Below are 144,179 nucleotides of genomic sequence, written 5' to 3'. Positions count from 1 at the left end.
ACTTGTATAATCCTCGTCGTGATTATTTAAATATGTTCAATCCTTTATGACACGCTACTCTCCGTAGCGCGAGGACAGTCACTGCCGGGCCAGGTTTCTCACTTGCTCCACATCGCAGTGTGAATGCAACGCACAGGCTCAGTGTTACAGGCGCTGGCTCCGCCTCCACGAATGAGGGGCTGGAGTGCTCCGGCGCTTTATCTCCCTCTCTCTGAGGGCTCGAATGGCTTCTGCGGGCGCCTGGCAAAACCTGAAGTGCCGGTCATGTGGCACAGGGCGGGTGCGCTGCGGAAGCTCGTATCCTTTGATTACCATACGGTCATTGATTGAATCAAATTAAACTCGAGCACGGCGGCGCTAAGATCTGCGCGCAATCCGAACAAACAACACTGTGGTAACATTTAAAACTTGATATATGCATTACATATGCTTCATCTATGCTGCAATATGCTACTTCTGTATGTTCTTATCCTATATCTCACTAGAATCTGTATATCAAACCTAAATATGGCATATAATATGGGGAGATGAGAGAAAATGTACTTATCTGCTTGAAAAGCAGTAAAAGAAAAGGAGGAGCTCAGGGACAGGAAGTGGTCATAGCTGAGCATGGATGGAGATGGTCTACAGAGACTATGGGGATTGTAGTTTTAAGAAAAAAAGACACTTTGGACATTTTTTCAGTGTTTTGTTATTGGTTTGTTGAAACTGCTGAGGAGTAGTAATAAAAGAGGTTGAAGCATAATGCTCACCTCCAGTCTTGTCATAGAATATGTGCCTCTCCTGCACTAGCCCCATTGTTTTTTTAACTGCTTCACTCTCCATTTTCTCACCTTCACCCCCCCCACCTCTCGCTCTCACCTTTTTTCAGTTGCAAAACCACTCCAGCATTCCACCACCATGGAAATGACAGAAGGGCTCTGCCTCCCATTTGCATGGTGGCCCCCTTGGGTCAGCATTTGAGTGAATCAGCACGCTGTGCGGAGCGAGCAATTGATTAAACCAAATATGTTGCTACTATCACCCTGGGACGTTAACTCGGGGTGCTAGCAGCAATAATAACCGGGTCTCTAGGCTCTAATGGGGTTTTTATTGCTAAATGAATGTCTGTCCCGTTGACATGGTTCGGGAACGCAACATTGGGCCTCATTGCGAGTCCGGCAGTAACTGAGGCGGTAAAACCGCCTGGTTACCGCCGGACTTGTATTACCATTCCGCCTCTGTGACTCCCGGAAATACCAGGGCATTACGACCCTGGCGTCCCGGGAATTCCAGAGGCGGAATTCGGTAAATCCCCATTCCCATTGAGTCCATTAGGACTCACTGGGAATGGGGAAGTGGAAACACTGGCACCATCTCGTGATGGTGCTGGTGTTTCAACGTCCGCCTGCAGGCGGGCGGTGTTAAACCCGCCAGGTCAGACCTGGCGGGAACAGCACCTCCCGCCTGCAGGAGTTAGGTTCGGGCAGTCTGGAATTAACAGTGGCGGTGGGTTTACCGCCACTGTTATTTCCGGACCGCCTGACCTGTAGTGAGGCCCATTAGCTTTTTTTGTTTGCTTTTAGGCTTTTTTTTTTTAAGAACCCCCCTTAATATGAAGTTGCAGGTATACAAACCATCTCATTTTAGTAGCGATTACTATACGCAAGTTGGTATTCTTCGAAAGTAGGCGATATATAAATCCTAGAGAAAACATAATATCCTATTTCAGTTCTTTTTTGAGAACCAGGCTTTGGAACTTCGCACGTTGTCCGTTGTCTTCACTGGTGACCACGTATTCCCAAAAGTGACGCACTGGCCATGAGCGGGGCCGCGCCGCGGTCCTCCTGCCCGGATGCTCTTCAGTGACAGTGACCACGACCTTTAAACGACGGTGCCTGAGCTTATTACTGCTGAAATAAACGCGGTGCTTTATCAGCATATCCTCAGCCGGCGCATGGAAGCAAGGTCGCTGAAGTACAAGTGGGTCACAGTAAGTAAGATTAGAGGTGGCCTGTCTGTCAGCCCAACGCCCTCTATACATCCCGAGAACAACAAGGTGAATAAAACGCTAACCAAACACAGACCTGTTCCGAAGGAATGACAAATGTGATACTAGGCGTCTGTGAAAAATGTCTGCCACCGTAGCGATAATTGCCTGTGGAAAAACGGAGGCAGAGCCACCCTGGACACACTCAAAGCAGAAATGTTTGCTTCGAACTACTCGGCTTACATTTCGTTTCACACTTTGTTAGCGCCGGTAGTATTTTATTGTTTTTGGTGCTCTGCCAGGGCTTTGTGTCAATCGCATACAAAAGGCGGAAGTTAGACGCCTTTTCAACCGTCTTTGTGCTTTCTCATTTCTCACAGTTGATGTTAGAGGTTGCGGAAACCGCGGGATGAAAGGGTGTGCACGTAGTCCTCGAGTGATTTAGGACGCGCGCACGTTCTCATCCACATCCGCGCACATTAGACAGCGACTTTGTCAAACATTGGTCCTGTTTCTCCACATGCAAACATCACGAGTGACCCAGCATTGTCACAGAGGAAAGGCATCTTGAGGCAGGGCTTAGGGACAGGGCACAAGCAGGGATGGACTCGGGCCAAAAAGCTACATTATAAATGTTTTTCAAAGTGGTGTGCAAGCTACAATAGCGAAGAAGCCCAACCCTTCGAGGGAAGGTTCGGGAAGCCACGCTAATGTACAGAATCGATTTGTTGGGAGAAAGGAAAAACATACAGAAAAATACATACGCATGTCGTTGCTCCAAAGAGCTGTGAGGGATGAGGAAGGGGGCCGGGTGACTGGAAGAGAGGGTAATAGGAGCATCAAAGCAGGCGGCATCAACCTTAACTGGCTGATGTAACACCAAAGACCCCCCATTCCCCCCAGAGTCTGCTCCAAACTGTTAAAATGGCTGAGAGAGCAGAGGGAAGTTGGAGTGGGTGCCTAAGTACATTTATGATGATTAGGAAAAAGATGCTCGTTTACAGGTGTTGCTTGTTAATGGAGGTTGAAGGCAGATTCTAATTGTTTCCTACCCCTGTCCCACCTTCAAAGTGACCTCAGAGAGACTCTTAAACCTTAGGCAAAGATGCAATAACTGACAACAGATATGAAGTTTGAGTAAGCATCACATCATGTCTTTCTTTCTTAGCTTTATTCGGCAGTAGTACCATCAAAGCAGAGAAGTATCAACATTTCAAAATACAAATATAAAATAGTATTGCGTACATCATTTTAAAAGGCTTTAAAAAGATTTCTTCAGGCTCAACCTCAGTAGCCAAGCCCTGTGCAAATATTTGGCCACAAAAGACACCAGATTGAGGTCGTCACGTGCCCTGCATAAATCCATGCCTTCCACTGTGCCTCGAATGCCCTTTCTCTTAAAAATTGGCATTAAGTGTTTAGCTCTAAGGGTTTTGTATTTGGGGCAGAGTAGCAGGAAGTGGAGTGCAGACACATAGAGTTTGTCCTTTCCATTGTCGTGTAAAAGATGGCAGGTGCTGTGTTCCTGCTCTGAAATCATAATAAAATGAGCGAGCAAAGGCTGGCTGGATACCATCCAGGTATTGCTCGTACCCAAAGGTCACCTTGGCATGGATATATTGTTGTCCGCAGGAGAGCCTGCAGTCTTTTCTGCATGCCAATTTTGCGACAATCTTAGACTTGACCTGCATACAGGTTGGGCTGTCCTAGGGCGATCCAACACCCAATCTCATGCACCAGAATTTAATATGCTTTAACCACGACGTTGAACGGCTGCAATCCAACGCCAAATAATTGGTCAGCAGCTCTCTAGACAGCTGTAATCCAGGTGCTGTGCATACTCAGACCCAGAAAGGAAATGGTTTAGTGGAGATAAGATGTTCAATCGGTCTTAAGTCACACTATATATGCAATATTTCATGGGGGGCGCTTCTAGGTTGCGATAGAAGAGATTTTGGGAAGGCATTTTCAGCCACACTAATTGAACCAATTTCAGTGTCGCCATAGATTTCCGCGCCATATGTTGAGGCTCGTATAGCTTGTATTTTATACATCTCTAATGCTGGAGTCAAGGCACCCCTCCCATGTGAGTGAAATAATTTCCTAATGCCCCCACTGTACTTCCTCAAGGTCAGCCCAGCTTTTGTTGCCTGCTCGCCCCAGGTTCCATTCTCAGTGACGTATAAGCCCAGGTAGTTGTAGGTATTGACCCACTCCAGCTTCAGTCCTTCGATTTCTATACTGACCTTAACATGCTTAGCCGTCTTGTGTCTAAAAACCTACCTTTTGGTTTTAGATTTATTTATTTCTGGGCACAGTTTGCTGCATTTCTTCACAAAGGCAGCCATGATGTTCTTGATGCCCACAGGAGTAGTTTACAGCAATACTGCATCGTCTGTGAAGGATAAGGCAGGAAAGCGCAAATTAACCTTCTTCGGGGGGTCCATGCATTGATCATCAATTCCTCTATTGGCCTGTTGATGTAAATACAGAAGAGGAGCGGGGCCAATCCACAACCCTGTCTTACTCCACGCTGCACCTTAAAGCTCTCTGTGTTTTCTCCACTTAGTCCCCATCTCACCACAGCCCTATTGTTATGATATATGCCTGGATTAACAGGAGCAGTCCAGCCGGGATGTTATATCCTTTTAACATTTCTCAAAGCTGAGATCTTGGGACCGAATTAAAGGCCGTTTTAAGGTCAGGAAATACAGCATATAGCTTGTTGTTCAGAACAGTGTATTTGCTGACAGTAAGATTTAGCCTACGGCATTGCTTAAGGGTCCCCATTCCTTGTTTAAAGCCTACCTGTAGCGGGCTGATGATACCTTTACTCTCCACCCATTCTTGCAGGTGGCCTAGAATTGCCTTGGCATACAGTTTTCCAGCCCCATTCAATAGAGAAATGGGGCGCTAATTCTCTGGGGAATCCCTATTTTAACGAATCACAAAACAATGAATGCATTTTTAACTAACCAAAACATCTTTAAAAAAAGACCACCTTTTATTTCTTTGTTTTTGGGTGGGTTCCCCCCAAACCTCTTTTTTTATTCATACTTTCCCCCACCCCAAAACTACTAGTCACATTCCCAACTAAATATATGTAGTTTTAACAAATTTGTTATTTTTTTTTTAGATGTTTTGGGTTTGGTAAAAATTCCATTACTTGTTTTGAATTCGTTAAAATCACTTACAACTAGGGCTTCTTATTATGGCTATCGGGTCCACAGCCAGAGATTTGATAATGAAGGCCAAGCCTTGGTTTTTACCAGCGCATATCCAGACCGGGGTACTCTACTGACCATTCCTCTCAGGCCATGAACTTTCCCATCCCACCTGCTGCAGGACTATACCACCATGCAGTAACATACAGATGTCACTTCTGCATATGTACGCTCATGCACGCATTCTCAGTAGCAAATGTGCTGGCCAAGAGGTACCTTATTGTCCCAATTCTTAAAAAAGGAAGCAGAGATTTGCCAAGCAATTATCATTCAATTTCCCTATTGGATACTGCAGGCAAACTTTTTGCTAAAGTTATCCTTAACCATCCCCAATCATGATTTGATTCTATCGAGTTAATTAGTCATCTTCAATCGAGGTTTCGGTCCGGATTGAATACTATTGACCAGCGCTTCCGCCTCTTTCTGAGTCTTTAATGCTACACTGCCCTTAAAAAAAGTAAATCTATATGTGATCTTTGTAGATCTGAAGACCGCATTTGATAGTGTCCCTCGCAATCTATTGTGGCAGGGACTTTGAAAGAAGGGCATTCCGGCTCCACTCTTGTCTGTCATTTCCAAGTTGTACACTGATAATAAGGCAGGAGTGCGTTGGGGATTAGGGGGTTAGCTGACTAATGAGTTTGAGGTTGCAAGAGGAGTGTGACAGGGATGTGTCATGGCCCCACTCCTCTTCAATATCTACATCAATGAAGTTATCGAGGAGATTGCATCGCATTGCCTCGATCCCCCCAGGTTGCGTATAGAGATATATCCAGGGCTATTTATTGCAGATGATGGGTTTGAGGCACACCTTGGGCTGCTTCATCGCCAAATGTAAACAGCTGGTGCTGGAGTTTAATAGAGGCAAAGCAAATGTAGTGGTTTTCAGGCTGAAGCTCTTGCGATCTCGAAAATGGGTTGTAGCTATAGAGTACCAAAGATTGGAGCAGATCAGTCAATATGATTATCTGGGGACTAGATTCCAAGAGGATGGTCGATGGCAGGCAGAGTTAACAAAAACATGTGTTTCCCTGGAGAAAAACAGTAGGGGAGTAAGGAAGTTTGCTGCTAGACATGGTAGAGGATCTGTAACACCGGCCCTTGAAATCTACAATATGCTGGCTATATCATTTGCCATTTATGGGGCTGATATTTGCGGTTACTCGGACTGCCAAACTCTGGTGGTAATTGAGAATAAGCTTAAAGCAATTAGTGAGGTTACCCAATAGTTTTCCAAATGGCCCCCTCCAATTCGCCTGATATCACATTTAGTTTCCCTTAGACCAGTTTTGCTTTGGGTGAGAACTTCGGCAACCCCCGAATTGGGCAAGTTCAGGGAGGCTCTTTCATATGTTTTGGCTGTTGAAGGGGGATAATCCCTGCCATGGTACGACATGTTAGGGGGTGTCTGCAGGCCCTTGAACCTGGATGACCTATGGAATAATCTGTCTACTATAGGTTTTTGAAGTAAGCTTGAAGTGTGCAAAGCTGCAAAATCCTTATCATGGCAAAGACTGGAGGACGGTTGCCTTCGACTGAATCCAGGCTGTGTATATCTGATGTGCAAGCACATGTGGAGATTCCAACCTTGCCTTGATTTGATTACTCCCCCTTGGCTTGTTCTCTTTTCTTCCAATTTAGGACGAATACACTTGGTGTGGCAAAATTCACAAGAAACTGGTCTGCCTGCAATTCTACTGTCTGCCCGGTAAGTGGCCTAGACGACGAGATGATTCAACATGTTTTACTATTCTTTGGAGGTCATAGAGCTATGAGGGCTAAATATTTAATTCCATTGTTTAACATATTTAATATCCAGTCTGTAACTCAGGCTCTGACTTTTTGTAGATCGACGGTGGTCCTGAACTCTGTATATTTGATAAGCATCGGGCATGGCGGACCCGCAAGCAATCAATGTCATCTTGAATGTTAATGTTGATTTTAAATCTGCTTTGCTTTTTAGCAATTGAGTGTTTTATGTATTTATTTGTTCTAATTCTGAATTTAGCTTTGCTGAGTTTTATGCACTTTTGTACAGCAGTGTTAATGGTTTTGTATTGTACATTTTATTGAGCTAAAGACTTAAGTTGAATAAAGCTGGATTGAACTGAACTGAGATACCATATTGATCTTTAGTATCATTGTATATTTATTTGCTTTTATGTGCATTTGACTCTGCTACTGCCACACAAAGCCTCTTTAAAATAGGAACTCAGCACTGCCAGCAACTGCCAGACGGTCCCCCAAGCCAGGAATCCATCATTAGCAGTCTAAGATACTTTGTCCAGATGAGCATAGACTGAGCTTATGCTTTACTGCACATTTCCAGCAAGCCGGAAGCAAGCGTATCCCTCATCCAACGAATCAGCACTGTCGGCTTGTTGCACATTCGTTTGTAATGGACTTGTGTTCAGGTAACCAAAAGTTGGACGAGGGGGTTTCAGATGTTAACTTGTGTTTGACTCAATAAACACTCTAGATCCATGTTTCCTTTCTTGTGGACAGCTTTTATTGTGCCAAGAGGTTACCTTATACTCATGTTAGATAGCGTCAAGTGGCAAGGATGAGCTATCCAAGCCATGCACTCATGCATTGCTTAGGAGACGTGTCTTGCATGTGTACATGCACAAAAGAAACCCAAATCCTCGAATACTAGTACCTGCTTTAGGCCATACAATTATGTGTCATGCTGGCCCTGAAATTCCCATTTCCTCCGAAAGATCCTGCATAGTATAACTCATGAATTCCTGCTCTCCTGTCTCGCGCATACGTCCACCTGGGCACTCAATAGATTGCCTCATCATTTATGTAGTAATGTAACTTTTTTGAGAATGCGCAAATTTCACCCACAGCGAATATCGGAGCACCATACCACATATAAAATAAAAATACATTAAATTGAAAATCACAGTTACAAAAATCCCAATACACAATAACAACACAGAACATCAAGGAATGAAAGAAAAGAGTATAGACATCATAAATAATATAGCAGAAGTGCAGCCCCAATTTCTGCAGGGCGCAGTGAAAGTCAGGAGCCGGGTAAATTCTAACTCAAATGATGCCAAAATATTGAAGTCTTTAGTTCTTTCGCAAAGGTGAATAGCGTGGGCTTCAACACAAATGCATATGGGAGGAATTTCACAGCACTGGGGACAGGTACTCTGTTTACACGGTTTCTTTTCTTTGCTCATGGAATTTCCAATCTGTGCTACGTCAGGTCGTCCTCCGAGACCACCCTACATGTTTTACTTTTGAGCCGGATAGGTAGCTTTTCCCAGCCTAATGACCTCATATGTAAAATGCACCCTGCTCTTAAACAATACTTCATGCTAATAGGGGCCACAGGATCAAATGTCATTTTTCCAAGTATTAATTTTGTCTCTGCTTGAAAAACGACCTTTCTGGGAATAAGGCAGTTTCTGGAACACACAACAGTAGCGCATTCCCCGATTAATATCTGCAAGAACTGCACCCTGAACTACTGTCCTGAAAAAGTCTGCCGGAAGAAAAGGATGTATCCTTTTTGTCAAGTGTAATTGGAAGAAATCAGTCTGTGCGTTCTTCACAAAATAAATCGTGGAATTGAGGGATTGGTCTAAACACAATTCTGAATCATTTCTTAATTCCTTCTGGAAAAACATTACACTCCTCAACCCAATCTGTTTTTATAAAAACGGATTCAAACAAATAGAAAGGAACCCATGACCATTTGGTAATACCTACAAAGTACACAGAGCCACTGGTAGGAAACCGAATTAAAATAACACATATGTCAGGTCAAAGACCAACAAGGTGGACAGGAATTGCATGCCAAAGGAGAAGCAGGCACCTGAGTAACACATTAACCCATTTCAACAAAAATTGAGTCCATGGTGAATTGCACCCCTGAAGCAAATCACAACACATCACACATGGAAGGATGCTGCCAGCCCAATGCCTTCTCTTCAGCTGGATCCTGACTGTGCAATGACACAGTCTGTCTCACGCCAAGAAATTTGGATATTCAGCAAGGTACAAATGCTGTGTGTTATTTGGTATATACTATTGTGGGCCAGAGGATCATTGCTGGTGCTTACATTTTTACGTTTTACATTATGCGTGCAGGACTACAAATCTAAAAATAGGGGGAATGGTTTTGGCTTGCCTAAAAGTCAGGCATGCCTGACCATTTCACACCGTACCTGGAAGAACTTGAGAGATCTACATGGACCTTTGGAGACCAGAACAAGAAAAGTGAAAAGTGTAACAGTGCAAACAAACAAATGCAAAATGGAATAACAAAACATTGGAAATGTGTTTCCTTGTATTTTATCAAGTCTAGAAGGAGAAGAGAGTGCAGCCTGTAAAGTGTATTCATTGGGATCAATAAATTAACCGTGGCGAACATTAATAGAATTCCGAACAAACAATGGTGTTGAAGTGCATGACAATGCAAGCCTAAAATACCAGGAACACGTGCAATGTGATATACAGTTACTGTATGTAAACTGTAGCAACTTCTAAAATGAGCCACCCATTTATATCTTAAGACAAATATATATCTCAATAAAGCACTGATGGGTAAAGCAATCGAGGTTGGCAGCAACTAGTCACAAAACAATATTCAGAGGCGGGGCTCAAGAAGTTTCTGATTGGCCTAAGAATCACAAGTAGCCGAGGAAACATTGCAAGAGGTGTGGCCTTTAACTAAAGGAGTGGCCTAAAGGACACCATTTTCACCAAACGTTTACCAAAATAAAATGATTCAACAATAAAATTGGGTGGGAAGATAGCTCAGGGGCAACGCAGAGCAACAGGGGTTCGAATCTCCGGTATTAATCGTACAATAAAAGATTAATTAGTAAAAGTAAATCAAATCAAAGTAGGTCAGTGCAGGTTAATCCCCCTTCCCCTTGAAGGAAATCCATGAATATTACGCGTTAACTGAATGCGGCAATTGTAACGGCCAGACTTCAGTCTAATGATATGTGGAAAAATCAATGTATTTTTGCTGTTGAATTTAACAAATAATGTAACTCCAAACATAAGAAAGTGATAATGTGAATCGAATCATGGATTGATACTGACATCTACTGGTCAAGAGCAGTATTGGCACTCGTCCGCTTTCCTTTAACTTTTAAGCAGGACAATCAGGCCGGGAAATCAGATCTGTGGCTAGTACTGAATGCATTTGAAAACATCACTCATCATCATCACTCATCAAGCAGTGTACCTTCTTAGTACACTATCATTCATCCTACTTACCATCCTTCCTCGTCCTCTCCACTCAGCCATTGTCATTTTCATTAATGAACACTTGCTGAAAGAACACATGCTCACAAAGAAAAAAAAGCCCAACAGAGAATGTGTGCAGGTCCAAAGTGGGGGAGATGGTACAGGACAGAAGATGGCAATAATGGCACCTGTGGACCCATGACACACAGGAGAGACGATGTGTCTGGAGAGGTGGAGATGGACAAAGACAGGGTCCTCGGAATACATCCAGTACTGGCCAAAGACAGATGCGGAGAGTCACAGGGCCATGAACACACGATGGTTAAAAAGGGTACGCAAAGAGGCAGGGACTTCATTTCAGCAAAATGCTAGGGTTAGTGGAAGTGACATCACCTGGCCCTTGATCTCTGACGATATCACAGTAAGTGATATCATTTGACCCCACCCGCGGGGTGACATCACGGGAAGCGACGCAACACGACCGTTCACCCCTTGACAAAAAAGGAAGTGGCATCACATAGCATTGTTTCTAAGTACACTACAAATAATATAGTTGCGATATCACTATAATGTGATATACATTTCATACAAGAATGGATCACCATATGTATTGTTAATATCAGTGTGTACAGACAGTCCCATATTACCAAATTACAGTAAATGCAAGCAGACGTCCAAATGATAATGATGTGTTATTATCTAGCACTTACGCTTAAGCGCTTTATATAGAAAAAATATACACCAATATCACCCAACCAGTGTTGGTACTCATTTATCGACCTCAGAAGGATAAAAGGCTGAGTTGAGGTGTTTAAGAACAGACTAAATCAGTGACTCACCCCCTGAAGTGTGCCTGAAATAAACCTTGAATGAGTCTAGCAAGTATTGTATAGAATTCCATAAAGACAAATTATTTGTTATTCCTATTCTTTCTTATTTAGGGTAATTGCTCAAAGTGTTACACTTGTGGAACCACCTGTTTTTTTTTAAAAGGCCTGAACAAGAAAGCCAGCCACTAGAGAAACAAAGAGCCACATGGAACGGGCCACAGCCCAGGAGCGTATGTCTAAAAAGCTGCGACCCCTGGTAACCCCCAAATGACGTCCCTGAAAAGAGGGCCCCACAGGACACGATCACCAATCCACCAGGAAGAGGGGGAGACTGTGAGCGAGTCCAAGATTTATAAAAGAGATAATGAAGATGACAAATGCTAGGGGTGGATTGTGGATGGAGGACACCCATCAGCGCGTAATACCTGGAGGCTTCTAAGTGCGGACACAGGGATGTTGCTCCGTGTCTCCTTGCTTCCAAGGCGAGCGCCTTGCCGCTGAGCTATCCTCCCGAGACAAGGTGCTTCCCACCACAATGCCCAGATACTGGCAAAAGATAGGGGAGAGCAGGCTGTGGCAGAATGAGAGAGAGATGATGGAGTTGGCAGCCAGGGGGATCAGGTCAATAGAGCAGCATACCAGTGGTCGAAGTGAGCGGGAGCGGTTGGGAGCGGTGCTCCTATACTTTTTAAAATTACCTTGTACAGCTCCTATACTTTTATTTTAAAAAGAAACCGTTACGGAATGGGTTTGTTTTAAAATAAAAGTGTAGGAAGAAGTTGAAACCTTCACTTCTAGTGCACTGCACTGAACGTTCCCTTAAACAGCAAGTGCAAGTGTTTGGGGGGTGTATTGTGTGTGGGAGGGGTTGTGGCAATGAGGTTTGTGGGGAGCAGGGGCAGGCCAGCAGGGAACATAGTTCCACTACTTCTTTTCGTACACTTCGACCACTGCAGCATACTGGAAAAGAAAGGCACTGTCCTTCCTGAGTGGTTTGAGAGGTCTGAGAGTCAGCTCCCTGAGGCGCAATTGCCTGTGGTGGGGACCGGGTCTGCAGGACGTTCCCACTGTTGGAGAAGTGGAGACTGGCTTTCCAGGTTGATGGTAACAGAGGCAGAGAAGGTCAAGGGTGGAGGAAGGTGAGCACCGCCAGCTTCGTAGAACTCAAGCAAAGGTCTTAGAAAAGAAGGGGGAGTGGGAGGAGGGTCGATGGGAAAAGTCAGATTCAGTGTTTGGTGGGAAGTCCTAGTAAGAAGCACCAAGGCCCTGTGAGAGTTTGTGCAAGACCTGGCACCTGGTGAGACAGTGTTACTGGGTGCCCTCAGACTATTTCCCTTATCTCTTATGCAAACCAGAATGGTGGTGACAGCACTGAGAGAAAGTGGGTTGTGGGTGGGGCACCTCAGGGTTCCAGTGCAAATGCAGTGTGGCTGCTGCGCACCCAGCACCATTGCCTAGTAACACGTCAGGCAGGCTCAAAGACATTTGGGCAACTGCAGAAACCTTCCCGGGACAGCACCCCGACACATGTACAAGCTACTACGATTTACTCTGAGCTGATGGGCAGCACATATCCAGTTTTAATAATATTTAAAATGCAAGACAGCACAGGCAACTTCCACGACTAGATTAGACTTCTCAATGAATGACATTGCTTTCGGCTTTGGGTCCAGGTTCCTTTTATGGGGCACTTGCAGTGATGACATACAAAGAGGCCATTACAAACTTCGTCCTCAAACCCATATAATGACAATGCATATTATATAATGCAGCCAGGAGTAAAATAGTACCCGTGCAACGCAAGAAGTCTGGCCATAATCCCAGGGATCTAATTAGCTTATTGGCAGGCCAATAAAACCCCTGAGCTGTTGAAGGCACTCTCGAAATATTTCTAACTAAGGTCCCGTGTCCCTTCAGAACCTTAGACTTTCCTCATTCTTCCTGGCAACAAAGAGGAGCCACATCATTAAAATCAGTCCAGTTATTTTGATTCACATTTATGGCACATTCTATTTTTTTTTTAATTGTTTGATTGATTTTAACCAAACATAAAAACAAACTTGGCACAATGCATCATATGCAAATGAGTATGCAACACAATCTAGATGTCCTACCCTCTACCCCAACTTCCCACCCCTTTGACCCTAACCCACCCCATTACCACCCCCACCCCTCTGCCTGCATCACACATCACATGGTAACACACTCCATTCCAAACCGTTAGGGGTCCTTTGCCCGCTTGTCCAGATGAACCCACCCCTCCCTCTTCCGTGACTGCCTCAGTGAAAAGGGACCTCAGCAACACTTCCCATTCCGTAAGCCCCGATTTCGTTCCATCGCTCCCCTCCATGCTGCAGCTTCTGCCTCGCCCCATCTATAAAGGTCTCTGCACCAATCCTCTATCCCAGGGCCTCGAGCCGATTTCCATGCCATGGCAATTCTGCGTGTGGCTAGAATACACGCAAGAGCCTATGATTCTGTCCTTTTGGGCGGGAAAAGCAACCCCGAAATAATGCTCCTGGGGAAAGCATGTCCAATGCGCCCCCCCCTTTACATAATCTATCCACCACCTCCCGCCAAAACAGCGCCACCACTGGACATGCCCAGAACATATGTATCATCCCTGCATCTGTCTCAGTCCACCCCGGGCATCCCTCCGATGCCGCCCCTGGGAACCTGAAGGTCCGTTGAGGCGTCATGTATGCGCTGTGTGTTACTAATAGCTGTATGAGCTTTAAGCGAGCATTACGTGACACCTTCTTGTGATAACTCAGTATCCTCCCCCATTGTGCTTCTGTAAAGACCACCCTCAGGTCTCCTTCCCATTTGACCCTTGTCATTGGAGGGGGGTCAGGCCCATTGGACAGTAGATCATATATCCGTGATATGGCATGCCCACCCTCCGTTATGTCATATAGTACATCTACTATCGAGTGCTTCTCCAGCAATTGCCCGTATGTGGGCCACATACGCATAATCTCTTCCTTGACGGTGCCATGTAGTGTGCAGGCCTGTTCGCCTTGTCAGTTCTAAGAAAGGTATAAATACAGTATCTTGTTACAAGCCCCCTAACGTCACCACTCTGCAGGTTTCCCAATATGATTGTATACTCCTTGAGTCGAAGAGGCCATTATCGAGACCAGTGGTATCTGTACCGAGACTGGTTCTTTCAGCCCCATCACCGCCAAATCCCTGTCCCATACTTTCAATCCAAGGGTCACCAGGAACGACCCCTGGCTGCCGCAAGGGCTTCCCAAATCACAGTAACTCTTTTAGATAATAACGCAGCCCCATGGCTTGCAGCATCCGTGTGTCCAGAGTAGGGTCTTCAGCAAGCAAGTCTGCTACAAATGGCATCTGCCCTGCTATATAATATAGCTCAAAAAGCGGAATACCCCCTTCAGCATATGGCCTGTACAGCGATGACAGCGCTATTCTATTCTGCCCATTCTGCAATGGGAAGCTTTTACAAATACCCTCCAAGGCTCTGAAAAGGGTCCGGATATATAAAACGGGGCATTCACCAAGTAGCGCAGCAGTCTAGGCAACACCACCATCTTTAACAAGGCTGCCCTCCCCATCATAAAGAGGGGTAATTTAGCCCAGAACTTCATGGAGCCCCTAATGCCCTCTAGGGCATGTAGCGTATTGTGTCTATGTTCATCCGCTGGGTCATGGTACACGTTAATTCCCAAATATCTAAACGTACACACCTTCCATTGCAAGGCAAGGACCGGCAGCCCCCTTTGCTCTATCCTGCTCAAACCTGCTATCGGGAATAATGCTGATTTATCTAAACTAATGGTGATCCCTGACAGCTTTGCAAATAGTGCCAAAGCCTCCGATAGCAACTCCAAATTATCCTCCGAGTTCTGGATGTATAATAGTTTATCATCTGCATATAGGGATAGCAGGTGTCTGACCCCATCTATTTCGACACCAGCGTCCCTATATTCAGTCCTGAGGCACTGGGCAATCGGTTCCATGACTAGGACATACAGCAACGGTGACAAAAGGGCAGCCTTGCCCCATACCTTTTTCCAGTTCCCACGCTCCCGATATGCATCTGCCTGTTTTAACCAGTGCCATCGGTTTGGGGTACACCAGCTGCACCCATTTGATGTATATCTGCCTGAAACCAAATCTGCACAGAGTGGCATACAGCCAGTCCCACCTCACTGAATCAAATGCTTTCACCGCATCCAGCGTAGCTATGGCACACAGTGTATCCCATAATGCTGTTCTGTCCATCACGTGGTGCAATCTCCTTACGTTCCAGGCCATACTTCGGCCCGGAACATAGCCCGTCTGGTGCGACTGCACTAGTCTATATATCCCCCTTTTCATTCTAGATGCTAATATGGACGTCAATATCTTATTATCCTGGTTAAGCAGTGATAGGGGTTTATAGGAGCTACATTCCGCCGGCACTTTATGGGGCTTGAGGAGAGGTATAATTATGGACTCCTTCAGGCTAAGTGGAAAAACCCCCACTTCATAAGAATAATTGAAGGTACTCAGCAGATGGAGGGCCAGTTTCTGTGCATATTCTTTATAAAATTTGCTAGGTAGCGCGTCCAAGCCTGGCGTCTTCTTTGTTGGTAATCCCGCAATTATATTGTGTATGCCTTCCACTGTGAGGGGCACTTCTAGACTATCCCTTTCCTCCTGGGACAATCCCGGGAGCTCAATCTCACTTAACACCTCCACTAAATGGGTGCTCGATGCAGAGGGTCCCTCCCTATACAGCCGTTGGTAGAAGTCGTGGAATGCCTCATTAACCCCGATTTGGGTATGACATAATTCTCCTTGCCCAGTGTCTATCGAGTGTATGGGGCATTGCTGCCCCTCATTTTTGTACAGTCATGCTAATAGGCGGATGGGCTTGTCCCCTTCTGTGTGCTGCCTCTTTGTGTATTTAGCAAAACTATGTTTTCCCAGTCTCTCCCAACATTCCATGCATTTTAGCTTTAGTATCCCCGCCCACTCATTTTTATTTGGTTCTTGTCCTTGGGATGGCTCTAAGGCCCTCAGTTGCTCTTCGGCAGAGTCCAAATCTCTGTTGACGTTTGCTTGGACACTTCTGAACCCTGCCATAGCCACCCCTCTGATCACCACCTTCAATGCCTCCCAAAAGGTGCCCGCGCTGGTACACTGCCCAAATTGTGCAAAACACACTCAGTGATGCAATGTTTAATACAGTCATGAAACGGGGGATCTCTAAGCGATTCACTCCTAAGCCTCCAGTTAGGTATCAGAGCCCTGCTAGGTATGCATTGCCATTGCATTGCTAAGCGGGGCATGATCTGGCAAGATCCTACCGCTATACTGGGCATGTGTAATCTGATGCATCAATTTCTTCCCCACAAAAAGGTCATCGATCCTAGTATGTACTGTGTGAAGTGCCTAAAGGTGCGAGTGGTTTCTAATATCTGGGTGGAGGGCTCTCCAGGCATCTTCCAGAGCAAAGGAGTCCAGGAGTGTTCGTAGTGTCCTGGCGGGCGGGACCGGTTTAGTATATTTGGCTCCTGACCTGTTTAGGATTGGGTTCAATGAACAATTAAAGTCTCCCCCATGCCATATGCCTAGCCCTGTAGGGGCCTAGCCCCGGGTATAGAGTCTGGAAAAACCTAGCGCTGCTGTGATTGGGGGCATATGTGTTTACTAGACACATATCTACTTGCTTAAGGAGGCCCTGAACAAGCACCATCCTGCCATCATTACCCGTCTTTACATGGGTAGCCTTATAGGGTACCGAGGGCGCAATCCATTTCAATACCCCACGAGCATAGACAGAATATGGGGAACCAAACAGCTGCCGTCTCCATTTACCCACTAACAATGCCTGCAATGCCTGCTTCTCAGCCGTGAGATGTGTTTCTTGCAACATGGCCACATCCACCTTATACCTCTTAAGATATTATATTTTTTGGAAGAAACTACCAAAGTTGCCCAAAAGTGTTTCTATCTGCACTGTGAGATTCGAACTGGGATTAATAGCACTGTATGCCGTGTATATGTGGAAAATGTGCAATCTGTACAGGAAATGTATCATGAGTTCCAAATGTAACTCCTTATTGGCTATCCTGTCTAAATATAAACAATAGACACATCCCCAAAACATGAGCATATGGTGGTCCAAGGTTCGGGAGTTCTTGGTGACGGCGGATGCGTCTGATGATGTACTTAAGCATAATCCAAATAAAGCAAAGAAAACATGTGGGAACGGGATTGGATAAATACTCGAGCTGAATGCCTGGAGCGAAAAAACACCTAGAAGTATACACTTTTAAAATAAAAAAACGCAAGTGCCGGAATCATGTGTAATCCACTTTCCGGCAGCTAAGAACCAAGACCTCTTCATTAGATTCAGACTAAATATTTGGCATACAAAAGAGGTTCTGGCTAAATGGCAGTTAATTCCTGCAAGTGCTAATATTTGTCGACATCTGCGCTGAGTCAGAAACTATTGTACACCTGATGATGAGTTGCCCCAGTCTATTGGAATGTAAGATCAAATATTTCAAGCATTTCTTTGAAGGTTATAGAATTGTGACACCAGAAATGTTATGGAATACCTTGTATAATGCTGAAAGAACTTCAGTGAGACGTGCAACAGTGAATTATCTACTGGCATTAAACCTTGAAAAGTCTTAATTTTTAAGGGCTATAAAGTTAGCATCTGAAATCTGATTTATTCGAATCTATTAATTGTATCCTGAATAACTTTTTGATAATTGGATATGTTTTGCTGCTAAATGTGGAAAATTGATTTTAATAATTGTATCATGAAGAATTTTAAATGATTGCTCATGTGATTAATTAATTGTATTATGAAGGATTCTTTTTTTCTTTTAATGATGCATATATATATATGGTTTTGTCTAATTTAAAATACATTATTTTCTAATTTTGTAATGAGAAATATGTTGAAATGTTGCTTTATTCAACTAGATCAATAAAAAAAAGATATGAGAACACCCTATTTCTCTTTACAAAAGCATTCAGCCCCCTTACATTCCAAGTGAGTACGTTCAAAGTTCGTGCCATTTGCTACTTTCTCCTTCTAGTTTACCTACTGTCTGTAACATCACTGCAGGCTTCCCCAACCCTTCTCAACATTCTATAGTGTGGAATACTGTGCTACGTATCTCGTTCAGCATACATGCAGATAACACCCCGTCCCATAAACCTCCCAAACTTCCCCAACTAAAAACCACTACCCAGTATTTCTACCCTTGCTCAGGCACTTCTGCTTCCCGCATTTGCCCCATGCAGTCCTGCCTGGGGCTGATGCACAGTGGATGGACATAAAAACAAGGGCCCTCAAAAAAAGGAAAAGCAGGAGGGGTGTGGCGTACGCAGCAATGGGCACAGCCCCCTCCACCTTGGTGTGAAACATTAACCAAAAATGGCTCATGCTGCCTCCCACCATTTAAAAAAGTAATACAATTCCCAACTTCCGGGGCCTATTGCACAGGGGGACTGGCCTCTTATCATAAGCCCACTAGTTCCAGGATGGGTATGTATATGCTGTTCCATCCATGCTCTCTGTTGTAGAGTGCAAGCAGTCCAAAGTGCCTGAGTTACTCTTGGCCTCGGGTTGGGTAGGGCTTCCTTTGCGTCTTCCTCGGTTGCTCTCTCCTTCCTGTTCACTGGGACCTATCTTCAATCTGTCCATCCATGCCTGCGCTTCTTCTGGGAGTTCAAAGAACCAGGTTTTGTTTGTGTCTATAACCTTCAGCCATGCTGCATAAATCAGCATGTATTTCAATCCAGCCGCACGTAACCTACCCTTAGCAGCTGCAAACTGCACTCTGCTCTTCTGCACTTGGAACGTGTAATTCGGGTAAACCGCTAGGTCCACAGAAGCTCTCTTCGGTTCTCCCCCTTGACTTGAATAGGCCGAAATCGTCTCCCTGTCCTTACAATTCAGGACTTTGGCGATAATTGGTCTCGGGGGTGCCCCTGGCGGGGGCAGCTTGTATAGTGCCCGATGTGCCCTCTCGATTTTTGAGCCCTGTGTGAGGTTCCTGGGCCCAATTTCCTGGAGCAGCATATTCTCAATGTATGTATTCAGGTCGGCCCCCTCCTCCCCTTCTGGCAGACCTACAACGCATATGTTATTTCTCAGGGCCCGTCCCTCTGCCTCCTCTACTCTGTGCTCCTGGAGGCCAACCATCTGCTGCAGGACATGGACATCCACTTGCATGTCCCAGAGCGCACTCACATTTTCTTTTACTTGCGTCTCTAGCTTGTTAGTACGTTCCGCCAAGCTCCGCACATCTTGTCACAGCAACCCCACGTCGATTTTCACTGCATCAATTTGTGTCCCTAGTGAGGCCTTCAGGTCCGCTATGGCCAGCATCACTTGGTTATGTAACTCCATGGCACCACCTCTTTTCTCCTGCTCTGGTTCTATGTTTCTCTCAGGTATTTGCTGCTTGGCTCTGGCGAAGATGTCTAAGGTTGGCTGGTTTTCTTTGCTTTTGGCCGACTTGGGAGGCATCCAGCCAGCCTTCCTTCTCTCGAGTGGTCCACAATCTCATGGCAGCTTGGCTCACTCTGCTATAAGTATTTTGGTTGAAGCTGGTTTCTAGCACTGTTCTCGTAATGTTTCGCGGGGCCCGGTCACACTTACCCCATTGGGCAGGCCTCTCCTGTGTAGTACTCTTAAAGGGAAGGCACTTCCCGGCCTATGGGCCTCTATAGTGTCTAAGCCGCCAGCAGTTGTGGCCCTTAGGCTAGTATCCCCACTCCTGTCATCGTAGCCCAACACACAGTTTAGTTCCCAGTGCCCAACTGGTATTGGTAAAGATGATAGAAATATTCTTCATGACATCTGCAACCTGCTGGCAATACACAGCATTAGTCCTGGCCACTTCGAGTCAAGTGCGGAAGGAGTCACGCTTCTAGGATCACCCTACAACCCTGGCTTCCTCACATGCTTCTCTGGTACTGCCCTCCCAAGCCGTCTAGGTTCTTTGTTCTGGCTCCTTTTGGGCAGTGTAGCGGGGGCTGCGCTCCTCTGTTCGCCGCTCAGCCCGTGTCGTTTGTTCCCCTACTTGCTGCCCCCCTGCCAGCCAGCTTGCGCTTACCTCCCTCCAGGTGCAGACACAGTGTCATGCAGGCTACTTTGCAATATCACGGCATGGCCCAGGTTCACATATTCGCCACTCTCATGGCCTCCATCTCCAGCAAGGCATTGGTCCTTCCCCAGACTGCCACTGACCCTCTGTTCCAGACAGATACCACAGGAGTTGACATATTCTTACAACCACTGCTTAAAACTACTGGGACATTAGGTCAAGAGTCTTCTGCTAGCTTGACCTGCAATCAAAGGGTCATGTTAGGAGATCCATTTGCATGTCTCCCTTTCCCATATTTACAGGCCGATTCATGGAATTAATGTGCGTTGAAATTTTCGGCGAAAGCGTGCGAATCGCTGCGCAAGTGCGAAAATCGCAGCGAAACCCGCGCGCAGCGATTCACGGAAGTCCGTGCGCGTGTAAATCCCAGGATGTGTGCCAAAATTCTGCGTGGCGCACGCTGGCGCACATGTCTCCAAACAGTGTGCGCTACGCCCACAGCAAAATCGCACATAGCGCAGCGCACACAACAAAAGTAGGCGGAACAGGGGGGCATGACACGCGGAATGGGGAACAACGCATGAAAATTTGGGCGTCACGGGGGAAGTACAGGAGGCAAATGCGCAGAACGCCCACACGCCCATTCAAAACACGTATTCATGGAATCGAACGGGGCCAACGCGTGCGCCAAAAAATACGCGCTAATCCGGAAACACGTACGCCAGCAGGAAGCAGGCGTATGTGGACCCGCGCAGCATAAAAGTGCGCGCAAACAACAAACAAGCTCAGACGCCAGGATGAATATACCGTTCCTAGCAGCAGTGGTCGTGGGATACTGCAGGAGGAGGAGGAGGAGGAGGATAGTCAGGCCCAGAATTTTTACACCCAGAACCAGCCTTTTTGGGATGCCTGATGACCAGGTGTATTGGGAGGTACAGGTTTCCACCTCACATAATACTCAACCTGGTCAGTGAGTGTGAGGATGACCTCACATCACCAACCCTGTGCTCCCAACCACTCAGCCCCCTGGAGAAGGTCCTCAATGTACTGCACTTCTTGGCCACTGGATCATTTCAGCGGACAACTGCTATAGTGGGGGGGGGGTGTTACAGGCCACGCAGTCACCCTGCCTACACCAGGTGTTGGCCATTGAGACTGCACGCCCATCAGTCCGCAGGCACATATACCTGCCCAGAACACCTGCAGAAAGGCAGGCTGCCATCCAGGATTTTTACGGGGTGGCACAATTCCCCAAAGTGCTAGGTGCCATTGATTGCACCCATGTGGCTCTACGTCCCCCCAGGGCATCAGAGCACATCTACAGAAACCGCAAGCACTGGCATTCCATCAACGTCCAGGTAGTATGTGATGCCAAGGGAATCATCACCTCAGTATATGCCAACTATCCAGGGTCCACCCACGACAGTTTCATTTACAGAATGTCAACCCTAAACCGGGACCTAGAAGCTGGGCGGCATGGCGATACATGGCTGTTCGGTGAGTATAAATGCCTCTGCACATGCATGCATGTCAGATACTGAGTAATGTCACAAACCCACTAATGATAACCATCATCACCTCCCCAGGGGACAGTGTCTACCCTCTGAGCACCCACATGATGACGCCAATTCGGAACCCCACCACGCCACCCGAGGTAAGATACAACACAGCCCATATTGCAACACGGGGCATAGTGGAGCGCACATTCGGAGTGCTCAAGTCATGCTTTCGCTCCCTTGACCATTCTGGTGGGCAGCTACTATACGCTCCCCCAGTAGTGTGCAGGATCATAGTGGCAGCATGTGTCCTGCACAACGTTGCAACATTCCGGGGCCTGCCGGTGGACATGGTGGTGCCCCCACATCCCCAACCACATGCACGCCTGCTGCGCACTGGAGGGGAAAGGGCACCTGGTGAGGCAGTCCGTACGCAGCTGGTGGCCAATTACTTCATCTAAAATCACACCCTTGCGGAGTGCACACAGCCCTGGCACATACCAGCTGACAATCAATGATGATGACATAAGGGACAGTCAACTGTCACTACCATACCAGCCTGTGCTTGGTCACCTGGAAGTGCTACATTGTGTGCATCCCTACCTACTTAAACACAACCAATGATGTGTGATAGAAAGACACACATTCATACTGCATGAATGACTACCCCCTTGCAAAATACAACATGAAAATAGTGCCATGTCACCCAACCCCTCCCCTTCTCAGCTACCCAATACACCATGGCATGTCATGTAATGTGAAAGCAACCAAATGAATGCACGGCACATGACACAAGTGTCACAAAGTGCACTGTCCGAAATGGAAACAGGCCACAAACAATATGCTCCCAGTAATCAATAAGAAACAGCACACATGAACAAATACTTACCAGCAACACAATACAGAAACACAGGATGAAACAGTGGCAAAATATAGTAGTGCAAGTCTTACAACCTGAATACGCCAGCACATCGACCCCTTCCATCTGTACAGTGTTACTGCCACGCAAATGTCTCAGTGTACTGCATACAACATGAACTCCATCTGCAAAGTAGACGGCCTTGTGAAGACATAAGGAAGGAACCTGCAAATTAGGAGGAAGACAAGGATGCACAAGCACATATCAATACCCCATGCAGTGTAGAAAACAACAACAATATCCACTAGGAATGTCTACACAGTATTGACTACAGACTGCCCACACAGCTTATGGGAGCCCAACGTCACTGTGTAATTCACTGTCACTTGGTCACACCCTTTGCAAGCCCATGGAAACGGGAAGCAGGAGGGGTGTGTCTCACAAACCCAAGCATCTAACCACAAGCCTGCATGTGCCCAGCCGGAATACAGTGGATGACCACGGGAGCCACACAAGGCAACAAACTGTAAAAAATAATTTTAAAAAATGCCCATGTGGGGGTGGGGGGGGGGGTGGGGGAGGCCACCCAGGAGGTTCGAGGACAGGGTGCACACCAACACCCACCTGCGTGGATGTTGCGAAAAAAAAATACCTCCTTGGGCTCATGGCCTGCACGGCTATGCCATTGTGGGAGAACTGCTGTCGCTCTCCTCACCCTCTGCATCAGGAGGTGGTGGCACTATGGGAGGCAGCCCATGCAAAACCCGGTTATGGTCCTCCATGGCAGCAAGCATGCGGGTCTGGAAGGTCTGATTCTGGAGGATTAATGTGTGGAGATCCCCATGCAGTACCTCACGGGTTGCCTGCATTTCTGCACGCATGGCCTCGCGTGATGCCCGGATCTCCTCACGTGTTGCCTGCATCTCAGCTGAGAGCGAACGTGTGAACTGCTCCAGCTGCTTTTCTGCCCTAAAATTAGTGGAAGCCTCAAGGTCAACCAGAGTCTGCCTGAGGGTATGTAGTTCTTCCCTCAGGGCTTCCCTGTGGGCCTGGGACTCTATTGATATCGATTGGCTCAGAGTCTCCAGTGCCGCCCGTCGGTCCCTGTTGGACCACCCTCTCCATTGCCTGAGCCATCATTTCTACTGATGCTGCCTGTTGGGTTGCAATACCGTACAAGGAGTTTTCCCATACAGTATTGCCTGGTGGCGCACGGCCACCGCGTCGACGGGCACCACACCTGTTTGGGGCAAGGCGATCTGCACCTTGTTGTGCTGGCACTGCCTGAGGCAGTAGGACTGCATTCCCCCTCTGATCTGCTGGCCCAGGAACAGGATCAGATGCTGTGGAGTGTGACCCTGCATCCGTAACCGCCAAAGGCAGACCTACCAACACTGACATCCCCATAGAGGGTTCTCCCCCTGGTGCAGGTGGGCTGGACAGAACAGAATCCCTACCAGAAACACTTACCTGCGACGGCACTTAAGTCTCATCATCCGATTCAGCACCCGAATAGAGGTCTGGGGAGGTGCACCCAGAGGCACCCCTGGAGAGTATGGCCTGCAGTAACATTGGGTTCTCACCCACCACCACACCATATCCCCCACTGGTGCCCGGTCGTGCCAGAGATTTCTCCTGGGTCTGCACCATCTCCTCAACCTCAACAGCATCAAGTGCGTCATCACCTGCAAAAACATGAAAGACAACAAATGGAAACAGGCATGAGCACCATAGCACACACATAGGCCGTGACAAGCCAGAGATCCAGTACATGATCAACACATGTCCCACATGACTATAACCCTGCCATGCATGCACTGTCAAAGAGTTGGAAGTGGAGTCAAAAAGGCAGACACTGGGGAGAGCAAGATGGTAAAGCAACACATTTGTAGCATGTTGGGTAGCACTGGCATCACACATCAGGCTGTGAGTGGCATGTCCAATACACATACACATACATGACACATGCCACCACACAGATGTCATGTAGCATAGCCACAGTAAAGTACAAAACTACAGCAATATGTCAGTGATTGAGTACTGTCACACATCCATGTGACATCGACATGATGAGAAGATCAATGCAGAATAGTGTTTCCAAATATGCGTGTGCCACACACTGAAACACATCCACTGTCCAAAAATACTGTCATTGTGGGCTGATCAATGGTTGGTCACTTTGACATCACAGGAAACATCTGTCATGTTCCACATGCAAACAGCCCCTTATAATAATTTTTATGCAGGCCAATACTCCATCAGCCTGAATGGTGTAATCATAAACACAACCAGGTAATAATAGTGCCCCAGTGTGGCCTGTAAACAATGACCGAAGCATATCACATATGTCGCAATAGAGCATAAAATTGTCTAGCAAAAAGGGGAGTGTGCAAACAATCAGCATGAATGAAGACTTACTAAATCAGACCAATATAGTTGCAAGACAACAGTTCAAGGTAAAGTGCACAAATGTGGCCTTAATAGGCAACTGTGGCCAGAAGGGATACAGTCATAACCAAATCCAAGGCACGTGAATGTAAGGGAGGAAGCACATGGGTGACCCATACCACTAAGGTGCACACACCCTCACCTGGCACTCAATCTGAACCCGTCACCCAAACAACATTCACATGGATTACACACACATGCATGGGCACTCAACGGACAATGCATCGTAATCAGGTAGTTCTCCCACGCCTTGGATCTGTTCCTCTGTGACGAAGGCCCCAGCAACAGACTCATGTTCAGTGAGTTTGTTGTCCTCTGGTGGAGACCCACCACCAGTCACCAGAGTAGCGGCATGATTTGAGGCCAGCTTGTTCTTTGCTCTGCGTTTCAGGTCATTCCACCGCTTGTAGCAATCATCAACTGTGCGCCTCACAAATCCAAGGGCACTTATGCGGTTGGCGATGATCTGCCAGTGTGCCTTACGTTGACCAGTTGTGGTCTTGGACCCTGCAATCACCAGCATTTCGTGGCTATGTGCCGACACATAGGACACAAGTGCATAAAGTTCCGCGTCATTAAAGCAAGGCTTCCTTGACGTGCCGGAGTGTGTAGCCGTGTCTAGGGTCTCAGCCTGTCGTGCCAGAGCACCCTTCTTCCTCTTCTTTAAAGGTGGAGCGGAGCCAGAGTGGCTTACGCCGCTCTGGTCAGTAGGGGCAGAAGCACCAGTGGACTGGGTAGAAGGAGTGTGGGAATGCACAATGATCATAGGTCTTGGTGCAGGCATTGGTTGCAGGGTAATGTTGGCAGGGGGAACGTCAGTTTGATGGACCTGGGCCGACACTGTCCTGGCTGGGAGAGTCAGAGCTGGGGCGGATGGAGCTGCAGCTGCCCTTGCAGCCTCCCCACCCTGCCTACTCGGGGCAGCAGATGACATAGCTGCCCCAGATCCACGTGGCTTGGTGACAACAACTTGCACCGCCACACGTGGCCTAGACTTGCTGATCTGGAAGTCATCCTGGGAGTCATCCTGTGCCAGGTCAGGTGCCACAATGGGCTGGTGGAACAAGGGCTGAGCTGGGATGGTGTCAGACACGTTTCCCTCAACCATGGGGGGCACGGGTGTCCCTGATTAGTCCTCCACACATGGGGGTGTAGGGGCACCCTGCAAATCCCGGCCACGTCCCCTACCGCACCCACCACGGCCACCTTTTGAAGGTCGGCCACCTTTGCCTCCCTTACCGCTTGGTCGCATCCCAACCATGGCACTGATGTTGTTGTGCGTATGGGAGTTGCAGTAAACAATTGTCCTGGGTAATTAGGGGTCAAAGGGGTAGGGGAATTTGTACCCTAGTGCTCTAACAAGGCTGTCTGTGACCCCTGGGGGAAGATGACAGGTCATGCAATGCACAGGCAGCCCAAAATCAAAAAATAACGTGCACGCAACCCCTCGTAGACCACGTGCGTGAAAAAATCTACCCGCACTACGCTGTGGCACCCAGAAACACAAAAATAAGCGTACGCGTAATACACACAGCCTACAATGACCTCTGAAGGGGTACGCAACACACGGGGCAAGCACAGTTGTTAAATACGTGTGCGACTCACCGTCTGCCTGGAAAAAGAATGTGAGAAATACGTGTGTGTGCGTGTTGGCAACACCCCCGCCAAAAGAAGAATTGTACGCTGTCTGAGGAGACAGGACAAAAGAAGAAGTGAACGATGTTTGAGGAAACAGGCCCAACAAAAAATCAGAAAAAAGCTGTCAGAGGTAACAGGGAGTACGAACTTGAAACGTTGTGAAGTAATCGCGTGTGAACCGACAAGAAGTACAGAATTCACCCACTCGCTCTCCACGAAAAGCACGTACAAGGAAATGGCGTCCTACATGTAGCTTTTAAACCGGCCCACACGTACACGTCACATACGCGTGTACGCGCTAAGGCCCTTTCCTCCAATTACAGGAGCTGACACTCGGACGTGCATTTTTTGGATGTGTACGATGAACATGCACCCGTGTTGATGGAAACGCCCGCGCGAGTCACGTCACTTACGCGCGTAGGCCCTTTCCTCGGAATACACGCATCCACACGTGGACGTGCAGTTTTTCCACGCGCAATGCCACGTCACGAGGGAAACGCCAGTGCGGGTCACATCACAGAAGCGCTTACGCGCTAAGGGCCTTTGGTCCAATGAAACCGCGTATGTGTGCTGACGCGCTAACGCGCAAAGGGCCTTTCCTCGAATTACACACTGACGTGCAAGATTTTCACGTGCCAAATCACTCCGTATCAAGCTGGCCATGCAACAACACAGGGAAGACCAGGCTCCTGCCCAGAAGGCCGAATTACTGCCCCCCAGAGCCCCGAGCACGCTCCCACCTGCCATCTGCTGCTGCCTGCTGCCCACGTGCCCTGCTAGTTGCTGCCTGCATGTCAGCCAGGGGTGCAGTTGCTGTGACCACCCCTGCTGGAATCGAAGACTCCCGACTGGGATACCATTCCTCCACAGCCCAGCCCCAGGACCCAGTTGCCCACCCACTCCTGCCTCTGAGGTTGCCATGTCGGGGACAACACCATCTGGCACCACTGTCAACCCCCAGCCAGAGAGGCAGAGGGCCACCAGCTTCAGTGCCAGGGAAGTTGGTGTCCTGGAGGAGCAAGTCCTGGGGCAGTATGATGCCCTCTTTGGAAGTTTGCGCGCCAACAAAGAAGGACGGACAAGGATCTGGATGGACATCGTGACTGCCATCAACGCGGAGGGGGTGGCAGTCCACGACTTACATCATGTCAAGAAGCGCTGGGAGGACTTCAGGTCCAGGACCCTCAACAAGGCCCGGCGCCTCGCTAAGGCAGCGGATGCCAAGGGGCGCCGGGTCCAGCTGTCGGACCACCAAATCAGGGTCCTGAACGCATATGCCCAGCACTCTACCTCAAGATCCTTGAGAGGCAGACCCGTCTGGAGTCGAGCGGTAAGTCTACATGCATGGTGATTGGACGATGTGCGTGTCATGGTATGCCTGTAGTGTGCAGGTTGCACATGTGTTTTTGTAGGTCCATGTAGGGATGTGTATGAACATGGGCGTGAGGCTGCCACATGTGAGTCCTCTCAGGTGTGAGACACATCAATGGTGTATGTGTTGGTAAGCATGCTGGGCAAATGCTGGTGTGGGAGCACACATGTTTGAATTTCTGTGTATGTACATTGGCATGGTTGTGGCATGGATGTTGGTTCATTATGCATGTATCTGCACTGTGTACATGTGCATGTATGTGTATTTGACAAGTGTGCAACTGTAATGCAACATGGATGCACGTGACACAGATATGTAGAAGGCTGAATGTCAGATGTGACATGTATGGCGATCTCATCACTGCGACAGTTGGATATGTAGACATGCATGTAAGTGTGGTGGTGTGTGTGCATGTCTAGTGTACTCCCATTGTTTCATGTGATGCCCGGCTCACCTTTGGCTGTACATGCTGTCGAATGTGTATGGATGCTGCTGCAATATTGCTGTGGAAATGCTCATGTGTGTGAGTTAAAATGACATGTGTGTCGTGGAGTGTGATGCCGTGTCTGAATTTTGACTATGCCACTCATGTACAACTGTCATGTGTTATCAGTCCAATGTACTGTGCCCTGATGCCTGTGTTTTATCTCTCCCTGTCTGCAGCGTCGACTGATGAAGAGAGCGGAGAGGGTGCTGTGGAGCACAACGGCAGGGATCGCACCACCAGCCGGAGACGCAAGGCCCGGATCCCCTCCCAGGTTGTCATCTCGTCGGGGAGTGAGGAGTCTGGTGCCGTGTCCCAGGCCGCAGCTGCCGAGGGTAGGTCCAAGAGGTGGAGTTTGGAGGTGGACTCCTCGGCAGCAGAAGGGGCAGCTGAGACCCCACAGGGTCCGACGGAGGAAGATGGCATGGAGTCATCCAGGTTGGTGGGGGGTTTGGTGGACGAGGAGGCCGTGGAAGGGACACACACGGGGTCTGGAGGTGGGGATTCCACTCGTGCTAGTGGTGCAGTGCCAGACCAGGGACAGGAGGCTGCACAGGCCGCCGCAGAGGTGCCTCTGTGCAATCCTGTCCCTGATCCTATCACTGCAACATCTGGCACCAGCAGGGATGCCTACGTCCAGACCCGTTTTCAGGGAGGGGATGAGCGCACAACAACTGGCCTTCCTCTCCCTGCGGACGTGGCTATCCGGGACTGGGTTGAGCCTGTCCTGGGTGGGGTGGCGTTGCGTCAACGGGCCATGCGAGGTGACCTGCAGTCTTTTCATGAGGAGACTGCACGTCATCTCGAATGGCTCGTTGACCGCGTTGACCTACTGGGACAGGTCACCAGGGCCGGATTCTTCCGTTTGCTGGACCTTGTTCCGACCTCCTCCTCACCTGAACCCCCTATGCACCAGTCGTCCTCCATGCCATCTTCCCACCCATGTATCACCTGGGTACCCTGTGGAGCTGCTTCTGACCCTGCGGCCAGGCTGGTGGAGGACACATCCCTGCCACAGTCGGGAGTCGGACGTCCAGCAGGGGTGGCCACCTCAACAACTGCACCCCAGCCGGAGGAGGATGTGCAGGCAGCAAGAGCCAGGGCACAGGCAGAGGCACAGCAGCAGGTGGGAGCCATGATGGCTCGGGGCCTTCAACATCGGAGGGGCAGGCATCGGCCATAGGGCAGGAAGACCCTGGATTTCAAGTGTCTTCCGTGTGGCAGCGGTTGGGCCACGCCATAGATCTGGAGCGGCAGCGGGCGGAAGAGGCACGGCTCACAATGGTCAGGGCGGAAATCTCCATGCGGAGGGCCCTGAGGCGGGCCGAGTGCCTTGAGGCAATTTGCAGGGAGTTGGAGGAGAACATGTCGTCGTCCCTGCGAACCCTCGGGGCCATGGAAGAGGACCGCCTCCAGGACATTGAGCGGGAGTTCGATGATGCCCTGGCCCGGGACATCCAAAAGTGAGCCGTCGGACTTGCCCACTGCCATTGTAAATAGTTTTTAGAGTTAGGTTTCCTTTTCCTTTTATTTGTGGTCAACGGACAAAGCCACACAATTTCTATATAGTTTTATTTTTAGGTAGTTTGTTAGGTAGGTTTCATTTGTTTGGTTGGGCTCATGGACCCTTTACATCATTGGACAATGGATTCATTTGATATATTTTTTGGAATTTTGCACATGGATTAATGGATTTTTATTTTGGACAATGGATTGTATATAGTTTGATCATGGAGTAATTTGGAATTATTTTTTCATTATGGACATGGAGTGATGGATTTATTTTTTTCCGGACAATGTATTGTAAATAGTTGCACTATGGATTGATTTATCTTTTTAAGTTTTCATTATGAACATGAAACAATGGATATCATTTTTTTACCTTTCCTTTGGATTTGCGTTGGTGGAGGGAGAGTTAGGACTGTTTTTCTGGACAAGTTTTTTTGGATTGGTTATCATTTTCATTCACTCATCTTTTTCACATGCTTTTCATTTCATGTTTGATATTTTGGTATGCTTTCATTTCATTTATTTATGTACATAATACATTTTCATATGTTAGTGATGGAAATGTGTTGATGTACATAGTTGAGTTTTGGTTTGTGTCTTGAGATGGGCATGTCAGTGTGGGGTGGATTGGGGATCATTGCGTCTCAAGAATGTGGTGGCGGCATATGGTTTTTTGGTGTAGAAGTGGGCCATGATTGTGCATCTTTATTTTGTGTAGGGGGGACATGAGTGGGGACCTGCTGGCAGGTGTCCCGCACTGCTGGGGGGTGGGGTGCAGGGGGACATGAGTGGGGGCCTGCTGGCAGGTGCCCCGCACTGCTGGGGGGTGGGGGTGCAGGGGGACATGAGTGGGACATGAGTGGGGGCCTACTGGCAGGTGCCCCGCACTGCTGGGGGGGTGGGGGTGCAGGGGGACATGAGTGAGGGCCTGCTGGCAGGTGCCCCGGACTGCTGGCGGGTGGGGGTTCAGGGGGACATGAGTGGGACATGAGTGGGGGCCTGCTGGCAGGTGCCCCGCACTGCTGGGGGGTGGGGGTGGAGGGGGACATGAGTGTGGGCCTGCTGGCAGGTGCCCCAGACTGCTGGGGGTTGGGCGTTCAGGGGGATATGAGTGGGGGCCTGCTGGCAGGTGCCCCGGACTGCTGGTGGTGCAGGGGGACATGAGTGGGGGCCTGCTGGCAGGTGCCCCGCACTGCTGAGGGGTAGGGGTGCAGGGGGACATGAGTGGGGACCTGCTGGCAGGTGCCCCGCACTGCTGGGGGGTGGGGGTGCAGGTGGACATGAGTGGAACATGAGTGGGGGCCTGCTGCCAGGTGCCCCGGACTGCTGGGGGCTGGGGGTGCAGGGGGACATGAGTGGGACATGAGTGGGACATGAGTGGGGCATGAGTGGGGGCCTGCTGGATGGTGCCCCGCACTGCTGGGGGGTGGGGGTGCAGGGGACATGAGTGGGACATGAGTGGGACATGAGTGGGACATGAGTGGGGGCCTGCTGGCAGGTGCCCCACACTGCTGGGGGTGGGGGTGCAGGGGGACATGAGTGGGGGCCTGCTGGCAGGTGCCCTGCACTGCTGGGGGGTGGGGGTGCAGGGGGACATGAGTGGGACATGAGTGGGGGCCTGCTGGCAGGTGCCCCGCACTGCTGGGGGGTGGGGGTGCAGGGGCACATGAGTGGGACATGAATGGGGGCCTGCTGGCAGGTGCCCCGCACTGCTGGGTGTGGGGCCGGAGGGGGACATGAGTGGGGGCCTGCTGGCAGGTGCCCCGGACTGCTGGGGGATGGGGGTGCAGGGGGACATGAGTGGGACATGAGAGGGGGTCTGCTGGCAGGTGCCCCACACTGCTGGGGGGTGGGGGTGAAGGGGGACATGAGTGGGGGCTTGCTGGCAGGTGCCCTGCACTGCTGGGGGGTGGGGGTGCAGGGGGACATGAGTGGGACATGAGTGGGGGCCTGCTGGCAGGTGCCCCGCACTGCTGGGGTGCAGGGGCACATGAGTGGGACATGAGTGGGGGCCTGCTGGCAGGTGCCCCGTACTGCTGGGGGTGGGGCTGCAGGGGGACATGAGTGGGGGCCTGCTGGCAGGTGCCCCGGACTGCTGGGGGGTGGGGGTGCAGGGGGACATGAGTGGGACATGAGTGGGGGCCTGCTGGCAGGTGCCCCACACTGCTGGGGGGTGGGGGTGCAGGGGGACATGAGTGGGACATGAGTGGGACATGAGTGGGGGCCTGCTGGCAGGTGCCCCGCACTGCTGGGTGGTGGGGGTGCAGGGGGACATGAGTGGGGGCCTGCTGGAAGGTGCCCCGGACTGCTGGGGTGGGGGTGTAGGGGGGCATGAGTGGGACATGAGTGGAGGCCTGCTGGCAGGTGCCCCGCACTGCTGGGGGGTGGGGGTGCAGGGGGACATGAGTGCAACATGAGTGGCGGCCTGCTGGCAGGTGCCCCGCACTGCTGGGGGGTGGGGGTGCAGGGGGACATGAGTTGGTGATCAGTAGTGCAAGCTGACATGTTGCTTGGCTGGGGGGCATGCCCATGGTGGATGGGCTGCCTGCGGGACATCACCAGGGGTGCAGGGTAGTCCCCTGTGGTGTGGGCTGCCTGCAGGGGCCGGGGAGGGTGTAGAGGGAACACCTGCGAGGACCCACACTCCCAATTCACGTGTAGGACTCCCCGTGCACCCCAGAAATACACGTACCCTGCTGAAATCGCGTGTGAGACTTCACGCGAACCACAGTTATACACGTACCCCGCTCGCACAGGGCCATTCGCGTGTGAAACTTCCCGCGCACCCCAGAAATACACGTACCCTGCTGAAATCGCGTGTGAGACTTCACGCGAACCCCAGTTATACACGTACCCCACTCGCACAGGGCCATGTCAGTGTGGGGTGGATTGGGGATCATTGCGTCTCAAGAATGGGGTGGCGGCATATGGTTTTTTGGTGTAGAAGTGGGCCATGATTGTGCATCTTTATTTCGTGTAGGGGGAACATGAGTGGGACATGAGTGGGGGCCTGCTGGCAGGTGCCCCGCACTGCTGGGGGATGTGGGTGCAGGGGGACATGAGTGGGGGCCTGCTGGCAGGTGCCCCAGACTGCTGGGGGTTGAGGGTGCAGGGGGTCATGAGTGGGGGCCTGCTGGCAGGTGCCCCGGACTGCTGGGGGGGGTGGGGGTGCAGGGGGACATGAGTGGGGGCCTGCTGGCAGGTGCCCTGCACTGCTGAGGGGTGGGGGTGCAGGAGGACATGAGTGGGGACCTGCTGGCAGGTGCCCCGCACTGCTGGGGGGTGGGAGTGCAGGGGGACATGAGTGGAACATGAGTGGGGGCCTGCTGCCAGGTGCCCCGGACTGCTGGGGGGTGGGGGTGCAAGGGGACATGAGTGGGGGCCTGCTGGCAGGTGCCCTGGACTGCTGGGGGCTGGGGGTGCAGGGGGACATGAGTGGGACATGAGTGGGGGCCTGCTGGCAGGTGCCCTGCACTGCTGGGGGGTGGGGGTGCAGGGGGACATGAGTGGGACATGAGTTGGGGCCTGCTGGCAGGTGCCCCGCACTGCTGGGGGTGGGGGTGCTGGGGCACATGAGTGGGACATGAGTGGGGGTCTGCTGGCAGGTGCCCCGTACTGCTGGGGGTGGTGCTGCAGGGGGACATGAGTGGGGGCCTGCTGGCAGGTGCCCCGGACTGCTGGGGGGTGGGGGTGCAGGGGGACATGAGTGGGACATGAATGGGGGCCTGCTGGCAGGTGCCCCGCACTGCTGGGGGGTGGGGGTACAGGGGGACATGAGTGTGACATGAGTGGGGGCCTGCTGGCAGGTGCCCCGCACTGCTGGGGGGTGGGGGTGCAGGGGCACATGAGTGGGACATGAGAGGGGGTCTGCTGGCAGGTGCCCCGCACTGCTGGGGGGTGGGGGTGCAGGGGGACATGAGTGGGGGCCTGCTGGCAGGTGCCCCGCACTGCTGGGCGGTGGGGGTGCAGGGGGACATGAGTGGGACATGAGTGGGGGCCTGCTGGCAGGTGCCCCGCACTGCTGGGGGGTGGGGGTGCTGGGGGACATGAGTGGGGGCCTGCTGGCAGGTGCCCCGGACTGCTGGGGGGTGGGGGTGTAGGGGGACATGAGTGGTACATGAGTGGGGGCCTGCTGGCAGGTGCCCCGCACTGCTGGGGGGTGGGGGTGCAGGGGGACATGAGTTGGTGATCAGTAGTGCAAGCTGACATGTGGCTTGGCTGGGGGGCATGCCCATGGTGGATGGGCTGCCTGCCGGACATCACCAGGGGTGCAGGGTAGTCCCCTGTGGTGTGGCTGCCTGCAGGGGCCATGGAGGGTGTAGAGGGAACACCTGCGAGGACCCACACTGCCAATTCACGTGTAGGACTCCCCAGAACCCCTGAAATACACGTACCCTGCTGAAATCGCGTGTGAGACTTCACGCGAACCCCAGTTATACACGTACCCCGCTCGCACAGGGCCATTCGCGTGTGAAACTTCCCGCGCACACCCGAAATACACTTACCATGCTCAAATCGCATGTGAGACTTCACCCGAACCCCAGTTATACACGTACCCCACTCGCACAGGGCCATTCGCGTGTGAAACTTCCTGCGCACCCCCGAAATACACGTACCATGCTCAAATCGCGTGTGAGACCACGCGAACCTCAGTTTTACACGTACCCCACTCGCACAGGGCCAATTACGTGTGAAACTTCCTGCGAACCCCAGTTATACATGTACCCCACTCGCACAGGGATAATCGCGTGTGAAACTTCCCGCGCACCCCAGTTATACACGTACCCGACTCGCACAGGGGCAATCGCATGTGAAACTTCCCGTGAACCCCAGTTATACACGTACCACACTCGCACAGGGACAATCGCGTGTGGAAGTTCCTACACACCCCCGAAATACACGTACACATATCTACAAGTTTGGCCATCATAAACATTAGCTGTCAGAGTGGAATGACTCCCAACAGCTCAGAATTACAGTGTTGTGTATCAGCCAGACTCAGAGAAACAAAATTGGTCTTATATTAAAACAATTAGAATCAGTACATTGAATATAAACTGCAATACAATGCTGCTGCTCTGCCAATCTGCCACGTTGGCCTTGTTGTAAATACGTCTATGCAAGTATATCTTTATAACAGCCCCAGTGCTAAATTTATAGGGGGCTGACTGGAGGAGTGCGCCAAAATTTCAGGGCTGTGGAGAACTCACATCATTTCTCTTTCTTGTGTACATCGGGGAAGGGGTTGTTTGCGCTCCATTGAAAGGGGGAGTTGGATACTGAGTGAGCCATTAGGAATGGTGTGTCAACAGGTTTTCTGGGTCTCACCCATCTGGAGGGAGATGATCCAACCTTTGCTCCTGATAAGCAAGTGTTGCACTGGGAGAGGAGACTGGTTCAGTAAGCCTCTCAAGTCACTGTGGTAGATGTTTCGGTGGCAGATTTAGGGGCTGCCGAATGTCTCTTACAACACCACCTTGTTCCCACAATAGTGTAAAAGTTGGGGGACCACTTCTGGTAGGGGTATGAATTATTCTCTGGTTAGGTAGGCTGGGGAACACACCAATCATGCTGCCAGGCTACTGTTTAAATCTGCAGGCTCATTGCCATCAGAAGAGCTTGGAGACACTCTTACTACCTTATAGAGAAGCTGTTTGTGGAGCTAAGATTAGTTTTCTGTGCACACAAAGCACACCCTCTGACAACCTTCTAAAACCAGGGACCTGCTACATCCTTTGTGGAGACAAGAGCCTGGCTTGTTTTAAGCCCAAAGAACATTACATACCTCAATATACTTCCTTCCTCACAAGATGGAGACATGAGGGTTCAAAATGACCACTAGAATGGGCCCATGTGGAGAGTTGAAGGAAGGTTCATTGCAGATTTAATTTGTGGATTACAGGCATTGTGCATAAAGCACAAAACTATTGGACCACTGTTTTGTTTGGCCTAACTGCATTGACTGTTAGTAGAGATAGAATATGTGTTTATGTGCATGTGTTTTTCAGAGCAATCTTAAGAATGTTTTGGATGCTTGGCACAGAAATATTTGAGGCCTTAATTTTAAAAAAAAAATGTATTTTATTGTTTTTATTAACAAACAACATTAATATCGTTTCTGACTCAATGAAAAATCCTAAGTGTCCCCCTCCTTCCCTCCCTCCCAACTTCCCAAGACCACTCAGTTCTCGTGTTAGGCTCATTCAGCACCGCAAGTTATCGTGGACTGTTCATGTCCCCGTCGGGAGAGCCCTCATCACTCGGGTGAAACAGGGTCACTGTGAGTGCCACCCATTGTAGTAGGTCATCAGAGGTGTTTAGCTTTTGTTGTCGCTGCGCGTTCTCCCATGCTCCTGTTTCAGCAGCCGACCATCTACGTAGATCCTCCCACCATAGCGATACGCTAGGGGTTTTGGGGCTTTTCCACCCCATGGCGATGCGTCTTTTCGCTAGAATGTACATTAGGTTTTTAAGTTTGTTTAATGGCTTGGTTTTTTTGTTTTTAGGGTATCTGCCTAGGAGGCAATCCTTTGGTGTCTGCACGTCCAAGACAATGTCTGCTTCGGCCACCTTTGCCTTGATTTGTGTCCAGAAGGATTGGATTACTTGGAATCCCCAGAACATGTGGGTCATCCCCGCGCGAGGTTCATTACATTTGGGGCATTCAGTGGTTTTTGCTCCTCTGAATCTGGAGATGGCTTCTGGGGTAAGTTATGCTCTATTAATGATGTAGAACTGTATGAGTTGCAATCGGGCATTCCTGGATACTTTTTTATGATAGTGCGTTACGGTCTCCCATTCCTTGTCTTCGAAATGCAGGCCTAGTTCCAATTCCCATTTCACTTTGCACTTGAGGTCTTGTTGGGTGATACAGGTGAGCAGTGACTCGTAGAGTCTCGAGGATTCGTGTCCTTCCTCTGCGGCGCTTACCAAGTTCTCAATGGCCTCGTGCCCAGTGTCAAGGATGTCGATAGGCGGCCAGCGGCTTGCGAGTCTGCATATTTGAGGCCTTCATATGGAACATTTAGATTTTGAGAAGTGGTGGCAACACATCTCCATGGCCCATCTCTCAAGGAGATTCTGTTCTGGGAAAGGGAGGGGCTCCCCATCCCCAGAAACATGTTTAAGTAATTATGCATTTTAAAACTAAATTTTGGCCAGGATATCTATCTTGTGCTAAAAAACATAACCCCCACATATGCAGTGTAGTATATCAACTAGTAACATGAATTTTAAAGCTATGGTTCTTCATTATGTACAATTTGTATCTCAGCATGGATGGACGTATGCTATATCATGTTATCTAATATTTATAGTGTGCCACTCACCACAGTAGTGGTTTTACGGTGCCTGAACCTTGTCTGAGAAGTAGCCCATTGTGACCTTGCCAGGGTGACACATGACATTAGTCTGTGGATATTAAGAGGATGGTTCGGTGTGTGATGGAGATAAGAAAGTGGGGGCAAGCCCGCTTTGATGAATTGAGGGAATTTGTTCCTTCTCCCCAAGGGAGAGCCCCCCCCCGCGAGGTTAGGGAGGTGAGCACACTCCGCAACCCCCTAGGGGTTGAGGTGAGTGGGACCTCACTGGGCGAGACCTCCTCTTTGGACAAGGACTCCCGTTCCCGTGAGGAACTCCCTGATATCCTCAAAGTGATGGCCTATATGAATTTGTCTAACATAACAGAACATTATCAATTCCATGAAGATGAAGTAAACTTTTGCTATCCACATCAGGAAACTAAGACTATCCCTTTAAATCAGTCCCTCCAATGGACTGTGCCGAGGATGCTGAAAGGGGAAGATATGACAAGAGAGGGAGAGAGAGATGGCAAAGATAGTGAGAAGCCAAGAGAAGCCGGAAAGTAAAGAGAACCAGGGGAAGCCCACCATGCTTACAAGAATTAAAGGAGGCAGAGCTCTCATAGAATGCAGAGCCCTTGTGAGTCATTTGATCTCTGACCTGGAACCAAAGATACTGGGAGACCAGCGTATGATAGTGGAAGAAAACACTACATGAGTGAAGAAAGAGTTCAGTGTGGCGTGACCACACAACAATGGTGGTGGGCAGGGCTCCCGAAGAACTGCGCCAATACCACTGACGGGAGAAACTCACTCCCAAAATGAGATACAGGATACGTTCAATTCTGAAGACGAGAACGAAATGTCTGTGAAACAGATGGAGCAACAAGTGAGCCGCAGAGCCAAGAAGAAACAGAAGGAGAGTCCAAGACCTTACCGGTACCAGTTACGTTACCTCTCGGAATAGAAGGTAATGTGGCAAACGGGATTACCGGACAGTTAAGAGGGACTTATTATTACTTGAACAAAACTCGCCCCAGTGCTAATGAGAAACGTATTGAAAATAAGCCAAGGAATGAGAACCATGTTCATGAAAGGCAGAGCTACTTGAAAAACACAAAGTGGGAGAGGAGTAGAGTCGAACACTCATTGCCTTGGGAAAAGGGAAAAGTCAATCCAGGTTCTGAAGAACAGAAATAAAGAAAGACATTTGGGAGCAGACACCCAAGAAACCAGGAGAACAAAGCTCACATGTAACAGCACTCTGGGAAGAGAGGCTAGAACCTGACAAGAAAGAGAGAAGGAACCTATACAAAAGTCAGATTGTGAACATAAAAGGGGAGAGGAAAACTACCAGTCCCCTACAAGAGTTACAGAAATGAATCCAGAAGATAACAAGAGATTATTTGCTTGAGGTCTATTGAGTGGAATGAAAGAACATAGAAAACCCTGTGACAAAACAGAGTAAGCAGGAGAAGGGAGTCATTCTCCTGTTCTTCGTTAATTACATTAGTGGTAGGGTCTTATAGGTTAGATTTGGACAGTGGACAGACTTGTTTTTAGACATTCATCCTAACTGACGAGGGCCTTAGTTTGTAAAATAGGTAAGGAACACCCCATAGATATAGGGACAGTTCTGCCTTAAATAACTTTAGAATACATATCATGCTTAAAATGTCTTCACAGCCTCTGTGTCCCTCTTCTGATGCTCCACACACCCGATAAACAAATACAGAAAGGCAATGATACATGGGATGAGAGGGATGGAATATGGTTGTGGTGGTAGAAATGCACATTTCTTAACTGTGATTAGTTGTCAGTAAGATGGATGAGAGACGGTTTCAGGAAGTTAAAGCTTAGTTTCAAAGGAAGGCTTTATTTTGATGGCAATATCTAGACCAGACAACGCATGGTACTAGATGCATCTTGCGTGTGGTTGCATGATGGACTTGAGCTGTCCTCCAACAGGCTTTTCTTGTGTGGAGGCTTGCTCCCCTGTGTCCGGGGAGAGAACTGGTTTTCCAAAGCCAGTCGACTGCTATGTCAGTGCCAAGAGTTGGATTTGTATGCATAAACACCTGTAGAAAATGTAAAGCAAGAGGTAAAGGATGGGAAGAGGTGGAACATTCAACCTGAGTCCATTAGTTATAACAGGTGAGCAACCACCTTTGAATTGTTGGAGCGACCAATATGTACAATTAGGATTGCGACATTGCAGAGGTTAGCAGCACTACTTCTCAAAATCGTGTTGTAGTTTCCCCTGCCATTTAATAAGCTGTATACAGTGAGAAAACAGATGCAGCCTGTAGGCAGGATAGATTCACTGAGGACTGCCTTCCACAGAGGAAGGATGAGTTTTTGAGAAAGGTTTTACCTCATAAAGTATGAGCTAAGGGGATTCATCAAGCCCCATTGACCGTCACCGAAATATTGATAGAACTTCCGGTTTGCGTATAGATACTCCCCATTTGTAAGGGATGGAGTCTTGAGATTTGCTCATGGACATACACCCTTGGACCATTATGGGCTGATCGAGTATGGGCATTGTCACTGTGGCAAAGCACCACATTTCACCTAAATAAAGTAAAGTCTGCCCATTGATCCATGGACATAATACTACATTTCGCCTGTTAGATTCTGGGCATTGGTCACTTATAGGTAGGATAGGAAACACAAATGTACCTGTTGCAATAATGGGCTCAGATGTATCGCCAGGTCCCAGGAACAAAGCACAGCATATAACCTGAAGGATGAACGGCTCTAGGTATTCATAGAAGATAGAGAATCGTTCCCCTGTAGTTAGGGTGGATTCTGGAAATTTGCTCCAGACAAAAACAAACTTTCAGTTGTATGGAGTAGTGGTTCTGTGTATTCACCCATTGACAAAGAGTCTGTCAACTATAAGAAGTATGGGTAATGGTGATTTGACCATGAACAAAGGACTGGCTATCTCTAGAAAGAACAGGTTTTGGGAATCGGCAGAATGACAGAGAACTTGGCATTACAATTTGACACTGCTCCAGCAACCACTGTACAAGCACACATTTTTGTTATTTTAGAATAATGGGTTTGAATGACAAGGAAAGAGTTGGCTGCTAGTCCCCTATATGAAGTATTGGTTCTGGGGAGTGGCCCAAGGGTAGCCATCTAGTTACTTGTGACAGGGGTATGTTTTGGGGATTTACCAGAGACAAATTAATTGGTCGCCTGAAGGAAGGATAGGTTTTGAGAAGTTAGACAGTGATCAAGAACCTAGCAGGAACAAAAAGAGTGGCGTAATCACTCAAGCTGATCTTCTACAATACTCAGTTTAACCAAAAGTAGCCAGGAAAAGGAAAAGATCCACAGCAAATTACCCCTAGCTGACGCATTGGTAGCATAAGTCCAACCACAAGACTTATCTTTCAGATGTGCTGGGGATTAATATGACTGTAAGGAAGGCATGGTATCAAAAATAGACAGACACAAGTGATCACAATTCAAGGGTGTTTATTCGACTGTATAATGGGTGAGATAAAAAACCTAAATTTAAGATGAGCTGTGAGCTACGACCATCAAATAATAATAAGGCAGACCAATTGGAGTCTAGTCAAATAAAACCTATTGCCAATCCTTACCGATATGCTACAAAAGATTGTGGGATAATGTTCACAAGAAAAGAAAGAAATGTTCACCAAATAATACGTCTGGATTGTATGGCTGGGTTCTCCCTTTGTTAAAGACACTATGCAGATTATTAATGAAATTGAAGGCAGACCTTTTGACAGCAACACTGAGATTTTGATCAGCCTAGATGTAATAGCTCTCTATACGAATATACCACAGAGAGCATCACTTGAAGTATTGGAAGAAAGACTACTGACAGAAACGATAAACACCAATACCCCAGTGTCTTTTATTAAGTAGTGTGCCGAAATGGCACTGATGGAAAGCTATTTCCATTTCAATGGCAGTTTCTATAAACAAATACAGGGCACAGCCATGGGTGCCACTCTGGCTCCGAGTATTGCAAACCTCTATATGGAGGCTTTTGAAAAGCACTGCATCTATAGTGATACCAATCCATATAAAAAGAATATACTGTTATGGAAGAGGTATATAGATGACGTGCTGATCATTTGGAGAGGAGAAGAAAATATTGCAACCTTGTTCTTCGATTGGATTAACCATCAAAATCAACATCTGAGATTCACGGAGAACCTAAGTAAGGTAGAGATTATTTATCTCAATGTTACCATCAAATTTGACCCACAGAAAGGAGAACTTTATGTGAAACCTTATTAAAAAAAACACAGACCGCAATGCTCTGTTACATTATACAAGTTTCCATCCAATTGATATACGTGATAATCTACCATTTGGTCAGTTTTTACGGTTAAAAATGAACAGTACCAATAGTGCAGACTATAAAGAAGGAGCTCAGAAACTGAGAAGTAATCTGCACAAAAGAGGCTATCCAATGAGGTTGACAAAAAAGGCTATGAAGAGAGCCGATAACAATAACAGAGAGGCAATTCTTGAACAAAATACTAGAGAGAGAAATAAAGATAATTTAGTGTTCGTGAACACTTTTAGTAATCTCTCGAATAGAATTAAAAAAATTGTCCATCGAAATTGGGGTATCCTTGAGAAAGGGAAAGTACCATTACAGAGACCGTTGATGGCATTCCGAAGGAGTAGATCTATAAAAGATCAGATCATGCGGAATGATATCACTAAACAGACCAAACCACAAATGACCCTAACAGAAACATGGGGGATGCGAGCACCAGAGGGGCACTACCCGTGTGGGTCTTGTGTTTGTTGTCAACAGACTAAAAAAACAACAGAAATAGACCTAGGCCTTAAGAGTCTATGGAAACAAAAAGTCCTGACTAATTGCAACTCTTGTTTTGTAGTCTACGTGAGCTGGTGCCCCTGTAAAAAGGTATATATAGGGAAGACGGAAAGAAAAATCAAAATCCGGATTACAGAATATAAGAGCTGCATAAAAAATAGAGTGCATTCTGCCCCACTAGTTGGACACTTTATAGAGATGCTACATAAAGTAGAAGATCTGAGATGGTCGATTGTATATCTGGTAAGGCCAACGAATGACATAAACCTTGATAGAAGAAAGCTAGCTCAGAAAGAAAAAGAACTTATCTTTCTAACAAAAAGCACGGAATTGGGTCTTAATGAGAAGACAGAATAAGAAATTAACTTTTTATCTTCTGAGGCTCAGGACTAGCTATATGATTAGTGATACAGTAAGACTGAGGATGCAAAATAACCCATATCTAGTTTTTATGAAGGAAATGGGTCATGTATCCCAGTCTGGATAGTTAAGCTATTTTGAGTACACATTAAAATGCGAGCACCTTTTTAGAACAACGAGAATTAGTCATGCAAAATAGTTGTTCTTGTTTTGATATGTGTGTCTGCAGAATTCCACGAGTCACGTTGGAATGGACGGTTCACCTTCCAATCTGAGTCCCTTATTACGTACATTCCTCCATTCAAACAATGAAATATGGATTAATACAATTTACCGCGTGGGAGATATGCAAAGTGACCCCAGCAGACGCGGGTCACAACCGCAAGGTTACGCCGCGCTGGTGTGCTAGTCTGCCGAGGCCCTGGAGTGAAAGTAAAAGGGGGCCGAAGGCAGGACATGGAAAATTACACAGAAATAGAAAAGGCGAGCGCCGGGATACCGCGTCCTAATAACGTGACATGATGGTCACATGGGAGGCTAAATCTAATAACAAGCGAAGATGAACAATGAAATAGAAAGGAGGCGCAGAACGGAAAAAGAAGGAGACGCTACCAGCAAAGAAGACGGCGGACGGTCCGTAAAGGAGTAGGGAAAGCCAAAATTCAAACCCAGAATGGGAAGAAAATAGGAATTAAAGGTAAGAATGGCTCAACCTTTGAAAAAAACAGAAGCCCATTAAAATGCTCGGACTTTTAAATGATTTAAGTTTTGTGTCCGTGGTGTCTTTCTGTTTTAGAAAAATATACGCGGATGGCGACCCCCCTTTAGATATTGTGAGAGGACTTGATCCGGTCAGCAAAGAGATGGTTTGCGGGATCTGCCAATAAGCACCAAGAACAGGGACCTGCATAATAAGATCATTAGGTCAGTATGAAAGGCTGTGGTATATTGTGAGCTGCAGTGTAAGGAGCAGACAATATGAATATGAAAAAATAAAAAAACTCATGGCAAATAAACAATGTTTCCCAATTAGGGACACATCCAAGGGGTCTTAAACAGTACATCTGGTGGAGAGCAATTCCGTTCGGATACCAGAGCGATCTGGTGGTGGGAACATAGAATCAGAGGGGTCGCATCAGGAGGAAAGGAAATAAGAAGTGAGCATTTCAAAGGTAATACACTAAGACAAGTCTTAGACATCAAATGATGCTTAATGTAATCACAGTGAGTGACATAACAGTATGTTTAATCCAATGAAGGGCTAGATAAAAATGATAGTGAATGTGACAGCAATATGGCCTATTTAATGAAGGGTGTGATACAATCTACTATCATGTGAAACCTGTGCTGACCAAGGTAGATAGTTGATGTTATAACAGATGTTAAGAAGGAATTAGTCTAATTAATGAATCCCTTCCGCTGATAATTGATATGCAGCAGGTTGTATATAATAAAAATGTCAACCAGGATGTATTTCAAGTACTAAAATCCGACTATCCCATACTTGCTTCCCACAGTTTATCCGTCTGATGGTTGGACCTTAAGAATGGACTAACGGGATCCCATTGAAAGCTGACCCTTAGAGAAAAAATCTAAAAGAAGACAAACACAATTGTACATTTCAATGGAATGTGGTTAATTTTACCCCTGAAGAATTTCCTTGTTAGTAGAATGAAAGTGTGATAGGAATGAAACATGTCGGGTATGGTATGAATGCGGTATGAAAGTAAGCATGGGTTTTATGAACATAAAGTGAAATGTTTTATGGACTGGGATGTACTTCTCTGTGAGAGAGGAGAGCAAGCTATAGATCCAGATTAAGATATGAATTTCTAGAATTATCAAATTATGGAATACTACATGATATTGAATGTGCACAGTAATGTATGGTGTTTACGAAGTGTTTGTCAAATTATTCAAAACGTCTTTTAAATTGTTGATGTGAAAAAAAGAAAAAAGAAAAAAAAGTTTTTTACTGAGGATATGTTATAAAAAATAAATAACTATTTTTTATATTAATTGGTGTATGAAAATGTAATGGTTACTAATCATATGCAATAAGGAACAACCACGAATGGAGTTGGGGAAGTAAGTGACCGAGTGAGCATAGTGTATTGTTAAACAAGTGTTTTTTGTAGAGGGCTGTTCATAGGTGGTCGTTGAAAATATTACCTCTGGTCTCTCTAAGTTAGTTGTGGGTTCTCCCTTCCCCACGTTTTTAGCACAGGACAAAGTGGGACTGCTGAGCACAGCACACTTCTGGGCCTCGCCAGCACGAGCTTACAGTTTGTTTCCAAAATGTCAGAGCCTTCTGTGGCCAAGTCTCTTTCACACAAAGTCTCTTGCCTCCGAACACCTGATGTATTACAAACAAAAAAAACAAAAGTTCCTTCAATACATCTTTACGGGGCGATTATACTTCGCCTTAGCATCCCTCCCTGCCGGGCTCCGATCCTTCCTGCAATGTGGGCCTCCCTCCGTCGGGTCCACTATGGCCTTTTATTCAAAACATGACATTCCAGAGTCGTTTGATTGTACAAGGGGTTTGACTTGACCCTTGTATGACCACCTGTCCTAACATCTCCTGGTACTTGTAGTTTCAACAAAGGGGACCAGCCAGAGTCTCTCGAATGAGCACCCACGTGGAGTCTGACCACTCTGCAGCTGGTGCTTAAGTGGACTTAAACATACACAGGTGCTTTGTTCACAAGTTCATGTAATGTTGCCATTCGCAACCTTGGGCTCAACACGGTATGGTTTGCTATCATATTTCTCCGACTCACCGGCTGTGCTGAACCCGTTGGCTTGTCTTGCATTAGGAGTCAAGGACGGTGCTACGGTAGCAAGCATGTCTCCCTGCCTGGGTTATCAGCGCGGTAGGCCCCCGTGCACCGTTGACATCTGCTACACCACACGTCAGCTCTAAATCCTGTGTTATGATTCTTTTCACAGATGCTTCGCGAGTCTGGGTTGAAAAGGACAAGGGCACTTCCCTCCTTGTCGTCCTTTCAGGCCTCGCCGCCTTTCTTCTCCATTTGAACTGCCGGTCTGGAATAGCTGCTTCCTCATGCGTTTGGCCTTGCTCGTAATGTGCTCTTGTGCTCCGCCTTTTATCCCTGTGAGGAAGGGAAAGAGCCGTCAGATGTGCATAGTTATTGTCAATGTCCTGACTCTGCCTGACCCTTGTATTGGGACACGCCAGGTAAACGGCTCTGGTGTTAGTCTGTTGTCTTTCATGGTGTAAGAAAGTGTTTGGGCCTCATTACGAGGTTGCCGGTAAGCGAAAAACGATGCTGGTAAAGGATTACCGGCATCGCTTACCGTTCCAGTGTATGCTGACCCGGCAACCCGCTATTAGCGGTACCCTAAATAACGGTGCTGCTAATAGCGGCATGGGCGCGTACACGCGCCCCTTCAGGGAGCAAATACCAGCATGCCGGTAATAGGAGGACATCCCAATCCACGCGGACATGCAAATGCCGGCATCGCAAAGCCGGTAATCACGGGCTGCACGATGCCGGCCATACAGGCATCTCGGACCACCCGCAAACAGCAATCAGGAAACAAGCCAACTGCCACAGGTGCACACAATCCCCACAGGTGGAGTCAATGGAGGCTGGGCCAGTATAAAATGAGCACACCCACACACCACACCCCTTCCAGCACCAAAATGCCACCAGTATCTGTTGCAATCATGGGGCTGGAGGACATAGCAATACTGCTACAACTACATCAACAACACCAACTACAACAACTACAGCAGCAACAACAAGCAGCACAGAGGAGTCGCAGGAGGAGAAGGAGGGTAAGACAGGCCCAGCAATTACCACCAGCGCAGCCAGTAGTGCCTCGTAGGCAGCTCCCACCAATCCCTCGCACCAGACCCAGCCCATTCAACCTAACCCCTGAGCAGATCCACACCCTGTACCGGTTGGACCGGGACACCATCACCACCATAGTGGACATGACACACAACGACATTGCCAGCCTCATAGAAATACGCACTGCCATCCCCCCGCTACTAAAGGTGGTGTCCGTGCTCCACTACCTGGCCACAGGCACCTATCAACACACAGTGGGGCAGCTGCATGGCATTTCACAACCACTTTTTTCACGCATGTTGAACCAAGTGCTGGATGCCCTCCTGAAGCACGCAAGCACCCACATATCCCTACCACGGACTGCCCAGGAGATAGCCGACACCAAAGTAGGCATCCATGCACTGGCAGGCATGCCCAATTGTGTTGGTGCCCTGGACTGCACCCATGTTGAATTGGTAGTTCCCCATGCCATAGAGGGGGTGTACCGCAATAGAAAGCAATACCACTCTATCAATGTGCAGATGGTATATGACTCCAGCAAGATCATCACACATTGCTGCGCCCGATATTCTGGATCAACACATGATGCCATGGTACTGCGCAACTCCACCCTACCCCGTCACATCTAGCGACATGCTGGACCACATGCCTGGCTGCTTGGTGAGTTGCACAACTGGGCCAAGGCAGTGCTTTGGGATACTGATGTGTAGGGATGCATACTCCACCTGGTTGGGAAAGGGGGGGATGCATACTCCACCTGGTTGGGAAAGGGGGGAAGCATACTCCACCAGGGTGGCAATTGTCGGTGATTAGAGAATGCATGCAGAGCTAAACACTCCAGACCTGAACCTCCCGTACGGAACATGACACATCACTGGCACAAATTAAACAAATAAGGCATATCGATGACAAGTAAGAGGCACAACCAGGCCACCATGGTGATGGCAAGCAATGCATGACTGTACAGGATGGCAACTGTGCCAATGTGGGTAGTGTGACCATGCATAGTGTACAATTAACTGCTTGAATGGGAGGCTAAACATTGTCGTACTACCACAGTACATCCGCCTCAGCATGCATTATTACACCATGCATCATCTATTGAGTGCCATCCAGACAACCACACCTCATAGCAGTATAGTATGCATTGTGGTAACATCCTTGCATATGTACAAGGACATGTGCATGTCCACACCATATAGGTGCGGCCATCACTGTGCTTCCTGAAGGTGGCAGCTCTGAGTTACACACCCCCATTCGTATCCACCTGCAGGTGATGGAGGACATCCCTTGACGCTGTGGCTACCTACCCCGGTGCGGAACCCGCAGAACAGCCATGAAGAGGAGTACATTAGTGATCACACCCGTACGCGTGTTGTGATTGAGCAGACCTTTGGCCTGTTGAATGTGCATTTCCGCTGCCTATTCAGGTCTTGTGGGGCACTCCTCTATGGGCCTGAGTAGGTGTCAAAGAACACCATGGCCTGTGTCATGCTGCACAACATGTGCGCCCAGGGAAATGTCCCACTGCCACCTGACATTTACATGCATGCACTGGGTGAGGATGATGAGGATGTAGATGGAGGTGAAGGAGCCCCTCTGCCAGTACGTGATGCATGGGATGGCCATGCAGTACGCCAAGCACAGATCCACGAATACTCCCGACCCACAGGGACTATGAAAGATACGTGTCAGTCAGACACTGGGCCAATGTGGACATGCACACAGGGAATGTTGGGAGTTGGGCACTGAACACAGTAACACATTAAATGGATGCACATGAAAATAACAATGTCCAGCCATGGATTTTTCTTATCACAACGTGTGTATTATTTCCAACAGCAGAAATGTGCCCACTCCCTCCTCCCTAACCCCCCATCAAACTCCTAGACCCCCCAACAAACTCCCAAACCCCCCAACCAACACGATACCCCCCAATAGACTCCACAAGATGCACCCCTTCACCCTCAACCATGTGTCCCACTCCCATTGTCCGCCCACACTACTTGCGTGACTTCTTCCTGTCCAGAGGTGGCATTTCAGTGTGTCTTGCACTCCTACGTGTCTGGCGCACTGGGCTGGTGGGGACAGATGAAGCTGGTGTGGAGGTTGAAGGTGAGTCAGTGACAGGTTCCACACCTCCTGCAAGACGTGGCCGCTGCATATGGAGCAGCATGGAAGTCAGCACCTGTGTCACCGCCCCCAGGCAGTCCCTCATGAGCACAGCCGATGCATTAACAGCGGCTGTGTTGGCTGCGATGGCCGCTGTGGTCCCCGCAATTGCTGTGGCAATACCCCGCCTGGTTTCCTCCCCATCCGCTATGTACTGGCGGAGTAGATCTAACATGGCCTCCTGTTGGGCCACCACCGTCGCCAGTCGTGTCTCCAGGGTGTTGGAGGGAGCTGGAGTGGTGGGTTGTGCAGTCACGGGGACAGCATTTTCGGGACTGTATTCCTCAGAGGTGGGTAGGTCACATTCACGGAGGCAGGGATCAGCTTTGCTGCAGGTGGGTGAGTGCAGGCTTTGGGGCGAGGGGGTGGGCACAGGGCTCGGGGTGGGTGGACATGTCACCCCAGTGACTCTCTCCGGCTCCACATTGGCATCCAGTTCATCCACAGTGGAGGCGGGGGCTTCCAGGGACTCCCCTTCGACAGGTATGGGTGTGGCCTGCTGGGTCTGTAGTGTGTCAGGCACACTGGCAGCAGGTGTTGCTGGCTGTGTCCCAGCTTGCACAGGCACACTGGCAGTGGCTGTGGCCTGCTTGCCTCCAGCGGAGGTGGTGGTGGTGATAGCCCTCTTCTTAGGGTGTGAGGTGGATGCCCTTACGGTGGTCTCCTGGCTCGCATCTTCCTCATCAGTGCCTGGGGGGTAGAAGAGATGCAGCTCATCAGTGATGGTGTGACATGGCAGAGGCATACGATGGTGCTGTTCATTATTCATTTGATCATGCATTCATGTCTTACAGATGTGTCACGCAGGGTATTCAGAGGGGGCATGTTAGCATTCACTGCATGGCAGTTGGCATGCCGGTGATTTGGGGTTTATATGATGTATTACATGGGCAAGGTCCAGGTGTGTTGGCTGTGTGTTGGTTATGGGATTGGCACTCAGCATGCATTTCAGTGTGGCAGGGTTTGGACCCGCAATCTGGACTTGGATATGGTCATGTGGATGTTGGGACATGCATTGCCTTGCCTAGACTCTCTACCACATCACTTGTGCTACGTCATGGTTTCCCCTACAGGGATCTGCAGGGTCACTCACATCCTTCTGCGGATGATGCCGCACCAGTCTCCATTTCCCCAAATCCCTCGATGGACTCAGGACTGATGAAACTGCTAGCCGTCTCCTCCCAGGGCAGCAATTTGGCAGGGGAGTGGGCACCCCCGCCTGTGGCCATGGCCTCCCTCCGATTGCTGGCCATGATATTGCGTACCCTCAAACGGAGGTCATCCCACCGCTTCCCGCAGTCCTTCACACTGCGCGGGGTGGTACCTACGGCTGAAACTTTGCAGGCTACTTCCTGCCAGATTTGCCTCTTTTGTTGCTGCACCTCCCGCTTCTTGTCGTGGGATTGGATTACGTCTGCATGTGCAGCTAGAGTGTCCGCTAACATGGTCAGCTCTGCATCTGAGAAACGCTGTTTCCGCAGCCAGGGGGTGGTCTTCCTGGTAGCCTTTGACATTCTCTATAGATTTGCACTGTGCTCTCCAAGTGTCGGCTGGTGGTTCGGGAGGATTGCAATGGATTGTGTTTTTGAAGATGGATGCCGGTTCATTTCCCGTTCCTGCGTGATGACGTTATTTCCGGGTCCGGTTTTGAGAACCCGGTATTAGCATGGTGGTATTACCGGGCCAGTATTTAGGGGTTGCTCCAAGGCGGTGCCAGTATCGGCGGGTCCCGTAATGCCGCTATCGGGGGGTTGGAGGGCCTTTAGCGGCATGCCGGTATTTCCATTACCGGCATGGGGGTTCGCGCGTGCTCGCGCACTCGTAATCACCCGCTATTAGCGGGTTCATACAAGCACGGACCCGCTCTTACCAGCATGCCGGTAATTAACCAGTTTTTAGTGGGCTACTCGTAATGAGGCCCTTTGTGTCGGAAAACGGGGGGGCTGAGCTTCTAAATATCCTACAGGGTAGGATGGGGAAAAGTGGTTACAAGGAAAGGGGTACAGTGTCTCAGCCTTCGGTGTCCCACTTCCACTCCCCGAAGACCCCTCATCCAGGTGATACCCCCCCACTGGTCCACCCACAGGAACTGGATCCAATAGCGATGGCCATGTCCTGGCCACCTGGATGACAGATCTCTGGGGACTAGTGGGTGAGACACCTTCAGGTTTCTCACATGACCCACAACGACAATGCATTAAAAAAATGTACAAAACCATATCTATAAAGAATGGATTCATGAGATTAACAGAGGGAATACAGTCTGCTACCTGCAGGAAGGATGGATTCTGCGATTCACGTACCCAGTAATATAAAACATTGAACTTAGTGGAACAACCTGTTCTGTGTCTTCGACTAAGTACAGACAAAACATGTCACCTGGAGTAAGGATCGGTTCTGGTGAGTCACCCAGGGGCATAAAACAGGTAAACCATAGCAATGGCGGGTTCTGTGGTAGATATGGATGGGGAAACTGTTCACCTGTTAATATAGTCCAATTCAACCCCCTCCCTACCTGACGCACAGAGGAATAGTTTAAGGATGCTGAGGCTCCTTTTTTCCGGGAAGACTTCCGATCCGTGTAGCGGTATGGTCGATCTCGAGAAGAAGCCACTATGCCTGTAGTGCAGTTGCCCAGGCAATGGACTCCAGCCGAAAGGAGGGAAAAAAGCCGGAATGTCTTGTAAAAAAAACCTTCTCATATGAGCCTTACGGAGTAGTAGAGGTTTCCTGTGGTCCAAGAGAAGATGGCAAGCCCTTAAACCGCAAGTCTAATAGCGATGGTAAGTAGAGGTTAGAGTGGAAGAAAATTCCAAAGAGTATGCAGCTCTTGATAAATAGTAAGAAAGGGAGAGACTTTCTGGAGGATTTAGCAGGAGGAAGGCAAAAAAGGCAGCATTAAAAATAGAGTATGGGGGCAGGAATGCCACAAAACCAGAATCAGGGAGGAGAAATAAATGGAGGATACTAAGAGCAGAGTTGGTAACAGAAAATAAAGATACTGCACAGTCTGCAGAGAGGAGAACGAGCATGTAGGGCACTTGGAAAGAACACAGTGTCTGGCCCAAAGTTCAAATAATAGCAGGCTGCAACGCACAGTGGTCAGGTCGCATGCCAAAGATGTAGCCGGTGGAACCCGGCAGCTGAAAAAAGACTAGGCCGCTTAATGCACGTTGACAGCCAGTGTGACGGGAGGATCAATAGCACCAGAGATGCCATCTCTTCCAGAGCCTCCAAGAAGGGCAGCTGATGACAGTATGCTCCCTTCTATGTTGGACAGTACCAGGTTTTCCTGGGTGTAACAGATAAAACTTGCGAAGCAGTTCTGGTGCCGAAACGTGAGTAATCAGTTGCCAGGTATTCTCAGAGGTGGGATAGCTCTTCCATTGGCTGGGATACTGCAGACCTCCTTGGTGGAAACTTGAGTTACAGATCTTCAATGCTTCGTACTCTGCCAGTTCTTGCATTTCGGGTAATAGCTTCTTCTTTATTTTGCGGTCAAATGGATCAGGCACAAAGGGCTTCAAAAGAGAAGAATGGAACACTGGATGTAACCAATGCAGTGCAAGAGGTAGCATTAATTTGAAAGCAACTGGGTTGATCTTAGAGAGTATTTCAAAAGGACCATTGAACCAGGGAGAGAGCTTGGAGGGTCTTACCCATCTGGGTAAAACCTTAGTCGAAAGCCAGACCTTGGAGCCTATCTCCCACTTAAGAGTGGGTTTCCGGTGTTTATCCGCTGTCTCTTATAACCTTCTCTCCTCTTCTTAAGGTAGGCATAAGCATCCTTGTGGGCTTGGGAAATGTCGTTCAAAATGTTGTCAATGGTTGGAATGGTGGTAATCGAAAAGGCTAGCCCAGGTAGTGATCTGAGATGAAGACCGTAGGCACAATAAAAAGGACTCATACCTATCGCTGAGTGAAGGGTGTCATTGTATGCAAACTCAGCCGTGGATAGAAGATCTACCCAGTTGTCTTGTCAGAGATTAACTAAGCAGCGTAAGTATTGTTCCATGGTTCTATTCAGCCTCTCTGTCTGGCCATATGTTTGGGGATGGTAACCAGAAGACATAGCCCTTTCGATACCAAGCAAGTTGCTTAAGGTTTTCCAGAAAACTGAGGTAAATTGCATACCTTGATCTGAGATAATCGATTCTGGGATTCTATGAAGGCAAAAAACCTCATGAAAGAAGACTTCAGTGGTTTCAGAGGCCGTGGGATCACCTGTGAGTGGTAAAAAGTGAGCTAACTTGCTGAAAGAGTCGGCCACGACCATAATAACAATGCAGCTTCTACAAGGAGGAAGATCTACCAGAATGTCCGTAGAGATGTGACTCCAAGGTCTGCAGGGAGGAGGGCTCTGCTCCAGAAGACCCAAAGGTTTGGTAGTCAAGTGTCTGCACTGAGAACAAACAGGACAAGTATGGACAAACAACTCAATCTCCTTGCCCACAGCAGGCCATTAGAAAGAACGTTGAAAGAGATCCAAGGTGTTGTCAAAACCACGATTACTCGCAGTCTTGCCTTTATGACACCAGGACATGACTCTTCTGCTGAGTTCATCTCCTGGAACGACTAACCGGTTATGACAAAAGAACAGCCCATCCTTCATAGAGGATTCAGCAGGTATAAGGGTGGGATCCATTTGGATGGTTGCTTCCTTAACCTCTTGAATAAAGGAAGAGACGATATACAGAAACTTGTTTCTTGAGAATAAGGGCTCCAGAGAATATTCCAATGGTTCTCTAGATATGCTTGTTTAAAGACCATCAGCGATCAAGTTTTCAGGACCTGGTATGTACGTGATTGTGAAGTCAAATTTTTCGAAAAAAAATATGACCAGCGTGCCTGCCTGGCATTGACGCAATCCATCTGTTGGAGTACTCGAAGGTTTCGATTGTCTGTTCTGATAGTAAAAGAACAGAAAGCCCAGAGCAAAAGATGCCTCTATTCGGTACAAGTTTGCTTCATCACCATGAGTTCTTTCTCAATGACAGAGTAATTTAGCTCACTCTGATTGAAAGTTTTGGAAAGGTAAGCAGTGGGGTTTTCCAGCGCTCCATGTTCTTGTTTCAAAACAGCACCCAATGCTCCAGCAGAGGGGTCAGTCTCAACTATGAATGGGAGACTTTGGTCAGGTTGGCGAAGGATGGGAGCGGAACAAAAGATGTTTTTAAGATTGTTAAAAGCCGAATCAGCAGCAGAACTCCATACAAAGGTTCTGTTCTTTTGAGAAGGCTGGTAATGGGGAGGACTACCTCTGAGAAATCAGGAATGAACCTCCTGTATACATGTGCTCACCCCAGAAATCGTTGGACCTCTTTCACTGATGATGGTGTAGGCCGTTGTAGAATAGCTCAGGTCTTGCATTTGTCCATGGGTATGCCCTTGTCAGACAATATGAATCGTAACTAGGGAACCTATGATTCTGCGAAGACGCACTTCTCTGGTTTAACCAAAAGTTGGTTCTTCTGAAACCGGTCTAGAACTTCGGTGAGATGGCTCTGAATGAGTTCTTGGGATATAGAGAAGACTAGAATATCATCTAGGTAGATGATGACAGACCTAAATAAGAGGTCTGAAAAAAGTTGATCCATGAATCTCTGAAAAACTGCTTGCGCATTCACCAGGCCAAAAGGCATAACCTGGTATTCAAAGAGTCCATATGGGGACCGTAAGGCAGTATTCCATTTGTCTCCAGCATGAATGCATAGGAGATGGTATGCTCCTCTTAGATCTAATTTTGAGAAGACCACAGCCCTTCCACTGCTTCAAGGATGTTCCTTATGAAGGGAATGGGGTACCGATCCTTAACTGTGACCTTATTGAGGCCTCTGTAGTAGATGCAGGGTCTTGCAAATACTTTTTGGGGATGAAAAAGAGTGAGGCAGCTGAAGGAGACTTGGAAGGTCAGATAAGTCAGTTCAGGAGATTTCCGTCGAGGTAAGTCTTCAGAGATTTCTTTTCCGGTATGGTAAGTGAAAACATGTGGCCAAAGGGAACTAGAGTGTTGGGTACAAACTCAATAGCGTAGTTCTCTGGGTGGTGTGGAGGTAGCTCTTTAGGAACCCTGTCTTCAAAGACCTCTTTAAACTGTTGGTAAAGCCGGGATATGCAGAGGGACCCTGCTTTAGAAGAGTTTCCTTCAGAGCATCCAACTGTACTAGAAGGTCGGACAGAGGGCTGTATGCAATGTCGGAGACAATACTTAGAATTAAATCAAAGAATGTTTTCTGCCCAATCAATGCGCGGGTTGTGGGTTCTTAACCACAGGATCCCCAAGATCACGGGAAAATGACCCTCCCTTATAGGGTCAAAACAGAGTGTTTCTTCATGGTTGAATAAAGACAAATCAACAGGTCCTTAAGTGTGGGTTATGGGACCAGAGCTAAAAGGTTAACCATCTACACCTTCGATCGCGTGGTTATCTGTATGCATTTGTAGGGGAATGCGTTGCTTCTTTGCCCAGACAATGTCCATGAAGTTCCCTGCTACTCCACTGTCAAGAAGAGCTAATACTTCAATGGACCTCTTGGTGATTTGTAATACCACACGGACAACTATAAGGTGAGTATCGGAGTGGGGGAGACTAGTGAAGGTGGAATTAAGAGGACCTTGTTGAGAACCCTGACCTAAGGTCCAGACTAAGGTCAGGGTTGGTCGTTTCCCAACCTCCTGTGTGGGACTCGGGGCAGACCCTCAAGAGATGACTGCCAGAGCTGCAGTACATGCACAGACCCAGATCCTTTCTTCTGCGTCTTTCAACTGCTGATAAAGGGCCTTGTGCTGACCCTATTTGCATAGGCTCTTCCTTGGAATGTTCCTTTGGAGAAGGAGAGGGCTGACTTTGACTTGATGATGAGAATCCCTGGATCTTGATCAGTTGTCTTCGTTCTGACCTTCTTTCCTGTAGACGAAAGTCTATCTGGAGGACCAAAGACATCAGGTCGGCTAAGGAGGAAGGGCACGCGATGCCAACCAATTTGTCCTTAAGGTCTTCATGCAAACCTTTCCTAAAGATGTAAAACTGGGCTTCCTTGGTTCAACCGGCTTCAGACGCAGCATGTCAGAAGTTACTGATGTAGGTGAGTATATCAGAAGATCCTTGACGAATATCCAGATGATCTTCACAAGCAGTGTACATCGCTTCTGGTCTCTTAAAGTTTGGTTTGAGGAGGGGGACAAAGCGTTAAAGTCCCGAAGAACCGGACTGGCCACAGTTACGAGGGAAGTAGCCCAAGCAAGAGTGTTGCCTACAATATTGGTTATCATGAAGCGTACTCTAGCTTGTTCAGTGGCAAAGGTTGTTGGACGAGACGTGAAGTGAACGATGCAGGCATCAATTAATTATTTTATCTTCCTTGGAGATTCATCAAATTTGCTGGAGGCAAGACCTGCTTGGGGTAGATCTGGGGTCCGGGCTTCTCGAGCTGAGACCACTTGTCGGAGCACAGTGTTTCAAGGCATGCTCAGCCTTAAGTCCCTGAAACTCTAGGTGCAACACTTGTACAGCAGCAAGCAGTTCCTGCACCTGTTCAGCTGTTGCCATGCTGATGGTATGAGTTGGCCATTGCAAACTGTCAATGTAGTCCGATTCAACCCCCTCCCCACCTGACTCATCAGAACTTAGCTGCGCAGAGGAATCGCCCAAGGATGGTGAGGCTCATTTTTTCCGGGAAGACTTCCAATCCATGTAGAAGTATGGTCAATCTCGGAAAGAAACCATTATGCCTGTATGGCAGTTGTCCCATCAATGGACTCCAGCCTGAAAGGACCTCAGAAGGGAAAAAAGCTGGTATGGCTTGTAAAAAAAAACATTCTCATATGAGCCCCGTGGAGTAGTAGAGGTTTCCTGTGGTCCAGGAGAAGATGGCAAGTCCTTAAACCTCAGTTCCAATAGCTCTGGTAAGTAGAGAGTGAGAGTGGAAGAAAATTCCAAAGAGTATCCAGCTCCTGGTAAATAATAAGATAGGGAGAGACTTTCCGGAGGATTTAGAAGGAGGAAGGCAAAAGAAGGCAGCAGTAAGAAGGGCGGGGTGGCAGGATTGCCACAAAACCGGAATCAGGGAGGAGAAATACATGGAGGATACTAAGAGCAGAATTAGTAACAGAAAACAAAGATGCTGCAGTCTGCAGAGAGGAGAGAGAGCACGGCAAGAATACAGCATCTGGCCTAAAGATCAAAGAATAGCAGGTTGCAGCGCGCAGCGGTCGAGTCGCACAACAAAGATGTAGCCGGTGCAGCCGGCAGGTGAAAAAAGACTAGACCGCTTAATGCACGTTCACAGGCAGCGTGACAGGAGGATCAATCACGCTGGAGATGACATCTCTTCCACAGGCTGGCGGAAGGGCAGCTGATGACATCACCCTAGAAGGGATTGGTTCATGCAGTGAAGGAGAATCTGCCATATACAGAAATAATGGATCTGAAAAATCTCTGCAGAGACTCTGCTCTTTGCTTATATAACGGATGGGCTTGAGAAGATTGACTAAATGGAAATATAAATGGTCACATGCAGAAAGGATGCTCTCTGGTGATTAAGCCTATAAGAGAGCTTGGTGCGTTAAGCGCTTGCCTCAGACATTTGAATTTTAGTCTAGCAGGCACAGGTTCAAAGCCCAGAAAGGGCAACTTAGTCCTTCTCCAGTCTGAGGTCTATACATTGAGTACCATTACGGTGGTCAGTAACACCACTTATTATTACAAGGCTTAGAAGCAGGAGCAGACCAGCCGGAAGTGCTGTGTAAAACATTATTTCTAATCTAGTGGCAGAGAACTTGTCAAACAGTTTAGACGTCTAGAATTAGCACATAGGTACAGACCTTCACATCTTGCAGGCTGGATGGTCCAGAGTACTGTCACAGGGATTAAAGGACTCCCTCTACAAGAAAGAATGAGCTAAAGTAGTTATCCCAGGGAAACAACATCTTTCAACTGCAGTGAAAGATGAGTTCACTGGGTCAGAGCAGGTATACAAAGTGGTTCACCTCATATTTTGGTATGTACAATAGGAAGGGAAAGAGGCAAAAGAAACATAACTTTCTATCTCAGACCTGATGGATAAGATCTGTTACTGGGAACATGGGAATTGGGAAATTGACCAGGGTTCGACATCCATATCAGCGGCACCCTTAATTAAGAATGGATGCCCTTATGAGAATTTCATGAGATGTCTCACTGAACACCCCACGTTTTGAAATGGTCAAGACAGGGATTGACTGGCCATGTGCTTCTTGCTCCCTTTCCGAAGGCCTCCTATTGAGGTTATGGAATTTACCTGATCCTCCATTTGTTGGTCTCTCTTTAAAGGCATGAAGTCTCTAATTTATTTTGAATGCTACATCAATGCCCTAACTGGCTGATTACTGAACTCACTTCTAGCAATTAGGTTTTCTGTATTCATGCCCATTCAGTGCTTGTCCTCTCTCTAGGGAGATCTCATCCAAATCCAAGCACCAAGGTGCATACTCTATTTACTCATATACCCCCTTGAATCCCCAACATTGGGACACCTCCCTCCACCCCCTTCACCCTCTCAGAAATATTTCCTTTTCTGTTTTCTGCTCAGCACTTCCCATGGCCCCTTCCACGATCCATCTGCATCACTTTCTATGCTCTTACCAGACCAATCAGTCTTAGCGGTTAGGGTCTAATAAGTTCAGCACTTTATTCTTACTGACTTGCTTTATGAGCTCAGTCTTTGCTATGGCTGTGAAGAAGTATGGGGCAGGAAGACCCTGTGCAGCAAGAAACACACGAGAAGTGAAAACATAACAAATCATATTGCAAAACTGCAGCGAACAACATGGTTTCATGAGAAGCTGCAACACAGCTGTAGATGGGGGGATCAAATCTGACCCTCATGCTGCCAACACGACTCTCAACACAAAGGCAGAGAAACGACAAATGTGCCTCACTCTTAGGCCCATCACCACAGTCTTCGATGTATCGCAGGTGTGAGAAGTGCTATTCTCTCAGTCAACTGTTCAGACCATACCCAATCGATGATTTGGACGATATGTAAATGACATTGATCGAGCAAGTCGACTGACTGGAAAACCAGAAAGCAATAATGTCATCACTGAAAATCACGATGTAGCCATGTGTATACATGAATTACATATTCATGACGTTTCATGAACATGCACTAGTTTATTTCCTACAGGCACAAAGCTCATGCTTATGACACACTTAGGCAGAGGACAGACACACATACATATTCCTATGTTTATATCTTTCGCTGAAGCTGAAACCGCAAGATGTAAAGAATTTGTACATTTAGCTTGCACATTATTGACTGCTACTAACATGGAAAAGCCATAAGGAATGATAAGGGAGCTATAGGTCTCTGAAATGAATGGCAAAAGAGAGACAGGTTTCGAGCGCATGGAGAAGCACACTTGATCGCTGCAGCTAGAGGCATGCAGAAACAGGGCACTCAGCCAAAAACAAGCAGAGACAGAAAGTTCCAGTTACAGAGACAATAAGCCACCTGCAGAACTTCGGGCTAATATCCACATAATTACAGACAAGAGGGCTTCATTTTGTGGTCCCAGTACACATAACCCAGCTGAACAGGACAATGCCCATTCAGCCAAGGTAGACAGAGAGGGCTGTTCCCATCGGACCAGGGAGAAGAAAAACCAAGTGTTGCAGTTGGACGACTAATCTGAACACACTCTCACAGGCTTAGGTGATCAGATAATGGCAACATTAGGGAACGCTTTGCGCCTCCATGTTTTCTCATTGCCTTGAAAAGGTACACACAGTCTGAGAACTGTCTAGGGTCCCAGGGATGGGAGGATACATCCAGACCAATCCAAATTCACCTCTCATGTGGGGATATAATTTGTTGCAAGGGCCAATGGTCTCTCTGCGACCCAGCAACAGTGTAGACTAATGTTAGTAGAAGTACTCCTAGGAGGAGCCACTAGATATGAATATCCAATTGTCAAACTAACCCTTATGTTGTCTATATGTAGTCCACCCAAACTGACCAATGTAACTGGCTGATAGGCTTTTGGGGTTGGAACTTGAATTTGTGATGATAAAACCAGGTGACACATGCAGAGAAGACAAGAGCTCCAAGAAGATATTTGTATTTCTGGTGTGATCCCTATTACTTTTGTTTGCTAATAAAAGACAGTGAACTTTGCCGCATGGCTGAGTCTCCCATTCTTGTGGCAGAGAGTCATTGCTTGGGCCGAGGGTGGTTACATGTGATTTTAATTAAGTGCCAAGGACGAATATGCTCATCCTTTTTGGCATAGACTTACATAATAGCCTGGCACTTAAGGGGTTAACAAATTAAATTACAGAGAATGCTGTAATAACAAAAATGCTAAAATGAAAAATATTGAATTTTGTATTTTATTTTTATTTGGTGTGGTCCCTCCCTCAACTCCCAGTTTTCTTATGCTTTTAAACCCACCCAAGCCCCTTCCCAACCATTTTAACACCTTACCCCAACCCCATACATATATATATATTCTTTTTTTTAAATCATTTTATTTATCATTTCGAGAATAAAACATACAAGAGAAAAGTTACATGTACATATCCATTACACCAGAGATATGCATTCAATTTGTATAATACTTATAATAACAATTGACTGAACCTAACCAAACTTAAATTCAAAATTGAAAACCCAAACACACTACCACAAATCCCTATCTTATAGTAGAAAACCAAACATCTCAAGACAAAAGACAATACAACACCACAAATACAACAGTCAACATCGAGTACGAAAATAATAACCTCCATCTATTCCAGTCAAATAATGAAGCATGCAATCAGTAAACCTCAACTGTATAATCATTGAAGGAACCCCAAGTTCTAAGGTAATGCTCCTTCTTCTTCTGTTTCACTAACATAATTTTCTCGTAATCAGACAAAGTACGGACATCACTCAGCCATTCATCCACAACCGGCTTTTTCTTTGACTTCCAAACTTTTAATATTTGTTTAGCTGCTACCACTAATACCCTATTAATCCGTCCCGTTCTCACACTGCCCATGTCCCCTCTCTCTACTCGACAATAATATTGTTGAGTAAGGTGTTTGTAAGGTGTTTGCCTTAGGGAGTCCCCTATCACAATATCTAAACTGTTCAAAACATCCCTCCAAAAGATGGACACCCTTGAGCATGACCAAAGCATATGAAGCAGGGAGCCTGCACTAAGACCACAACCCCAACAGAGATCATTATCCAACAATCTTAGCTTGGCCATTCGAGTAGAGGTCTGGTTCAATACAATCTACATAAAATTCTCTGTCTAACATACCTCAACCCTAAATCCAATTTAGACTGCACCCCTATACCAAGCAGACTTTCCCATTCCACAGAAGGAATATCCATTCCAAGTTCCTCTACCCAATCCCGGCGCAATTTTTCTGATGACTCAACATGCAAGTTATCCAATGGCATAAGTCTCATGTATGTTGACACTGCGCATGTAAGAGAACGCATAACATCACAAACCATGGTTCCCTTAACATTCACCGTCGTTCAATTAAAAGGGAAGTCAGGTCTCTATATCGTGCACGTTCCCAACCCGCAAGCCCGAAGGAATCTCTGAGGCGTTCAAAAGATATCATATGATCACCCTCCCATACATCACGTATTCTAAAAATGCCTTTATTGATCCAACTTTGCCAACACAGAGTCTTATTTGCTATTTGTAATCCCTCATTATGCCACAAGGAGGCATCGCAATGCACCCAGATGTTTTCCCCTGTAGCCATCATAAAAGTTTGTACGGTCCCCCTAGCTGCACCCAAGGTAGGTAATTTCACAGTAGAATTCGGGAACTTAGATATCGAGTACATGTCACGTAGAGCATAAGGCGAAACAGCGTTCTCTCAATGATATGCCAATAAGGCACATCACTTTCCACATCAGAAAAATAGAATGCTGACTTTTTTAGAACAAACACAGCACAATCATTCATTTTGAGACATTAAACTCCGCCATTTTCCTCAGGTCACGAAGCAGGTATATTCCTAAATATTTCATAGCTCCCGTCTCCCACTTACAATCCCACAAACCCATAGCCCCCATTGGTAGCGAAACAGCTATAGGATAGACAACCGTTTTTTCCCAGTTGACCTTATGTCCAGACAATAACCCCACCTCATTGAACATACGTATTAACTTTTCACTCCCTTCCCGCGGATTGGTCAAAACAATAGTCATATCATCCGCATAACACAAGATTTTAATTTCACTGTGACCGAATTCTAAACCATCTAGACTATGCTCCTATTTTATGTATGCAATCAATGGCTCAATCGCAAGATTAAAAAGGTATGGCGATAAAGGACAACCTTGCCTAGTACCCCTTGACAAGAAAAATGGAGCAGACAAAACACAATTAACCCAAACTCTAGCACAGATAGATGAATTAAGCATTTTTATAACTCTTAAAAAAAATCCCCAAAACCCATCTTTCTTAGTGTATAATCTAGGAAGGGCCAATTTACACGGTCGAAGGCCTTCTCCGCATCCACAAAAATTAGGAGTGCATTCTGGATCTTTTCCTTCGGTAGTCCCATTATATCTATTAATGTCCTGACATGATCATACCCATATCTGTCCCGCATAAAGCCAACCTGAGAGTGGCTAATCAGATCACCAATGCATCTATCCAAATAAATGGATAGATGGACAGATATTGCTCAAGTTGGATGGGAAAACGACAAGTGAGACAGGACACGCAGGGAAAGAATCATTGAGTAACACGGAGGAGGAATCTAACAATTGGGCACAGGTAATGTAGGAAGTGCATAGAAGGGAAATAAAAGAAAAGGAGGCGATGGAAAGATTGAGAAGGGCAAGAGAGTGAATGGAAATACGAGAAAGGGAGGAAAGGGAGAAAAGAAAACAAAGAATCAGAAGACCTAGCAAGGAGAAAAGCAGAAGAAGAGCAGGAAAGTCAACTGCGAATAAGGAAGGAAAAACAGAGGTTAGAAGTCAAGCGGCTCATTAAAGAGCACCGACGTAGAGAAAGTGTTACGCTCACCTGGTATCCACGGGGACGCCACCCAGCTGTTGGGTCTCTGGTATCCTTCTCGGCCGCCCCAGGTATGATCAGCAGAGAACTTCTGCCTGAAATACAGGTGGGCAATGTTCAAGACTGGGCATCTGGGGTAAGAGCCTCCCAACACCCCGTATGCCAGCAGCCCCTCCCCAGACCTTTCCTCAACTTGTTATGGGTTTTGGCGTGCTCTCTGTCCTGCCTTCTTGGCAGGGGCGCGTTGTCCTTGTGGGCGCATGCGATCCAGTTACTTCACTGATGCAGGCCCTTTAGAGTCTTTCAGGTAGGTCTTATTACTGTTATACTTGTATGCCTTTCTTGGGTTTAAGTAATGTCTTTTCTCTCTCCTTAGGTGCGCAGAAGTTCGCTGTGGAACGTTGGCTGAGTTGGGACTCGCCGGTAGGTGATGGTGCTTCGAGAGCACCTTGATGCGGTAAGTAGGCGCTATGCGCAGCGCTATGATGCCTTGCCTTTGCTAGTCTGTTGTCTTTTGTTCCCGTAGGTTGCGGTGCTCACCCGGAGCAAGAAGTCCCAAGGCGATGCTGGTCGATGGGCAACTCGTGAGGTAAGCTGCCGGCACAATTGTAAAATGTCTAATGTCCTGTTTCTCTCCTTTTTTGCAGATCCGTCGCTCCGGGAGGTTCGCTGTTCCTTGGATGCTGCTTGCAGGAGCGGAGGGCAGCTAGCGGTGGAATCACAGGTAAGCAGCTGCTATTAATGATGTCCTTTTGTTTTTCAGATGCTGTTCCTCCGAGATTCGCAGGTGCAGCTGAACACGATGAGCGTCACGTTGCAGGATTGCAAAGTAACGCGAAGCGTGCTTTTCAAGTCGGGTGTGGTTTAAATAGCTTCAGAAAAGTAGTCCAGGTAAGGTAGTTCCTAGGCTACCACACCCAAAACACTATACCGCATAGCTTGGTTCCAAAGGAACCAAGCTATGTGGGTGCCTCCATGTTGGCTGGCACTGGAGATAAAGTAGTCCCAAAACACAAGTCCTCACGAAGTATGAGCCTGGCACCAACGGCGCCAGGACTGGCCCCAAGAGGGCTTCAGCAAAGGATGCTTGAGTTTGTTTGAGACCCGATCCAAGGCCGGTCCTGGCCCATGGGATGGCCAGGGTTTTTTTTTTTTATATGGGTCGTAACAGCACTCCCCCACAAGGCCCCTCTCAAGGTATTCCTTGTGTCCGGCCCAGGCTTAGTTGGGAAGTTTCAATGGTATTTTCTGATCAGACGTGGTGCATGAATGTTCCCACAAGGTTCCCAGGACCTATCTTGGGGTCTGAATCCTTTCCAATCCACTAGATAGTAAAGCTGCCCCTTGAGTACTTGGAGTCCAAGATGCTTCTGACTTCGAATTCTGGTTCCCCGTCAATAAGTATGGGTTTTGGTGGTGTCTCAATCCGTGTACCAGGCTGCATCGGTTTTAGAAGGGACACGTGGAATACCGGATGGATTTGTGGGTTAGCTGGTAAATCCAATTTGACAGCCGCCGGATTAATAATTGCTTTGATGGTGTAAGGCCCTAAGTACCTGGGTTGAAAGGTCCGGGTTCCTTTAATAGGTACAAATTTGGCGGCCAGCCAGACCTTGTCTCCTACCTGATAGTCAGGGGCCTTTTTCCAGTGTTGGTCGACAAATTGCTTTTGTTTTTCTTTGGCGTGAGTAAGATGTTCTTTGACCCTTCTGAAAGCTTGAGTGATGTTGGTGTGAAGAATTTTTACTGCTGGCATTTCCAAACTGGTTGGGAGATCCAGCTCTGAGGTACGTGGATGTCTACCATAAAGGGTATAAAAGGGTGTTTGTCCAGTACTTGAATGCAAGGAATTATTATATGCGTACTCGGCTATCCAAAGTAAATCTTTCCAGTCTCTTAGTTCCTGATGCAACATGCACCATAGGTATTGTTCAAGGGTCTGGTTGGTCCTCTCGGTTTGACCGTCTGTTTGAGGGTGATGGCTAGTTGATAGCCGGATGTCAATTTGTGCCATTGCACAACACTTTCTCCAGAACTTGGAGACGAACTAACTACCTCGGTCAGAGATCAGGACTGATGGAAAGCCATGTAGTTTGACATTACCATCCAGGAACACTTTGGCTAGCGTAGATGCGTCAGGCCCTTGAGTGGAATAAAATGTGCCATTTTCGAGAACAAGTCCACAACTATGAGGATGGTGTTAAACCCTTGGCTGGGCGGTAGGTCAGTGATGAAGTCAAGGGAAAGAGTGTGCCATGGAGTGGGAGGAATGACCAAAGGTTGCAGAAGACCGGATGGTTTTTGTTTTTGCGACTTGTTTTGCGCACAGACTCCGCAGGACTGAATATATCGGAGGACATCCTTACGACAGGCAGGCCACCAGAAGTTCTGTTTTACCTTGGCTAGAATCTTGGTGATTCCAGGGTGCCCTTCGATCAGGGAATCATGATAACCTGAAACAATTTGTTGTTTTAAGTCCTTGATGGGAAAATACAACCAATCCTTAAAAAAGGGTAATTGATCTTTAGTGGAATATTGTTCTCCTTGCGCTTGCCAAGCGAGGAAGGCATCTGGGTTCATGGTTCGTTGAATCTTATTTCTCAGTTCAACTTGGGTTAAGGCCGTAGCGAGGCCCAAGAGTTTGTCTTCCGGTATGATGGGGACTGGGTTTGGGGGCGTATATACCAAGTCATCAGTGCCTGTACAAGAGAGTGCGTCAGCTTTTCCATTCTTGACCCCTGGTCGAAAAGTGATAACATAGTCGTATTTGGCGAAGAAAAGGGCCCACCGCAATTGGCGTGAAGACTGGGCTTTAGCTGTTTTAAGGTATTGCAGGTTTCGGTGGTCCGTGATAACTGTAATGGTGTGTCTGGCCCCCAGAAGGTAGTGCCGCCAGGCCTTAAAGGCAGATTTGATTGCCAAGAGTTCTTTGTCGGTGATGGCATAATTCATCTCCGGGGGAGAGAATATTTTCAGCCAAAAGGCCACTGGATGTAGCTGGCCTGTTTCTGGATCTCTTTGTGAGAGGATAGCTCCCATCGTTATACTGGAAGCATCTGTTTCCACGATATAAGGAAGATCCGGGCGAGGATGTCGCAGGATTGGCACAGAGGTGAACCTTTTCTTGAGTTCCTGAAAAGCTTTTCTGCTTCTTCGGTCCAGGCAAATTATTTGTTATTTTTTCATAGCAATATGGTGATCGGGTGTACGACCTGTGAGAAGTCTGATATGAACCGGCGATAGAAGTTTGCAAAGCCCAACATGCTCTGTACCCCTTTTATTGACGTTGGGATGGCCATTTCAAATCGGCGTCCACTTTATGCAGGTCCATTCTGATGCCTCCTGGAGTAAGAATAAAACCCAGAAACTCAACTTCGGTGACGTGAAAGAAGCACTTCTCCAGCTTTGCATATAAACAATGTTCCCGGAGCTTGGAGTTGACTGAACAGACGTGCTTGATATGATCATGTTTTGAAGTTGCGTACACTAGGATATCATTTATGTACACTAGGGCGCAGACATCAATTAACTCTCTCAAAACGTCATTCATGAAATACTGAAATGCTGCAGGAGCGTTGCATAACCCAAAGGGCATTACTTGATATTCGTACAAACCATATTTGGTGCGGAAAGCAGTTTTCCATTCGTCCCCGCTTCTGACCTGCACCAGGTGGTATGCTCCTCGAAGGTCCAGTTTGGTGTAAATTTGGGCATCTTTGACCTGGTCCAACATTTCAGGGATGAGCAGCAAGGGATAACGGTTCTTCACAGTGATCTGGTTTAATGAGCGGTAGTCAATACAGGTTCTTAAGTCCCCTTCTTTTTTCAGTACGAAGAACAAAGGACTAGCTGCCGGGGACTTAGATGGACGGATGAATCCATTTGCGAGGTACAGGTCTAAATAAGCCTTCAGATGAAGGTTTTTGGGTTCCGTGAGTGGATAGATTCTGCCGCAAGGAACTTGAGCACCGAGAACATGGTCGCTGGCAGTCATAGGGCCTGTGCGGCGGCAGCGTGTTTGCTTGGTCCCTCTGGAATACATCCTGGAAATCGTGGTATTCCTCAGGAAAGGCATTAGTCACTCCCAGAGTTGCCACTTCAGGAGTCGTAGAGATACTGAGAGCAGGTTTCTGGTCTTGGTAATAACAGGTTGGGGAGCAGTCGCTGGGAAAGGTTAATTTTCTTGCCCGCCAGTCAATCAAAGGGTTGTGAGTGACGAACCATGGCATCCCTAGTATGAGCTGGAATTGAGGTGCCTTGATGAGATCAAAAAAAATAAGCTCCCGATGTCCGTCCTGGCACAGCAAGGTTATCTCGGCTGTGCGCTGGGTTACGGGTCCGGAAGCGATTTCTGTCCCATCCACCATGGTTACCTTGTCTGTAGTCGGCTTGGAACACAGGGGAAGCCCCATCTCTGCAGCCAGGTCCTGATCTATATAATTCCCAACTGCTCCGCTGTCGATGTATGCTTCAATGGCATGCATTCTTGACGATCGTTGGTTATTAATTAAGATCACCGGTATTGCAAAGTGTGAGGTCGGTGGCTCTTTCCCCTCACTCGACAAACTGACCTCTACGTTTGCAGAGGTGGGTAGTTTCCCGACTGACACTCCTTCTCTTCATCTTTTTCCGTGGCTCCAACGATCTTCCTCTGAGGTTTCACTGGGCAGTCCTTCAGGAAATGCCCTGACTTTCCGCAGTACAGACATAGTTGTTGTTGTCTCCTTTTATCTCGCTCTTGTTTTGTTAGCGGGGGTCGTACCCCTCCGATTTGCATGGGCTACACAGTATTCTCTTGCACTCAAGTTAAATTGTCTCTAGGTTGAACGTACACTGGCCGAGGGTCCATTTTAGAACGGTCTGCTTTTCAGTCTTGCAACCGGTGGTCGAGTTGCACAACCAAGTCTATGAATTCAGAATAATCTCTGGGAGGATTAACCACTTGAGCTAGAATGTCTTTAAATTCGCCTCGTAAGCCCCGATGAAACAACGTGGTTCTTTTGTTTTCAGGCCACCTAGCTTCAGCAACCAATCGGTTGAAAGTAGCGATATACGTTAACAAATCCTGATTCCCCTGTCAGAGGGAAAGGAGTTCATTGTCCACAGCTTGTTCTCGGGTATGGCTAGCAAAAAGTTTTTCCATTTCCCTCTGAAATTCCTAAAAGTCATGTAAAAGGATCATCATGGGACACCAATGGTACCGACCAATCTGCGGCGCTGCCACTTAGGTATGATAAAACAAAGGCTACCCGGGCTTGGTCATTTGGGAATGCTCCTGGCCTGCAAAGAAAATGAAGGTGACACTGATTCATGAAAGCTGCGTATTTTCGTGGATCACCAGCAAACCTCTCCGGTGGTGCCAAAGGAACTGTACCTGGTAACACAACTTGTACCGGAGTAGAGACAGTGGATGACATGGTAGGACTTTGCCTCGGTGGGTTGTTCCCAGGAAGAGGCGTCTGAACCCGCTTGTGATTGCAAGACTTGCCTGCTGGTATCTTCGGTACGCTCTTTAGTCACCAATAAGTCTCTCCGGAGAGTGTTAGTCTCCTGTCTGCAGAGTGAACCTCGGTACAAAGTTCTCCTAACAATTGGGCCAACTGGTCTAATTCTGATGTTTCCATGGCAGTGGATTGGTTTGGTAGTCTTCGCGTTCTGTTACGCTCACCTGGTATCCACGGGGACGCCACCCAGCTGTTGGGTCTCTGGTATCCTTCTCGGCCGCCCCAGGTATGATCAGCAGAGAAGTTCTGCCTGAAATACAGGTGGGCAATGTTCAAGACTGGGCAACTGGGGTAAGAGCCTCCCAACACCCCGTATGCCCGCAGCCCCTCCCCAGACCTTTCCTCACCTTGTTATGGGTTTTGGCGTGCTCTCTGTCCTGCCTTCTTGGCAGGGGCGCGTTGTCCTTGTGGGCGCGTGCGATCCAGTTACTTCACTGATGCAGGCCCTTTAGAGTCTTTCAGGTAGGTCTTATTACTGTTATACTTGTATGCCTTTCTTGGGTTTAAGTAATGTCTTTTCTCTCTCCTTAGGTGCACAGTAGTTCGCTGTGGAACGTTGGGACTCGCCGGTAGGTGATGGTGCTTCGAGAGCGCCTTGATGCGGTAAGTAGGCGCTATGTGCAGCGCTATGATGCCTTGCCTTTGCTAACCTGTTGTCTTTTGTTCCCGTAGGTTGCGGTGCTCACCCGGAGCAAGAAGTCCCAAGGCGATGCTGGTCGATGGGCGACTCGTGAGGTAAGCTGCCGGCACAATTGTAAAATGTCTAATGTCCTGTTTCTCTCCTTTTTTTCAGATCCGTCGGCCCGGGAGGTTCGGTGTTCCTTGGATGCTGCTTGCAGGAGCGGAGGGCAGCTAGCGGTGGAATCACAGGTAAGCAGCTGCTATTAATGATGTCCTTTTGTTTTACAGATGCTGTTCTTCCGAGGTTCGCAGATGCAGCTGAACACGATGAGCGTCACGTTTCAGGATTGCAAAGTAACGCGAAGCGTGTTCTTCAAGTCGGGTGTGGTTTAAATAGCTTCAGAAAAGTAATCCAGGTAAAGTAGTTCTTAGGCTATCACACCCAAAACACTATACTTCATAGCTTGTTACAAAGGAACCAAGCTATGTGGGTGCCTCCATGTTGGCTGGCACTGGAAATAAAGTAGTCCCAAAACACAAGTCCTCACAAAGTATGAGCCTGGCACCAACGGCGCCAGGACTGGCCCCAAGAGGGCTTCAGCACAGGATGCTTGAGTTTGTTTGAGACCTGATCCAAGTCTCCTCCTGGCCCATGGGGTGGCCAGGAGGGGGTTTTGATATGGGTCGTGACAGAAAGATAGGAAAGAAAGGCACACAATAAAAGCGGGAGAGATTAAGAACGACATGGCATGTTTAAATGACGAGGAAAGGGAGGGTATACAAAGAAGGTTAGGGGAACTCTACAGGAGGAGGAAAAACAGCAAGGTTGCACCACAAACAGATAGGAGTGCTGAGCCCTTGGTGAGGGGGAATGCGTGGGGTTATAGATCGACCAAACGAGAAACAGCAGGAAGACACGATATTAGGAGACTTCACTTTGGGGATAACAGAGATGAGGATAGTGACAGTAGTGTTGGGACCATGGGCTCAGACGAAGATTTACAGGGAGGTGAAGACAATGAAGAGAGAAGATATTCTCACCACTCCAGGGAGAGAAGCCCAGACAGAGATACAATATGAGGAGGCAAAGACAGTATGGGTAGAGAAGAGGACATTGATGGGTGACTGTTGCATCCCTAGGATGGATTGCAGAGCGCAGACAATATCACTCTGTATGCGCAGAGGCTCAGGGCCCTGCCAGGAAGGAACAAGACAGGGGTGACAAAGGAATTCACTGCTACTAGAGACATGGGGAGGCAGGACGGCGGGATGACACTGACGCAATTCCCATTATTGGAGAAGGCGGGTGGGCGACCTCAGTATGTATCATGGAAGCAAATGGACAAAGATAACTTAAGATGCAAGCTACCGTCATTAACCACAGGGGATGGGAAATCGATTTATGAAAGTGAAAAACTGAAAGCATGGGCGACATTAGCAGTGGGAGACATGAAAAGTCCACTCTCAGCCATTCTTAGGGAAGTAGCTGATGATGTATGGAAAAGAGCAGGGTACCCAGGAGGGTCAGCACAGAACATGTGACATGAGGGTGTGCTGTTTAACAACTACTGAGCATCTGTATGGTAAGCTCTAAGGGTACAATGCCCACACAACTCTGACATAAGCATGATCAAGGCACGCAAAATGCGTGAGGACAAAGTTCCACTTCAATACATTCAACAGATTCAAGAGAGATGGTGTCTTGAGACGCGAGAACTGTGGGACAAAACAGTGGAATTATGTTACCACATATTGGGGGTCATTACGACCTGGGCGCAAAGGTATACTGGGCACCGGTAATGACACTGGTGCTGGTAATCCCTTTGCGCCCTATTCCGAGGTCCCTTTACGGGTCCCTCACTTAATGCCTGGTTTTACCAGGCGTTATGGACGGGACCCGCAAAGGGATACCGGGGTCAATAACGGTACCGCAATTTTCGGTACCGTTATTGATGCCTTCCCACTTCCCATTGAGCCCTATGGGGGTTCAAATGGGAATGGGGAATGGCTTTTCAAATGGGGACTTACCGGTCCCGCAAAGGTTGGAATAGACCGGCAAGTCCCCATACCACCAAGTCGGTGGCGGTACCGGTATTGATGCTAGTCATGGTGCTAATAGCGCCATGACTAGCACCAACCTCGGAATGAGGGCCATTATGTCACGGGTTACCAGACGAAGTGCAAAAAGAACTCAAGAAACTAGTAGGGATGGAGGCTGAGCCATGAGCCCATATCTTGAAGTGCTTTGGCCAAGGCTTTGCCTTTCTTAGCTTTTGGGTTGTTAAAGCCCAATTTAAGATCTCCTAGGAGAATTGCTCTAGTGTTGTTTTTTAGATTGTCCCCTAAAAGATGTAGGAGATTACCTTGAAAGTCAATGAGAGGTCCTGGAGGCCGGTATATGATGTGGAGCCTTGTTGTATTGTTCGTGAGAGGGATATTTTGATTGGTAGGGCATCAAAGTTTTCAGCAGTAGCAGACTTTATTTGTCTTGAGTCGAGTGAGTCTTTGACTGTGAGGGCGACACCTCCTCCCTTATTGGGGATCTGTCTTGCCGAAATATGGTGTATCCTGGGGGGGAGCGCTTGGCAAATGGCTGGTCCAGAAGCTTCGTGCAACCAAGTTTCTGTGATAGCAAGAATGTCAAGATCCAGATCTGTAATCAAGTCAAGAATCTCAGTGGCATGGGCTGGGATGGACCGTGCATTGATTGGCGCACATTGTATATGTCTGCTGGTGGGCATGCTAGTATTACTCATTTTAGTGGCTTTTTTGGGACCTAGTGTCCTTATGGATGGTATGCGAGAGGATGGAATTGGTGGTGGTTGAGGGCGGGGCAAATGCTGAGTTTGCCTTCCTGGGTATTTTTTGAGTGTGGGCGAGAAATGTCCAGAGTGGGTACCTAACCTTAGATTGCTCATGGAGAAGGGAATAGGGCAGGTATGGAAATGTGCACCTACTGAGGCACCTTGTATGTGAGGTGGAGTAGGACTCAAGTGGGGTGGCGTGATTAGAACTGCAGGGGGTGTCCTGCAAGGATGCGTCTGTATGCTGTTTTGTTGGGTAGGAAGGAAGTTTGTTGGTGGAGTTGTGTTGGAGCAGGGCAGTATAGGCGCCATGCTGGTGGGCAGGATAGCCCTGCTGTAGGTAGGGGGTGGAACCTGCTAGAGGGGTGGCACCTTCTATGGAGCAGATGTGGGAAGCTGGTGCAAACGTACCACTAGGGACGTATGCAGGGAATATATGCTGGGTGCGTGACTAAAGGATGCTTCCGTTTAGTACAGAATTAGGGCAGTTGGTGATTATGCTTACTAGCAAACTAGACATGTAACAATCAAGCAATACAGAGTAATGAGCTTAGCGCACATGAAAATAGCAAGTTAGGATCTCATAGCTTGCAGTAGATGGTGCGGAAGCTAGCAATAACATATGTTGTATTGACAATCAGCGAGTAAGGCATAGTATATTATGCTAGTTGTGCACATTAATGCTAACACAAAGCGCATACAGGCTTGGGTGGTAGCAGTAAGAAGAATGAAATACATGAAAGGAGTAAAATGGTAGTTCAGTTAATATAGGTATACCAATGCTTAAACAAAAACAAACAAATATTTGCGGCTTATGTGATAATTAGAGTGCTTAGTCTTACAATATAAACTTTAGCCACAAATCGGTTCTGTATAATGCCTGGTACATTTGTTGTACAGGGGAGAGTACAGTTCAGATGGCCGTGCCAGGATGCTGGCGAACCAGGTGCTGTGGAGTTTCTTACCACAGTGCTGATCCTTTTTGGTGCGCGCTGCAACAGGTTCAGGCTGTGAGATTCGGCATCTGCATGTGTGTGGGTGGTGGGGAGATGGGAGAGGTGCGCGTGGGCGGTGGGTGTTCAGAGATGGATGCTGGATCTGAAAAGGGGCAGTGTGTCTTGCCCACAGCCGCAAACGGCCCAGACAGACACAGACAGGCTGAAACCTTTGTGGTGTCCCTTCGTGGGTGGACAGGCTCATGCCTTCCAGTGACTCTGAGACACGGAAGTAGATACAGAGTGTCCTATCGCATCAACAAAAAACAAACGCTGCCATTTAGACGGGTTTCTCGTGGCGTGCAGGCCAATGTTAATGCACAGTTACCTATGCAGCTGCTGAGGATTGTTAGGGCACTGCAACTGGAATGCACTACCACTCGAGCTCAGAAAAGTAACCTCTTTTACCGTGTTCAGGAAAGCATTGAAAACAAAGCTCTTTAACTGTACTGTTTGTTATGTAGTTCCCCTGTGACCTGGAACATACCTATATCTTAAAAACAAAGCTCTTTAACTAGACTATTTGTTATTTAGTTCCCCTGTAAACTTGGAACATACCAATTTCTTTGTTTTTTTTGTTGAAAGCGACCTTGTAACTGCTTTGTATCTGTATCCAATTGAGCCTTCTGTAACGGGGCCACGATGCCTCAGGGCCGCTGCATGCTTTATAAATGCAAAAAAATAAATAAAACATTGAAATCGGCAGAAATTCAGCTAACTATAGTGCACTATTGCAGGCTAATGCAAGAAAATGCGAGAAAGAAGCATGAGGAAAGAAAACAAAACGAAGCAAAATTAGTTTAAACAAATGTATCTAAGTATACAATGGAAGGGGCGATGTTGACCAGCGGAGAAGGAGTACTAGCAGAGCATGCGCAGAACAGACCACAGATGACAGGGGGAAACTTTGCAGGACAAGGGGATATCAATGAATGTCCAAGAGGACGAGGGAGACCCCTTGAGGAAGAGGGCCTGGGCATCCCATGCAGCATAACGGAGGAGGATTTCAGGGGGGGACAGCACAATGTTGGGTGTGCAGACAAATTGGTCACATATTGCGAGTGTATAGACATAGGGGCGGGATGCCTTCGAATGGGGGAATGCAGCCACATATCAGACAGAGCGGACTGACTATTATGCACAAGATCACACGCAGGCGCAGATGTATGTACCACAACAGGCACATACTTAGGACAGGCAGACACAGCAGTACCAACCCATGACACATGCATTACAGACACAGGGGCACATGCAACAATCACAGCTAGCGCAGCAAACACTGGTCCAACAGAACATCATAACCATAACACATGCAGGCTCGACAATGTCGGCTCCTGTGCGAAAGCTAGGAGGGGCGACTGTTGTCGGAGGCAATCCATTCTCGGGACGGGAATGTCATTATGTCCACAATTGGACAGCCCACAGACAGACCTGATGTGTTCAATCCTACCTTTTACAGCCAATCCGGCTGAGGAACCACATATAGATGTGATTAGATATGGTAATATTCCAGCAACTGACTTTTCATGTAGGTTTTGTAATAATTCAGCCATTATTGAAACTGTGAATCATTGGGTACTGGATTGTCCTGAGTTAAAAGTTGTCCAAGAACTTTATCTAAGCAAACTGTACCATTCTTTGACATTAGTAGACAGAGACAAAATCTTTAGAGCACTATGCTTAGATGAGATATCCTTAGCTTGAACAAATCTATCTGGACATTAAGAGGGGAACCCAAGAAATTAATTGTAATGTATCGCCTCTCCTGTTGATGAGCTATGATGAATTAGTTTGTAAATCTATAAGAATTTAGTTTTATAGTTTTAATAGATTTTTAACAAATGTGTCTATTTTAGAATGGTTGATAGATTGATGATCTTTGAAACTCGTAACATTTTCTTTTTTTTCTATTTTTTCTGATTTTTATTCCTTGTTTTGTCTAGATATGCAAATCTGTATATTGCTCTTCCTTGTTTTCTCTTTAAAAAAAAGTTCTCTTTTTTCTCTCTCTTTTTTAATGTTATTCTAATGCTACAATGTTGTAATGTATGAGTTCATGTTTTATTAAAGGTTGAATTTTTTCTCAGCCGTAACATTTTTTTTAAAAGTATAAAGTATAGGGGGGACTATATTTGCTAAGTTTTTTTCCTTTCTCGTGGATACAGGGGTGACTAGATGCTGTATCAGGGAGGGGACTAGTGTTACACTCACCTGATATCCACGGGGACGCCCTTATGCCCTGGTTGCCCGATTCACCCTGGACATTCCCAATTCTGGACGATGCCTTCTGTGGCAGTCGGGCATTGTTATGATGTCTGGCGTGCTCTACGTCCTGCCTTCTGTGCAGGGGCGCGTATTCTTCTGCGGGTTGAAGCGACCGAGTTAACTTCACTGGTGCTCACCCATTCAAGTGTCTTTAAGAAGGTAAGTCTGGTTATAGCAGTCTTTAAATGTCCTTGCTTTCCTTTCTTGAATAATAATGTCTTTTCTTGTTTGTTTCCCCTTAGGTGCATGGAGGTTCGGTGGGTGCGCTACCTGGATCAGACTCCTGCCAGGATGATGGACACAGGAGCGTATGATGGATGGTAGGTTAAGCTCGAAGTGCGGCGCGGTAATGTCTTTTCTTGCAAACCTGTGTTCTTTATTTCTTTTCAGGTCGCAATGGTCTTTCTGGGCGTGTGAAGATTTCCGGAGCGGACCCAGTCAAGAAGTTGAGGATTTTGTGATTAGTGCCGTGAATGCCGTGAGTAACCTGTTTAACATTGTCCTTCTTTCTCTCTCCCTCCAGGTGCTTCGTTCCGGTGCGAGCATGGTGTCCTGATGATGCTGCCAACTGGATGGAAGACCACGAGCAGCAGGAATCGACGGATGGAAAGTTGCAGGTAAGCAGAGACTGCTAATGATGTTCTTTTTTCTCCTCTGCAGGTCTGCTATTCAAAGATCGCTGGGTGCTGGTCTCTGAACACGATGAGCGTCACACTGTTGGCTGCAGAATAACGCAAAGCACGTTCTGTAGCTTGGGTGCGGTTTATATAGCCCTCTGTAAAGTAGTCCAGGTAAAGTAGTCCAGGCTACCACACCCTAATACACTACACCGCACAGTCTGGTTCCTAGGAACTAGACTGTATGGATGCCTCCATGTTGGCTGCAGGCCTTTACAGGAAAAGTAGTCCTTTCAAGTCCTTTCAAGGTAAAGTCCCAATCTGAACATGAGCCTGGCGCCAAAGGCGCCAGGACTGACTCCAGGAGAGTCTATGATGATAATGTAAGGCCCTTAGGGCCCCAAATGAACTCTGAGTCCTGACCCTACCTGGCATGTGACCATGCCAGTGGGGTTCTGGGTCACAGGCCGTGACAGCACTCCCCCCCCCCCAAGGCCCCTCCTAAGGTGATTCTCCTGTCTGGTCCAGGCTTGTCTGGAAAGTTTCGATGAAACATTCTAATTAAACGTGGTGCATGAATGTTCTCACTAGGTTCCCAAGATCTGTCTTGAGGGCAGTAACCCTTCCAATTGACTAGATAGTATAGTTTGGATCTAGTATATTTGGAATCCAGGATTTCTTTCAATTCGAATTCGGGTTCTCCATCGATCATTTTAGGTTCAGGTGGTGGTTTAACTCGTGTACCGGGTTGTACTGGTTTTAGCAGTGAGACGTGGAATACCGGGTGAATTCGCATGTTGGCTGGTAATGCTAGTTTAACTGCTGCTGGGTTGATGATTTCTTGAACAGGATAGTGTCCAAATAGCGAGAGCGAAAAGTCTGGGTTCCTTTTAGTGGTATGTACTTTGCGGCTAGCCAAACTCTGTCTCCTACCTGATAGTCAGGCGCCTTTTTCCGATGTTGGTCAGCAAACCTTTTTGTGCTTATTTTTGGCTTGGATTAACTGTTCTGTTGCCTTTTTAAAGGCTTGAGTGAGGTTTGCATGAAGAGTCTTTACAGCCGGCATTTCTAGACTGGGAGGGCTCTCTAGTTCGGAAGTACGTGGATGTCTGCCGTAGAGGGTGTAGTAATGTGTCTGACCAGTACTGGAATGCAATGAATTGTTGTAAGCATATTCGGCTATCCATAATAGGTCTCTCCAGGTTCCTTTGACTTGGTGCAGCATGCATCGTAGGTATTGTTCGAGAGTCTGGTTGGTCCTCTCTGTTTGACCATCCGTTTGGGGGTGATGGCTGGTGGATAGCTGGATGTCGATGTGAGCCATAGCGCAGTACTTTTTCCAGAAGTTAGATACGAATTGGCTGCCTCGATCAGAGACCAGGACTGAAGGGAATCCATGCAGTTTGATAATGATTTCCAAAAACACCTTTTCTATATGGGATGCATCTGGAAGGCCTTTGAAAGGGATAAAGTGTGCCATTTTAGAAAATAAGTCCACTACTACTAAAATGGTATTGAACCCTTGGCTGGGAGGTAAATCTGTAATGAAGTCGCGAGAAAGTGTGTGCTATGGTGCCGGAGGTATTTCTAATGGTTGCAGGAGGCCAGCTGGCTTTTGCTTCAATGACTTGTTTTGTGCACACACCCCACATGACTGAATGTGTTGGATGACGTTTCAACGGCAAGTGGGCCACCAATAATTGCATTTCACTTTGGCTAGGGTTTTGGCAATTCCGGGATGACCCTCCATCAAAGAATCATGATAGTCAGAAATGATTTGTTGTTGTAGTTCGGTTTTAGGCACGTACAGGCGTTCATCAAAATATGGCAATTGATTTTTAACGGTGTATTGTTTTCCTTTGGTATGCCATTCCATTAACTCGTTCGGGGTTATCTCACGTTGGATCACGTTTCTAAGTTCAGTTTGTGTTAAAGCTGTGGTGAGGCCTAAAAGCTTGTCCTCAGGTATAATGGCCACTGGATCTGGGGTTGCATATTCTTTTTCATCGATGCCCCTGCTAGATAGTGCATCAGCTTTCCCGTTTCTTACGCCTGGTCGTAAGTGATTACATAGGGCCTGATCATGACTTTGGCGGTAACGTCGGCGGTATTACCGCCGGCGGTATTAGCCCTACTGCCGAACTCCCTGGCGCTAATAGCGGCGGATCATGAGTTCGGCGGTAATGTAATTCCCCATTGAGCCCATTCGGGAATGCCCCATTCCCCATTGGGCTCAATGGGGAAAATTTGCGCTCTTACCGCTGGTGGATTTCTCGCCGGCGGTAATAGCGCACATTTTCTGTGGATTTCGCCCCAGCTCAGAGCTGGGGCAAAATCAGTCAAAGTCCTGATTTGGCAGACCCTTAAATCCAGCAGTTATAGCGCTACTGCCGGATTTAAGGGTTACCGCCAAAGTCATGATCAGGCCCATAGTCATACTCGGCAAAGAAAAGGGCCCATCGTAATTGGCGCAAGGATTGTGCTTTTGCTGTTTGTAAATATTGTAAGTTCTGATGGTCTGTAATTACAGTGACTGGATACCTGGCCCCCAAGAGATAATGTCGCCATGTCTTGAAGGTGGATTTTATAGCAAGCAGTTCCTTATCGGTGATGGCATTATTGAGTTCAGGAGGTGTGAATTTTCATGACCAGAAAGCCATGGGGTGCAATTGGCCAGTTTCAGGGTCTTTCTGAGAAAGAACCGCCCCCATAGCCATGCTGGAAGCATCTGTTTCCATGATGTAAGGGAGATCCGGACGAGGGTGTCGAAAAATAGTAGCTTAGTTGAACCTTTTCTTAAGTTCTTGGAAGGCCTTTTTGGCGTCTTCTGTCCACAGTAATTTTTTATTGTTTTTTCGCAGAAGTAACGTGATCGGATGCACAATCTGAGAGAAGTCTGGAATGAATCGACGGTAGAAGTTTGCAAAGCCCAGCATGCTCTGGACTCCTTTTAACGAGGTCGGAGAGGGCCATTTAAGAATGGCATCCACCTGGTGTGCATCCATTCGAATGCCTTTCGGAGTTAGAATGAAACCAAGAAATTCTACTTTCGTTACGTAGAAAAAACATTTTTCAAGTTTTGCGTATAGTCGATGTTGGCGCAGTTTGGCAAGAACAGCACGGACGTGCTTGACATGGTCTTGTTTTGAGGTTGAATACACTAGGATGTCGTCTATGTAAACCAGGGCGCAAACATCGATCAACTCCCTTAGGACGTCGTTAATAAAATATTGGAACGCCGCCAGGGCATTGCAATGGCCGAAAGGCATTACCTGGTACTCAAACAACCCATATTTAGTACGAAAGGCTGTTTTCCGAGCATCTCCTTTTTTAACTCGGACCAGGTGGTACTCTCCTCTGAGGTCTAACTTAGTATAAATCTGGGCATCTTTGACTTGATCCAGCATCTCAGGAATGAGGGGCAGGAGGTAACGGTTTTTCACAGTGATCTGGTTCAGGGTGTGATAGTCAATACAGGTTCTCAAGTCCCCTTCCTTTTTTGGTACGAAGAATAGGGGACTGGCTGCCTGTGATTTGGATGGGCGAATTTTTGATTTTATTTTATTTATAAAGTGCAAAAAACCAGGCCCAGGGGCAACCGGGCGCATACTCTTAAACATGTTACAAAAAGCAGTAGTTACAGAAGTTAAAAAAAATATACAGCATATATACATGTACATACTCTTAAACATGTTACAAAGAGCAGTAGTTACAGTGAGTTACAAAAATATACAGCATATATACATGTACCGAAGGGTACCATTAACAGCGTATAATACAGGGACAGAGCAGAGAGAAAATGTATATTCAGTTCTGTACCCCACATGGAGTCTGGACTGTGTCAAGGTCTCATGAGTCTTGGGAGAGCAGCCATGTTTTAGCATTGTTCTTGAAGGAGTGGAATGATGGTTCAATTCTGATAGGTGTGGGTAAGGTGTTCCAGAGTTTGGAGGCCAGGACAGGGAAGCTCACCCCACCAGCTTTTTGGAGTTTGCATCTAGGCACGATGAGGCTGTGAGTTTGGGCTGCTCTGGTAGGTCGAGTGGAGGTGTGGCGTGAGAAGCGAGTGGACAGGTAAGGTGGGGCGTTGTTGTTCAGACATTTGTGAGTCAAAGCTAGGGTTTTCAGGGCAATTCTCTGTTTTACCGGGAGCCAGCGTAAGTCCAATCTGACGGAGGAGATATGAGAGCGTCTCGGGATGTTTAAGGCTGCCCTTAAGGCATTATTTTGTACAGTTTTCAATTTATTAAGGTTAGACTGACTGGTCCCTAGGTAGAGAGCACTACAGTAGTCGATTTTGGCCATTACAAGCGTTCTGGCGAGTGTGATACAGTTGGTGGAGTTTAGGAAGGGTCTACAGGCAGTGATAAGTTTGCAGGTATAGGCTGAAGCTGACCTAACTGCATTTATTTGCCTGTTCAGAGAAAGCAAGGAGTCAAGATAGACCCCTAGAGTCTTAGTATCTTTGGAGACTTTAATGTCATTGCCGTCAATAATGAAGGACTTGTAGGTTTGGTCTAGTTTGTTGAGCCGATGATTTGATCCTAAAAGTAAGAGCTCAGTCTTATCATCGTTAAGGCAAAGATCGTGCTGTGCCATCCAGGCCTGGATGACCGAGTAAACATCGTTAAGGGCTTTGGTGTCAGCTGTGTAGTCTCCTGTGATAGGAATGAGTATCTGGGTGTCGTCCGCGTAGTTAGTGTAGGAGACACCCAGATAGTCAAGCACATCGAAGAGGGGCTTGGTGAATACGTTATACAACGTAGGGGATACACACGAGCCTTGAGGAACGCCACAGTGAATGGGGGAGGGATCCGCTGATGCCAGCGGTGAGAAGACCCTCATGGATCTATTGCTCAGGAATGAGTGGATCCAGGCATTGGCAGAGTCGGAGAAGTGGGCTGCGGATTTGAGATGCTGGCAGAGTATTTGGTGGTTGACCAGATCAAAAGCCGCGGAGAGATCGAGGAGAAGGAGAAGAGCTAGCTAGAATGAACCCATTTGCCAAGTACTGGTCCAGATACTTTAGATGCTGGTTTTCTGGTTCTGTGAGCGCATAGATTCTGCCACAAGGGATCTGTGCACCAGGTATGAGGTCAATCTGACAGTCATAGGACCTAAGCGGTGGTAGTGTATTAGCGTGTTCCTTCTAGAACACATCCTGGAAATCTGGATATTCTTCAGGGAGAGTACTGGTTGTGCCAAGTGTAGATATACCAATTCTAGGACTCTTAGGAACCTTGAAACTGGACTTGTTTTCTTTGAAATAACAGGTGGAAGCGCAATCACGAGGAAAAGTCAATTTTCTTACACGCCAATCTATCCGAGGGTTATGAGCAACTAACCATGTCATCCCTAATATTAGCTGAAACTGAGGCACCTTGATGAGATCAAAGGAAATGGATTCCCGGTGTCCGTCCTGGCACAGCAGGGTTGTTCCTGCTGTACATTGGGTTATTGGTCTGGAAGCAATTTCAGTCCCATCCACTGTGGTTACCTTTTCTGTGTTAGGCTTAAAATTTAAGGGAAGCCCCATCCGTGCGGCCAGGTCTCGATCAATATAATTCCCAACTGCTCCGCTGTCTATGTAAGCTTCAACGGAATGCATCCTTGAAGGTTGCTGGTGATTGATTAGGATCACTGGTATTGCAAAATGTGAGGTTGGTGGCTCATTCTTCTCACTCGACAAACTGACCTCTACCTTTGTCGAGCTAGGCAGTTTCCGACTCCTTACTCTCATCCTTTTCTGTAGCTCCCACGATTCGCTTAGGGGGTTTTATTGGACAGTCTTTTAGGAAATGCCCTGATTGTCCGCAGTACAAACATAACTGCTGTTGTCTTCTCTTGTCTCTTTCAGCTTTTGTTAACTGTGGTCGTATTCCCCCAATTTGCATTGGCTCAGTGGTATTCTCTGACGTGCGCGGAGTAGCATCCTTGGTTTGTAGATACACGGCCTGTGTGTCTGATCTGGACCGATCTTCTTTCAGATCTTGTAGTCGATGATCTAGTTGCACCATCAGATTGATAAATTCACTACAGTCTCTAGGTGGATGAACTACCTGAGCCAAGACGTCCTTTAATTCCCCTCGAAGGCCTCGGTGAAACAATGTGGTTCTCTTGTCTTCAGGCCACCTGGTTTCGGCCACTAACCTATTGAAGGTTGCTATGTATGTTAGTAAGTCCTGATTCCCCTGCCGGAGTGATGAGAGTTCGTTGTCTACAGCTTGTTCATGGGTGTGTCGAGCAAAGCGCTTTTCCATTTCTCTTTGGAAGCCCCCAAAGTCACGTAGTAACAGATCATCATAGCTCACAAGCGGCACCGACCAATCTGCTGCACTACCGCTCAGATATGACAAAATAAATGCTACTCGTGCCTGATCGTTAGGGAATGCGCCCGGTCTGCAGAGGAAGTGAAGGCGACATTGATTCATAATTGCAGCATACTTCCTTGGATCACCTGAAAACCTTTCTGGCAGTGCTAACGGTATTGTTCCGGGTAAGGTGATTTGCACTGGAGCAGCAGATGACGTGGTTGCCTGTGCCGGTAGATTTGTCCCGGGTAATGGACCTTGTCCGGCCTGTGATTGTAGTAATTGCCTACTGATTTCTTCGGTGTGATCCTTGGTGACGACAAGGTCCCTTTGCAGGGTATTAGTCTCTTGCCTAGCCAAATGCACTTCGGCGCGTAATTGTCCTAATAACGGAGCCAGTTCGTCCATTTCTGAAGTCTCCATGGCGCCCAGGTGGATAATGTTATGAGGCTTCGCATTCTGTTACGCTCACCTGGTATCCACGGGGACGCCCTTATGCCCTGGTTGCCGGATTCACCATGGATGTTCCCAATTCTGGACGATGCCTTCTGTGGCGGTCGGGCCTTGTTATGATGTCTGGCGTGCTCTCCGCCCTGCCTTCTGTGGAGGGGCATGTAGTCGTCTGCGGGTTGAAGCGACCGAGTTCACTTCATTGGTGCTAACCCATTCAAGTGTCTTTAAGAAGGTAAGTCTGGTTATAGCAGTCTTTAAATGTCCTTGCTTTCCTTGAATAATAATGTCTTTTCTTGTTTTTCCCCTTAGGTGCACAGAGATTCGTTGGGTGCACTATTTGGATCAGACTCCTGCCAGGATGATGGACACAGGAGCATATGATGGATGGTAGGTTAAGCGTGAAGTGCGGCACGGTAATGTCTTTTCTTGCTAACCTGTATTCTTTATTCCTTTCCAGGTCGCGATGGTCTTTCTGGGCGTGTGAAGAATTCTGGAGCGGAACCAGTCAAGTAGTGCCCAGCCAGGTGAGGATTTTGTGATTACTGCCGTGAATGCCGTGAGTAACCTGTTTAACATTGTCCTTCTTTCTCTCTCCCTCCAGGTGCTTCATACCGGTGCGAGCGTGGTGTCCTGATGATGCTGCCAACTGGATGGAAGACCGCGAGCAGCAGGAATCGACGGATGGAAAGTTGCAGGTAAGCAGAGACTGCTAATGATGTTCTTTTGTCTCCTCTGCAGGTCCGCTATTCAAGGATCGCCGGGTGCTGGTCTCTGAACACGATGAGCGTCACGCTGCTGGCTGCAGAATAACGCGAAGCACGTTCTGTAGCTTAGGTGCGGTTTATATAGCCCTCTATAAAGTAGTCCAGGTAAAGTAGTCCAGGCTACCACACCCTAAAACACTGCACCACACAGTCTGGTTCCTAGGAACTAGACTGTATGGATGCCTCCATGTTGGCTGCAGGCCTTCACAGGAAAAGTAGTCCCTTCATGTCCCTTCAAGATAAGGTCCCAATCTGAACATGAGCCTGGCGCCAACGGCGCCAGGACTGACTCCAGGAGAGTCTATGATGATAATGTAAGGCCCCTGGGGCCCCAAATGAACCCTGAGTCCTGATCCCACCTGGCATGTGACCATGCCAGTGGGGTTCTGGGTCACGGGTCGTGACAACTAGATGCTGTTTAGGAAGGGGACATACCCAATGTCAGGCATTGCCACGAATGCACAGGGATTTTCTGGGGCCACGGATTTGGTTCCTTTTACTGATGAATTACCACTTTCTGTAGGGAAACATGACCTGACCACGCCACTCTTATATGCCCAACAGACACCAGTGGATATAATGGGCAGGGATATGATGAGCCGACTGAACATGACAATTTCATTTATAGATAAAGGGATAATGTGCTCAATACCAGGAATTTACTATATGAATGAGAGAGAGATTATTCAAGCTTATTGTGGTCAGAGGGTACAGAGGGAGGTGCCAGTGGACATTGAACTATTTTCCTATGAGTTGGAAGTGTTAATAGCGTGGCTTTCAGGGATAGAGGGTAGGCTGTTATGCATACCCAACAAATTATTACAGAAAAATGGAAAAGTGATCCCAATAGAACTCAAGGCAATTATACTGAGAAATTAGAGAGTAGTATTGCACAGAACAGACGATAGAGGATAATCACGGAGGACAGTAATTGCTGTAGTGGAAGGGTACAGGTTGACTGACGTGACAGATGAAGAGTTATTCCAATATGATAGATCAGATGGCGAGGTGGTGTTTGACATGATCATTACACATTGGGTGGAAATACATTACAGGGAAGTGCCTCACAGAATGGCTGAGTTGCAAAAACCACCATTTCTCAAGGAAGACCTAGGGCGGCTACCAAGTGTTTTATGGACTAATAGTCCCTATGACATGGGTATGTTAAAAGGGATAGGGGCGGTCAAGATAAAGCTTCAAAAAGGGGCCAATTTTACTGAGGGCCAGACAGAATCCTCTATCGAGGGAAGCAAATGAGGGCATTTATGAGACAATTGCTGCATTGGTGAAGCAAGGCATCGTAGTGCCTTCGGAATCGAAGTGTAATACCGTGATATATCCTGTTAAAAAAAAAGACAGGAGGATTGTGGCATTTTATTCAGGATGTGTGCCCTTTGAACCAAATTGTTGAAGCAGAATTCACATTAGTTCTAAATCCAGGAGCAATCTGTGCAGCATCCCAACGGAAGCTACACACTTACCCGCCTAGAAACATTTGTGTACAGGCAGGTTATAAATGCCACATCATATCATACCATATATCATATCACAGTAATAGATTTGATAAGCACCTTCTTTTCTATACCACTTCATGAGGAATCACAGGACTTGACATCATTCCCATATAGAAACTGGAAGGGGAAACACACATGATTACCACAAGGGGTCTGTGAGTCACCTTCCATCTAAAATAGGGTCCTTCAGGTGGATCTGGGCAACATGCAAATAGCGATCATTGTTATGCAATAGAGGTGCGACATTCTAAAGTATAGCAAATCTGAGGAACATTGTCTACTGACAGTACTAGCAGAAAAGGGTTACAGGGTGGACAAGGCAAAATTACAATATTTTCAGATGGAAGTGTTGTATATAGGGCAATTAATATCACAAGAGGGGCAAAATGTGACTCCAGAAAGAGCTGAGGTGATCCGTACAACACAGATGCCAAAGACAGTGAGAGAAATTCAGCAGTTTTTGGGCCTTTACAATTATTGTAGAGCATCAGTGTTTGACTATAGCATATACACAAGACCCTTGTTGAGCGGGCTCAGGGAAGCACAGAGAGGAAATGGCAAGTTGCTGTGGACACATGAGATGATTGACGTATTTTTTAGAGCTGAAGAAAGTGATATGCACAACTCCAGTGTTAGGGATCCCAGACTACAACGGCTAGTATTATTTGCTCTCACAATCCAATGGAGTAGTGATGACTGCGGTACTCACACAGACGATTACCTTTGGGCACAAGCCATTAGATTATTATTCTACCAAAAACTCTTGGCTACAGCGGTTTGGTCTAACTTGGCGACATATGCCTTAGTGTTATCAATATGATCCAAAATGCTTCGTTAGTGCAGGTGGTCGAGTCTCACTGGGTCTTGGATTTTGCCAAGAAAAAATCCCCTTGAGCATAAGTATAAAGTTGGATAACCCGGATGGAGACTGCGCCCAATGTTCAAAAAGATTTTTATTTTGTCAAAGTGCCCTTAGGTGATGATACGTGTTTCGGTCGTGTTCTCCGGAGAAGCATTGCAGCACGCGATTAGATGCAGAACTGATACAGAAGGGATCTAACCCGATAACAGTGTAAGAATTTTTGACAAATGTAATAAGGGGCACTAGAGGAATCCAAGATTAATAGCCCTGATTTGAAAAAGGTCTCAAGGGAGACCGAAACACGTGTCATCACCTAAGGGCACTTTAACAAAATAAAAATCTTTTTGAACATTGGGCGCAGTCTCCTTCCGGGTTATCGAACTTTATACTATAAGTTTATTATAGTGGACGTTTGCACCCAGTGATGAGTGGACATTGCCCTTGTGAGCAAGCTCTGGCTGATGCCGCATTCCCAGTAGAAAGGTCAGCGAGTATCACTATGGGGTGTAGCACCACACTTTACATGGAGAACGCCCTTTTTGCAATTCTCGAGTATGCTGGCCACGCAGAGAGCTTCCTGATATGAGGTAATTATCTCGAACTCAGCAATCAAGTTAGTAAGGTGCAGGACTGTCCATCCGGCAACATTTGTAGCTGAACCAATAGAAGATGGAGACTATGTACACTACTGCACTACCTACATGGAACAATACGATGATTTACCCAAGTTGAGGGAAAAGCCTTCTGGGGGGGAGAAGTGTTCTACATTGATCGGTTTCCAATGATAGATCAGACAATGGGGGTAAGACAAATGGGAACAGCTGTAGTAAGACTAAAAGCAGACGGTACAGCAGGAGCACTAGCAAGCTCGAGATTGCCTTCACATTTCTCAGCACAAGCAGCAAAATTAGTGGCTTTTATTTTGGCCTTGGTAGAGCGTAGAGATCAGGAAGTGACAGTACACTCAGATTCGCCTATGTGACATCTACAGTACACTCTGGGCTGTCATAATGGCAGAGGAGGGGCTTCTGACGTGCTGATGGCACACCAGTGCTCCTATTGGGCAGGCTCATAGGCAGGCCTCAACTCCCAGCAGCCATAGCGGTTCTAAAGTGCCATGCCCACACAAGGGGAGAGGATGCTGTCTCAAGGGGCATCAAAGCGCACAGTACATTTTCCAGAGATAACAAACTTTGATACCCCATCACTTATCCGTGTGCGCAATATGATTCTAAGAGAAGGTTATAGTACCTTACCAGCCATACAGATAATGGAGTTTCAAGCAAGGGCTCTGACAGAGAAGAAGGACCTATCGGTGAGAAGGGGATGCTCAATATCCCCCAGGATGCTTTGTGGTGACAGGAAAGCACAGGCGAGCTAGTACTCCCAGCGGCATTATTGCAGATTGTCTCGCGCAACTGCACTATCGTACTCACATGGGTAAATATGTTCTTCCTGCTCATGTTGGGGAAGATTGGATTTTTCCTAACATGGCAGTCCATATAGCTGTATTTATGGAGAATTGCATATATATGTTCACTGCAAAACATACCTTACGTGTAATGAGAGGAGCCACACTTCGTCAAATTGGACCATTCCAACATCTCCACATCGACATGTCGATATGATTCAGGTATGCCAGGGCTACTGCTACATGATAGTGATTGTGTGCCCGTTTTACCGATGGATCGAAGCTGGTCCCTGTTCAGACCCTGATGCTCTCAGGTCTGCAACATTCCTCTTTAGAGAAGTGTTCCCACAATGGGGGTGTATGAGGTCCTCCCGTGATACAATGGGCCTCATTTTGTGAATGAAACCTTTGTGCACATCACAACATGACTGGGGATACAGCACAAATCCTCCTGTGCTTATCACCCATAAGCAAACAGGGTTTGTGGACACCTCAATGGCCTGCTCAAGGAAAAGATAGCAAAGATAAAGGCCACTCTAAAGAAGGGATGGTTTCACTGTTTACCCTTGGCACTGTTCTCATTTTGCGCAATCAGCCCGGGCCCGACCACCACCTATTGCCCCATGAGATGGTAACAGGACGGCACATGCAACTACCCTTGGCTCCTCCCACTAGGGCATTGACAGATGCAAATGGAACCTCTGATGTTTGTGGTAATGAAATGTATGAATGTGTGGCTTCTTTGATGGCTAGTGTGTCTTTTATTTCTCGTCAACTGCAGGATTAGGGGGAGAGGTCGAAGAACAGTGAGGAAGATACCAGCCCAGCTGCCAGTGAAGGACTCCTCAAGCCACCACTACTTTACCCTGGGGACTCCATACTGCAGAGTAATTTCATCTGGCCCTGGTTTAAGCCCAGGTTTGAAGGCCCTTACATCTTTGAGCAAGCCACGGACCATGTAGTAAAACTAAGGGGGAAAAAGACCTGGAATTGCATTGCAGATGTCAAGCCCTGCCGAGGTCAGACCTTTTCCCATCCAAAAGAACATGATTAGGTGCAAGAAGAAGATAAAAAGAAGGAAGAAGAACAACACCCACGGATGACACAGGCCCAAACAAGAGAGGCATTACATACACCTAGACCAGTCACATGTTCTTTTTCTTACATTAAGCATTCATCGAGAAAGTAAAAAAGACTATTCCAGCTACATGATTTTTAATAAACGTAACTAATTTCAGGGGTGTTTTATCAAATTCGTGATACAGAGGGAAAGTGAGCTAATGATCGCTGCAAGGCTATTTCTTCATTCATTTCTGTTACATGTAGCACAGACCTACCCACAATTGATGCATGGCGATTCTTTTATTATCACATTGCTTAGTGATGCGAGAATCCCTATAGTGTGGGAGCGATTGTTATTCGCAGCACTTGCCCAATAGTATAGGCGTAGAGCATAATCTAACATACACTAACACAGTGACAAAACATTTCTCAGGAATTTCAGGTGAGTGCGCTGACCCATTGGATCAACACAAAGGAACACTCAAGGACCACAGTATGGGAAACAAAATTTGCGATATAGTGATAATGTTTTGTGCCTTCCGCTGTCTCTACCTCTTTACACTCCTTGTTCTACAAAGAATGTTGTTCACACATGCATAAGCTCTGACCCTTACTAACGCAACCCTGATTCATGAAATTATGGAAGCCATATCTGGGCAGGCAATAAGCACTGCTAAAGGAGTAAAAAGAGTTAGGCGCAGTGCAGGAGTAGATTTTAACGAGCTCAATTCTTATATAACTGATTCAGCCGGTGCATCAAATAACATGTGGCATAGCCAAATGGCCATGGTGGGGAAACAAACAACAAAAGAGAGTTGTTATGTCTGTTCTCTCATCCCCTATACCATCAGTGCATCGTAGCAACTGAAATTCTAGCGGCAAGAGCACAGTGCCTCATGGACTTATTGCTCTGCACTGCAAGAGGACGATTTCAAGAGAAACGGGCAACTCTAAGATGGTTGTCCAAGAAAACTTTATCGTACAAAGATGGCTACATAAAGACACAGGAAATGTTAGACGATTACTGGTACACCGACAAAAGTATAGAATGCATTACAGAAGGACCGCGGAAGGGGGAAGTACAGACAGTGACACAAAAGGAGTTGCAGTGTCCCAAAACGGGACCCGTAGAAGTGGGAGGAATGCCAGGATGCTGGGAAAGACCGCAGATGCGGGTGTATGGACAAGTACACACAACAGATGGATGGAAAGAAGGAGTGGTAGGGAGCAGAGCCCATGCTCTCCTAACAGTTGCAGTGGAAGTAGTACAGCAAGAACATGACAAATGCCTCAAGAGATGGGGAGAAAGTGCAAAACTGCTCACATAGGTAGAAAATGAAACAGGGCCCATGCCCATTGTACCGCTCAAGGAAGTAGCTTTATGTTTCTACAACAATGGCGAAGTAGAGGTTGGGGAAAATTAAGGATGCAAGCAGATTTCAAGGATACCAGGCATGAAGGTTGGAACAGCAGTGCTCATGGACCACTATTGGGACTGCGGACAGAAGGCAAACTTGAGACTGCCGCCCAACTGGGTAGGAATACGTTCACTTGTACATCTGAACACCCCAACATTAGTAGTGCCACAGAAGGACATACAAATTGAAGGGTTCCCTAAAATGGATACCAGAGGAAGAGAGAAGAGGTCTGTATGGTTAACAAGAGTGAAAAGAGGGAACTATGCCTCATCAGACATGTTTAAGAGATTGGAGGCGATACCACCAGAGCACAGGCTGTTCAGCAGAACTGAGATGTTCTTTGCATCCCTTGTTTCAGCAGTACAGGCAAGCACTAATGCAAAATGGCTGCAGAGTACATGTTGGGAAATCATACAGACAATAAACCCAACCGTCAATGAGTTCAACACCAATAAGGAAGAGCTGAGAGCAGGTAGATTAATGGTGCTTCAGAACTGATACGTTCTAGATCTCCTCACAGCCATGGAAGGAGGAATTTGTGCCAAGATAGGGTCTTCTTGCTGTACATTAGTTCCTGCTAATGATGAAGCCAATGGCACGCTGACAGAGGCCATCACCAGGCTTTCTGAACTGCGCACAAAGATGCAGGCAGAAGCAAATAATGTGGGAAAAGACGAAGGCTGGCTGTCATACATATTCTCATGGGTGGCTGCATGGATGGCTAATGGACTAAAGGTTCTATCATCAGCTTTGATATTGGTACTGCTGACATGTTGTGCCATCTAGATAATAATCACACAATGTAGGAAGACAACAAAGAAGACATTAGGGATAAAAAATACTCTTAGATGTAGGAAATGAAGAAGATGAGGAAATAAAAACACAAAATGCACTAAAACCGCAATTGACGTAGTGTCCTCTGTTCCCGACAAGCACAATGATCCAGCGGCCATACAACACCCGTGATTACTGGGGAAATGGGCTTGGTGCAATGCTGATGGGAACTACAGTTATGTGACATGGACCCTAGATGATCATGCAAAAGACTATGGACATTTTGGAGGGATAATGAAGGTTTGGCCCCCAAAACTACAAACAAACCAAGAGAGCAAGGGAGGTAGTGTGGTCGACAGGTCAAACCGAGGGGGAGATTCTAGAAGGGAGATGAAATATAACCCTCGTGCCCCCCCACATGACTCTCACCACAAAGGCAGAGAAACGACAGTTGTGACTTACTATTAGGCCCATCACCACCGTCTTCGATGTATCGCAGGTGTGAGCAGCGCTATTCTCTCAGACTACTGTTCAGACCATACCCAATCAATGATTTGGACAATATGGAAATGGCAGAGATCGAGCAAGTCAACTGACTGCAAAACCAGAAAGAAATGACATCATCACTAACATCACGACGTAGCCACTTTTATACATGAAGTACATATTCACAAACATGCACTAGTTTATTTTCTATAGGCACAAAGCACATGCTTATGACCCACTTAGGCAGAGGACGGACACACATACATATTCCTATGCTTATATCTTTCGTTAAAGCTAAAACCACAAGATTCAGAGAATGCATACACTTAGCTTGCTCATTCTTGACTGCTTCTAACATGGACAATCCATAAGGAATGCTATGGGAGCTATAGGTCTCTGAAATGGATGGCAAAGGAGAGGCAGGTTTCGGGCGTATGTAGAAGCTCACTTGATCACTGCAGCTGGAGGCATGCAGTGATAGGGCACTCAGTTAAAGACAAGCAGAGACAGAAAGTTCCAGTTACCAAGACAATAAGCCAACTGCAAAAATGTGGGCTAATATCCTCATAATTACAGACGAGAGGGCTTAATTTCATGGTCTCAATACACGTGACCCAGTTGGACAAGACAATGCCCATTCAGCGAAGGTAGACAGAGAGGGCCATTCCCATTGGACCAGGGAGAAGAAGTTACAAGTGTTGCAGCTGGATGACTAACTGAACTCACTCTCACAGGCTTAGGTGATTAGAGAATGGCAACATCAGGGAACGCTTTGCACCTCCATGTTCTTTCTCATTGCCTTGAAAAGGTACACATAGTCTGAGAACTGTCTAGTGGCCCAGGGATGGGAGGACACATCCAGACCAATCAAAATTCACCTTTCACGTGGGGATTTAATTTGTTACAAGGGCCAATGGTCTCTCTGCGACCCTGCAACAGTGTAGACTAATGCTAATAGAAGCGGTCCTAGGAGGAGCCACTAGGTGTGGTGTAATGAATCCACTGGGAAGTGTGCAGGAGATCTGCAGTCAGGCGCTGGCTCTGGCAATACCAAGATAAACAGGAAAGCAGGGCTATAAAGTGTTAACTGCACTTTCAGCTGGAGGAGGTAATTGACAGTGGTTATAGCCAATCACCGGCAGGGATTCCTGGTGTTGACGTTTTTCTTTGTTGTACTGTTTTGTCTAGGAAACGGAGGAGGAGGGAAGTTTTGAAAAAGACAGTTACGGATGGGCTTACTAAAAGCTCCTGCTGAAGCAGAAGCAAGATAAATGTTTTATGAAGAAACAAAGTAAAAGTTGAGCTGTTGCGCTTATTCCAGAGTATGTTAATGAGGTTGTGAAGCGACGGACTGAAACGCTGCTGGTGTGGGCTCGAGGGAGTGATCTCTAATGAAATGACGGGTCACCGTCCGAGGTGAGAGAAGGAAAAACCGTTGTGGTGGTTTCTGAAGAGGAAGAGCGTAGAGCCGTCCTCCAGCATGGTGAGGAGGTCGGGAAGGGAGAACTCCCGAAAATGCTCGATCCGACGATCGTATCGTTTGTGCAGAGGAAGAGGTGAGGGGCGGAGTTCACTCAGAGACGCCGAGTCAAAGGAAAACCCAGCTGAGCGGAGAAGCGAAGTTCCTCTGGAGCCGGAGCCGCTGACTGGAAGAAGACAACCGAGGTGAGAGGCGGGGCCCACTCGGCGACGCAGAGCTGCAGTAAACAGCTGAGTGGAATAGCAGAGTTTTCCTCGCAGCCGTCGAGGTATGAGACATCACTGCAGAGAAGGGCACGATTGCCGAACACTGAACATATGAGCCAGCTGAATAGAAATTCCTGCGGGAAAAGAGACATTTGAATATTTAAACAAACAGTGGTGATTGTAGTTAAACGAACGTATCATTGAGGGATAGAGAGAGAGGGAAGACTACAGAATGGGAAGGGAAGTGCAAGTATAAAACGGCTGAAAGAAAAGAGACTATTATAAAATTAAAGAGTGGCTGAACAAAGACATGTTGTAACTTATTGACTAAAGAAAGTATTAAGCAAAACAGTTAAGATAGAAGAGAGAAAGATTAATAATACCTGAAGCATGAAGAAATAAAAAGAAGAGTTCAAGGAAAGTAAGGAGTTGTGTGCTAACAGAGAATGTGAGAAGGACTGTAAGAACTTGAGAATGTAACTCTAAAAGACTTACCTGAGACACCCAACTGCGTTGCCTGAAGTTCTTTCAAGTCAGGATCTTCGGAAGAGTGAAGACGTATCCTTTTACCTATAAACAAAGAGATCTAAAGTTAATAAAAGTTGTTTCTGTAACAGAATTACATTTACTTTCAGTCTCAGCGTAATCATTTCACAATATACAGAGAACAACAATCTTACAAATGTGTGGTTATCCAATTGTCAAACTAACCCTTATGTTGTCTATATGTAGTCCACCCAAACCAACCAATGTAACCGGCTGATAGGTTTTTGGGTTGGAGCTTGAATTTGTGACATCACAACGGGATAAAACCAGGTGACACATGCGGAGAAAATGAAGATGAGAGATCCAAGAAGATACTTGTATTTCTGGTGTTATCCCTGTCACTTTTGTTTGCTTATAAAAGACAGTAAACTTTGCCCCATGGCTGAGTCTCCCGTTTTTGTGCGTGGGAGTCATTGATAGACATGAGGGGTCTGTGCTGATAAGTGGGATGACTGCTAGAGAGTCCCGGCCATGCTATACACAACCCCAATGCATTTGTCCCATCATGTCCTGAATTCTTGCTAAGTGGGGGGAAGCTCAGCACAAGCAATGCTTTGTAGGGTTTGGATTTTGGAACATGTGTCTTTCAACTCGCGGATGAGCTGGTGTTGGCTTGGTTGGGGCTGTGGATGACTCTGCTCTTTTCTGCTGCAGTCTAGTGTCTAACACCCCCTCTCTTTCACTGGCTTAGCGATGTGGCACTGTATGAGTGGCCACACTTAGCACATGGGCCAGCTGCTCGCACCTGCACAATAGCAATCTTTCCTAGCCTAGTGCCAGGGCAGGACACTAAACAGCTTGCTATATTTTGAGTTTATAAAGTAACAGTCCGCTGCAACAGACAATGCCCAAGTAATAAAATAGTGATCAAAAGTCAACTATAGGCAGCAGTAACTCAAAAGCAATAAGTGCAGATTTGGACAATCAGAGCAACTTTCCAGACCATCGCTTTTCAGTGTGTCAAGCTATTACAGAAAGAAAAAGACCATGTGCAAATCATGCTTTGCCCCAACCCAAAAGGGGCAGTCCAGTCTGAGCTGCTAGGTCACATCCCTTCTGTATGAGACCACAAGCATCCCCAGACATGTTTCGGCCCCATTCAGCGTTATCAGTGAGGAGTAGCTTGGATCTCTAGGCCCAGCAGACTTGGGACCCATGCCTGGTGTAACAATTTTCTAACATGGCACACTCCAGTCAGGGGCTTCTTCCACTGACACTGAATGAGGCGCACAATAAAAAACCCTTTTTATTTTTATTTGAACCCTCGGTTCTTTCTTGAGAAGGCCCCCAACGCGTCTCACACCCACCTTAACAAACACCCTGTGTCACAATGGACTATGAACCAGGCCGGCGTGTAACAATGAAATATTTCTTACATTTAGGATTCAAAGAAAAATCAAAGCAAAATCAAATAATAGGGCAGCAGCCACCACTGTGTGGCAGTACAAATGCAAACATCCCACAATACAGTTACTTCAAACTCCTAACATAATCTACATAAACCTTTAATAGAAAACAGAAGCAAAATCATTTTTCAGAACAACAGATGGCATTCAAGTTCAGCACGCCCCGTGCAACACTTCCCCAAACACTGGCTAACTAAATTCTTTGTAGATGGAAAGTAGTGGTAAGGAGCCAGTATGAAGAGGGAAAAATCATTTTGAATCCAGCCCACCACCCCAAGATGGGAGGCCAGAAACAAAAAATGAAAACCTTATTTAGGAGAAAAATGGCATACTCGGATTTTACTTGTTTCTTGTACATCAGTTTACAATTGCAGTGGGATAGGTAGGACAGAAATTCGTGTGGCCGCACTTTAAGAGACAGGGAAGCTTACAGACTACTGAACAGGGCACCAAGGCAATGTGAACACATGTGAAAAATCGATTTTGGGAAGAAAACAATGCAAAAGAAAACACACGCAACAGAATGGCAATTCTTTTCTACACAGAACTTGTGATGACAAGCAGCGACATGGATGGCCTAAACTGTCAAAATCAGAAATCGGTTTTTAGGATTAGAAACACAGGGACATAACAGATACGATTCTGAGGAAAAGGAATTACTCTTAATGAGATTGTAGTTTGGGTTTTTCTATGGGAAGAATGCAAATCAGAATTTATAGAAAAGCACAATACACGGGCAAATTCAGTTTTTGTTGCACTCGACTATTTCTGTGGCCACTATATTTTAATGGCTATAATTAGTAAAAACACTTGACAAAATTGTTGATTTCGAATGACAAAATAATGAACGTGAATTTTCAATGGGGGAATTAATTGATTTACTTCAAAATGGTACGAAGCACTTACACAGATAACTGAAAGAATTAGAAAGTGAATATGCTAACAGATATAGGGCCTCACTATGAGTTTGGAGGCAGCCATGCTCTTAATAAGGGCATGGCTGCCTCCAAACTCGGGTCGGGGTCCGGGTTCCCTGAATGGGGAAATACCAGGCCATTCTGACCTTGGAGGGCCCGGTATTTCCCCATTCAGGGAACCCGGACCCGCATCATCCCCATTCCCATTTGAGCCCCCAGAGGGCTCAAAGGGAATGGGGAGCATGCTAACAACGGGCCCGTAAATGACGGACCTATTGTTAGCATGCTGGGCCGCTCGTGGGACCCGCAAAGGACGTCTGGTAAAACCAGGCACCGAGAGTGGGTCCCGCGAGCAGACCTCGTACTTGGGTGGTAAGGGGTTAACGGCTCCGGCACCTTTACCGGCACCATTAACCCCTTATCGCCCATCTCGTAATGAGGCCCATACACTAAGACAGATTCTTCTACGGAAAAGGTGAACAGATGATACTGGCAATTTGGGATTTGACTGGGATTTCAATCGGATATGAATAGATTGCAAAGGTCAAAAGAGCGGGATATACAGTTTGGGGACTGGTTGATGAGATACTTACAATGTAAGCTTGAGTTTGGGAATCTGGAAAGCCAGAAAGGTCTCTGGACAGCAGGGCCAAGGGAGATCTGGTCACTGGGCACTCCTGGATGGGATCAGCTGGGCCAAGGATCTGGTCACTAGGCTCTCCTAGATGGGATCAGCTGGGCAAAGGATCTGGTCACTGGGCTCTCCTCGATGGGATCAGCTGCCTTTACTCCTTTCTCCCTGGATTCTTGTGTATGCCTGGATCTGGATGGGTGGTTCTGCCTGGATGGATGGTTCTGCCTGGATGGGATCAGCTGTCTCTGGATCTGGTTTTGACTCTGAATCTGAATCCCCTGTGTTTCCCTTCCTCCCCATTTAATAGCCAGAATGACATCACCGGTTTACAATCTGGGAGTGTACTCTGGACTTTCTCCTCTGGTGGGATAGGGCAGTCCGCCAGTGTCGCCTCCTTTCCCTGGGCTGATTGGTTCAGGGGAAAATTACATCATTTATGTGTGTGCATTTATGACTTTTCTTTGTCTCACATAGCTACTTTTTATCAGAAATGAGTTATGGAGCACAACTTCAAATGTATACTCGTCACCATCATAAGAAGCAGATATACGGATTCCATATGTCACAGGTATTGTACAGTCCGATCGCCAACTCTGTGTGATGCTGCATCACCCTTGCCACAATTTCGCCCTTTTTATGCACAGCATAATATTTAGCATTCTAACAATAACTACACATATTCCTAATTACATCTTGCATCTTCCCACTTAATTTCAGATTTGTGCCATTTATAATTCACACCAAAATGCGTTTTTCCTGCCATTTCTACCAAGTGCTAGAAACATGTGCTTTGTCTCTTTGCGTTTGTCCACAACTCACATGAAATACTGGCATAATATAACATTACTGCTTATTCAGGGTATTAGGAGAAATGTCTTAACATAAAAAGTTATCTAAAGTCAATGAGCTGGATTAGTCACATGTGTGGGCGGTCCTACAACCCCCCACAGCCAAATTGTCTCCTCCTCGGTCAGTCTGCACAAAGGACTTTTATGACACCCTTTGAAGCTCTACAGTTTGTCCTGGGAGTGGTTGTTGGAGGAAATCGCACCTGTCAGTGAAATACTGATTCCACTTGGGTCCTTTGTTCCTTTCTGCAGGGATGCGGCCAGTCTGGCGAGGCAGTGAATTTTCACACTCTTGGGCCTTTCATGTGCCATTGTGGGCTGGTTCCCTTATGGATGCAACCTTTTCCCTGGGAGGCAGGGCATCCTTGAAGTCAGTGCATGGGGCAAACAAGTTCTTCTGGTTTCTGAGTTTTTTTTTCTTCAAAGGAATCCAGGTCTTGGGGATAAATATAATGTACATTTATATAGCAAAACCACCACACACAGATTCAATCATATTTCTGTGCGAGCACAGGCTATCATTTGACATTTCACTTTTAAACGGCACTCTCCTGATTTGCAAAAGCAGTTTTACACGTGTGTTCACTTTGACAAATGCGGTTTCTGCAGCTCACAGTTTCACTTCAAGTAATCTTCTGGGACTTTGGCATATACGGTTGATTTAGGGACACAAAAGAATGCTGCATGGGATTTCCTTGCTATTCGACATGGGAAAAAGAAATGCCATGGCATTTCTTTCATTTGCTGAAATTTGAGAGCGATGGGTCATAGTAAAAGGAAACAGAACTGTGTGGAAAGGGAAACAGAATTCTTTGTTCTTCAAACACTTTATCAGCACAGCAACGCCGTTCTTGAAATGTTTTGCCTCACTTCTTGTCAATTAGAAGAAAATAAGGCATGCAGGGGTGTGTTTTGATGAAGTGCACACTTTGTGATGTTTAAAAGGGAATCCAGAATAATTGCAAAGCCGTCTTGGATGTCATGTGTGCAACTTTAGTATTCAGAAAACAGAACAGCAAATGTGGTGCCGTTCTGCATGTGGGTCATTTTCTGCTGATTTCAATGGAGGTAAAACAATGCAGAGCAATTCTTTGTGTGGCATTCTTGTGTTCAGTGCTCGCCACACATATGCACCATGGAAAGAAAAGCACAGCCATTTTTGTGGCCTTATTCGAGTGCGTTTTCTTTTTGTTTGAAGGGGATTTCTGCAAGGGCCTTAAATGTACTCCATACTCGCACCTCACTGATGAGGCCCAACAAGGCAAATCATGTCTTGGGTGGCATGTGTTTCTGGACCTGGCCTAGTAGTTTGGGTTGAGCTGCTCCTATTGGTGGCAGTACCTGACTAATTTGCATATGGCTGGACCCCTTTTGCAATGGCACGGACGGGCCAAACAATGGTGGTGTGAAAATTGCCCAGAGCAGTGCCAGTGGTTCAGATGTATTCAAAACCTCCTATCTAATTTGGCACCAGGGGTGCTGGTGCCAAACTAGATAGTTTTACTGGCAGAGCAGTAATGAGATGAAGGAAACGTATTTCCCCTCCTTTCTTCCATTCCACCGGCAATTTTTTTTTAAATGCCCTGGAGCAGTAATAAAAATGGTAAAGACTGGTGCACGCCTTTTACATCTCATTTTGAAACTTATATTACCGCACTACGGCTTTTAAAACGAGTCACAATATGTAAATTACTTACATTCTATAAATAAATCACATATGGAAAAGGGGAGGGTGACAAACAGCACCTGGCTGCTTTGCATAAATCAAAGAGCACTTGGGAACATAAGAATGACTACAGATTTTTATATTTGACAAATATATATGTGGAAATGGTTTAAGATGAAATCCCTCCTAAGCAGGTAATGCACACTGGGCTTGGTGCTCATTTAATTTTCCACAACACTTACCACAACACTTACCCGAACAGTAAATTATCTGAAACCATGAGCCATATATACCTAATAGCACAGCCACTTTTCTCAGTTGTGAGGTTTGGCCTTTCCTGCTTGAGCAGCTGATGCCCATACAGAGCTCGTGAATAGACTACCCTACTGGGAGGCGTGGATGGGATATGTGGGGTGGACCAAAGGTTGTGCTCCACATTTTGAGGAGTTCAGGGCACCCCTTGTGCTCATGAGTATTACGTTCCTAAACTGTGAGCCACCAGTTATAATTCATGATACCCTTTCAGGTAGCACATCTGTATAGATAATAACAGCAATATCTCTGTGTGCATTAGTCTTTCTTTTAATCCACTGGGTAATCATGTATCTCTGTGTGCATTAGTCTTTCTTTTTTTTTTTTTTAACTTGTTTATTTTTCGGTAGGCATACAGGAGAATGCATTAGCATGTCAGATTAACACTCTATCTCAGCATTATTATACACTTATTTATACCCCAACACCCAACCCCACATCTTAGTCTCGGGCTCATTCGCTCCCGTCTCCTCCTGTCTCGATTCGCCTTCCTCCTTCTTCTCCCGACTTATGTCCTCAAATCCTGGGTTTGGCTATCCTCCGGGGCCTGCTTCTCTATCAGCTGAGACTGTTCTCTGTCTGCCGCCTGCTGGGCCTGTTGCACCAGGCGCGGTTTGTATGTCAGGGCCGGGAAGCGTAAGTCATAGTCTATCACCGGCGACCAAATGTTTGTGAAACGATGGAGGCGGCCTCTGTTTGCTGCCATCACTTTCTCAGCGATGAAGATGTCCCAGATTTTCAACCACCATAGCACCGTTAGGAGGCCCTCCGGGGTCTTCCATGTCCGAGCTATTGTGATTTTGGCGGCTAGGAGTAATTGCGTGATGAGGGCCGCGGATGCGCCCGCTTTCGGGTATGTGTCTGGGATCGGGGTCCCCAGCAGTAGCGGCTCCGGTTCCAGTGGCAGTGAGATTTGGGTTATGTCTGTGATGGTAGCTATACATTGGGACCAGAAGACCTTCACCACCGGGCATGACCACCACATGTGTAAGTAGGAGCCTGGCGAGCCGCACCGACGCCAGCACTGTGGGTCTAGCGACTGGTTGAAGTGGTATAGTTGTAGCGGCGGGAAATACCATCTCATGAGCAGTTTATATGCACATTCTCGGTTGGTGATGCAGAAGGACGATGAGTGTGTGCGGGCCCAGATATCGGTCCAGTCATGATCCTGGATTGGGTGCCCTAGGTCCTTTTCCCACTGCGCCATGTATGTCGCTCTATTGGACAGGAGGTTCTCCTGGAATAGTCGATGCAGCGTCGAGATCCGCCCTCGGGAGGGAGGGTCCGCTACTGTTAATTCCAAGGCATCTAGGGTCCTGGTGGCCGCCTCTCGCGTCTGGGGGTGAGTGCACCAGTGTCTGATTTGGCAATATGCGAACCTGTCTGACTCTGCTAGGTTAAACGTACTTTTGCATTGGGCGAATGTCAGCGGCTGTGTCCCCTCAAATAGTTGGCTTAGGGAGGAGAGGCCTCCGGTGATCCAGTTCTTGAGGTTTGGGGGGTGAGCTCCCGGAGAGAACGCCGGATTGTGGAAGACTGGGGCTGAGGGGCCCAGAGCTCTCGGGATACCTCTGGATTTGCGGGCCCAATCCCATGCCTTCAGTGTTTGCTTGGTTGAGGATAGTATGGCTGGCCATGTCCGGCGCAGCGCGGTTGGCAGGTGTAGAAGAAAGCGCAATGGGAGGGGTACTCGGGATTGCTCTATGTCCATCCATTTGGGGCATCCTGACGTTATAGTCCAGGCCCTGGTATGCGCTATCTGCGCCGCCATTTGGTATTTTTGGAGGTCAGGGACCCCTAGGCCTCCCTGGTCCGGAGCACATAGCATTGTCTTCCGTGGAATGCGGGCCTTCTTCCTCCTCCATATGAATCCGAATATCTTCCTTTGAAGTCTCTGTAGCTGGGGACGAGGGACTATGATGGGGAGAGCTGAGCAGGCGTATAGGAATCGTGGCAACAGATTCATTTTGCAGGCTGTGATGCGACCTATTAGGGATATTTCCTGCTTGTGCCAAGAGTCTAGGTCTTTTTCCAAAGTTTTCATCAGGGGCGGGAAGTTTATCCGATAGATGTCTCCCGGGTTGGCGGGGATCTGCACTCCGAGGTAGGGGATGGATGTGTCATTTAGCGGAACCGCGCACTGGGCACTGAAGGATGCCTTATCTCTCTGATTTAATCCTATCCCCAGAGCTGTCGATTTCATCAAGTTAATGGCAAATCCGGACACCTTCCCAAATCTGTGGATTTCCGCTAGGGCGGCTCTTAAGGATTGCGAGGTGTCTGTGATGGTTAGCATCACGTCGTCAGCGTAGAGCGCTATCTTGTGCTGGGTAGAGCCTACTTGGAGGTCTTTGATTCTGGGGTTAAGGCGAATCCGCTGGGCCAACGATTCCATCACCATAGCGAACAGTAAGGGGGAGAGGGGGCAGCCCTGTCTGGTGCCGCATGTTAGGGAGATCGGGTTAGTCAGGAGGCCATTCACTCGGAGCAGGGTGGTCGGGGATTGGTAGTTCGCTAGGGTGAGCTTCAAGAAGGTGGGCCCAACGCCGAACGACTCCAGGGTAAGGCGGAGGAACGACCAGTCCACTTTGTCGAAAGCCTTGGTCGCGTCTAAGGCTAGCAGGGCGAGTTTCTTCGAGTCTTGTCTGGCTATCTCGATCAGGTCGAGGACTCTGCGCGTATTATCTGTGGTGGCTCTGTTTAAGATAAATCCCGTCTGGTCTGGGTCTATGATGTCCGGAAGAAGCCTCGCTAATCGGTTTGCCAAGACCTTCGAGTAGATATTCGCATCCAGGTTTAGTAAGGAGATGGGTCGGTAAGCCGCTATATCGCTGGGGTCTTTTCCTGGTTTCAACGCTAATACTGTTATTGACTCTTTCATTGATGGGGTCGTTGATCCAGAGGTGGCGAAGGAGTTAAAGAGGGTCGTCATTGGGGCTAGTAGCTGAGGCCAGAAGAGTTTGTAGAATCGGGACGTGAAACCATCTGGGCCCGGGGCTCTAGTTCTTAAGCTTTTAACGGCTTCGTCGATCTCCTCGCTGGTGATCGGGTCCTCCAACTCTTTCCTACTCGTAGTTGAGAGTTTAGGCAGGGCGGCTTCCCTCAGGTAGGACTGCTGCTCTTCCTGGGGTTTTTGGGTAGCTGACATAGTTTCGGTTACGTGCGCTTCTGCAATTCTCAGCTTATCCCGATCTGCGAATTGGGCTGCACCCTGAGGGTCCCGGAGGCTTAGAATAGTGTTCCTTCTCTTGATTCTTGCGAGTTTTTCCACCAGGAATTTATTTGCTTTGTTTCCCCTGGCGTGGTAGCTCTGCTTCGTCTTGGTTAGCAACTGGGCTGTGTCCTCCGCATAATGAGCCTCTAGTTTCCTCCGTGCCGTCTGCAAGACTCGGTAGGTTCTCGGGGACCAGTTTCTAGCTTTACATGTCGTCTCGGCCTCAAGGACCTTGTCTTCTAGGATGCGGCGGGTCTGTTGCTTTTGTTTATGGTAGGCCGCTCCCCGAGAGATCAGCACCCCTCGCACTACGGCCTTCATCGCGTCCCATGTCGTCGTTGGGGAGGTATCTTCGTTTTTATTGACTTCGAAGTACTGTTTGATGGCTTTAGCTACTACGTCTCTCGTCGCCATGTTATTTAAGATCGGGTCATAAAGAGACCATCTGCGTCTTGGGGGCGGGTCCGGGTTATAGGCTCTTAGCGTCAGTATTACGGGTGCGTGATCTGAATGGATTCTGGGGCCTATGAGGACATCGTCCGTGTACGACAGGATCTGCGGGGATGTCAGCAAGAGGTCTATACGTGAATAAGTCCTGTGCACATAGGAGTAGCATGAGTAGTCTCGTTCCTCTGGATGGAGGATCCTCCAGGCATCCACCACTTCGAAGGTTCGGAACAGTTTAAGCAGAGCGATCGCCAAGCCAAAGTCTCCGCGGGCAGGGGGGTGTGATCTATCTACTAGTGGGTTGGGGACTCCGTTGAAATCTCCCCCGATGATGGTCTGACCCTCCACAAACGGGAGAAGGTTGTTTTCCAGGGTCGAGTAGAATGCCTCTTGTTCTTGATTTGGCGCATATACTGAGATCAGCGTGTATAGTTGGCCGAGAATTCGGCATTTCACCGCCACGAAGCGGCCATCTGGGTCCCGTTTAGAGTCTAGGATTTGAGGCTTCAGATCTTTGGCGATTAAAATAGCTGTGCCACCTTTCTTCGCTCCATTCGAAGCTAGAAACTGCGTTGGGAATTGCCGATCTCTGAGCCTTGCGAAGTCCGTTGGGATCAGGTGTGTCTCCTGCAGGAAGACCACGGAGGCCCTGTCATTCTGGATGCGTTGTAGGATCATTTTCCTCTTCTGTGGGGCGTTGAGGCCTCTAACGTTCAGCGTTAGGAACCTTAGTTTCTGGATCGGCGGGGGGGCCTCCTGGGTGCCTTCTGGGGTGGGACACTGTTCCTCGTGGGTGGGCTGGGGGTATTCAGTCTTCATTTCGAGATTCCGAGTTAGCTAGGTCCTCCTGCAGCCGGGTTTTCTGCGTCCTCCAACGGGAGGGCACCATTTTATCTGAGTGGGTCCACCAACGGGTGGGCAAACTTAAACGGGTGGGAAAACTCCCGACTGTGCGGGGGGCTGGGATCTTCTGCGCAGCCACCATCACGGCCAACGTGGCCCAAACAGTTTCCCTCGCCAACGGGTCGAGGGTCGAACCATACAGATCGGCTCGGCTCCAAGGGTGGGTAGGTGACATACTCCTTGGAGAGGGGGACTGGGCCGTTCGGGGCCCGCGGCATTGCCATGCTTCGTTTTGGCTTCAGCGTCGGTCTTAGTACCATGGCCGCAAACCTCTGAATTACTTCATCTTTCGGCGTCTCTGCGCCTTAGACCAGCGTTGTTGCTGTCTTTGAGGTGACTGATCTGGTTCCTCTGGCGGGAGAAGTGGACTGGGGGTGGTTGAGGCCTCTGGAGAGTTCGGGTGCAAAATCGATTTTGCGTCCTCCAGGTGGCTAATTTTGCGTAGAGTCCCCTGGTACGAGAATTGTAACGTAGCGGGGAAGAGCCAACGGTAGCGAATCTGCTGGTTCTGGAGGAACAGGGTCAAGGGCTTGAGAGCTCTCCTTTTCTGTATGGTGATCGGGGAGAGATCTTGGTATATCTGCAGGGGGGTGCTCATGAATGACAGTTCATCCTTAGAGCGGCTTATTGCCGAGATGGCTTCTTTGGTAGCGTAGAAGTGTACTCTAGTAATCACATCTGGAGGGCCGTCTGAGTGTACTCCTCGTCTCGGGCGTAGTCTGTGGGTTCGGTCCAGGACGAGTTGGGTTTTGTCCGTGAGCAGGAGGAGAGCCTGGAAGAAGTTGCCTATGTACTCCGGGAGCTCTTTATCTTGGATCGTTGTTGGGACCCCACGGATGCGCAGATTATTCCGTCGGGCCCTGTTTTCTAAGTCCTCTTGCTTGAATGCGAGGATCTCATTACTGGACTGAAGCGCTCGGATCTCGCGTCGCATTTCTATTATTGCTGCATCGTGGTTCTGGGTCAAGTCTTCGACCTCTCCTATTCTCTGTTCCATTTCCGTGAGTCGTTGGTCCATTTGTTCTAGCCGTGTAGTGAACTCGGTCATGCAGGACCGAATTTCGGCTTTGATGTCCCTCATGAAGGCCATTAAGTCATCTCTGGTGGCGAGGTTACCCTGTTCTTCTGGGGGCTTTTGCGGGGTAAGTTTAAGTGAGGTGTCCGGTTTTCTTGTCTGTTACTAGGAGCATGGTGGAAATGTCTGCGGTTTTGGCTGGTTTGGTGAGTCTCGACATTTTGCCAGGGCTGGGGCTCTGGGGATCCTCTTCTGGCTGGGAGCCCCTGGGGGGGGCGCTTTGGGGGGGGTGATTGGTTTCGGATGAAGCTGCTGTAGAAGGCGAGAAATCCGCCCGCCGTATTTGTTGTCAGAGTTGTAGTGGTTATATCTGGGCCTTGCCACTCTTGGATGTAGAGGAGGGGTCGATTCAGCTTGAGGTAGATGTCCACCCTGCCAGGGGGCTGAAGCTATCCAGGGGGATGGGCCTGGTGGGTGAAGTGGGCAGGAGCGCCCCAGGATATTATGGCGGCTGGAGACGTGGGGGTGTCTTCAGAAGGAGGTTGGGGAAAGCTTTTGCTCGGCTAGGGGGGGGGGGCAGGCGCCCAACATGACCACTCTCCCCAGCCGGCGAGGTATCTGGTGGGCAGGGGCGCCCCAGGAAGCTGGAAGGGGGCTCCGGATTCAGCGCCGGGGGGATTGTGGGGGGCGATGGACACTCACCCGATCAGGCCTCTGATATCGCTTCCGGGGTGCTGGGCTGCGGGCCGATGCAGAGACCTGGGGGCCAGGAAGGAGCCGCCGACTCTCCCACTCGGGTTGATCGTTGCCAGTGAAGGAGGAGGGGGGGGCGGAACATGGGCCCCCGCCCCCACAGCTGGTCCAGAAGCCGGAGGTCTCCGGGGGCTTGGTCGTCTCTCCAGCGAGCCGGTCCGCCGCACTGGCGAGCGTCGGGGAGCCCCGGGGGCCTCCCCCTGAGGTCTGTTTATCAGGTCTGGAGGGCCGGAGAGTCAGCCGGACGGAGTGGCTCCGCAGGGGGGGTCGAGATGGTGGTGGCGCCAACCCCGTACTCCGCTCCGGTGGAGGGGGGGGCGGGTGGGAGGAGCACCCGAATCCGCGCTGCGGCCTCAGGTGGAAGGGCCCCGGGGACCGGAGCGGCCGTCTCTCCAGAGATCTCCGATGGCGAGGCTCAGGATCGGGGCGGAGGGCGGGAGCCGGAGGTCCTATGGGTGTCTCGTCACTGGGCGCCGGCGGAGGCGAGGGGCCTGAGTCGCGGCCGCCATCTTGGTTCGGCACGGAGAGGCACCCGCGTCAAGTTCTTCCGCCGTGTTTTCAGTGTTCCCGCCGCGTTCGCTTTCAAAATTGGAGCGGTGGGTGCACAAGTGGTTCCGCCAGCTTCTCCCGCCAGAGGGACAGCAGCGGCGACGCCGGGGCCGGTTAAATTTCAGATGAGGCCGCGGGTCCTTACGGAGGCCATTAGCGGAGCAGCCTCATCAGTGGCGCTCCAAGCCACGCCCCCATTAGTCTTTCTTTTAATCCACTGGGTAATCATGTCAATGCTCTATGACCTTCCCATCTAAAACCAGCAGACGGTTTGCTGTATGGCATGAAAACACTTTTCTAAGATCTTGCGGATATCTTACATATGTCACTTAAATGCCTGAACCAGTAACTGCATGTCATAACGTTATTTTTGTGGTGGCCTGCATATGAACTTAGAAGGCCTGGAAGCAAAAGGGCAAACAGTGCTTATTGGTAAAGATATATATCTTTTTAAAAAAACATTGTGAAATGCCCACTTTCTGGTCAAGTCCAGGATGCCCCGAGGATACTGTGATGCATAGAGAGGCGCACATGCAAGTCGTTACTCCCTTGCAGGAGTCTCGGGAGGATAGCTCAGGGGCAACGTGCTTTCCTTGCAAGTAAGATGACACGGAGCAACACAGGTTTGATCTCTGGGTCTGCGCTTAGAAACCACTAGGTATTAAGCGCATTATAAATAACCTATCATATCATAAGTGTTCAAAAGGTATGTTATGTTATTAGGATTTCTACGTGCACTGCTGCCATGCCCACAGCATCCAGGTGCTTTGGCAGATATGAAAAAGAATGGGTGGGTATGACTAGTGGGGAGAAAAGGGGAAGTGTAGGTAATATAGGGTACTGTGCAGTCTGGGGGGTGGAGGGCGTGGGCAGGGTGTTTTATGTTATCCTGTTTTTGAACTGCACCAAATCCCCACCGTGGTAGTTTAAAAACGACAAATCCTTCCGAGTCACATTGTGCCCTGGCCACCAACTTTTCAACAGAAATGCCAAGTAATGCTTCCAGCAGAGGTGCTGCATCGACCCATGGTCTCGCTCTGTCTCTGAATCACACCTTTTCATTTGATTTGATCTCTAGTGGTTTTATTCTCATGTATAAGTGCCAGGCTATTATGCAAGTCTATGCATAAAGGACAAGCATACTCGTCCTTGGCACTTAAGATTAGACTGTACTTGACTTTTGGCTTGGGTGCTGATATATTGTGGCAGGGAGAAGTAAACATCAACCCAAATAGAACTAAGGTGTTATTGAGAACAATGTATGTGCATTTATTTGAAGAACAAGGATTTCTATTTCAATCAGAAATCACTTGCAATAACATATTTACAAATGGTAGAAGCATTCCCAGGAAGGGTGTCGGCACAATAGCACAAACACGGTGAGCCAGTGCAAGGTGGTGTAAAAAAGTGGGACATATAACAGGCATTAAGCACAGCAAACAGAAACAGTGACTTACAAAGGTAACATTGAGCTAACATGAAAATATGCCACGATGATGGTTATGGAAAAGGCTGTAAATATATCCTGCACATAGTTTGCAGAACACATCCCAGACATGCTCTCACACACAAGCACTCGCAGGGAGAAGACTGCCTACTGCTGGTAAATTCTGTAACCTGTGCCTTGATGCCTACGGGTGTAGACAGAGCGCTTAACGGATGCAATAGATAAATACATATGTGAGGCCTGTCAGCCTAACCACCAGGATACAATCGCACAAAGAGCGATGGCTTGCGAGATCTGTGTGCGGATTACAGGATCAAAGGCAGCACGGCTCCGCCATTGCAGGTCAGGCCTGACAAGTCGCCACTTCATTGTTTGCGTGAATTACGAGCAGTGGTGATATGTGTGTCTAGCTGCGTTGCAATAAAGCCTTTGATGCTGCTCCAACCACGGAAGACTCATAAACTAACCTGGCAGCCTTGGGCTGGAAGCTAGGGTAATACACCGGGGCAGGAGCTGACTGAGCGAAATGCAGCCCAGCACGGGTGAACCGACTTCTCTTGGGGGGAAAAGAGGTCAGCGACTGGGCAGAGTGTACATACATTCTAAAAGTGGGGTTAGGGCATGGGTCTGGGGCGGTCACTTGCCCAGGAGCAGCTTAAGCATATACCATGTCTCGGGAAGCACACTGCATGCCAGAACTGTTTCACTCCCTTATTGCGAGTTACCCCTCAGTTCTGCAGGGGTGTGCACTCGTGCCAGCCACAAAGTGAAGGTCCCCTTGCAGCTATGTATGGCACATAACTGAAGCAGTGTCTGGTACTGGGCAAACTGCAATCATGCACTGTGTGCCCTGACACAGTACACCTGTTAAGTCTGGTACAAGATGCAGTTGCCATATAACAACTGGTGGGGAGCCTCTACTTCATGGGCAGCTGGGGTAAGAGTGAATATATATTGAACAAACGTGATGCCTTATAGAATCGAAACAACTCTATTGTGTTTCACAACCGTATGATCTGGTGAGGAGACTAGAACTGCATTATTAATAAATCATTTCGTTTTATTATTACTTCATAAAAGGCTGATTAAAGCATTATACATCACACAATTCTACAATTCAATTCACCAAAACAGTAACCATTTTGTGTGTGCAAACCATGCATAATTAGTGCAAAAAAGGCATTATATATGCAAAAAACAGAACATATGTCAACTGTTAGTTTATCTTAATACCTTACAGTTGTACTGATACTCTTGATATGGCTCCTATCAATAGTCCATAATTAAACATCAATAGCTCATGATTTTCCATATTCTAGATCATGTATCTCATACTAAAGATCCACAATTATACATCAACTATAGGTGTCCAATAAACAGCTAGCAATACTTTTCCTTCTAGGACCTCCCTTAATTAATAGTTTCGACTTGACATCAATTGGTTAAAATTCTTATAAACCACTGGTCAACGTATTCTTCAGGATTTGTGGATTTAGACAAATCTGTTGATCTGAGGCTTTTTCAATGCTAAAAATAAGCAAATAAAAATACATAACATTATAAAATGCAGTCTACCTCTCCTCTCCCTCATACAATTTTGGTTATTTTTATTTGTACTAACAGGGAGCAGCGCATTGCTTTTTGGTGCTCAAAACCCAGATTCTTTATAGGTAAGGACCTCCTTGAGAACCTTGAAAAATAATGCTGATATTCTAAATACAGATTTAAGGTCTGCCATCTATTCATTTTGGTGGGCACCTAAAGGACCTAAAATTGTCCAAATTTAAAAAACTCAAATGAACTTCGAGCTTACAACACTCAGTCTTAAACATGGTCAAAAAGCTCAACTCCAGTTCTGTCCATAAGTACGCATAAGATTGGTCTCTAGCAGCTAATTCCATGTATCACTAAAGAATTTGCACCAGTTGTAACACTATGCCAGGGGATCTAATGCAGATCATTGTTCTAAAGCTAGCCTGGGCACTGTGGCACTATTATATGCAATATAAAATGGGCACGTTGCAAGTCTGGGCTAGAAGTGGCATGGGATAGTAAGAAAGTGCGAGCGGGCAAGTGGGGGAAATGTGGCGTGGCTCACAATAGGGCCACTAAAAAAGTGGGATGGAGCAATTCTGGGCCAAAGAACGTGGCTGCGGGAATACTGGGGCAATGGGAGAGCTCAATGGGGCAGTTTAGTGGCAGCAGCGGGGCCGTAACATGGGTCCTTTTTCTGGGGGCTGCAAGGAATTCATATTTAGCCGGTTTGGGGACAATGAAATACTGGACTGGAATGAGGAGATGCATCTGGCAGTTTCCTGAGGGCAATGGATAGAATGTGTTGAACTGGCTTTGCGATGTGGGACTTGGCAAGGTGTTTTTTTTATGGCAAACTGGCCCATTGGACCGAACACCTGTATATTTGAACTACCAGGTTGTATTTAAGCAGCATTGCTATAGGGTTGGCAGATTGTGGCTCCTGTTCCCCAGAGCACGCGGGCCTATTGAGCCTATTTGAGCAACGCCAGTGCTGGAAATGGAAAAAAGTTGGTGCGGGATCCCACAAGGGCCGGGCTGGGAGTGGAGATTTTTTGTCCGAGGAGGTGGGGCTTAGAGTGGGCGGCGCTGGCAGTTGACCTCCGATCAAAGGAAATGTCCAAAATAATAGTTTAAAACAGCAATATAAAACATTGTGGCACAAAAGGAATGAATGGCCATGTGCAACTGTGGGACACTTTTGCAATGGTGCCGAGTCAATGTTATGCCCCAGTCCAACCCTGGCAGCCAGTATGCAGACACACACATAACATTTGCCCACAGCATCAGCTATAAACCACACTTTTACTCCGTGCACGAACCTAAACAAGACAAATTACACAGGGTTTCCGTAGTCAGCACACATTAAAATCTGGCCTCTAAAAAATTCCCACATCACATCATATATAACGTATCTGATGTGCTGCATTTTATAGAGGTGAGATTTGAATGTGTGCTGGCTCTGTGTGTCCAGAGGTGTCATTTAGGGGTCGCCAGCGGTCGCAACTGCGACCTCTGAGGTCTCCATTGCAACCTCATTTTGTGTGTAATGCAAGCTCCTGGGTTGTGGCCTGCACCATGTGGCTCTTTACTTCTGGAGTGGCTGGCTTTCTTGTTCAGGCCCCTTAAAAAAAAGAAGAAAAATAAGAACAGGAGTGCCACAAGTCTAACACTTTCAGCACTGACCCTAAATAAAAAAGAATAGGAATACCAAATAATGTGTCTTTCTGGAATTCAATACAATTGCTAGACTCATTAAAGGTTTATTTCAGGCACACTTCAGGGGGTGAGTCACTTTTTTTAGTCTGTTCTTAAACGCCTCAACTAAGCCTTTCATCCTTCTGAGGTCGATAAATGAGTACCAACACAGGTTGGGTGATATTGGGTGCATATTTTCTCTACATAAAGCGCTTAAGTGTAAGTGCTATATAATAACACATCACTATCATTTGGTCATGGACGTCTCTTTGCATTCACAGTAATTTGGTAGTATGGGCCTATACACACTGATCTGAATGATACATATGGCAATCCATTCTTGTATGAAATGTACATCACCTTATTTTGATATCGTAACCATATTTTTCGTAGTGTACAATGCTATGTGATACCACTTCCTGTTTTGTCAACGGGTGAAAGGTTGTGACCCATTGCTTCCCACGATATCACTTCGGGTTGGGGTCAAATGACATCACTTCCTGTGATGTCAACAGGGGGTCAAGGGTCGTGTGATGTCACTTCCGCTACCCCTGGCATTTTGGTGAAATGACGTCCCTGCTTGTGTCTCTCTGGTGTTTGTTTTTAGTTGGTTACACAAATAAGTATAACCAACTAAGAATAAACACCAGAGAGACAAAGGAAAAGGGGGCACAATGAAAATTAAAGCACCCGAGTGGAGAAATGCTCTGTGCAGTGTGCAGTCTGCATGCTGCATGCACCGTGGGGCAGATTAGATTCCGAGCCCACCAAGGTTGGGGCTCGCCTGATTCATGGAATTATGTGCGCCGAAAACGCAGATGTGCGCTACTTTCTGACCGAAAATCCCTGTTTAAAGTATGGGGATTTTCGGCCAGAAAGTCGTGCAAATCTGCGTTTTCGGCGCACATAATTCCATGAATCAAATCCCTGTGCGAGCAGAGCACTGTGCACAAAGAGTACAGGGCAGATTAGATTGCAGGCTCGGCAAGGAGTTGCTCTGCCCCCCGCCGTCGCGGGCCCTCTTTTTATTTGTTTTATTTTTTTAAGTAACGCAGCGCAGAGCATGGGTTTTGGGGCCGACTCTGGCGGTATCCTAAGATCCGGCGAGAACCAGCTCAATGACCAGCACCGAGCAACACCCAGTTATTAACAAGCACAATCGATTACCTGTGCAACACGCTTAGGCTCGGCATGGGAAGCTAGGTACTCCTGAAACAACCTGGCATATGGTCAGAGCACCAATGAATGTAGGCGCAACTCTGATTGTATTTTCTATTTTCAGTTCAATCTGATTTGCATTAACTAGCACAGGAACAATGCTGTGCACGGTACCCCCTGGCATAGTATCGGAAACTGGTGCAGTCTCTACTGCATGTCATGTATGTTTCTCATTTTTCTCAGTCTGAAAGTGGCACACTGTTTCAGCCAGTACCTCACTGAGGTGCCAAAACGTTGTATTTGCTTTATCCAGTTTGTTCTCTCAGGCGCACAGTCTTCTGAATTTGCACACGAGTGATTTGCTGAGTTGAAGGGCACCTGTGTACTAGGGCAGACACAGAATCTGAATATCTCGCCCAAACGGCTTGAAAACCTAGGAATTCTGAGCCAACTTCTTCCGACAAGTGTGCTGTAAAAGGCACTATTTTGCTCCTTCTTTTTGAAATGTTTCTCGCTGGCTCCCTCATACGTGGAGATGGTCTACTGCACCCCATTTTCTTAGAAATTCACCAGCCACCATCAGTGGCGTAACACAAGATGTGGGGGCACCCCTGCGAGCCATACTGAGGGGGCCCCCCAAATAAGCAACAAATCAAGGGTCGCGCCACACTCTGGGCCGGCCTAAATGATCACACTTGCACAATACGTACAAACGTGCTGCTGAACGGATATGCAGCACACTGCACTAGGAGAAAGATATAAATATGTATTTTAATATAACATACAGCACACTGTCTCAGAAAAATTGGCTAAAAAGCCAGAGTGTTTGCAATTGTTTTGTAGGGTAACACCAATCCAATAGATGCATGTCACCAACAGTGCACAGGAACATTAAAGCTTTGCTATTAAAAATGCCATGCCACAATGAAAACATGTCCAACTGGCTGCACAATGTAGACCAGTGTAGACATGTAATAACAATATAGTAAAGCTTGCCAAGCCACATTTAGACATATCTAGACTGGTTGCACCAAAATGGCAGTCGAAGCAATAAAACTCATCTATTCATCAAGAATAGAACACACATTCAAGCCTGTGTCTCTGTGGCCTCTAACAACACGGCCAAACTCTTAAAAATCTGAAAAGAACTGGTCAATCCTGTTGCAGTCTTTCCGTCTCCTGTTCCCTCCCAGGCCTTCTGTATGGCTCTGCCATCTCACTTCTACGGTAAAACTCAGGACATCCTGTCCTCGATCTCCTCTTCCTCTCCTTCTTCCTCTCTCGGCCCCCTTTGGCCATCTCTACCTCTCTTCCTCCTTTCTCCTCTCTCTCTGACAACACCTGACCAGGTTTCTAGACAAGTCCGAACTATGAAAGTGTCATCCAAACAGGTGCTCTCCTGCTCCCCCAGAACCATCAAGAACCATATTGACACCCTCGCTCCAGCCTTGACCGATTTCTGTAATCACTCTTTCCCCTCTCCCGTTAAGCACTCCCTTATGCACCCACTCCTCAAGAAGCTTTCTGCCAATCCTGCCTGCTCGGCAAACTATCACCCAATCTCCATCACCCCTTTCCTGGGCAAACTGTTGGAAAAGCTGGCAATCTCCCAGCTTACTCTCCACACGGAATCTGTTGGTTGTCTCCATAATTATCAGTCTGGCTTCAGAGCTGCCAGAGACACGGAAACTGCTGTCCTGAACACCTGTGATTCCAGCATTGATTCCAGCATCTCTAACCTTGATTCCAGCATTCCTTCTGTCCTCATCCTCCTTGATCTTTCCTGTGCTTTCGACACGGTCAACCATGCCATCCTGATCAATCCTGATCAATCGACTCCATAAGAACCTGGGCATCACAGATCAGGCCCTTGAATGGCTGACCTCCTTCCTCTTGGACTGCCCCTCCCAGGTCCAACTTGGTCCCTTTCTCCCCGCTCCATCCTCTCACTCTGGTTTTTCAACCTCTATGTGGCCCCTTTGACCCACCTGATCTCTACATTCTCCTCTAACTTTCAGTGTTATGCGGATGACACTCCGCTTTCCTTCAGGCTCCCCTCAGACTCCTCTCATCTCTCGCTCATTCACGACAGTCTATCCGCGATTCAGGATTGGTGTGCCTCCAACGATCTCTGCCTTAATGTCAGTACGATGGAGATCCTTCTCATTTGGACTCCTGCCCCTGCTTTCCCTCTCTAACTCTGGCCGCCCGCATTGGGCCCTCTTCCTTCGCCTTCCTGTGAGGCAAACAACACTGGTGTCATCTTTGACTCCACTCTCTCTTTCTCTCCTCACATCTCGGACGTCGCCAAGAAGTCCCACTACCAGCTGCTCCTCCTCAAAGGGACTCTTCCCTTTCTCACTTTCCCCCAGAAGCTCACTGTCTGCAGAGCCCTGGTTCTCTCTAGGCTGGACTACTGCAACAGCCTCTTTCTCAATCTGCCTTCCTCTACTATCCAGCCCCTGCAACTAATCCAGAACAGGACTGCGAGACTTATCCTTGGCCTCAAGCACAGGGATCGTATCTCTCCAGCCCTGAAATCTTTCCACTGGCTCCCAGTTACTGCAAGTATCAAGTTCAAGACCCTTTGCATTGTCCACAAGGCTTTCTGGGCCCGGGGCCCGCACTACATCCAACGCTCTCTTCCAAAATATCTTCCTTCTCGAGCCCTTCGCTCAGCTACCTACAACTCTCTAAGGGTTAGACGCTTCTGCAGGAAGAGAGTGGGGGGTAGATCTCTCTCCTCTGCAGGTGCCTCCCTCTGTAATAGCCTCCCTTCCCCTCTCAAGCTTTAACGGACCACCTGAGGTTCTGGAAGCAGCTCAAAACTTTCCTCTTTTCCTCTGCTTTCTCTCTCTCTCCCTCCCCTGCTGGCCTACCTGACCTACCCGTTTGCTTTACTGTCTGGTTGCTTGGCTACCCTCAGAGTCTCACTGAGTCAAGACTCTTTCTTGATCAGTCTGCCTTGCACTGCCTCTGGCCCTACCATGCACTTAGGGGCTGTAACTGTAACCCTACAGTCCCTTGTTCTCCTTGCACTACCCAGACCTGTGCTGCCCTGATAGCACTTACGCAGCCTTGCTGCCCTGTTTTTCCCCTCCCCTCTCCCTTGCACTTCCCCCGTCCCCTTCCCCTTGCGCTTCTCGTTATCGCACTTCCACGATCTGAATGACACAAGGCCTAGTAAGATTGTTTGTCTTGTCCTCCCTCTATCTTCCATCCCTTGTCTTGTCACGCCTAGAAACATTTGTGTGCAGGTGCGTTATAAATGACTTATATCATATCATTTGATCACAGATGCCCAGAAAAATATACAATGCCGCAGTAAGAAACGGCTAGACTGACAGCACCCAAATGGCAGTCTAGCCAGGTAATTCACTTAGCAGGACTTCTTTATCATAAATGCCCCATTAAAAAAAGTCATACCAAACTGAGGAATGACTAGCCTGGCTGCACCAAAATGCCTCTCTAGCCACTAATATCACATATCATGCCTGCTTAGCCTGGACATGGATAGCCATTATAATTTGTTGTACAATCCTGCCCCCCCCACACATCCCCTCTCCCTCCCATCCCAACCTCCAAAATCAGCTCCTTGGGCCAGAATTACCTCCATGTCCCTCTTCCTTGCCCCAGAGCTTACGGTTGAGGCTCCTTTCCTCATAGGTAAGTGCTGGGATGAGGAAGAGTGGTACTAGGAGTAATGAAGATTACAGGTAGCTAAATCAAGCATTACCTCCATGTACCTCTACCTCATCCCAGTACTTGTGTATGAGGCAGAGTGCCTTATACACAAGTACTGTCTCATACACACTGGGACGAGGAAGAATAGGGCTAGGAGTAATGAAGATTACCAATAAGTAATCCAGTTATTAAACACAAGTATTGGTGCAACACCATTGTTTGGGGGAGTGTGATTCAGCACTCCCCCTGAAATGTTGGGCTAGGTTGACTAGAACTGGCTGACCTTCAGAGCAGTTGCCAGACAGAAAAGGACACATGTTAAACAGCACTTGGGTTTCTCTGTTAACAAGAACCCACAAATTACTAACATAAAGCAATTCACTGTTAGTACCTGCATTCAAATGCCATTTTTATTAGGCAATTGAAATTGCGATGTGGGTTTAGTACTTGCATGCCAGGGGAGTGATTGGAAGGGTAGAGATGGAACAGGAGACCACTCATTCTCACGGCAGTCCATAAGTGGGTGCTTTAAACCTTAAAGGAGAGAGTTAACTGCTTGTAACATTGAAGCTGCACTAGAATAGTCTCATAAAAATGCATAAAGAATTTAGATGACCCAAACAAATAAGTTTGCCCCTCCTCCACCGCCCATGAAGTTGGCACCCCTCCCAACATTTGAAGGGTTAGCCCCCGGAATGTAGGTTTTGTTGCGCCCCTGAACGCAAGCACACAGACCATTCACCATATACAGACACGCACACCCAGCCATCCATACATTTAAGTGTGAATTCTTTCACCATACTGGCACACCCAGGTAGCCATCCATACATTTAAGTGTGCACCCTTTCATCATACAGGCACACCCAGGCAGCCACCCCTATATTAAAGTGTGCACCCTTTCACCATACACTTGCACAGGCAGCCACCCATACATTTATGTGTGCACACGTTCACCATACAGGCACAACCAGGCAGCCACCCATATATTAAAGTGTGCACCCTTTCAACATACACTCACACACGCATACATCATGGGGTTGAGGGGAGCCCTAACACTTAAAAAAGAAATTGGGCCTCATTACAACTATGCCGGACTGTAAACAACGGTGCTGGTAAGCTTACCGGCACCGCTGTTTCCGGGCCGGCATATTACAGCTCTACGGGCGGTTGCCGTCCTGCCTGGCAGGTCGGCAGAACGGCACCAACCCGCATAGTTTTCACGGAAGCACCGGCACCGTTATTAACGGTGCCGGTGCTTCGGTGGTCCCCATTCACATAGAGTCCGATAGGATTTTATGGAAATGGGGACTTACCATTTGCCGGAGCCTGACTTCCCAGACCGCCGAGGTTGTAATCCTCCGGTGTTACCGGGAAGTCAGGCGCCAGTAAATCATTACGGTTCCGGCGGCAACCTGCAGGTAGCAATGGCACGGTTGCCGCCAAACCCGCAATGAGGCATATCGTTTCTTTTTGAAGTCACTCTGACTTCATAAAGAAATTATTTCTGTTACAGAAATAATTTATTTATAAATGCAGAGTGAATACAAAAAGAAAAAACTAAGATTTTTTTTCGCCACATTTTTTTTTTTCCTACAAGTCCTGAGAGGGGCCCTCACACGTGCTGGCGGGGCCCCCCGTTACGCCAGTGGCCACCATGCTTTTATCGGGGGTAGGGGACGCTCTGTAGGTCGCCGTTGGGGCACCCCCAGTTGGCACATTGTTCACACCCTGATAGCAAAAAGGCTCGTTTTGTACACTCAGTGCTATGGACACCCCAGCTTGTTTTCGTGATTGCAGTCCCCTGCGCTCCTGCTTGAAGGCCATGTGTTGGATGCGACGGCTTTTGCACGCTTTTCGAATGAACTCGCCTGTCTTTGAGAATCATGACCTAAATAATTAAGGTGTTATCGTCCACGTTCTGTACAGTGGGTGACTGCCCTCTGAGATGTAAGTTCCCCTATCCAGGCAAGGTTGGGCAGCTTTAGAGCCCACCCAGGGCTCAAGTCGAGGGTACACGCGGGTGGACAAAATCAACCCACTTTTTTAGAGGGTCGACTCAGTCCCCACCCAGCTGAAATGAGAAACATTGAATGTCTTCTTTGAATTTATGAATTAAAGCCGACCTCGGGGATCAAACACAGTCGCCAGGTGTGCAGGCCAGACACTTCACCATTGCACTATATGACCTGATGAAAAATGACAAACAATTAAAGGTGCAATGTCCCATTTCGGTACTGGTTGTTCCAGGGAAAACACTTGTATTGGTTGTTAGAGTTTAAAACATGCACATCTTTTAAGGTTTTCAAAAACACAATTGGAAGAAAATATCCTCTCTTGGTTTTGTGTGTGTGTTGATTGTCCGATGCAGTCGTGCGCAGTGTCACCACTAGAAGGAGCTGTTCCCTTAGGATACATAGAGACAAAGCCAATTCGCATAGCGTTGCCTGTTGTCACCACTAGAGGACGCTGTTGCCTCACTATATATATACATATATATATATATATATATATATATATATATATATATATATATATATATATATATATATATATATATATATATATATATATATATATATATATATTGGTCCTACTGTGTTAATGAAAACCTGCACTTTGGCCCGTGTACACGTACACGGACCTGTCCACTAGTCATGACCATGTCTCGTGCATTTCAGGCTGCAATATATTACATAATCCATTGCACAGAGTTAACAACAGCTAGAACTCCACTCGACACAGAATGCTCCGAGGATCTCACACATACGTTTAAAAAAGCACAATTTTAGCTGCTCCTACTATTAAGGGAGGACACTGGTCAGGTCGATCTGTCAAAGCCTTGCTGAAGGCTGCAGCCAGCGCGGGGCATGGAGGACAGGCAGCACCCAATTGAGAAACTTGAAGGGCACCCCTATTGGGTAAGAGGTTTCCTTCGGCCATAGATTAAGACGGCCTTGATGCTTTTGGGCAACCTTGTCGTAAACCTGACCGGGACCAGTAAATGAACTGGCTTAACCGCAAAGGCTATTGCTAACCAACATCTTCTTTCAGCCTACAACCTCCCACAAAGCTCTCCCCTTCTACTGATCCAACTGTTCTCGAGTCCTGGAAACTGGCCTGAGTTTCCCCTGCACCTCACATTCCCAGCATTGTTATGAAGTCCTTCACAATATTACACAGGGCCCCCATGGATCTGATATGTGCTACCTACCATTCCTGAGCGATTCTATGGCGCCACAGCGTTTAGTGCATCCCTGCAGTTACACGTTGGAGCGACAGCCAGAGAACGAACACACGGAAATGTGCTATCTCCATGCGTTGCGATTACTCGTTCAACATTGATTATCACTAGATGGCGCCATTGCTTCTGTTACGGTTTCCAGAGACTGGATTACACGGTACACCCCGTTTCGGCGGCGCCGGTTCGGCGTGGGCCGATTCGCCGCGGCCAGTTCGGCGCTGGGATGTTTTGGCGCGCCAGCGCCGAAACGGGGTGTACCGCAATACTCATACAACAAGTTGTGGATGAAATGTCCATTATATCCGACATATATTCCAACTCTGGGACCTCAGAAAAAATATCCAACTCATTAACAAGTTCAGGAAAACTATTGGGACGTCATGGGCTGACCCATGTACCAGGACCATTACAGTAGCTTTTACAGATAACAAGACTTGAGGCACATCTATGGTATTTTTTATCTAACAGAGAAGACTGTTCCCGGAGCACTATTAGGTGCGTGCATAGAAGTCACCAGTTCCCTCTCATAGGCAGCAGCATCTGGAGATCAGAGCCACTTCAGGCAGAGCGATTACATTGTCAAGAACCCGCGGCCAGTTCGGCGCGGGTTCTGTGCGGCCACTTCGGCGCGAGGCCAGTTCGGCGCCCGCGCCGAACCGGCCGCGCCAAATCGTCCTGCTCGGGGATCACAAACTGAACCTCCTATTGGAGGCTATGTAGCAAGACAGACGTGCACATAACAAGACACCGTGTATCAGACACATTTGTTGTGCCCGCTGCATACATGAATATTGTGAATTCATCCTTTCTGCCCACAATCAATGAGGAGGGCTGGGCGGAAGTCCACCTGTTCATAAGGACCTTTTACAGCCGAACCCAAGCGGCTTGAGTCGACGTTCTTTCCTGTTTTTTTCTCCTGATTGTTTTTGTAACTTTTATCCTGCACTGTATTTTCATTGTCAGTACACTCAAGGGTTGAGTGTCGATATCATTGTTATATACACATTATGACTGACAGGGTGGCACGCCACAAGGGGGGGCCAGGGGGGAACGCGAAGCGTTTCCCCCCGGGAAGTTTTTGGCGCTGCACACGGCCAGCGAGTGGCCGTGAAGGGCAGACCGCCTCCCCAGGGTATTTAAGGGGCCAGGGAAGGTTCGGGAGGCAGGCGACAGTTGGACTTGGTGATTGTGAAGTCCTGTCGCCTGCTCCCGAGACTTCCCTGGTAGTTAGCAGGGCCTACAGGTGCGTGTTAGTGGGGTAGGAAGAGTAGGGTTGGTAGTGTGGTCGGGTAGGTAGGGTTAGTATATATAAAAAATAAAAAATAAAATAATATTTCATTGGTAATAAGCAGGGGAACGTTAGAAGGGGTGCCGTATATAAGACACCCCCCTTTTTTGTCCTACCGGCGGGTCCCGCGTTGTCTAGGCTTCGGCGTTGGGTAGCTTTGGGGTTGGCGTCGCTAGGTCCCCGGGGGGTGCTGTGGGGGAGTTTCTGGGCAGGCGCTTCCGTCCCTCGTGGTGGCCGCGGAGTGGTGGGACAACCCGGTGTTGGCGCCGCTTCGTTTTCGGGTCTTCTTCCCGGGGCGCTGGTGCGGGGTGAGGAGTGGGTGGCCGTGGTCTGAGCCCGTGTGTTTCCGGGCTCTCTTGGCCGTGCGCGCGGTGACGGGCTGCTGCAGGTAGTGGGCAGTGCTGTCCCCTTAAAGGGACCGCTCCCTTTTGCTGCCAGTGAGCCCAGGGCACTGCGGTGTGGCGGGTTGGCCACCAGGGGGCGGGCGGCAGAATAAAGAAGAGGGGCTGGGGTGCTTATAAAAAAAAAAACACACAAAAAAAATAATAATAAATAAAGAAAATAAAATAGAAAGAAATAGATAAAGGAAGAATAAAGGAGCAGTAGAATAAAGGGGGTGGGTTTTGGGGTTCTCAGCTCTAGAGGTAATTGGGACGGGGGCCCTTTGGGGGGTCTGCGCGCAGGGTATTTAAGAGTGCTGGGGGAGGGGGTTTTGCTCCAGGCCCAGGGGTCGTTGGCGATGGGGGGGTATGCTTTTCAGTTAGAGATATTAAGGTTGTAGGGTCCAGGGGTTATTTCCCCCTGGGGTATTTAACGTTTAGCTCAACTTCGTTGGGGTTTCTCCTCTATTTGGGGCCTTGCTTTTCCACGGGTAGGTCCCGGCTCGGGGGCTCAGGTAGCGGGGAGCGGCAAGGGGCGTAGTGTGGTGCACCAGTAAAGGTTGGGGCAAGATGGTAGGGCAAGCTGCAAGCAGGGAGGGGTTGGTGGATGCGAGGGCGCTGAGGGAGGCCCTGGCCATAATTAGCAAGGCAACTAAGGCCCAGCTTGAGGGGGTGGTGGGGGAGGTCACGGGTGAAGGGCAGACAAGTGGGGGTAGGCCGCAGCGGAGAGCGGCAGCTGATGGGGCTCTCGCGGCAGTGGTGGCTTGCGCCCCCGCAGCAGGGAGAGGGGAGGTTTGGGAATCCAGGGGCAGGGAGATGAGGAGGGAAATAGACAGGAGGGCGTCCGGGGAAGAAGGAATTTCGGGTGAGCAGCCACGTGGGGAGGCAATGGGGGATAGCACTAAGGGAGCAGCGAGTGTGCAAAGGGAGGTGGCTCAAAGGAACCACGGTGGGGCTATGGTGGAAGGGCAGAAGAGGGTGCGGGGGCAGCGGGGAAGAGGTGGGAAATACCTAAGGAAGAGTGCGGGTGGGAGAAGTAGAGGGAGGTCCCCATCAATTGAGGTGGATAGGGCGGGGTGCGGAACGGCCCCCCCGGGTAGGGCGAGGGCCTCCATGGCCCCGCCGAGAAGACGTCAAAGGAGTGGCGGGGTGGACACCCCGGGCTCGCAGGAGGAGGAGCAACTCGACTGGGGCACAAGCTCGCAGCCACAATGGTATTTGATGGGTGATGAAATGGGAATGGAGGATTATGTGGGGCAGTGGGAGGTGGATGGTTATAGGTCGGCGGGGGTAAGGGGGGAGGAGAAAGGAAGTTGGGCTTGGGATATGGAAAGACAGGTGCAGGATCGGGGGGCAAGCGGGAGGGGGAAAGATTGGCTGGGTGAGTCTGCTGACATGTTTTGTCCCCGCAGTAGGAGCCCGATAAGGAAGGAAATGAGGAGCATTGGTGTGGACGCAAGGCAGCAGACGGCGGGTGCAGAAAGAGGTGAGCGGGAAAGGGAATGGTCATCTGCATGGCAGAGAGGGGTCCCAGGAGGGGGGACGGGAAATGAAGGGTCGGGTTTGCAAGGGCTGAGGAAAGAAGTTGGTGTACAGGCCATTGGAGCCTTGGGGGTTGAGAAGAGCATTTGCTCGGTGGAGATTCAGAAGGACAAGGTGGTGGAGCCATTGGGGCTCGAGGTGCAAGGGGGAAAAGAAAAGGAGGTGGAAATGAAAGGAAAGGAGAGAAAATTGCCATACATGGGGATAACATAACGTTGGGGGCGCACTTGATGGCGGCGACCGGGGAAAAGATTCAGGCGGGGGAATTTGTAGAGGTTTTTAAATTGCTCCATAGGGAAGTGAGAGCTAAGGAGGGGTCTAAAGAAGAGGAGAGGGAACTGGCTGCGCGACCAAGGGTACCGGTGACTATTGAGAATTGGACATCGGCATTTATCATTTATGCCAGTGTATATTGTGAAAAATTCCCAGAGCGTTGCGTGGCCCTGCTTAAATATATGGACGTAATTAGGAGGGCGTTCACAAGGTTTGGGGGTTTTGCCTGGGTACGCTATGATGAGGAATTCAGAGCGAGAATGGCGGAGGACAGTAAAGCGGTCTGGGGGGAGATAGACATGGATCTTTGGCTGCAATGGATGGCTCCAACAAGGCCTGCCCCGACTTTGCACACAGCAAGTGGGCTGCCTGTGCCTTACCAGCCCTTTCTTGGTCGCCCCGCCCATGAGGGGGCAGGGGGAGGAGGCGGAGGTCAGCCCTCGACAGCATGTTGGGCGTTCAATAAAGAAGGCTGCACGAGGTGGATGTGCAAATTTAAACACAAGTGCAGCAGGTGTGCGGGTCGGCATCCGGTTACGGATTGTTTTCAGGCCGGGGACAGTGGGTCGGGGCGAGGAGCGGGCCAAGGGGGTAGGGGGGAAGGACCGCATGCCAGGTAAATTGGGGTGTGCTGGTAGGTCGGGCTCAGTTTAGCGTAAAAGGTGGGGAGGAACAAGGTTTGATGAAAGGTTTTGGGGGCGATTTAAAAGGGGTAGGAGAGAGGTGAGGAGGAAGAATAGTAGGTAGGGGAGGGCCGCAGGGGGTGTAGTTGTGGAAATTGTTAAGGGGTGGTGGCCGTCGTTTGGAGGGCATGGTTGACCGTGGCGAAGCCCTCACGCTTGCCGCACGACAGGGTGAGTAAGCTTCAGGATGCATGGACGGAGGTGCGGGAGCGCCTCTGGTGCAGCAGGGGGAAGTAGGAGAAGGGTCTGCATGGACAGGGGTGCAATAGGACCCCTGGTGCAACTGGGGGAAAAAAGGGGAGCAACGAAGCAAGGTGCCGGAAGAGGAATTTATGAGGAATGGTCTGCATGGACGGGGGCGCATGTTTGGCCCCTGGTGCAGCAGTGGAGAGGAGTAAGGAAGAAAAGGGGCCTGCATGGACGGGGGTGCACTAGGGCCCCTGGTGCAGGTGGGAAACAGGTGGTAAGGGACGCAAGGAGCTTGAAGATGGTTATATGGAGGGGACTGCATGGACGGGGGTGCAGGTTTGGCCCCTGGTGCAGTGGCGAGAGGAGTAATAAAGTAAAGGGCCTGCATGGACGGGGGTGCCCATGGGCCCCCGATGCAGCGGGGGGCAACACAGGGCCAAATTAATAAGGTGATGGAAGGTGGGGGGCAAGGGTTAGCAGGAGGGTAATAGTTTAGGGGAAAAGTGGGGGGGGCAAGTGGGTTTAGGTGTATTGTCTAAAGGTTAGGTGAAAGGGGCAGAATAGGGGGACAGGTAGGAGAGGACCTTGGGTGTTTCCGGAGAGGGTTAAGGAGATGGCCAAAAATGATAGGGTACGGAGGAAGGTGTTACTAGTGGTGTGGGAAGGGTTAGGAAGTTGGAACTCATTCATTTAGGAGGGGTGCAGCATCTGAAGGTAGCAGGCTGGACTATTGAGAGGAGCAGGGGAATAGGTTGGGACGCGGGGAGTAAGGGAGATACTAGCAGGAGTGTTGCATTTATTAGGATGTTGTTGATTTGCAAGTGATTTTGTAATTTCTTTTTCAGATGCTGCCAGGAGGTACGGTCAGATGTCAAAAATTTGGTTTTTGGGTCATTCTCGGGTTAAGTGGGCAGGGAAAGAAGTTGAGGAACGGGTTGGTGACAGGCAACTGGGTTGCAACTATAATTATGTGGTGGTAAGATGGTCCAGGTTTGGGGGGCTGGGCTGGGATCAGTTGCTTCCTATGTGGGCTGGGTTGAGGGAAAACTAGGGGCCTCCAGTTGGGGGGGGGATTAGTCTTGGTAGAAAAAATGAGTTGGTACGGGATATGGGTGTGGCTCTTTTCAGGAAAATAGAAAGGGTTTTTGTAATGGGTCCGACATGTGTGGCCTCAAGCATCTGTAGGGGGGACCAAGTGTTTGCCACAGAGAGTTGGGAGGGGAGCGAGAAATGAGGGTCCGATAGAGCGGGCTAGGAAGGGGATAAACATAAACAGAGAGATGGTAGAATTTTGTACATCGGTGTCAGTACTGGTTTTGGAACATAAGGAGATGGTTTAGAAAGGATTGATGAGAGTTAGAGAGGATGGGTAGGCTTTCCGGTTTGGGGAACAATCATTATCTGGCGGACTGGAGCTGTTGGCTGGGAGATTGGTTGAGGAGTTGGAGGTAAGAGAATTGGTAGGGGGGGTGGGGCAGAAAGAACACCTCGGGGGAGGGTTTTTCTGGTGCCGGGGGCATGGTCCCTTTTGATGTGGGGGGAGGGAAGCACAATGGGGGAATGACACGGGAAAGGATGGGGTGGCGCTGTTTGCACAAGCGGGCCACCACGGGGGAACAGGCATTGAGCCTGGAGGGGCATGGCCCCGGGGAGAAAGCGGGACGCCTGGAAAAGGGGTAAGGAGACGGTAGGGCCCAAGGGATAGTTAGGGAGGAAATGGCTTTATTTAATTATTTAATTGTTGGGTAAAATATGAGAATGTTTAATTATTTAATTGGTTGGTTAAAATATGTCTTTAGTTTGTAAGGCCATGGAGCCAGGTAAGCGTTTAATTGTAAGCTTTGGCCTGTCACATTAAAGCGACCTTTTCCACTTTTAAATGAGTCTGGGTTTTTGTGCAGTAAGCCAAAAGGGGGGCCCAGAGGGGAACGCGAAGCGTTTCCCCCCGGGGAGGTTTTTGGCGCTGCACACGGCCAGCGAGTGGCCGTGAAGGGCAGAGCGCCTCCCCAGGGTATTTAAGGGGCCAGGGAAGGTTCGGGAGGCAGGCAACAGTTGGACTTGGTGATTGTCCCGCCCTCCCACCCCCGTCATTTTGGGTTAGGTCTGGTGTCTGGTTTTAGGAAAGGGGGATGGGGGACTATTGTACTTGGTTTCGGCGGGGGTTTTGTACGTCCCATGTCAAGGGCTTAGGGTTTTTTTTTGGTCTGTTAAGGAGCTATTACAGGGTAGTTTTGTGTGACAGGTCGGGGCATCAGTGAAGTTGTAAGGTGCAATTCTGTTGCTGATGTGGCAGGTCAGACTGGCTGCAGGTCATAGGATGGGGGAGATTGGCGTAGAGGGAAGTCTGAGGGGTATTGAAGTGGTCCTGGGCTCCGGGGGCATGGCCCCTTTTGATGTGGGGGGAGGGAAGCACAATGGGGGAATGACACGGGAAAGGATGGGGTGGCGCTGTTTCCACAAGCGGGCCACCACGGGGGAACAGGTATTGAGCCTGGAGGGGCATGGCCCCGGGGAGAAAGCGGGACGCCTGGAAAAGGGGTAAGGAGACGGTAGGGCCCAAGGGATAGTTAGGGAGGAAATGGCTTTATTTAATTATTTAATTGTTGGGTAAAATATGAGAATGTTTAATTATTTAATTGGTTCGTTAAAATATGTCTTTAGTTTGTAAGGCCATGGAGCCAGTTAAGCGTTTAATTGTAAGCTTTGGCCTGTCACATTAAAGAGACCTTTTCCACTTTTAAATGAGTCTGGGTTTTTGTGCAGTAAGCCAAAAAGAACCATGTATACTCCTTTTCTATCAGAGCAACCTAGGAATAGGGCCCTGCTCACCACTATACTACCAACTACCGCTCCACCACATATCTCCCTCACTCTCTACTCCCACCACCTACTTATCTTTACTACTGAGTACCACTACTCCACTCTGCTACTCCTACTCTTCCTCTATCACTCACACTCTCCCCCCTCTCCTCTCCCACACAAACACTCCACAGACCCCTCTTTATAATAGCCGCCACACTCCTTTCGCTCACACTTCCACTGGTCTCTCGGACATCCTCCACTGCCTCCTGTACACACACACACACACACACACACACGCACGCACGCACGCACGCACGCACACACACACACACACACACACACACACACACACACTCTCTCTCTCTCTCTCTCTCTCTCTCTCTCTCTCTCTCTCTCTCTCTCTTTCTCTCTCTCTCCCCCCTCCTTCCGTACCCCACCCCTTCCAGGATTAGATACTTACCCTGTCCATTCCCTTACCTGGCTCCAGGGGGGGTGACAGGGGAAGTACATGGGAGGCCTTAAAAGGGCTGGTAAGCCCCGGCCCCTTATCCAACATGGTCCCTGCAGGCCCTTTTTAAAATATGAGTTACAGCACTGGTGGCATAGTGGAGCTTAAGGCCTTCGTGGGGTTTTTATTTATAATTAAAAAAGAATCCCTGGTGGTTTAGCAGATATTTGTCCCAGTATGGGCTCCAGCTGATGCTGTCAGCTGGAACCTTGCTTCTTTGACGGCCGTTGTTGTGGGTGCACCGATACACCTTGGTTTTCTGCAATATTTTCCACGTCCTCCTACGCTAGGCAGCCGTTGTTGTGATGGTCGCAGCATCCATTTGTTTTTTGTAGATCGCTTCTCCGGTCTCTTCCTCGCAGCTGCTGTGCTGCTTCTCTCGGAGTTCGCCATCACCACAGGCCAGGAAGGGTGGGGAGGGGGTCATGCACTCAGGCACATGTGTTGGGTTGGGGTGGACTCCTCCCCTCTTGACAGATCCACAACGCGGCCCCTGTCACATTCCTCCACCCTTGCTTTGTGGTTGGTTTCTGGAGTCTCTTGCCCCTGTTTTGTATCTACCTTGCTGGATTTTGGATCTTTGAATAGTGTCTCAGGGCTGACATTGGGGGGTTTTAGTTTTTCTTTTTGGACCACTGGTTTCCCTAGTGCAATGTGCTTTCTCCGGGTTTCCCTGTGGCACACATTAAAGAAGGGGAAGTCTGTTCCAAGGATGACTTCTTCTGGTAGGTCCAGTATAACCCACACGAGTACACACCAATGATGTCCCAGAACCTTGATGTCTACCTTTGTCTGGTGGGTATCCATAGATGTACTTGCATTCCATGGGGGGTAGTATTCATTAGGTCTTATCAGTTAAGAATCGATGGCTGATATCTTACTCCCAAGGCTTAGCAAGGCATGATGGGAATCTCTTGGGCTACCACTTCCAGCACGTTTCTCAGTTCAACCTTTCTTTTTGCTGGCTCTAGACATTGGCGGTATTCCAGAACCTCTTTGACCGCTGTCAATGGGACACTCAGGGTAGATTTGACTTCTAATACTACCAGTGTCAGAGTCCCAATGAAGCCTCCTAGTGGGCAATCGCACCATCCTGCTGTTAGCTGGGTGATTGGACCCGGTATTTATTCTTGTACCTCCATCTTTCCATCATGTCCTAGCACAGAGTTCGTAACAGTTGCCTGTTCTCTAGGATCCCCCAATCGTGACCAGTCCAGTTCTTTTTGTTCGTACTCTATCCCCTCATGTCCTATAGTCTGGGGTTCATCTGCCCCCTCATCTTCCGATTCCGACATTGAGATGTCCTCATATTCTGAAGATGTTATTGCAGGATCTGGTTGAAGAGATGATGGCTCGATCAGTTTGGTTTCACACTTGTTCTGATCATCACTTTCTTGGGTTTATTGATGAGGTCTCAGTGTATTTTGTACCTTAAAACTGGATTGAGCAATTGGGACTGGATCACCAGCTTCCATAATCAAACCATGATCTATTGTCTTTTGGGGAATTCAGTCCTCCTTGGTAGTTTGACCAAAAATTCTATGATGGCCTGAATCATTATCCTCCTCTGGCTGGCTGGGCGTTTGGGACCAATATTCACTCTTAGGATAAGAGCAGAAGCCTCCACGGTCTGGGTCAAAATCTCACTTGTTTTTAGAACAGGTCTCCCCTGCAGCTCTTGTTGTGGGTCCACTATGGTTCACCTCTTTAACTCTTCTCGCCAATTCCAAGAACATTTGTAATGGCGGTCAGGGGACTATTAAAGGAATGGTTCGGTCAACATTTTTTATTGCCCCTGCGGGTCGGCCATGTGTTTTTAAGCCTAAGTCGCTCGATTTTAGAAACATTTCCTATGGACCTTACCCGAGTTTTCGTCCATTAAACGCACGCGAAAACAGGCATCAGGGAGCTGCCATTTTGTGATAATCCTATCATTTCCCCCATCGCCCTGGCTGGCCTGCTTTTGCGGCACTAAATCATATCCCCCGCCCCTGAGCCTGTCATCAGCAGATGCGTACCGCCCATTTCCCAATGCCAAAGCACGTCTCGTGTCAACATTTGCTGCACTTCAGCTAATGACGTGTCGCCATGGAAATGGCAGGACGCCTCTTTTCTCAATAAGTATAAACAGACCGTTTCACAACACATAGCAGCAGATTTTCTATTCCATTCCTCTCTGTGTTACTTTGAGTATTCTGTGACTCGTTTCTGTGCTTTGGTCAGCTACCTTCGTTGCTTGTAGCCCGTGTGAACAGATACCAGTACCACCGCTATAAATTATTTTAGTTTGTTTAACACACAATGGATACAATAATGCCCTACATGTACGAGCCTGAGTATACCGAGGAGGAACTACTGGAAAGGGAAACACGCGAAAACGATGGGTCTTCGGACGGCAGTTGGGAGGACAATTCAACAGCTGAAGAGCCTGGACCTAGTCGCCTGGCCGGTGTTTCCACCTGGTGCACATGCAATCGGTGCAAGCTAATGCCAACCGAGGACGAGAACTGCTGCTGCTGTGAAAACTCGGGATGCGTGGCCTACATTTCGGAAGGTGAGCCACGACCGCAATGCATCACCGAGCTGCCAGACTTCAGGGCAGCCTGCCTCACACAGTCCGTGTTGAGGATAATGATGGTGCTTATGCACAAACTTCGCGCAACAGTTCATCCTCGTAATCCGAGTAACGAGTAAGTATACTCTGCTTATCATGCCACTCCTATTTCATGGTCTTCTACTATATCCAAAATTACATATACATATCATTGTAATGCATGAAAGTCGTTCAATAGTGTGCAGTGTCTATATAGCATTTGTCCGAGCAGAATGCAATTAGATACAAGAATTGTCATTGACAACAAACGTTTATTAAACTTATCTTGGTCATTTAAAAACAGTTTGTTTCATTCCTTTTCACAGGTGGTACAGGCTGGTGGCCTATCGTTCCTTTACATGGTGAATTCATGGGAGGCTTGGACACCGCGTTTGAAGAGTAATACCCGCCTGTGCCGTTCGTGCCATAAGAGAAACGTTCCCGAGTGACAGCGGTCAGTACAGGGGATTTTCTCTCGCTGTGCTGCAACCTGACCTGTACAATGTTTAAAGTCTTGTATTTTTGTGTCATCAAAATAAGATACAAAATAAAACACCACATATATTTTAACAACGGTTGTTTTGAATTTTTAAATGAATCAAGTGTGTCTCCCTTCAAGGATGGATGTCAGACATCTGTGCTCCGAATGGGTGAAGGTCAGGTCGCTGTGAAGCAGGGTGGTCACTATCTAAGCTAAAATAATATATTCTCAATAATGCATGCACTAAATAACACTTCTTCAAAGTCTTTCAGTCGGTTATGTCTCTATAAAAGTCACACATATATCTATACTATCAATTAACATTGGATTATACAGGCCTTAGGTTAAGGGTCTTGACCACTATAATACACTATTTGAAGTGTGGGTCTGTGCTCACAAGAATCTCCGGTATGTGGCATTTGTTATTGATAGGCAACGATATACTGCAGTAGGGGTCTAATGTTAGTTGGGGATCTGCTAGGTGGGCATCATGGCATGGTCTGTGGTCTGGCACATGAAGAGAATACCTTGCAGGGACACAGGGTCAGAATGGCAGTAAGTTTCCACTGGCGAGGGTGCGTGGGCAAGGACACGTTTGTGGAGATGAACGAGCTATGTGCCTAGTTCAGGCTGGTTCACATGCAGGACAGTGATCTCAAAGGAAGAGTGATGTGTTACATTTATTAGCTGTTGCAAATACCTCTGGAGTTTTCCAGTCAGAGTGGGAACGAGGGTGGGGGCCATGTGCTCTGCGCAGTGAGGCCTGGTCAGCAAGATGGAGTAGAAAGGGGGTACACAAATGGATGCCCCGTGTCCTTCTCAGTGGTCCCATCTACGCGAATGTCAACCAAAGTTAACATCACATAAGGGCAAGGGGCGAACCCACTACTGGAGGCACTTGGTCCGAGTTTCTACTGAGAAGTAAAGGATGAGAGGGGCCTGATGGCCCCTCGCTCCCACACACTTGCCTGCATGCCCACCGGCCCATCCATCCCACCCCCTCTATCAAAGGCGGTCGGTTCGCACCCGGGGATGAGCGCTGGCATGGGGGGCTGTCACGGGCGCAAACGGCCAAGGTGCCAAACAGCATGTACACTTCAAAAGGTATCCCACGCCCAGGGGCCATCGCTCACATGGCCTCCTCAGACCCCGTGTCTCCAAGCAGGCCTCCCCTGAGGCAGGCCGCCCCCCTGAAATCCACATAAGTGTGTCTCCATGCAGCAGTCTTCCTGTGCCTTATCTGCATGCCCCAGGCCCATCCATCCCACCCCCTCTATCAAAGGCGGTCGGTTCGCACCCGGGGATGAGCGCTGGCATGGGGGGCTGTCACGGGTGCAAACGGCCAAGGTGCCAAACAGCATGTACACTTCAAAAGGTATCCCACGCCCAGGGGCCATCGCTCAAATGGCCTCCTCAGACCACCCCTGAGGCAGGCCCCCCCCCTGCAATCCACATAATACCACAACATCCACACGTCATTCATTCACAAACACATCCCTGTTTCTAATACTTTATAAACCACTTGATATGTCTCATGAGAACATCTTTGTGCTTTGCAAGTCAACTCCTGAAAGTTCTACCTGAGAAGCACTGAGATCTATGCTAATCTGCTCGTCGTCGTGCTATCAGTGACCGCTTCGAGCAAACTCGTCAGGGTGCTACCTGTGGCCATCTACCTGTTCTCCTGCAACATACTGCTCGGCCTGCTGAATCCAACAGTTTGTTGGTCAAGGTAAGGCTATGTATCCTAGTCATATTTCGGTCATTTTTACATTTCTATCTATTTGCGATTACAGTACCCAATAGAGCTATGGTCATTGGTCTCATTGATATTGACTTGAGTTTCAATTGTTATGCTATCAATAGATCTATTTATTTTCATCTGTGTCAATTGTAATCAAATTGCATCCTTCGGGGGTCCAGTCTATAATGTAAGCATGTTTCCTTTTCGTGCAAGACAGAACATCCAAGGGACGAGTCACATGTTCAGAGTTTAGTCACATAATTTAAAAAAATTCTGTAACTTATGCAAATACTAAGGCGCACATGATGAACTGGTATAGTTCCAGCGACCAAAACAAACCTTGCATTGAGCATGGTATGGTTCATTTACTTTTCCATGACATTTTTATTCATCAAGGTTTTATAATAATCTTGATATTTACTTTTCAGAATTTTCAACAATGCCTGCCTGTTCGATTAACGGTTGCCCTTCGAAGACCCATGCTAAATCTGAAGGCACTACAATGCATGTATTCCCGAAAACGTTTAATCGAATAAGAGAATGGGTCATCATTGCGAATATCCACTGGATGAGCTGGAAAGTAGAGTCCAACAAGTCTTAGAGGACAAGAGGGGTGATTGATACCGCATCTGCAGCCGGCACTTTTCCTCGAACATGTACGCCACATCTTGGGTAACAAAGAAGAATAAACGGCGAACGACACGAAAATTGCTCGCAAACGCTATTCCAACTCTATTCGTCCACATTCCGCCACTGTTGAGTCAAGTGTCCGGATTTAGCTTTAGGCCTTGCGGTAGTGTGTAGGTAGCCGAATGGATTAATTGATATTTTAGGTGTTGTGTCCCTTGTAATACTCCCTTGTAATACTTTCGATATTGATATGAGTGTATAGCTTTTTGAATAATGACATTTATCAATAAATTATTTTTTTCGATTTTATAACCCCCAAAGGAAATCTATATATGGTCACAGGTAACTGTGCTATATTGCATATTTTCAATAGCATTACTCTCAAGTATTCTGTCTCCTTACATGGCAATTTTTAATATTGGCATTTCATTATCAAACAATAATTTACCTTTACAACTTCTTGACTATCCCTTGAATCTGAAGCAAGAACATTCTACTTCTGTGACGTGCTCGCAGTTATCAACCACTTCTAGCGCGTATCAGGTAATCATACTTGGCTATTCCGCTACAGACTTGTTTTATGCATGTCAAGTAATAGTTTTTATGTATTGTTTGATTATTTTACCAATTGTTTGGTTAGTGCTTTCCAATTGATATTCACCTTAGTTGTCGTCCCCTGGTGTTTGTTTTCAGTTATAATTAGTGTTATCCATACTAATGCAAGTACTGTCTTTCAGGGAGATGCTGAAGCGTCCACCACATTGACAACAGCCCTAGATGTTCTTCAGCAGCACAAGGTATGGATACTGACAGCTCCATCGACCATGATCATCAGGACTGGAACACTTGTCGTTTGATTGTTCTACACCATGTTTCATTTGTGGTTAGCCATTGATATGTACCTGTGCGGTCGACCCCAAGTGTGTGTTGTGCTTTCAATATTGTAATCCTTACTAATGCAAATACTATGTTTCAGGCAGTTGTTGAAGCGTCAACCCACGCACTTGATGCGGAGCCTGACATTCAAGTAATTCCAGGGGAAGCGGGACCATGCAGATACGAATCGGCGCAACAGCTTTCGGAAGTGAGCACCACATTTACAACATCCATAGATATTCTTCAGCAGCACAGTAAAATTGCTCGCAAACGCTATTCCAACTCTACGCCCGATGGATACTAACAGCTCCATCGGGCGTGATCATATAACGTGATTCCATTTGCTATACTTTCTTCCCTATTAACGCAAGTACTGTGTTTCAGGGAGACGATGCAGTTTCCACTACAATCACAAGATCCCATTTAGATGACGCAGATGTAAAGAAATCAGACAAATAAGTCGATTAAATCTGATCATATTTAAATATTCCTTGATTCTTTTAGACAATGCAACATTTGTTGTTATCTCTTTATATGTACCTGTGCCGTCGACCCCAAGTGGGTGCTATGTTTACAATATTGAAAACAATTCTAACGCAGTACTGTGTTTCAGGGAGGTGCTGATGCCTCCTCTTCAATACAATCATTCGTGGCAGTCCATGCAGAGCCAGAGGTATGGATACTGACAACTCCATCGAACTAGGTCATCAGAGCTCGAATACTTGTCGTTTGATTGTTCCACACATTGTTTAAATCGTGTTTGGCTATTGAGATGTACCTGTGTGTTCGTCCTCGCGTGTGTTTTATGCTAACAATATTTTGATACACAGTAATGAAAATACTATGTTTCAGGGAGTCGATGGAGCCTCATTCCGTGCTGTCTATGCAGATACAGAAAATATAGTCGTTGCAGCGCAAGAGGAAGGGGAGACATGTGGATACGAATCGGAGCAACAGCGTGCAGATGTTGAAGGTCGAGTCAAAAAAGTTGCAAAGAAAAGAAACAAAAATAAGGTTAGTTACAAACAGTTCATAACTTTAGAAATTTTTTTGTGCTGGGGAGTATTTTATGTTTTTTGCCAGTCAATTGTACTATACTTTATATTGTGTTTAAACTGAACATCCCTTTTCCAATCTGTCCTCTAGTTACCCGTGGGTGTCCGAACTATACATACACAGACAGTTTAGCGAATGAGAGATGTTGCTTGCCAGACCATTTACACTATGGAGGAACTATTAATTCAAACGCCGCGTGTTGAGACTAGAGATGCTCATGTCCAATGGCCAGAACATGAAATGAATGTGTCCGGATAATCCAGTAAAGTTGTATTGGACCATTGCTACAGTGCGACCGCACCACCACAACAACATGATACTGGATGTATTGAAGATAGCTCTGAAGTAGTCGCAGATCAATTCACACAAACTACACCCGCCAAAAAATTGCCACCAAAAAAGCTGTCGACATTGTTGTGTTCTCCCATCAATGTTGAAGTAGCAGATGTTGAAACGACATAGAATGAACCAGCAGCAGCATTCACCGACGCATCAGAACTTGATAGCTGTGATTTTTCTTTCAAATGTGGTGATATGTCCTCAACGTCACAGGCCGAAACAACTTTGACACAGGATGACAGTCTAATGAAAGAGGGCAAATACATAGTATTCAACAGTTGTTTGATGGATATTATAAGTATGCTGAAATGTGGGCATTCCGTCAGAGGGAAAGTATGTGGGAAGCCATTGATTCATGTGACTCATCAAAAACAAGGCAGTAACGTCACAATACATGCAGCCTGTAGATTAAAGGGATGGTCTAGTAAAAATGTTTATTTAAAAAATAGATAGGCCACATAAAAAAAAATATACTAGCATCCTCCGTTTTAAAACTTCCTATGTAAAATTTTGAGCTATTCAAGCTCAAAATTCGAAAAAGCAAGCACAGGGGCGCAGCCATTTTGTGAAATGGAGGCCCTCCTGTGCTGGCTTTTGCTTTTGCGGCACTAATGAAGGAAAAGCCAGCCAGCTATAGTAAACAAAGTCTACCGCTGGGTGGCTTTCCCTTCATTAGTGCTGGGACTCGGAGGACGCGGACCGGAGACCAGAGCAGGAAAGCTGCAGCTGAATCTCGGTAAGTGCTATTTATTTTTTTTACAAAAAATAAGCACTAGCTGCGGTTTGTTTTCTAAGTTTTCCAGGCTGGAGGAGCCCGGAAAACTTAGAAATAAAACCGCAGCTTTAAAAACGTATTTATGTTTGTGGTCGCTTTTGAAGCGACCGCAAACATAAATACAACGTTATTGTGTTGGAAAACGCTGCGGTTTTAAAACCATTTGATCAACCACATTCCATAAAGTGTTTTCTCTGGTTATGTATGGCTTTGGAACCCATACTTTCACTACTTCTGCCAAGTGTCCAGCACGCCTTACTTGTTCGTCTAAGCTCCAGGTCATATAACTGCAATCGCTATCAGGTTTACACCACACCCAACAGAGGACACTGCTTCGAGTCTGATTGCAATACGCCAAGAGTCTGTGTTTCTCCATCCACCTTTGTCTCTCCAGTAAGATTTTCATCCCTATACTCTTTTTTTAATGGTCTTTTTGTATTGTGCTATTGCTACTCTGATAACACGGAAAGCAAATAAAACTGGTACTAAAGCTGCTATCAGCACCTTCAGCCCACTACCCATCCAAGATGGTATCTAGGAAAAGATGTACGACAACCAATCTCCATCTTCTTCTTGTCTATGCTTCCATCTTTGCATGTAGGTCTGACAATTGTGTGATTGCCTCGGTAAGTGTCCAGTTCTCGCCGGAGCGAGCAGGCATGTACGTGCAAGAGGAAGGCCCGATCGTGGCACAAACACCTCCTCCCATAGCTGTGAGTAGATCCAGAACATATCTGTTCTGTAAGGTCATCAATTTGATGGCTCTCAGAACATCCTTGATGGCGTTAAACCCTTTGATGGTCAAGTTTGCAACAGTTCCCAACTGGTTAGGTGCAGCCATTTGGCATTGGCATTGACATTGGCCTGGTCTCCTGGAACTACTGACGCGAAAAACACTTCAGTTCTGCTGAACAGTCTGTGCTCTTGTGGTATCGCGCCCAGTGTGTCTTCCATTTTTGAGGACACATAGTTCCCACTTTTTGCTCTCACTAGATAAGCAAGCCCCTTTTTCCTCTGGTGTGTATTTATTTCGGGAAATCCATCTATTTGTGTGTCTTTATGAGGCCCTACCAATGATGGTGTATTCAATCGTACTATAGAACATATGCCTCTCCAATTGGGTGGTCATTTCATGTATGCTTTAGGTCCACAGGCCCAACAGTGGTCCATCAGTACTGCAGTTCCAACCTTCATTCCAGGTATCTGTGATATGCGCTTGCATCCTTTGTGTTCTCTAACCTTCACTGTACCATCATTCTTGAAGCATAAGGAAGCACTCTCGAGTGGTATGATTGGCATAAGGCCTGCTTCATTCTCCACCCAGGTGAGTAATTTTGCCCATTCCTTCAGACAATCGTAATTTTCCTTCTGTACCACTTCAACTGAAATGGTCAATAGTGCATGTGCTTTACTCCCTACCATCCCCTCTTTCCATCCTTATCCTGTGAATATCTGTCCATATACTAACAGTTGAGGGCTCTTCCAGCATCCTGTCATTCCTCCTATCACCCTTTGTCTTGTATTTGGGCATTTTAATTCCCTTTGTGTCTCTATTCTAGCTTCCCCCTTGTTTGGTCCATCAGAATGTATTCTATGGTCTTGTCGGTGCCCCAGAAGTCATCTGTCATTTCTAGAGTCTTGATGTAACTATCTTCATACAGAAATGTCTTCCGCAACATCCATGTTAATGTGGCCCATCTCCCTTGAAATCAACCCCTTGTAGTGCAGAGAGCTAAGTGCATAAGGCATTGTGCTCTAGAGGTCGGAATTTCTGTGGCTATGAATGTCCTGGAGGCTCTCATGGCACAGGGGATGAGAGGGCAGGCATAGCAGCTCTCCTTCATTGTCTCTCTCCCCACCTTGGTCATGTGTTTTTACCACACGTTGTTAGACACGTGGGCTGAATCTGCAATGTAAGCATTTACATGTTCAAAATCTGTATTTGCACTTTGCCTGAGTCTTTTTACTTCTCTGGCAGTGCTACTCTTTTGACCAGATATGGTTTCTGTGATCAGAGGGTTAGGGGTTGTGTTAGCAGGAATCAAAGCGTAGGCATCAGATAACAGAATCTTTTGTAGTGCAATGAGGGTAAAGAGGTAGAGACAGCAGAAGGCAAAAATATCAACACCATAAAACCTGCAGTAGCTTCAGTGTTTTGTGCTGCTGCACTTCTTTTGTATTGTCAATATAGTCCATGAAACCATAAAAAAAGTCTTAAATACACATTATCATTGCTGTGTTATGCTAGTCAAGCTCTTCTATGGTAATATTGGGCCAATGCTGCAAGAAACAAACATTCCCAGATGAACTGAATTTTGGCACTGTTAAGTAGCGTAATAAAAGGTATATCACCTCGTGTGATTGCTGGGTATGTGTGCGCCACATAAAGAAGAAAAGCATGAAAGAACATCTTATTTAAATGTGGCAGTCTAAAGTGTGCCTTTGAATGTGTTCAGGTGTAAAATTATTTGCCACAAGTTAGTCCATGCTTTCACGAAGAAAATGACAGTGTACCTATTCTAGCTCTTCACTTTGATCCTGTCTAATTCTAGTCTGCGATATTGTTCGTATGTGATGTGGGGTTACTTCCTCTTGTTGTTCTTCTTCTTGCCTTTGATCGTCTACGAGTTGGGCCGAGTGGGTCTCACCTCTACAGGGCTTGACGTCTCCAATATAGTTCCAGGCCTTTTTATCAGCAAGCTTCACAGTCTTGTCTGTCGCTTGCTCTACTACATAGGGGCCTTCAAACCTGGGCTTAAACCAGGAGTGGACAAAGTTCCATAGGAGGACCCGGTCACCAGGACAGAGTAGTGGTTGCTTAAGCAGTTCAGAGTTTGTTTCTTGGGCATTATCTTCCTCAAATTTCTTTGACTTCCCTCGCCGGGATGACTGGAGCTGTTGAGAGATAAAAGAAGCAACATAGTTACGCATTTACTCAGCTAAAACAGTGGATGTACCCTGGGTATCTGTCAGTGCTTTAACGGGAGGAGCAATTGAGAGTTGCATGCGTCGTCCTGTCACAACCTCATGTGGGGTTAAATGGTGGTCGGATCCGAGTTGATTGCGCAATTCGAACAAAGCTAAGGGCATGCAATGGAGGCCATCCCTTCTTTAACGTTGCTTTTATTTTGGCAATTTTCTTCTGAGCAAGCCAATAAGACATTCACAAACACTGTTAGCTTGCAGATGATAATAGCAAGACAACTTGTGTGTTATCCCAGCAGGGTTGTGAGGTGCTACAAAATCTTGTTTACTAAGTGAGGTCCATCCATTGTCTGAATGCAAGACGTTGCACACCCCCCATCGTGGGACTACCTCTCTAATGAGGAATTTAGCCACACTCAGGGTATCAGGGTGTGAGCATGGAACAGCTTCGATCCAGCGAGAAAAAAGGCATACAACCACAATCATGTAGCGGTATCCTTGGCAGACTTGGATCATATCCACATAATCTATGTGGAGATGTTGAAAAGGTCAGAGAGGGTGCCGTATTGCTCCTAGCACTACACACAAAGTGCGGCCCACATTATACTTCTGACATACGATGCAAGAATCCATAAATGTGGCGTAAATTCCACAAAGTTGGGACAGAACCAGTCTTCTCCAATGTGTGCAGCAAGGACATCCTTGCTAAGGTGAGTGGGATAGTGTAGCTGCATCAGCACAATCTGCAACAATGCCTCATGAACTACTGGTTTTCCTGTGCTCTCCTGTCTCCACAGTGCATCTGTAGGGGATATTGAAGATCCTTTCTTGACCCAAGATTCCTTCTCTTCTCCTGGTGCTCGTCCTTGGAACTCTACTATTTGGGTAACTGGAAATGAACTATATCCATCTCTCAGTATTAAGTTACGCATGTGCATTCATGTGTTGGATGGAGGGTCAAACTCGGTTATTTCTGTAAAGTACGCTTCTCGCTTTGCTTCTGTGTCTGTGGCTTCGCAGCATGGGAGATTGTGTCCTCCCCATGCATGTGTGCCTGGCACTTCATGATCACTATGGCTGATGGGAGTTGTAGTGCATCTATGAGTCTGGCCAATAGGGGCACGTGCTGCACTGGAGTGTCGTCAATACGTCGATAGCCCCTCCTTTTTCAACGTGACAGTCCTGAATGTAGTGTTGACATCACGTAGGTGGAGTCAGAATGCACAGTAATCTCCTCCTCCTTTCTTTGCTTCCAATGCCATGATGAGAGCCACTAGTTCTGCTGCTTGAGCTGAAAAATATTAAGGACGTCTCGCGCTTTCTGCTACTTCTGTTCTTCCTGGGTTTAATTTTACCACTGTTGTCCCAGTATGCCTTTCTCCCGTCATCTGGTCTATGGTTGATCACCCGTCAATAAAGAGGCCTAAGAGTAAACTTAGAACCCACACGCTGTAAAGAAAACCCTAACTTCATGAAAAGACGGCGACAGATACTGAACATGTGCTCCCTTGACCTCATCCTTCTGACGATCGAAGAATTGTCACATAATTTAACAGCACTCGATGAGGAAATTGACACCATCAAAGGTACCCTGAGCAAGAGCCTCACAGTGGACGAGTTAAAACAAGTCTTGGAAAAAACAAATAAAAAATTTGCCAACTACTAACAGGAATTGGAAACGAAGAAAGTAAAAAAATTTAGACGGGACACCCAAGACTACACACTCGACATTGTATATAGTTGGCAAGAATACTATGGCCAATGAGCAGCTAGACCATTTCAACCACGTACTCCAAGAACTGGATCTCGGAATACGGATGCCACATCCTCAGAAGCATCTAGCACGGAACTTGAGGTGGCCACAGACACGGCAACGGCAATACCTTCCACTTCGACGGCAGATGAGATTACACCTGGTACAGTTCCTTTTTTAGAAAAAGACCCACCAGACGGGGACAAGGGAAGAAACAAATGGAGAAAAAGACATAGTGGTGAACATTTCATCATACTAACTGTCCAGATTGGAATTACAAGTCTTGTGCAAGGGCATCTCTTTTGCACCCCAGTACAACACCACTCTACTAAGAGAGAAAATTGACTTCTTCAAATTGATGTGAAAACTCAAACTCAAGAGTTTTCTTTGATGCTCTTGAGGAGGAGGAACACATTAAAGAACCCTCTGAATTTCTAGAGCTGGCACTGAAAAGTGTATTTAATCCCCCAGTCAACAACCACATCTTGGAGTTTTTGAGAAAACGGTACTGGATCAAGTAAAAAAAATCCATTCAAATCTAAGGGTAGAGGGAACTTTACGACGAGCGAACGGCAAACCCTTAAAAGATTGTTAGACAACAGCAAGATTATTTTCAAACCAGCTGATAAGGGCGGTGCCCTCGTCCTGATGGACAAGAGCAAATACATCGCAGAAGTGGAACGTCAACTAGCTGACCATGAAACATATCAGGACATTGATTACAATCCAACAGAACAGGTGAGGATCCTGATCAAGGAAATACTGGATGAGGTGGAAAACAGAAAAGTGATCACTGAGAACACATGGAGATTCTTGGAGAAGACACATCCTATCACTCCTGTGATGTACATCCTCCCGAAGATCCATAAGAGATTGATTGACCCACCAGGGCGACCTATCATAGCGGCAACAGAGAGCCTTCTGGAACCCCTTGCAAAATACTTGGATCAAATCCTACAACCACTTATACAGGCCACACCGATGTACATTAAAGACACTACCCATTTCCTGAATAAACTAAATGAGAAAGTGACACCCTCTTCACTATGGATGTCACATCCCTGTACACTAACATTGCGCACAAAGCTGGATTAGAGGCCGTGGAGTGGCTCCTACTAAAGTCGGACAACTGTCAGGGTGACAAACTTTTTGTGCTAACACTACTTAAAGTAGTATTGATGAACAACTTTTTCAGATTTCAAGATAAGTTTTATTTACAGCTCTCAGGAACCAGTATGGGGGCCGCTATGGCACCAGCATACGCCAATACGTACATGTACTACTTAGAAACAGGACATGTTTTGACATTTGCGAGGTGGTTAGGTCATCTGACCATCTTTGTGAGGTATATAGATGATGTCTTTGGCATTTGAGCCGGCCCGGATGACGAACTGATCAATTTCTTTTCCATGATGAATGAGATGCATCCGTGTATTAAATTCACCACACTGACAAGCAAATCGAAGATTAACGTCTTGGATGTTGAAGTCTATATCAAAGGAGATAGTCTGGAGACCAGGATGTTTACCAAAGCAACAGACATAAATAGCCTCTTGCTAGCTACGAGCTTTCATCCCCACAGGACAATAGACACTGTACCATTGAGCCAATTCTTACGCTACCGGAGAAACATCTCGGAGGATACTGAATATGTGAGACAAGCAGCCTGTCTACGTCAAAAGTTCAAAGAAAGAGGGTACAATCCAACCTCAATCACTGGAATTGAAGAGAAGGTGTCCTCCATAGAGAGAGACACCCTACTCACTTCTAAAAAACAAACTAAAGATGACTGTATGGTATATGGGACCACATATTCAGCTCAAAGCAAGAGAATCAGGAGTATCATCCAAAAAAACTATCCTATGCTACAAATGGACCCTCAAACGCAACCACTCTTCCAACAGCTTCCAATTTTTGCATACAGAAACAGTATGGCCCTAAGAAGTAGCCTAATCAGAGCCGAAACCCCTATGGACCAGGCAGTATCCACAAGATACAAAGGAACACAACCGTGTTTCAACTGCCAGCATTGCAGTAACATCTTGCAGGCAATACTATTTCACATGCACATACAGGTAAACCTATCACACTTAAACACTCATGTACCTGTGATTCCACTAATGTTGTCCATGCATTAAAATGTCCATGTGGTTTCTATTATGCAGGTATTACCATGAGGAAGGCCAAATTGAGATGGACCGAACATAAATCAAATATACGGACAAAAAATCGCAGAACACCAGTATCAATGCACTTTATTAAATCTAGGTACTCGATTGCCCAACTGAAATGTTTCTGAAATGTTTGTTATTGGAACAAGTGAAGGTGGGACCGAGAGGGGGAGATATCCATAAGAAACTGTTACACAGGGAGATTGTATGGATTGACTTGTTGGACTGCCTTTGCCCTAGGGGTATGAATTGCGAGTTTGACCTTATGTGCTTCTTATAATGTGATTGATCTCTAATGTTCAACCGGATTGGGTTCCGGGTACATCTGGAATTAATGAACTGTACTATGCATTGACATGTGCCAAATAGCCCCAGTGAGGGTGATCACCTAGAGTGTGAACGGTCCATGGACCGACAGTTTGGTATGCTTGCAATGATGATGCCTACAATGTATACTTCTTAATATACAGCTCTGAAGGAATGGCCTTTGTCCGCACTAACCAGTTGGAGTGCTGTAGACACGACATTAGTACACCGATACACCACTCACTTAGTGATCCTCTGGCAGATAGGTACGAGGGAGTCTCTCGTCCGAGCTTGCTGGGTCCTACTTACTGTGCGAGAGGGGGGTACCACATAGTTTGTTATGACTGTGATGCCCTTCCTCCCACATCTTAACTTTCTGTGCATCACCCCAATGGTCCACGCAACGCTTTTATGCGTGGACCCCCTGATTTACTGTATTTTGAATATCCTGCACACGATTATGGTGTCCTCCTGTTCTAACTTCACTTTTTACCTTCGATGTACTCTTGTAGAGTCCCAGACATTATATATAGACCTTTGAAATAAGGAGTTTATTCCAAGCTCCTTTGGAACCCCCCAGCACCAGGTCCTGTCTATAGGGAGCCGCCTACGGCATTGCCTCATTAATACCATTGGCGATTGGCTGGGCGCACCGACCTCTATGCTGCCTGGCGCGGGCTACACATACCGGATCAGCAAAAGGAGCTACTTCCCCGCTGTCCTGGTCCTAATAGCGTGGTTGCGATGCACGTGCACACCGCTCCCATGGCAACCATGGACACAATGCCGTGGTCTTGCTACGGGTGAGCAAGGTACCAAAGAGATGAGTTATTTGAGCCATCCTTGAACTTGATAGAGTGCTGTCGGGTGTATATTCACACTGTCAGCTGAGTGATGATTACACGACAGATAGTTTTCCAGTTCATGTCCAGAAGTCCCACACAAAGATGGTGACTTGAGCTGGGATGCGCATGCGTGGCGTCCATGTTGATCATTTACATGGGGCAGAGGCGAGCAGCGCGTCTTGGTGACGGGCTGCTCGACTTCTGCTCCATGTCTGAATCGCCAGGTGAGTGATCCGGAGGGGGGACACTGTGTCTCCACCCCTATACACATCGATACAGACACACATGTGTGTAATTGCAAGTGACCTTACATGTTACGGCAAACATGGACGCCGATCGTATTGAACCTTCATTATTTAAATGTAACATCTTCCCGTATCTAGTCACAGGCTCTTGCTATAGACGCACGAGAGACCTGGCAGCATTACTGTGAATGCTACATAGTATTTGATCCTGACCCGAGTTCCTTTTATTTGCAGACATCCTCTCTGTGAATTACTACCCGCAATCACCTCTTCAATGTCCGGGGATTAGGAGGTGTTCTCCAGACCGGACAACAACTAATGAGTTCTTTTACCTTACCATTAAGGTTAGTGTATGTTTCACTTACACTTTCACTCCAACTACTCCCTAGCTACACATAGAGACCTAATTAGTATATTCCTATAGTTTTTAGGACAAACCTAGAGAAATCACCCTGAACATACTGTGAAAGTTAAAAAACGTGGCGGGTGTGGCTAAAGAGCCAAGTAGGTGGACGTGTCACCGTGAAGGCTCCTACCGATCCGACCAGCATCCTGTGGAAAACCACGTGAAAACTGAAGCACGAGATCCACAAATAAAGGATCCAGAAGAGTTAGCCTCAGGGCACAACTGGATGAACCATGACGGCGAAAGACAAAAGGACCGTGGTGCCAGAAGCCAAGAAGCTCCGCAGACTGGACTGCCAAGGAGGGGAAGATGGCCGCTGCAGGCTAACAATAAGAACAAAGAGGAGGAAGGCAGCTCGGGTGCCGAAGCACATCCTGAGGCAAGCATCCAGCCCTACAGCTTCGTGAGTGCAGGGGACCGCCTACTGGGACAGGCGACACCAGCGCCCACCGACCTTCCTGGGATACCGTGGCCGCAACAGCAGGACCCGTCTGTGGGAGCGGGTGGACCCGCGAGACCCAGCGGAGGGGCCAAAGACGTCCGCGGGAGCCCGAGGTATCGGAGGGCTGAGAGCGAGAAGCCTCACGCCTCAAAACGCACACTGGATCTATGCGGGAGCCGGCCCTGAGCCACCGCACCCCCTCCGAATGAGTGTGCCCACGGTGCAGAGAGCGAGAAAGGCGCCTTGGTAGCCCCCAGAGAACACAGAGGTGTCGCGGTGCCGGCGGTACCCTCTGTGAGCCGGCGCACCAAATGCTTGGGCAACAGCCTTGAAGACCGTTATCCGCTGCCTGGGGGCTGCCCGAGTGCCTCGCACCAAGCGCGCATAATTGAGAGGCTGGGAGAAGGTTCTGCGGCCTGGCCCGGCATGAAAGAAGAGCCCCTGCAGAAGTCTGGGTGGACACCTCCATAAGGCGAGCAACAGTGCAATGATGGATAGCGGCAGAACGCAGTAGTGGGAGGCTACGTGTGAGACACTGGTATAAAGCAAGTGGCTGGCTGACATACGCCGCACAGCCATTGAGTGGCGGACCCCTCTTGGGGCACGCACGTACACCCTGGGACACTGGTGGTAAGCTTGAAGGCCTGCCCCATCAACAGGACACTGGGTCTGCAAAAGAGCGCACCCAGCGCATTGAGGAGAAGCGGGGCGAACTGTGCAGCCCCCCCCTCTGCCCCATGGGGCAGGCACGGGGGAGTTAACAA

The sequence above is a fragment of the Ambystoma mexicanum genome, chromosome 6p (assembly GCF_040938575.1).
Source record: "Ambystoma mexicanum isolate Mex_15411 chromosome 6p, UKY_AmexF1_1, whole genome shotgun sequence".
NCBI classification, from domain to species: Eukaryota; Metazoa; Chordata; class Amphibia; order Caudata; family Ambystomatidae; genus Ambystoma; species Ambystoma mexicanum.
This window is presented reverse-complemented; position numbering follows the sequence as displayed.